At 40.9% G+C, this 140384-nt stretch overlaps 4 protein-coding genes and 1 long non-coding RNA gene across 6 annotated transcripts; 3 read left to right on the top strand and 2 right to left on the bottom strand.

Moving 5' to 3' along the window:
• Window positions 1-11763: 11763 nt before the first annotated feature.
• TFPI2 (tissue factor pathway inhibitor 2) lies at window positions 11764-17454 on the bottom strand. 2 transcript variants are annotated; one of them, XM_072328967.1, is made up of 5 exons: window positions 17296-17454; window positions 17034-17213; window positions 16547-16726; window positions 15180-15353; window positions 11764-12849 (listed from the first exon to the last, which is right to left on the bottom strand). In XM_072328967.1, the coding sequence occupies exons 1-5, from the start codon at window positions 17375-17377 to the stop codon at window positions 12746-12748; spliced, it is 720 nt and encodes a 239-aa protein (XP_072185068.1). In that variant the 5' UTR covers window positions 17378-17454; the 3' UTR covers window positions 11764-12745. The 2 variants fall into 2 exon arrangements, with proteins under 2 accessions (XP_072185068.1, XP_072185069.1); XM_072328968.1 differs by having other exon boundaries at window positions 11764-12846.
• A 2416-nt stretch (window positions 17455-19870) lies between these two features.
• Window positions 19871-22727, top strand: LOC140248690 (guanine nucleotide-binding protein G(I)/G(S)/G(O) subunit gamma-11). The gene is made up of 3 exons (XM_072329655.1): window positions 19871-20047; window positions 20217-20320; window positions 22481-22727. The coding sequence occupies exons 2-3, from the start codon at window positions 20225-20227 to the stop codon at window positions 22604-22606; spliced, it is 222 nt and encodes a 73-aa protein (XP_072185756.1). The 5' UTR covers window positions 19871-20047; window positions 20217-20224; the 3' UTR covers window positions 22607-22727.
• A 114-nt stretch (window positions 22728-22841) lies between these two features.
• LOC140249052 (probable acyl-CoA dehydrogenase 6) lies at window positions 22842-96785 on the top strand. The gene is made up of 9 exons (XM_072330294.1): window positions 22842-22985; window positions 34838-34958; window positions 67946-68075; window positions 74579-74685; window positions 76851-77018; window positions 83247-83420; window positions 89713-89874; window positions 90013-90163; window positions 96004-96785. The coding sequence occupies exons 1-9, from the start codon at window positions 22857-22859 to the stop codon at window positions 96092-96094; spliced, it is 1233 nt and encodes a 410-aa protein (XP_072186395.1). The 5' UTR covers window positions 22842-22856; the 3' UTR covers window positions 96095-96785.
• Window positions 40379-44073, top strand: LOC140247703 (uncharacterized). The gene is made up of 3 exons (XR_011902747.1): window positions 40379-40507; window positions 43599-43751; window positions 43938-44073. It is a non-coding gene; the product is annotated as an uncharacterized lncRNA (long non-coding RNA).
• Window positions 96786-98343: 1558 nt separating the features above from the next.
• BET1 (Bet1 golgi vesicular membrane trafficking protein) lies at window positions 98344-103425 on the bottom strand. The gene is made up of 4 exons (XM_072330295.1): window positions 103211-103425; window positions 100352-100467; window positions 99452-99508; window positions 98344-99262 (listed from the first exon to the last, which is right to left on the bottom strand). Exons 1-4 carry the CDS (start codon window positions 103227-103229, stop codon window positions 99107-99109), a joined length of 348 nt encoding a protein of 115 aa, XP_072186396.1. The 5' UTR covers window positions 103230-103425; the 3' UTR covers window positions 98344-99106.
• Window positions 103426-140384: the final 36959 nt, after the last annotated feature.

The following is a 140384-nucleotide window of genomic DNA, read 5'->3' as shown; positions in this document are numbered from 1 at the left end:
AGAACTGCATTCTTCTATGCAGACAAAATGGCACCTACTGACATTGCTGAACATTTATGGAGATCAGGCAGTGCATGTGAGAACAGTGAGGTGGAGGGTGGTGCATTCCAGCAGTGATGATAGCGACATGAAAGATTAGCCTTGTTCTGGATGGTCATGCACAGCTGTCACATCATGACATCATCTGTGCAAATCAGCTACTGGTTGCCTATGCTGAAAAATAACAGTGTTTTGTAGCTGAGAATTTGTTCGATCAAACATTGTTATTAAGCTCTTGTACCTGTTGCAGTTTCCATGGAAATAAACAGGAGGCATTACTTTCAGAGCAACATATATATGTATATATGATTAGAAAGAGGAATTAAAGCTAGCTCATTAAATGTATATATTACTCTGTATAAATTGTGTTCTATTTATCTGTCTTTTAGATGACAGACTTTTAGGGGCTATATAAAAGGGTTGGCCACAAGTAGTATATACTGCCATGCACATTTGGCAAAATGGTCATGGCTTTTTTGTGCAGCTTGTAAATGGTGGCAGGATTTTATTTTTTGAAACACTTATGAGGTATGAGAATGGCTCCAAGATACTTGAGGAGACTTCCACCTGTGTCTACCTATACCAAATACTGCTACAATAGTTCTTTTTCCTTTATGGCAGACACTGAAGTTATGAGTTTAAGGAAAAGAATATAAATATTCAACATAGATCATAAAAAAAGACAGAAGCAGAAAACACATGGCAAAATAAAGTATATCCATCTTGACTTCTGCAGATCGTCTTTGTCTGGCTTGTGCTGTGATCTTTTTGGAGGTGACTCATCTCTCACACATGAGCACAACACCACCCAATGCCAAAAAACACAGTGTCCGAATTAGTAATTGGTTTTAGCACTAATACAGCTATTCCTATGCTGAGCTGCCATTTGTTGAGTTTGTTTAGTACATGGGCAGAGTGTGCCCAAAACAGTAAGTAAGGCAGAGAGCTGTGCCTTGAGGCAGCCAAGACACCACAGGACTTGAACAGCAGTTATAACTGCTGTTACAACTGCTGTGAGATTCTTTGTTGTTGTTGTTGTTGTTTTAAGTAACTGAAGAAGATTTTTTTTCTTTTTTTTTCTTTTTTTCTTTTTTTCTTTTTTCTTTTTTTTAGGAGGAAACTGTTCTGGGCTTTGTGTTACTTGAGGAGTTTGCTGCATTAGTGCTAGATTTCTCACTGATGTTTGGACAGTGCAGTTATTGGAGGATGATACGGCTCTCTTAAAGCAGAGGGCTTCTTGTCTGTTTTGTTTTCCGAAGGTCACTGGCTGAAAATACCTGAGGTAGAGGTGACACTGGCTAGGGGGAGGGGGCAAACAAAGCTTCGTATGTATTACTAGGTCCTCTAGAAGACTGGAATCAAATTATTTGTCTAGCTGACTCTGCTAGTGGGAAGGCAGATGCTGTCTGACAGTGAACAGATGACATGTATATCCAAAGTAGCAGCAGGTCTTCCCTCTGTCTTCAAGACAGAAACTCAATCCTAGATGGGCTTTGAGGCCACCTGCTTAAGCCATAGTCCTGACCTGTTAATAATGATCCCCAAGAGCAGTTGATAAAAACATGAAGTATAACCTCTGGGCAACATGTTTCTGTGGATCTGTAGGCACTAGGATGACATCAATGACATTCATACAGCCCTTCCAGGTCACATGGCAGTCAGCACTTCAGAGAGAACCCACTCCACATCACTGCTCTGCCTGGGATTTGATCACTGAGCCATTCATATGGAGCGTGAAGAGGCCTGTTTCACAGGATTTGCTAGGATTTCAGTCATCCAAAATGAAGTTTGCCCGCTATGGCTATATTTTTATGCTGTTTTAGGCAAGTTAGTCAAGTCTTCCAAGTCGTAAGTAACTTTCCTTAGCTTCATGAGAGCTAAGTGTCTAGCTGGCCTTCAGGTGATGACTCCTTGCTGCTCTGCAAAGTGGTCATGAAAGAATCTCTTTTATTCATAGAGGAGCGTAATAAGAATCAACAACCCTAACCTGGGAGACTGCCTTCAGGTTTAGCTATGGGTTGGGTGCAGACACGTCTCCAGTTTTCTTGTTGATAAGATTTCTTAGCTCAGGTGCAGTGTCAAGCAAATGCTGCTTCGTAGTGGTTTCAAAGTCATTTCAGGCCAGAAGTAGCCTTAGTGCATTTGCACAGAGCTGTTTGGGCTGGTATTTGGCTGTAAGACAATATTAATCTGAACTGCTCTGTACTATCCACTGAACCTCTTCCCCAAAATGGAAAACTCATTTGAAGATTAAACAGCACAAAATACTACACTGAATTTGCATCCTGAAAGGACTCCTAGGCTTTGTAGAACTTCAAATGATGTAACATTTGTTTTCATCTGTATTTTTTCATGGTCTCCAGTATTTCTCATTGATTTGATAAGTACAGATGAACAGATGAAGTCTCTGACTAGGCTTGGCCACACAATTACAAAAGGAAAAACCTTTCTTTTGAGAAATATCAGTCTGACTGAGACTGTCTGTTTTGTGAGAACATGCTTCTATTAACAGCATTACAGGAGAAAAGAGGAAAACATTTTTCTTAGGTTCATCACATTTTGTTTTGACTTGACTACTTTGATATTTCTTTTGGTAAAAATGATACAACTGAAATGTAATTAAATCTTACAGAAATAGTTTTTCATTAAAAGCCTGACCAAAAGAACTTCAGGCTTTACAGGGGGCAGAAATTCTGTTTTTACAGACAGTGCTGCTTACTAGGCCTACGCTTCACATTTTCAGAGTGCACTGGTTGCTTTCAGACCGCATTCTTGGAAGTTCTTAAGAGCAGCATTTGTGGGGTGGCATTTGTAGGATGAATTCTATCAGTCTAATGCTTTTCTTTTAGGTTGATTACTGCCAGATGTCAGTGTACTCATTAACCTCCCTGCTCCTTTATTTGCATGACTGGATCCCCATGAACCCAAATCACTGGCCTTTCCCGCAACCTATTACAAGGCCACCCCAAAAAGGCCTTCTGATTCAGCTCATACAAAAAGGAACTAGTGTAAGAACCATTACACAACACGTAAGGTATATATGTATTTTCCCATGTCCATCTCCACCCATCTAAGCCACTAACCAAGTATTAGGTGTACCAGAAGACATTTGTCAGACTCAGGTCAATGTGGTAGATCATTCACCCTCCTTGTCTTCATTGTGATATTTATAACTTCCTCCTTTTTTCAGCAGTCAATTAATTGAATTCTCAGAAACTGTCAGGGTTCCCTAGGGATTTCCAAGATGAGGATGGCAATGAACAGTATAGCAAGTGTTTAATTATCTTTTGGGTTGAACTTTGAAAGATAATTGAGAAATGGTTTCCGGTTACCTTACAATTTGTCCCCCAAAAAATGCTTGTAAAAAATCAGGAAGTCAGTACCAGAAAATAAATTCTTCCTTGTTGGATGACATCAAGGATGAATTAGGTGCGGTATCAACTCCATTGACTGAAAGGACTGAGACCTTGACAGCTGCTGCATGCCCACAAAAATCCCATCTTGTGACATGACAATATAGACATACATGGGAAAAAAAAAAAAAAAAAAAGGTAAAAAGTAAAAATATATTAGAATGAAAGGCTAAAAACAGCCTGTTTATTGCATTTCCTGAAATAGCTAAGGCTAATTTTATCATTAAGAATAGAAGAGCAATATTTTGTTGGGTACTTTTTTCTGCATTGTCTTCTAATTGGATGATAGGTATAAATGACTTTCAGCTTGAGTCTGCTGCAAACCACCACCCTTTCTTTATACTTTGTGACCTCTTGCCACAGCGTAGCACTTATAACGGAACTAACAGACCTCTCTTTGCATTCTTTGCTGGTCAATTTGCTTCTTCAGACCTTCTTTTTAGTGTATAAAGATGTACCCATATGCATAAGCTGTTGAACTTTTGCTTGACTTTTAGTGTTTATGAAAGGGCCAAAAGATAGCCCCCAGATCTTTTAAAATCTTTCTATTTTCTAGTCAGCTCAGAATGATGGTTAGAAGCATTTGTAATTTCAACTTCCTCCAAATGATGAGACCTATTCTGTGTGTCCTGGCATTGGAGACGAGTCCATTCCACGTCTTGCATCCAGTAACACTTGAGAGCAGAGGCATTCTGGCCTGGGTCTTACAGTATCTGTAAGCATCAAGTGAAAGGCTGTGTATCTCAGGAATCTGAGCTATTCAGTATGTCAACACCATTTGAAGAGCCACGTGTGCGTCATGTTCTTGTTTGCAAGCTAATTAGATTACTTGTTTTGAAAGATGGATTAATGAATTAATCACAGGGTGCGGTGGATGTTTTTTCTTAATGTTCTGAAACCAATTTAATATGAGCACTTTTTTTTTTTTTTCCTATGTATGATTCATCTCTGAACTGGGAAACACAGAAAGTGGAAATGTGAAAATAACTGTGCTAGAAAATTACAATGGTAACCACAGCCATCTTTGGCAGAGCAAGTTTTCTTTCGTGTTATCTGGGATTGTAGTTAGTTCTAGCAACCATGGAGGGAGGGAATGATATGAGGGCTTTCTAGTCAATAAATCAGAGCCAAATGGAATAGGGTGTGGTTTTGATTGCTCAAAATGTCAGACAGGTTTCTGGTTTGCAAAACTGAGACCACGGGTGGTTCGTGTCTTGGTATCTTCTCATAATGCAGCATTTAAGGAAATGTAAGGATATATTTTTGCCTTTATTTAAGTCAGTTACGTTTTTAAGTCAGCAGAAAATTCATCAGCCCCAGCTCATTCACTCAAAGGCAGAAGAAACCAGCAGAGAGTAGGATCTGGTCCCAGACTCTGCTGGTCACCTAAGCAGCTACACAAAGTCAAGCATTTACATGTCCATGTATATTTTCACCTATTTTCCTGGTTTTCATTTTTCTAGTTCTAGGCATTTTACCATTGGTGGGTCAAACTGTGCATGTCTTTGGTCATCTAAATCACTCGGCCAAGTACTGTAGGATCCTGGCAGCTGGCACATAAGAAGGAAGGGAGTATAAATGCTGGGCCACTCCAATGTGTGCAGTCCTGAGCAGGACAACTGAATGACCCACAGACAACCTAGTATTCAGAAAATGAAAGGTATAGCCAGACTTCTGAATCTATTTGCCTCAATCAGTAGAGATATATATACACGTCTAGTGGCAGAGATAAGGTGCCCTAGACGCTTTTTGAAGTGTATGGGAAATTCCCACTCTAACAATTGGAGTTGGGTAGCTAGGTACCAACAACCAAACACTTCTGTAAATGTGGTCTTTGTTTCCCAACCCTTTCTAGTTCCATTTTTTCCAACTTCACTGCGGCCAACACTCTGTACAGATACAGTGTGTGCAGCTGCTTTCCTTGTGACCTTCATTTGGTTCTCCCTTATCACTAAAACCAAGGAAATGACAGCATTACTGGTGAAGGGGACATTGTGGAGACTAAACGTGTTCCATTAAGGTCTCTCTGAGACAAAACAGTTTCTAGAGTTGTTGGTTATGAAAATAACCATTTTTTTTCCCCTGCAAATTGAATGCTAAATGGAAACTTAACAGCCAAAGCAAACAGAAAGATTGAGTCCAAACCATCTTTTGGAGCATGACTATCTAAGTGTCTGAAAGAAAACATGAGCAGGTTTTAAAACAGCAAATGGATGCTAGTCATCATGCATCCCATTCCTGGGTATTACATGTATTTACTTTTGCACTGTAACTTCACATCTGCTTAGTTCAAATGCCATGTAGCAGAGGAAGAGCTGCCACAATCATTCAGCAGTAATGAAAGTATGGAAGTTGTGCTTTGCTGTGCTTTATGGGAATTCAACCCAGCACTACTGAGACATTTCATCAGCTAGAAAACAAAATATTCTTTATTTCTAATGATTTGGGATTTTTTTTTTTTTTAAAAAAAAGAGAGAAAGAGAGAAAAAAGTTGCAGAAAAGTATTACCCTTAGGCTGCTGCTGACAACAGTGATGCATTTCAAAGGTCTGTTAATAGTATGTGATCTACCTGAGAGGACAGACATCTTTTTCCATTTCCTATTTCTTTTTGTTGTCTGTATATGAGCCAATGCGTGATAGTGCTGTAATACCGTTGTGTGGCCAACAATGTCATAGTACAGTGCTGAAGGATGTGAGTCCATCGGACTTAGGCTCTCTCTCTGCCCCCAGTCATTTCCCTGTCCCTGCCCAGAGCGGTTAACCCATCACTGTCCCTGCCCAGCTGGGATTTGCCCCCCAGCTGTGCCCAGCACTGGCTCTACCATCCTCCCCAAACCCAGCAAGGGCCACGGCTCATGCTGGGAATAGGGATTTCCCCTAAGAGTGGTGATGGGAAGAACCCTGGGTGCCTAGACTCAGCTTGGTCCCTAGTTTCTTAGCAGTGTCCTCAGAGAATTGATTTGCATTTCTGGTGCTGTGTTACTCTTCACTTAAGATAAACTCAAACTCCACATATCATCTGCTCCAACCCAGCTAATTCCCACAGAGCAAGACGTCAGGTGCTGCATTCCCTGGCTCCACAGGAGCACATCAGCAGGAAACAGCACTGTACAGCAGGGGAAGTCCACTGAGCCACTCCAGTCCCTCCTTCCACCTTTCCACATGAAGATTTCCCAGCAAAGGCACCAGCATCAGCACACAACAAACCTCTAGTCACCTCTTGAGCCTGTAGGAGTCATGGTGGTTTTATATTGGGCTCATTTACCTTTGGTAAGTGTTGGAAACATGCCTTGCCTCTCTTTCACAGCCCTCTGAGCTGCTTTCCATGGGATTCTGCAATTCACCGTGGATGAAATCTCAGTTCTGAGTGCTGTTAGGTGCTTGCTATCACATTTAAAGGCATGATTCTGTCTGCTGGCATTAGCAGAGTTAAGTACAGGTGTCTACTGAAAACCAAGACAGTAAGAGTCTGACAAAGCTCTGCCAGCTCCATTTCAATAGGTTTACACAGATCTCCTTTGTTGTATATCAGGAGACGAGAGCAGCTTTCCACCAGCATAACCACAGAGTGCAGTCCATTATATTTTTCCAGTCTCAGTTTAAAAAAGAAGATTCAAAATTGACAAAAAAAAAAACAAACCACCAAACCAAACCAAACCAAACCTAGACAAAAGTCCAGTTCTTTTTAAAGTTGCAAAGAACAACTGATAAAACCCTGTCAAATCAATGCATTTAATATTAAGACAGATATTTTTCAGTGTTTTTCTATAATAGGCTTCAGAGCAGCTCAGTGCCTATCCCATGTGGAGATACACTGGAGTAAAGCAATGAGTTAGTGAGTACTTTCCCAGAGGAGCGAGATCTATTGCTTCACTAGAGCACACAGTCACTGATATTGGGCATCCAACAGTAGTATAGGCACTGTAATAAAAGTAGGAAACATTTTTGCTGGGATTTTTGCTCATCAGCTTGTACCCAAGGATAAGAACTGAAGAACAAAGGTAAAGCATGTCACACTGGTCCAATACCACATCCTTATCTCTAAATAGAAGAGACATGAGTTTGAAGGTTGGACTATTTGGTGGATAAGGAATTGGTTGGATGGACGCAGCCAGAGGGTTGTTTCCAACAGCTCCATGTCTAGGTGGAGGCTGGTGATGTGTGGTGCACCCCAAGGGTCTGTCTTGGCACTGGTACTCTTTTGCATCTTTATCAGTGACACCAGTGACACAGGCAATGGGATCGGGTGCACTCTCAGCAAGTTTGCAGATGACACCAAGCTGAGTAATGCAGCTGATAAAACTGTTGATAAAACTGATAAAAAGAAGGAAAGGATGCCATCCAAAGGGACTTTGACATGCTTGAAAAGTGGGCATATGTGAACTGAATGAGATTCAACAAGGCCAAGTACAAGGCTTTGCACTTGGTTTAAGGCAATCCCAGATATGTATACAGATTGAGAGAACTTGCAGAGTGCAGCCCTGCTGAGAAGGACTTGGGGAGACTTAGGTTGGATAATAGGAAGAAACTCTTTAGTCAGAGGGTGATGAGGCACTGGCATTGCTGCTCAGAGAGACTGTGAATTCCCCATCCCTGGCTGTGCTCAAGGACAGGTTGGATGGGGCCCTGGGCAACCTGATCTTGTGAGTGGCAGCACTGCCCACAGCAATGGGCTGGAACTGGATCTTTGGGGTCCCTTCAAACCCAAGCCATTCTGTGATTATATGATTCTAAAGCAGGTACACCTGCTGCTGAAGTCAGAGAACACTGCTCAGTGCCAGACCACTGTCTTGGAGCTGAAGGAGGTTGTTGCAATCCTTGGACTCTCTTCAGGTCCTGTTGAAATCTTGGGAGTGTCCCTCTGGCTGGCACAGTGGGAGCTGTGCAGACTCCTTGTACTCCAGCATGGCAACTCATGTCCCTGGGAGAGCGATAAATACCATTTGTCATCACTGTTTTTCTCATCTGATTTTCCTCCTGCTTTTAGAGAGAAAAAATTGAATAAATGTCTTGCTAGGGAAAAAAAAAAAAAAAGGAAAAACTCAAAAGCTCTTTCTAGTCTTGCTGCTTTCTTCTGGAGGCATTTTTATACAGCATTCTTTTTTAACACTACTAAAAAAATCAAGGTTTCTGCTTGTTGAAAACTACTACAATGATAGAAAGCTTGATAATGAGGTATATTTTTCACACTTGCTCTCTTGACTATTTAAGTAGCTTTTATTAGTATAATTCATCCTCTTTATCTGGCTTCCTACACTCAGAGAAAAATATCCCATAGAGAATAGCACTCATGCATTTATAAGTTACTGTATTAGCACTGCGCTTCATATTATGCTTTAAAAAATTTAAATTGGGCACTGGCCTCATAGAAATGCTGCTGTACTTCGCTAAACAAGAAGTACCTCACCATTCACACAGCTCACTGAGCAAAAAAGCTATAACTCAGCTGCCAGATCTGTGAGAGAACTTCACCCATAGTTAATGTAGTAAGGCCTTCATTGAGGATTGAGCATGAGAAAAAATAAGTGTCGGTATTGCCGTATGCTCACAAGCTTGATGACCACAGCTTATGATCACGTCAGTTGCCTAATTCCACAAGCAACACACTTTCAGACTGCTTGTTTACTTGGATTTTTTAATATCACTGTTGTTCATTAGGCTTTATATATTATGATTAATACATCTTCTCCTCAGCAATTAAGTAATTTATCAGATGAAGAGATGTTACTATACAGGACCACCATAAAAAACGAGGCTTGTTTCAACAGAAGCAAGTATCTCTGAGCTAATTACCAACAGTGATAGTTATACGTAATAATACAAAGCTTTCTAGAAAGATAATGAGGTAGATTTTGCTTTCAGTAACACTAATGTAAATACTCAATAATTCTGACACATCTGCGCTGTGGTTCTTACAGTTTTGCACAACCACATTTATGCAGTGCAACAGATTTCTGGTCACTGAATAACAAAGAGCTGCCCCCAACATATGGCTGACCTTAAGCTTAAGAATCAAATCTGTCACCTGTGATTGAGATGCAAGTTCACATATTAATGTGGACCACCGTGTCTTGTGAACAACTGTTCATTCAAACATTCCACATTTTCCACCTCTTCAGCTGAAGGATCAGTAGAGGAATGGAGACATTTCTGGCAGTAGGAAATCCAACTCCAGCAACACAACGCCAACTGATTGCCTTTATGATCTTGATGCATGTAATTGTGAGAAAGTAATTTATTAGGGCTGTCACTGCTAAAATATAGCAAAAATTAGCCTGCCATCATGCAGTCTATCAGCAAAAAAACCCTATTTCCACATGGATTTTTTTCTCTTCCTGACATTTAAAGTTCCACTGACATACAAAGATGAAGGCACTCTCCTCCTCCCAGAATACTTAGCAAAGACATTCCCTGAGTGTTGCCACAGACTAAGGAAAAAGAACGAATGCAAATTTTCCTCTTTATGGAATCTTGATGCGCTTCTTCACAAGATACCACTAAGAAAAGAACCAGAATTGTGGACTGCAAAGGAAAGTTAAAGAACAGTGACCATGTTTGCAATGGCATTTAGTCAAATCAGCTTATTTCAACAGCTGCTGTTAAGCAGCAGGTATGACTGTTCCATGTAAATCATTAGTCATGAGCTTCTGTGGAAGTCTACCTGCGCAAGACAAGATTAACCCAACTGATTATAATCATTGCTTCCCTCCTCTGCAGCAGAAATTTGCGCTGTGACACACTATAGCAGCTGCTGGACATTGGCTACTATAATAAAAGTTAATTTGCAAGATGGTGTGAGCAGCAATAATTTTCAACGTGGCAAAACGCTAACAGTTGACCCAACCTTGGGCCACTGCTGTTTCATCAGCAAGCTGAAAAAGGAAGTAAGTCATGACTCATATAAAATGCTGTAGATAATAGGGAATTATTTAGGTTAGTCAAAGCCACAGCAGGAGTCTGGAGGGATACCGGAGTAACCTAAACACATCAAACAAGGCAGCACAGTGGCAGCTGAAATTCTTAAATAGAGAGAGAACAAGAGGCAGAGTTTGAGGCATTTACCTGGAAAGAAAGTACGACTTTTATGAGGTGGAATAGTAGAAGAGGGGCTGAAAGAAATTGTCACAGCCTCCATCTTGCTCTATTAGGGAACCCTCTGAGAATAAAAGATGTTTTAAATTATTTGGTACTAGGTAGGCAGATTCAAACCTAAGCCTCTGATATTTCAATGGGGTAGCAAAGAAACAAGCCCTTGGACTTGGAATGTTTCAGAAAGAGCACAGGGAGAGCTACACTGCAGAGGCCTGCAACTGCTACTGCTGGGCTGGGAGGGGGCACAGGCCACGCACTATTGCCTGTTTCTAAGGCAGATTATTTCCCAGAGCAATGCTGCTGAAGGAGAGCCATCCTCTCCAGTTAAAAAGCAGTTAAACTCAATTACAACTTCAGAAATGAGCTTCTCTTTCTAAACCAGTCTGCAAGCCATAACAAATGCAGCTGGGGCCTCCCAAACCATGGAACCAGCATTCAAGAGGGACACTGTGGGCTGCTCGTACCAGAAGCAGCCAAAGTTCACAATCTGAGAAAAGGGATGGGGGCAGCATCCATTGGGCAGTATCCATTGGGCAGTACGTTTCATCTCCCCCAGGGAGCTGTAATCACCCCCAAGGCCAGAGCAGCCCTACCTGAAATCCTGGCAATGCCAGGCCAGCACAACCCAGACTCACCTCGACTAAGGGCTGAGTCACAGGACAGGGCTAGGATGAAAGATCCACTGAAACACGGTGGTTTCTTTTGAGATTAAGTACCAGAAAGTGGAATAGCAGGAAGACTACAGCAAGCAGTTTACTGCTTCAGTTGCAAGCACAGGGATGAGAGAAAAATCAGAACTAAAAACAATTCTTGGCTAGTTTTCCTACTACCTTCCTTCACTGAAATGGGGATAAAGCAGGCACCTGAAACCTTCCAGCTGGAACCAAAAGGGATGTCACATCTCAGCCCACCACCCTCACAAACACTGATCAGGCAGCATAGCATCAAACAGGACAGCCAGCAGCAGTCACCTGAGCCAAGCACCCCTTCAATAGCAGCTCCTAAAGGAGCCCAACTGAGCTTTAAAAACTGCCACAGATGAATGACATCAGTGCAGGTTGATGGCTTTCTTCACATGGAGATTTCAGCATGAGGAAATGATTTAAGAGACAACTGAACTCTACTAGTCATAAGTAATAGATAATAGGTTCCATAACACTTATTGGTGTGTGCAAATCATTCGGGGTAATTGACGGAATCACACAAAAGAAAACAAGCTCTTCCAAAAAATTTATTAATATTACATATCAATCCATATTAGAAAACATTGTGGGTGAAATGAATTGAAATTCAGACATGGCTCAAACACAAAACATGAAAGTGCAATAATATTGCCACAGGCATAATCTAACACAAGAAATACAGCGGAGCCTCAGACTATGTGAGTCACAGAAGCTTCTGTTTTTTAAACACAACCCGTAAACATCACTGTTACAACCCTCAACAGGTATGTTCAGTATGTTTAACTAAAGGAAAATGCTGATTTATGTCACAAGAGGATCCGGAGCGTGATGTTGTCATGATGTTTGACATTTCAGCTAAGTAACATCTACATTTTCCTTTTAATACTAAGGCAGGTTGCTCATTATCTTTGTCAGAGCATTTGTCAAAATACCCCTAATCCCAATTCGCTTTTGTGGGATGAACTAGATTTAGGTTTCTATTTCTTGTTACAAAGGCTGAAAGCTTTTACTATCAATGTGACTGTAAAGGGTAGCCTACTGAAATGACAGTGCCAAAATGTGTGAAATGGCAGGGCTAAGAACCTCTGAACACACTTCTGAAAGGTTCCCTCTCTTTAGCAAGCAGAAGATGCAAAAAAATAATAATAATAAAAACTAAATTCCATTGCAGACTTTGCTCTGTATTCCCCTTAGTGTAACTAAGGCAACTTTTTTCAAACTCTGATTGATTTTTAACAGCTGAAATATTCTCCCAAGGCAGTAGTAATAATCCCCCATAAAAACATGGAAATCTAAATATCTGGCAAAGTATTACTGTGAATACAACAGAGTAGAAGAACCATAATTAGGTTCATTCTGCTTCTATTAAACGCAGTCCTTTATAAAAAGTAAGTTGGAAAACAAGCAGTTCTGACAGACAGAACTATATGTCAATGTATAAAACTGTGTGGAAACTATAATACAGAAAAGAAAAATAAAGGGTCAAAGTGTTTCAAACACCCAACGGCACGTTAGATTTAAGACTTTGGGTTACGTGTCTGAGGCTTTTTGATCAGTTTCCTCATCATTTTTCTGCGGAGTAGATTTCTTGGCTTGTTGATGGTTGATTTCTGACTCCCTGCTAAGAAAGTAAAGGAAGTAGTCAGCAAAGCAGAACGACAAAGTTGTTATTACTCTCCACTGTTTGGGTGGCTTCTTTTTATTATTTATTATGCTATTAATCCAGTTGAACCCAATAATAACAGCCATGTCAGAAACCTGTAAAATGAGTTCTGGATATTCTATTCTTGCACACAGTAAGGTTTCCAGTGCGTCTACTATGGCACTGATCTCTGCTTTTGCTGTTTGTTCTTTTCCTGAGGAAGAACACAAGCCTATTCTAGCTGCCCCACAGCAGCATCAGAATGGAAGTACACCCTTCACTAATTGCAAAAGAAAAAAAGAAAACTATTGCTTCATTGCTTCAAGCAACAAAAGGGCAAAGTCTAATTATAACCAGTGTCTGTGGGAAGTGGAAAGAAGGTAAAATTATCTGGGCTCCTTCACAGAACAGGCTTTCTACACAGATGCTGCAGAATGGTCCAAGGCAGCAGTCAGGGTTATTTCCAGAAGCGCTTACAAAAGCCACACTAAGCATGTGAGTACAGTCCTGAAAGCCAGTACTTGACAAAGCTGATTGAAGAAACTTCACCACCACATTGCCTGTTTATCTGCACACAGAGCCCTGCATCCAGTTTCCAATTCATTTGCTTTGACTGCAACTGTTTTCTACTCTAGTCTTTTGAAATGAAATTATTCAGGTACCTTATAATTCCAAGAGCTATAGATCAAGTTAAACAGCAGTTGCATATACACATGAGAGGTTAACTGATTTCAACTTTAGACTCCAGAACATTACAAGAAAGATACTAGGGAGCTGAACTTTGGGAAGGGGAGAAGAGTAGATTAAGTTGCCTTAAGATTTACTTAATGTTGCTGTACACTCCCAAGCTATAGAAATGTATACGTACATTAATTAATGCTAATTATGCCCTGAACTATGAGCTTTGGTTGACCACACCTTACTGAATTTTGAAATGCACAGGTTATAACCAATCCTTTGTGTTTTCCTATCTGTTGCACTAATAACAAGACAGATAACTTTGCTTTGCGCCCTTCATCTCTGTGAAGAGGGAGCAGAGGAGAGTCCCCAGAGTGGATGTGGCTGGGTGTATGCAGGGGCAGAGGGCAAGATGCTGAAGAGGCGATCTCCTTCCTCTCTTTTTGCATGCTTAGGCTGTAACCTGGCCCTACCACTTCCAGGGCGTAATAGATGCAAATTAGGTAATCATAGGCACCTCTGATAGACCTGCACACCATTAATGTCTCCCTTATAATGCCAGAATGGCAGAGACACAGTCAGAGTGGTATGCCACAGAAATAGTACTACCATGAGTAACTGGCAGGCAATATTTGTACTTCCAAGGTCAGTACTCACAGCTCTTCAACTACCAGCTTCAATAGCCAAGGACTTCAAGCCCAAAACTGGATAATCATCTCCTGACTTAAGCCTTCCACACACCTTAAATACAGCTGTACTTGGGCATTGTAAATGTCTCATGTTTAAAACAGAAATGGGCTTTTGTTGTTGTTTTCCAAAGGCAAAGTGTATGTTAGACACAGCCCTAATTTTTTTCCCCTTAGTATATAATGCTTTTTTTGTTTCTGTTCTTTTAAGTTTTGTGCTGTGTCTGCTTCCCAACTGTTCTGGAGATTTGCATTAATTATGCTTTCCTCTCACACAGGTTTACATATCAAATAAATCAGACTATTAGATCTACAATAGTGGGTACGGACATATTTCTGCAGATAACAACACAGATGTTTTGACTTACAAAAACAAGTAGCTGATTTAAATAAAATCATTAAGAAAAAAAAAAACACCATCATCCTCAACCCGTCCCCCCCCATGACCTCAGATTCAACACAAGGGATGAAGCAGAAATCTTTAGCAATGGGAATGAGAAATGGGAACCGGTAGCAGAGAATCAAGAGAGGATGTTAGCTGCTAAAAATGCTAAAGAAAAATGTATATTGATTTCACAACTTGCTTTAATCCCACTTTAAAGTATCTGGAAGAAAGCAAACCCTTAATTAGCGTTGTTGCTGGTACCAAACAGTTTAAATACTGATTCCTTGTGGGCACTACTAAATTAAATAGTCTTTTTGTGTGTGCCTTTCTCCTCATTTCATTAAAAAATTAAGAATGGTGCAACCACCACACATTGCACTTTTCTTATATGAACAATTCAACATTGCATCTCAGTTTTCTCTTCGAGAATACTGAGTCCAAGCTGTAAAATGCATACGTTTGTAAAAAACACGGTGAGTAAAAGAACACACTGAGCACCTAGTACTGGTACATGGATTGGTTTATCTGCTTCTGACTGACAAAACACAAAGAAATCTTACCTTTGCTACAGACATTGTAGCAGTCTACTTCAGTAACGAAGTTGTTGGCATTTCCACCACAGCCAGTGTACTTGAACTCCTTGCATGATTTACTTGTGGCATCATAGTAATAACGGGACACAGAAGAGGAGCACAAGCCTTCATCCTTTGGGCTATAGCATAACAAGGGACCAGCTTGAAAAAGAAAAAGGAGATCATTTATATAATCTCTATGGTTAACACATTAAAACTTACCCTGAATTAGTTTGGTTGCTAAACACCTATTGCTCCCATTGAACTGACATGAGTGTTAGCAATGATTTCAGAGTTACTGCATCCTATTCCTATGAGTTATACATTGGAGAAAGCAGCAGGCAGTCCCAGAAAACAAGCTTAGTAGTCCACAAGTGAAATTCATCTGCTTTTCCCAAATGCGGTGCTGTATTTGGGAGTGCAGAAATGTTCAGGGGAGACAGACAGTCTGATTCCATGTTTACAGGAACAAAATGCAACTTGAGTGCGAGAAAGGCACTATTTACTCTCTCCCTGCTACACAGTTTTGCTAGTAAATCCTACCTACTTGCTGCAAGAAGTACAAAACCTCACCACATTTTTCACAAGAACATTCAACAAAAAAATCTTACTTCTGTTGCTGGAGACCTTTTACTAACAGAAATTTAAAATAATTCACCATTTGCTTAAGGGAATGGTGACAATCTCTCATTGACCAAAAATAACTACCTCATTGAGCGCTAGTAAAGCATAGGCAGCAACACCATTCTAGTATCTCTCTGTTCTTCAAAGGCACTGTCCTGCAACAGGTATTAATCAGGTGTTTATGAAAACATCCATCTACAGTCATGTCCTCATAATTACCCTCTCTCCTCATAAAAGTTGGTACAGAAAGGCAGGGAAGATCCACACCAGATGAGGCAAAAAGTCTTTCATCAGTACTTGAATTAGATGGTGTGGAGTTTTCAGCACTCCCAACAGCATCCCTTAGGCTTGAATTCATAGAAACACCTCTGCCTATATCAGGACATCACATTTCCAACCATGACAGCCACAGCACCTTAGACATCTGCCCCAGCACAGATCTCTCACCTCACTGCCCTTCAGCTTACAGGTGCACAGCTCCCCAGAAGGCAAGAGGCCAGCTGGGTGTAGCTGTACTCAAAGTCACTATATCAGAGTAACAGAACATTCTCAGTAGAAGGCAGGTGAGAGCAGCCATACACCACAAGCTGAAGGCAACTATAAGCATCTGTGCTACAGAAGCCTTAAAAAGCACCAAGGTGCAGGTATCTAGAGCAAACTACCAAATAAAGTATCATCTTCATATCGCTTTCAAACCATCTAGTTTATTAAGGATTTGGAACAACCGTTACTTTTCTCTGGCAGACAGTGATCCACACAGGACTGCAGGTCCTTGAAGTTGTTGCTGTTCCCGTAGCAGCCCCCATAGACAAACTCCTCACACCTCATTGAACTCAAGTTGAAGGCGTATCTTCTCATGTATCCTCGGCAGGGCCCTGTATCAGCCTCCATTCGGCAGAGTTTGGGCACCTCTGCAACAAGAAGAGTTTTACAGTCAGTAAAACCACTCCTACATGCCCTCATCCCAACAGCACTTTGTGCCCCCATCGCAACAGACTGTGCCAATTGTAGCAAAACCCAGCTTGTCTCATGGCATAAGCTTTACAGGAGAAATCCGATGCATTAATTAGACACTTGATATAATACTAAGTTAGGTTCTAAGGAAGGTGGTACATCCTGCACGGCCCCCTCTGACACAGTTCCCCACATACAGGTTGATGCAGCTCCCCAGGCACATTGCCCCCCACACCCCAGGGGCTCTCGGTGCTCCGGACTCACTCTTGATGGTCCAGCAGCTCTTCTCGCAGTCGTCGTAGCTGAGGAAGTTGTTGGCGTTGCCGTGGCAGCCGCCGTAGCTGAACTCCTGGCAGCTCTGCGTGTACCTGTCGTAGTACCAGCGCGGCACCAGGGCGCGGCACGGCCCGTCGTCGGGGGGCAGCAGGCAGGCGCGCTGCTTCTCTGCGGAGACACAAGGCCGGGGCTGAGGGCACCTTCGCGGTGGCGGCGGCGGCCCCGGGCGCTCCCCGTGCCCCGCTCCTACCTGTGAGGCCGCGCGGCGCCAGAGCGGCACAGGCCAGCGGCAGCAGCAGCGCGGGCAGCGGAAGGCGGCGGCCGGCAGCCATGTCGCGGCGGCGAGCGAGAAGGACGGCTGACAGCAGGGTCCCGGGAGCGGTCAGCGCTGCTCGGCCCGACGGCAGCGCTTTATATGCGCCGACACGGCTTCCCCGGGCCGCCTCCCTCCTTGCGCATGTGGTGGGAGGGGAAGGGGTGATTCACGGGGCAGCAGGTCGGCAGCGGGGCGCGGCGGGGCGCGCGCCTGCGTGAGCCCGGGTACGGGGGCGGCGGGGGGGGCTCCGCCGGGGCTGCGGGGGGCTTGGCGGGGCTCCACAGCCGTGTTACGGGACGGTGCCCGAAGATAAGTTCCTGTTAATGACGGATCCGGGACGTGTACGGCGGCGCACGAGGCGGGCGCGGGGCGGCAGCAGCCGACGGGGCTCCTCCACACCGCCCCGCAGCCGGCCGCCTTCAGCTGCCCCGGCACCAGCGGCACTAGGGAACGAGCCGGCGTAGGGAACCTGGAAGCGCCGAGGGCTGAAGGGATGAAGCCGCTGGACGGGGCAGAGAGGTGGATTGATTTCAGGAGACATCACGGCTTGGCTTGTCCTGAAGATAACTCCAGCAGGCATGCAGGCCCCGAGGGGAAGCGCAACACCCGAGTAAAGCAGGAGTTCGCCTTCCCTCCGCGGTTTCTCTGTGTTCCATGTACCGCGCACAATTGCCGCCTGCTTCTGACTGGATTTTGTTCTCCATAAATGCAAGAAGGAGGAGCAAATTCAACCCCCCAGAACCCAGATGGCTGCTCTTGTTTTTCTTCAGAAATCTCCCAGTTGCTCAAGAATAAGAAGCATTTTTAGTTAAAACACAGAAACATACAAAAACACACACAAAACTACACCTAGAACCGAGCAAAATCCTGGTTCAGTGTGAGGCATCACCATCGGACGTATCTGCTGTATGTCAGGATCTTATTGTTACAGCCATTCATAGCATGTCCTCATTTCTGGGTAAACATATTAGGCACAATGATTGGAATAAAGCTTCAGTTCCTTCAGTAGGGAAAAAAAAAACCACAACCACCACATTTTCTATTTCCAGTAAAAAAATAACAACAAAACCCACCCACCAAAAAGGCCATCTTTCTAATATTAGAGAACTCTCAGGTGATTTTTATACAACCAGACTGATGTCCTTTAGCTTTCATTGGATTTTGTCGGAATTGCACAGGAAGCCATTGAAATGCCACTTCAAACAACAGCAGCAAAATGAGTGCTGTCATGCTAATACCATTTTCCATTTCCTCTGTGCATGCACACATACAAAACAAAGTTTGAATTAAACCCATCTATCCATCAAGCCTGCAGCACGGTGTGGCATTTACTCAGCTGCTCCTCTGCTGTAACGGCAACAAAGTTCACTTAGATTAGGGTAGGTATTTGTAAAAACATATGAACCTGAGGAGCAACTAACAGCGAGTGGTGAGAGCCAACACTAGCTACAGTCAGCAGAACTGGGCTATGATGCCCTGCTCCCACCAGCAGCCCTCAGCTCTGGCCCCCCTCTACCCCACCATTCTCTACACCCACTCCATGCTCCCTGCAAGGGCTGTGCTGCTCAGCCAGTAGCTCCTTGCCGCTGCTCTGAGCATCACTGGGGCCAGCAGGGGCATAGGGATGCCAGCATAGGTTGTATGGGACATGGATAACAGCCAAAGGGATGCAGGGGAAGAGGAGCTGATATTAGTGAAATGCAATAAATCTGATGTAAACCCTGTGAGCACTTTTTGGAGCAGTGGCAGAGGAAGGAAGTGTGTAAATCGTGGCATCCTGCTGTACTGCTTACATCTGGTGGGTGGGAGAGGGGCAGGTAGTGTCCTTGTGGCTATAGCCAGACGTGAAAGGAGGGTATGGGAATGACTGCCTACAGGGGCACTTCAGGTTCTGAAAACCAAATGGGTTTGCTCAGGCCCACCCAAAAGGCTGCATCTAGGTCTGCAGTTTTTCTTGGTGTGAACGGCTGTGCTGAATCCACATCTGTTAGCATCATTTGAAAGCAGCTGCCAAGAGCAGAGGTGCCAGGGCACAAACAGGGTGAAGGGACACTTGTTGCAGAGAGTGAGCTCTCTGCTCAGGGTCTGGACCTCAGCAGTATATGCAAGCACAGGGGGCTTTCTTAAGTCCTGCTTGTGCTTTCTGAACCCACCACTCCGAGTGTACCCCATCCCCAGCACCCAGCACAGCTGCAGGACCCCAGGTGCTCTGTGCAGCACAGCACAGCTGTGGCATGCACAACTCTGTGTCCCACCAGCAGCCTGACTCGACAGCTGTTCCTTCACCTCTCTGCCTTTCAGTCTGATCTGCCTGTAGTTTTAACACAGAACTTTGGGGGAATGTGCCCAAGAAAAGCACCTGCTGCGACCAGTTCACCTCTCTCAGCACGCCAGTGGCACACGACCACGCAGCACTGAGGCACAGAAGGAGCAGAGTAGAGGGCTGAGCGCTGGGCAGCCCCCGGCTGCCTCCGCTACACGGGGCGAGGAGGGGATCCGGTGCTGGCAGCCCTCCGGGTGCGGGGCGCTGGAGCCCCGCAGTGTGAACGTCCCGAGCGCAGGGCCGGGCGGGCCGTAATCCGATTAGAGGGGATTATTCCAGAGTTTAAAGGCCGGGCGGCGCGGGGCAGGGTGCCCGGCGCGGCGGAGAGGAAGCGGTCGCCGCGGAGCAGCCCGGCGGCACCGGGTGAGTGAGGCCGGGGGCGGGCCGGGGGCGGCCGCCCCGCAGTCCCACCGTCCCACCGCCCTACCGCCCTACCGCCCTACCGGGGGCTCCGGGCCCAGCGGCCTCGCTGCCCAGCGGTAACCCTTTGTCCTCCCTCCCTCTTCCCCTCCCTCTCTCCGCTCTCTGGCAGCGCACACCATGCCGGCGATCAACATCGAGGATCTGAGCGAGAAGGACAAACTGAAAATGGAAGTGGAGCAGCTCCGTAAAGAAGTGAAGCTGGAGAGGCAGCCGGTGAGCGAGGGGCCGCCGGGCGGGCCAGGGGCTGAGGCTGGGGCGGGGGGCGGCCGGGCAGCCCCGGCGCGGTGCCGTCGGGCGGCGGCGGGGCCGGGCGGGCAGCCCTGTGCGGAGCCCGGCGGGGCGGAGCGGGAGGGCCCCGTCCTGGCGCAGCGCGGGGGTGCTGGGGGCCCCGCCGCGGGGAGAGGAGCGCTGTGCTCTCCCCGACGGCTCTTGCCCAGATCCCGCTCCGAGCGGCCGTGCCGGGGGAGGCAGAGTTCCCCTCCTATGCAAAAGGCACCGGGGCGTTGGGGATGCGGTAGCCAGCGGGACTCCCCCGGGTGAAGGGTAGAAGCTGAGGGGTTGGTGCCCCATAGCCGAGCTCTGTCCTGCTGTGCTCGATGGGAGCACTATATTTAATGTCACACCGGCAATTTCTTTCCACAGGTGAATAGTTTCTAGTGTTTTTTATTGTTGTTGTTATTATTTCACATTTTCTGTAAATGGAAGAACACCATTGATATTGTTCTATGAGGAAACTTTTTTCTTCTGTATGTTTTAATTCCATATGCCAACAGAAAAAAATATATACATCTAGACAAACTCTTCATTTCAGACTAAAAGTGAGTTTATATTAGGGGATGAGTGGAATTGTTTCTGTCTATTAGGTCTAGGTACACAGCCAACAAAGTAAGAAAGCCACAATTATAATAGACTCAGAATGAATCACAGAAGGACTTGGCTTGGAAGGGACCTTTAAGCCCACCCAGTTCCAACCCCCTGCTGAGGGTTCATTGCCACCCAACCACAATCAGGCTGCCCAGGGCTCCAGCCAACTCGGCCTTGCGTGCCTCCAGAGATTGGGCACCCACAGCTTCTCTGAGCAGCCTGTGCCAGCGCCTCATTGCATTTTAGCTGTCAGTTAAATGTCAGTGGTTGTAGATGTTACGGCCTACAGATCCAGAAGTATTAAGGGCTGCACATCTGAGTACTACAGGCACCTAGATCATCCCTCAGAGCTCCTGAAGTACTCTGCAGAATGCATAGATTTTAATTTTCTTAATAAGAGTTTAAAACTCTTTATGTAAATAAACATAGATTTAAATATTCAGAGTACTCTAAATATTCTAATGTTTAGTCAATATATTCTAATGAACCAAAAGACTTTAGGGAAATGGGTATTTTGAAACCATCTGCAGTAAAGCACAGTCAGCATCCTCAGTTTCACCTCTGCACTCTGCAGAAGCTTCACAGTGGGCATGAAGTCTGTGCTGTAGGTACCATAGCTAGAGGTAGTCAGGCCTTGTTCTGTGCACCCTGTGGTTGAGGATTAACCCTGAGCTACTTCTGATGGCTCAGAGGCTGTGACACAGTGGGTGAATTCACCATCTCACTTGGCATCACTTTACCTATGGAGTAAGATATAATTATGGAGGAAAGCAACGAGCCTTAAATTAGAAATAATGGCCCCTGTTGGCCTGGCAGCAGATGGATTCTGTTGCTGACTGTGCTGTTGTGTCTGTGGGTTTGGCAGGCACAGAGCTGGGAACTGTGCTTAGGGGCATCCCTTATCCTGACACCTGAGGACAGTGTCTGATCCACAGGAAGGGAAGTGAGAGGTGTGTGTGGTCAGGGCACAGAGCAGACCTGGTCCTCCTCCAGGGCAGGTTCCTGTGGAGGCCTCCCCATGTGGGGCTGTCATGCAAGGAAGCCTGAGGGTTGTGCTCCTGCTTCATACAGTACAGTATTTTATCATTTATTGTTGTTTGACGTAATGCCACGTGCTTCTCAGTGATTTCCCAGGTGACTGTCATTGAAGACACCTGCCTCCTGCTGTAGAACTCGGGATGCGGATTTGTATCATCACCAAAAAACCATTACGGAGTGTTTTGTTTGGGAAAAAACATGTGAAGTGACAGATGCTTTGCAGACAGATAGCGTGTCGTGGAGCTGAAATGTTGATCCTGAGTGTGCTGACCATACGTCATGTTGGGAAAGATGCGCTTAATACAACTATATCGACTGATTTAAGAAATGGAAGTTGAACAGTGTAGCAGCCAACGAGCTGAGTGCTGGCCTGTGGTACCCAATGGGCGGGCAGACAGGGAGAGGTGTGAGCTCAGCACCTGGCCGCTGAGGAGTGCATGAGCTCTGGCAACGTGTCTCTCCTCCCTGCAGGTGTCCAAGTGCTCCGAGGAGATCAAGAACTACATTGAGGAGCGCTCAGGAGAAGACCCGCTGGTGAAGGGCGTCCCGGAGGACAAGAACCCCTTCAAGGAGAAGGGCGGTTGTGTCATCGCCTGAGGGAGACCCCAGCCCGCTGGGCCTGGTCCGGCAGTGCAGGAGCGGTTTTCGTCTGTCGTTCTTTATTTTTTTTCTTTTTTTCTTTTCTTTTTTTTTTTTTTTTTCTTAAATAAATTGATGAATCTGAAAGCAGTGTCTCATGGCTTCTCCGCTCTCGCCACCTGTTCGCCGCCTGTTCCGGACGGTAACTCGAGAGGGCCCGGCAGCCCGGGACGGAGGGCGGAGCAGAGCGGAGGGGCCGACGGAGGCCATGGCGCTGCGGGGCGGCGGGCGCTGGGCTCTGCGGGCCGCGGCCCTGCATGGCGGCGGCGGGCGGCGGGACGCAGGGCGCGTAGCAGACACGGCGCAGCACGGCGCCTTGCGGGAGGCCCTCCGGAAGGTACCGCGGGGACGGCCCGGCAGCCAGCGTGGCCTGCCCGCTGCGCTGGGTGCTGCGCGCGGCGTGTTGGCACTGCGTGACTCCCCGTTTCACTTTCAAAGTCGGGTAGTGGGACTGCGGGGACTGCTGTGAGTGGGGCTGGGCTGCTGTGCAGCCTGTGCTTGGGGAGGGAGCACAAGCGGGGTGTTGCTGGAACTTGGCCTGCCCGAGTGGGACCTGAAGGTCTGGAGCACAGAGCGGGAGAGCACTCGGTTCCCTCCCAGCCCCTGCAGAGCACGGGGTAAGCGTTGGCTGTGGACACCAGGTGTAAGGGCAGGTGGAACAGAGCCCGTTTGTCACGGTGGTGTTTCTAGAATTGGGTTCCCGTGAAACCGAATGATAAATTAAGAGGAGACGCTTCTGGTAAGGTCAAATGGAAGTTGAATGCCACTCTGTAAATAATGATGGCAGTGGTGAATTATCTGCGTTCCCAGCAGTGAGGTCAATGTCACCTGCAGAAGGCTGTGGTGTAATTAAGCAGCGCCTGTCAAAGTTAGAGAATTAGGTTTTTTAAAGTTAGAAAGCCTCGGTGTGGAACCCACTGGGAGGGTTGGTGTGGGGGCAGTGGGATGGAATACGGTGGGGTGGGATTGGATGAGATGAGATGGGATGGAATGAAACAGAACAGAACCAGGTGAAATGGGATAGGATGAGACAAGCTGCATGTGTGAGAAGTGTCTCTAAACTGTGGAATTGTGAGTGATGTTCTCAAGTTCATTTGGGAGCAGGATGTACATTCCAAGATGGACGTGATGAGTGTGAGGTGCTGTCCCTGATTTACCTGTAGGTGAATGCTCAGCTCCTGGCTGGTACTGCACTGTAGTTTTGTAAAAGCAGTGCACGCTGGGTGTCCTAATGTTAGATCATTGATGTGACTTCGGAGCTGTACTGTTAAGAATTTGATGGATGCTTTTAAAAGTGACTTGAAGAATCTTACACTTTTATGGACAATTTGCCCTTTTCCCAAGTTTCTCCTCTTTCTGTGTTTAATGTGGAGAAGGGATTATTGGGGTTACTTCTGATTCAGACAGTTCTTCAGGTTGTTTTTGTTTTTGTTTTTTGGAATTAGCTTTCATAATTCCGGAGTTAAAGCAGGATATTGCAAAGGCCATTTAATTCATCAATCTTTCTATGGCTAAAGTTAGGCCTCTTATCCTTGAACTTTTACAGTAGTGTGTTCATTTTCCGTGTTCTACAAAGAAACCTGGTGCTTGACTGCCTTCCTTATAAATTAGTTTCATTCATCTAAATTCCTGGACATTCTTCAAAGCAGGAATGAGCTGGCAGGGAAAGGATCAGTAAGAGAGTTGAAGATGAATCCTCTTCTGTCATTAGGGTGAATAATACAAGATTGCTTTGCTTGTATAGCAGTAACAGGCCTGAATGTCTGCAAAGTCACCTGCCTTGGACTGTCCCCTAGTCCTGGAATTTACAAGATGCTTATATAACCCTTGTTTCAGTTTCTGTCTGATCATATAGAAAAAATAATCTTTGCCAGTTTACATCAGATCCTGTCTAGTGTTGTTTACTCTAAAGCTTCCAGCAATCAGTGTTTGTTTTGGCCTAAGTTAAGACCAACCCTAGTGAATTCAAGAGCAACTGAAAAGTAAGCACTATGGCAGAGAATGACCACTGAGTATCTGTAATGCATTTTACATGTAACAATTATTGAATTTGGGGTACTCTTTCCACTAGGCTAATACAGATGCAGCTGCCTTGAAATCAGAGAAGCAAACAGTGCAATTCCATTAGTGAAAACTGTTATTTATTTTTTACTCCTTTCCTTTTATTATTATTATTATTTTTTAAATCTGTTAAATTAATGTACTTTTAATGATCTGTACTTCTCCAATTGTTCTGAGCAGGATTAGGAAGAGACTCCTGTAATTCCAGGAGCCATTTTTAGCAAGGGTATTGAAATAACCTCGTGAGTGGTTTCCTTTACTACTTCATAGGTCACCACCCTTCCTCTTGGAAATCAAAAAACGTAACTTTCCTTTACCTTGTTAAACAATACTTATAGTGCACTGCTATCCTACGATTTGATGCAGTAATTGCATTACAGTATCACCGGCTTGAAGGAAGAAAGCTGCTTTATGTACGTGCATAACTATACATATGCATGTGTGATATGTATTTAACATGTCCGTGTTTGTATACCTCAGGCAGTAGTAGCAAGAAGCTTTGGGAAATACATTTGAAAAGGATTGGCATATATTTTGATGGAGTTGCATCCAATATAAAAGAGATATCATTTACACACATTTATATATTGTGCTCGTTATACTGGAGCATAAAAGAGCTGGATTAAACACTAATTTTCCACTATAAATATCCATTAAAATTGTTGTAAACGTTGTCAAAATAATATAGCTATTTTGGATAGTCTGCAGATTACCACTGAAGTGTGACTACTGTTACTGCTGGAGCACCATAGCTAGAGGTGTTTTGTCCATCTTCTATAGCAAATCACAAAAAACAGTACTGAAACAGCAAAGTCGTTGGCTGCTGGTACTACAAATAAGTAACTTAAAATACTTTCTTACTAAATCAAAAGAGAAAATGAGAGAGGAGAGACAGCAGAAGTTGCAAAAGACGTGACTTGGATCTTTAATACAGTATTTGTCATGCATTTGAGGCCGCAGTTTGAGAAGGGAGATGGTTAAATGTGACATTAGTAAACCTCACAGCTTTTGTACGAATCTATGTAAGGGAAATAGAGTTCCCAGCTTCTGGGATATTTGCGGTAGCCTTTGTCATCTTGTGTCTAACAGAAATGTTTTATAACATTTTGAGGTCAGATCCCTTTCTGTGTAGACAAACACAGAAATATCCTTTCCTACCACCTAGAATTTTGGGCAATAATTTTAACAGAGAGAAAGTGTTCATAGTTGATTTTTGTTGTAATCTGAGTGGCTGGGATATACTACTGTAATAAGAAATACCATCAAAGACATTCAGTAATACTTCATCATTGTCACACCTGATTGGAGTAGGCAATGCAGCTGTGAACCTCTGACAATTTAAATTGTATCTTAATAAGCAGTTTGTGACTAAGCAAATACCTGTGATTTACATAGGTTGTTCCATGACCGTTCGGGAAATGTAGCTTTCTTTAAATCATTTTAGGTCCCGTTAGTGTAACAATGTGTGAGTAAATTTAACCCTGCCGCACGGGCTCACTGATGAATGTGGCAGCTCCCAGCTAGGTGTCATTGTACTCTGAAAGCTGTTCTTTCAACTTACCTTGTTAACTTGAGACAGGGAAAACTAGTATGGGTGTCATGTCATGCTGTTTGAGAATGGAGCTGCTCCTCAGGCAGATTTGGGAAGGTCGCGAGTATTGCAGTTAGAAATTTGCAGTGGGATAAGCAGAAGGATGTGTGCCATAATTGCATTTTCAAAGACAGAAGTGGAGAGAAGGAAGGTCTCCTTTATTCTGGAGAAGAAACCAGCCCTTTCCCAGAGGAAGCTGATAAAATTCTGTTGTTCACCTCGTCCAAAGAGAAATGTGGAACATTTTATTTCAGCTTAGCTTTATCCCAGCCACAAGGAAAAGGAAAAAATGGAAAGTAGATGGAACAACAGCATGCTGAATAAAAATGTTTCCCATGATGCTGGAGCAATGTGGTAAGTAGATTCTGTGTAAGCTTCTTGTGGTTGAAATGACAGTCCAAATCTTTAGTTGATGATTCAGCATTCAGGACTAGCAGTCCTTCAGTGAGGTCAGCTGTTTGGATCTGTGAGGATACCCTAGGCCTATTAGGTACTCAGCTGATATGGAGATGAGCATAGTTTAAGTTCCAGGACATACATAAAATGGCATAAGTTGTGAGTCTCTGGTGGGTTTCCATAATTTGCCTTTACCATTTGGCATGTACAGGGCCATTCTTTCAGTAGCTCCAGAGAATTATTTTTCCTCTTTCAGTGACACAAGATAAAGAAAAGGTGAAGGCACCAGTGAAGTTAAAGTCAGTTCCTAGGGCTGAATGTTTTCCGTTTTATCTGAAGGATTCTGTCACTATGTATGTCTCAACATGATGCTCTAGGAATTCTAGAGTACTACAGGAGATGCTTTTTGCCACTTGTTGAGTGTTAAAAAAGCACCATGAACATCTGGAAGCTCTGCTGATTGAAATCTCTTGAAGAAGGAAGTCTGTCAGCCTGGACAAACCAGCCCAGCCACTGCTTAGTACCACATTGCTCCAAACAGCCAGTATCTCTAACAGTACCCAAAATCCAGGCTGCGCTTCAGCCTAGTAACAGCATGAAATGCTGAGCCCTGTCATGGGGAATGGTGTGTGGGTGGCAAAGATGGACAAAATCCAGGCGCATGTGCCTTTCACGTTGGATCCCATCATATTATTTCATGACATCCTAATGACTTGCAGTGGAAAGGTGGTCTGGAATGGCCACAGTGAGATAAATTGCTTTGTTCGCACAGGGCTATAATCCAGAACCAAATATGAATAATCATAGTTCCTAAGAATATAATTTGTGGTCACTGTGGCCGAGTCTGAACTTAGTAAAGTTGTTGGGAGGTGGAAAAGGGAGGTTTTTTTTTAATCTAGTTGTTGCCATAATGATACCACGTGAGCACAAAATGTCCTACTGACTAAAAGAGGGAAAGAAAACAAGTTTTGTGCATTAGGAGCTTTGTAAGTCACAGTGATGGCACATGTTTGGAATGAATAGCTGAATAGATCAAAGTTATGATATTTTAAGTATTGTTCCCAAATCTTTTTGTGTTTCCTAACCCATTCTGTTTCTAATAGGTGCTGTTTTATTTCTAAAAGTTAAGAGATTCAGGGGAGCCTGACGTGTGGAGGGATGGTAGAGGAATGCTGTCAGTAATGAGGAAAAAGCCTCATTTTCTGCCCTGATTTAAATTGTAATTTAATGTGTCTCTCCTTGGTAGTATCCACTGGTTATATTTCTGCGTTTGGGGTATGTATATCCATGAATACAGTGGAACCAGAAGTGTGAATGTATTTTCTATATCCCCAGGAGAACAGTTTACAGTTTTTTTGCAAAAATGTCATGGTAAAAGGAAAAGAATTTATTTTCCAAGAAGGACATGGAGCCCAGCATGGCTTAAACCCTGTTGTGTTGAGTATCAAGGGTGAGAAATGCCCATTTGATAGCATATTGATTTGCCTGTTGTGGTGTGGTTGAATGCAGCAGATGCTATCAGTGAGACAGAGGAATAAATAAATACTGTTTGTGGTCAAAGGAAAGAAACTGAGAAATTCCCTGGAACCAATCATAAACACTTAAATGATTGCTTGATCTTGGGGGGCTTTGCGAATGTATTCCTTCCCTGCTTTTGCTGGTTTTGGCATGGTATTTGCAATTCTTGGAGTCCAGAGCGAGAAGCAATTTTGGGACCCTCCCATTTTCAGCCATGTTCTCGGATGGGTCTGTTGAAGAAGTGGCTGTGAGTGAGCAGGGACTACAAAAACTCCCAGGTGTGTGCAGGGGTGGGGGATGTCTGTGTGTGTGTTCCTTTGGGCAGGGAGGAGAATGCCATGAAGGAGGAGGGTCAGCTGGGATCACATACCTCTCCAGCTATAGCTGATTGTTCAGCATCTTGTTCCTCGGGAAAGCTTAAGCTGGGCTCAGCTCTCAGGTCCTGGTCTGGACCCTTTGTTTTCTTTGCAGGCTAATGATACATGCCAGGGTGACAAAAGCTGCCTTCTGCTCCATGTAGGCAAGGGGACAGTGTGAGCTTCTGCCCAGCCCTGCACTCCTTATAGGACTTGCAGGTTTTTAAGTTTTAGGCAAGCAGTGACAAAAGCTTTATGGTTGAATCAGATGTACTTTTTTTCCCCCTCCAAAATAAAAACTATATAGGACTAAAGGATATGCAGTATTTTAATTTCTGAAGCAATAATCAGCTCTGCTTTATGTATTATGTACATGGCAGAGGACAGTGTCCGACAGGAAAGAAACACAATGATTTAAACAGAAGCATGTCCAATTACGGCCAAATGAATAAAGCAGAAGAAATTGCATTATACTTCTAATGTGCGCATTTTTTTGGCTGAAGAGAAAATAAATGAGGACAGGTATGTTTTATTATATCTTGAGATGCTGCCAAATCTTACTTCACTGGGTTTCTTCCCTGTGCTATTTATTTATTTATTCCCTTTAGGAAAGGAAAAATTAATTTAGTAACAATTTGTTCCTGTGTTTGCTGATCTTGCAGTCTGTGGTACCCAGTGCTGTAGGACAGTGCGTGAGTCCTTTGTTGCCTGTGGCACAGTGTAATTAAGGGTACAAAAAGGAATTGTGGTGTTATAATTAATCAATTTTAAACACATCTTCCAATTTTGGACATTTATTTTTGATCACTCCATTTTCACTTTTGATAAACCTAAGGAGTATTGATTTTAAATCCACTGTCAGCTTCTCTGGAAGCTCAGCTCTGGTCACAGCTATGTCTAAAGGCAGTGGAGAAAGGCTGGGTCTGTTCACTGTGCATTACTGTGCAGTAATGGATAAAAAAATAGGAGTATCCTAACACTTTGAGGTGCTAGCAATGATGTGTTATCTGCCCCCTTTCAACCACCTTCACAATGCTAAACTGGATTGGCTTTTTCTCCCAAACTTTTATCATGTTTCCTATTGGGAAAGAGAAAAGGGGAAAGCTGAAGGACCTGAAATCTGCGTGTTTTATGTCTGAGTTTGACGACATGCACAGGAGGGGGTATATATAGCATACCTGATCAACATGGTTGATGTGCCACTATTTATTCTGTCAAGCATTTGGTGCATTTGCAAGCAAAATAAATGATAATCAGTGCAGACCACAGACAGTACAGTGAGCTGAACTGAACCTCAGAGCCTGTGCTCAGCAAGGGGCTTAAACTGTGGGCCTAACTTTATCTCTGTGTCATTTTATCCATTTTGTTGCTCAGCTGGCTGGGGTGCATCAAAAGAAGTGTGGCCAGAAGGTCAAGAGAGGTGCTCCTGCCCCTCTGCTCTGCACTGTGAGGCCTCACCTGGAGTACTGCATCCAGATGTGGAGTCCTCAGTACAGGAAAGACATGGATCTGTTGGAGTGCATCCAGAGAAGGGCCACAAAAAGAATCCAAGGTCATGAAGTAAATGTCAATGCACAGACTGAACTTTTTCACTTCAGACTTGCATGATTGTGCAAAATATTCTCTCTGTTTGTTCCCAGCAGCAGTCTGATGACAGCTCAGAGCAGAAGTTTCCTAAGTGTCACGGAGGCCCAGTCCCAAATTGTATACTCAAGTAGGACAAACTCTTCTTCAGGCTCATGTGTCACATTGTACCCTTTGCTGCCAAAAGTGAATACAGAGTAAATTCTACAGATTGAATTTGAATACCAAATCTTCTCGGTTGTGAGCAGGAGAGTCCTGCCTTCCTGAAGAAAGGAGAGGGAAGTATTAGGGCAAGCTCTAGGATATGTCTCATCTCGATAGGACCCTTTGTGTATCCTGGTTGCGTATCCTGAAAGAGGAAGCAATGGGTTGCAGCCTTGCTATCAAGATCACTTCAGAATGCTGGATTTTGTTTGCTGGAAGAAAGCTCACTAGGTAACTTAGTGCTATAAGCAGACAAGGTTTACATTCAGGGTATTATATCTGCAGTTGTGCTGTTAAGTCATCTTTGTGTGATGGGATTATTTGTAACTCTTGTGGTCTATGATGTCTTTTACTGCCTCTGCTTCTGCTTGTGATCTCATCAGGCCCAAGCCATGGCCTCTTCCTCTGGGCACCAACTACTGCAGGCCTGGGCTCATCACTGCCATGCCAGGTTGGGTTGGGTGATGTAGACCATGGCTACGGCAGCTCATGGCTCCTGCTGCATTCAGGAAGAAGACTAACAGGATATTCAGATGGAAAGCACATTCTGGTGCTGCTGGTGCATCCCATGGTGATTTCTATTGGCTTATTTTGGTAGCACATATAGACAGTGCAATGGATTTGGTCACCTTGACTCTTTCAGTTCTTAGCCTTGGGAAAACACTGCCTGTCCTCAGCAGCAGTGCCTGCACCGTGCAATGTTGTGTGCACTCACTGCTGCCAGAGGTTATGAATTCAATTACAAGGAGAGATACTGTACTGTGATCTGTTCATTATTCTCTTAAATTATTGCTGGTGTCAAAGGCAAAGGGCTCTACAGTCTGTTACCTCCTTTCTTACAGGTCAATGTTTTGCTAGTTGTTAGGATATAATCAAGGAAGAAATGTTGTTAGTTGCTTATTTACTCATTCTTTATATTACTTTAAAGATTTAATTATTATCTCAGCTTGATTTAAGAGCGAAAATACTCCTCCTACCCTGGTATGACATGGCACCTCTAAATCACAGAATCACAGGGGTTGGAAGGGGCTTATGGAAATTATCTAGTCCTACCCTCTGCTAAAGCAATTTCACAGCAGTAGGTTGCACAGGAAAGTGTTCATATGTGCCTGGAATATCTCCAGAAAAGGAGACTCCACAATCTCTCTGAGTAGCCTGTTTCAGTTCTCTGTCACCCTCAAACTAAATAAGTTTTTCCTTATGTTTGTATGGAATTTCCTATGTTTCAGTTTGTTCTCATTGTTCCTTGTTCTGTGGCTGGGCACTGCTGCAAAGAGCATTACCATATTGGACCCTGCTCCCAACTCCTTCACTTTCAAGCCCACCTTAGTATGTTGGCCAGCCTGCTGCCAAAGATTGACCTGTCTCTTCTAGACAGATGGTTCTCATCCCTCCCTGATGTTTAATCTTCACAGAAAGTCCCATTGTCATAAAAACCAAACTCAAAATCTGTATAATTTTCTAAATACAAAGGTAGGGTTTTTGTCAGACTTTCTCTTGCTCTTCTAGTAAGTCAGTCTAATCTCAACTTAGATATAACTTACAGTAAAAGTTTCTGTCTTTTTGTGGGAATGCTTATTAATGTTTTTTGTTGTTGTTTTTGAAGTCTCAAAGCCATACATTGTCCTACTTATTGTGTGCTGAAATATTGTACTGCCACTGTACAGTATTGTAGGGGACAGATATGAGATACTGAGTGTTGAAGTGTTGTTATCTTTAATTTCTGATTTGAATTGTTTGCTGAAAGGTAAATTTGATGGTGAGTAATGGAAAGAAATCTTTAGTTGTTGTAAAGAACGTTTGTAGACACTCTCAGTACCCAGAATTATTTAATTACAGTTACCACTAGGAATGGGATATTTGTTTCGGATTACAATGAGAATTGAATGACAATCTCTAATGCTTCTGCTGGTACAATGTCAGCAGAAAATACTGAGCACCATGTGAAGGAAGATCCCCATGTGTGTGGTTTTGTTTCTTACTTGTTTAAATAGTACAATAACTTCCAGGGGAAAAGAAGAATAACATGCAACTGTCTGGCAACGTTCTGGGGAGATATTTCTCATTGCTCTCTTCTAGATGGAGATTAAAATAATCCATAACAATATATATATATGTAATATTTCAGTCTTTCTCCTCCCTTTACTCCCCCACTCAATTTCCTCTTTCCTGAGCAGAAAGTTACAGGTTCTGTATTCACAACACTTTGTAGAGACTACTTGAAATATAAAACACTTATTTTTCTTACTGCCATTCAACATGGAATGAGTTTGTTGTCTCGATCAGTTTCTGGCTGGCATTAGATCCCAAATACCTCTCTGATTTGGCCAGCTAGGTTAGGTTAAAGGATTTCCTTAGTGGTTGGGAGTATCTGTTGGATAACATGTTCAGAATGCAGTGTAAAGATATTTCTGCTGAGAGGACTTTTAGTTCTTTCTGTAGTCACTATCCTAGTGATGTATGTCTGAATGTTACCACCCATGATTTCCACATTTTTTTTTCATGATAAAGCCTATAAAAATAATCAGAACTGCTTCTTGGCTACTGCTGTAAGTTTTTTTTCCATGTACTTACCGTATGTGGCAGGTATCCCTTACGATTTAGCTCAAGGTGCCTTCAGCGCTTAGTGTTTGCTTCTGAAAGCTGTGTACACTAAGAACATGTAAGTTAATTCAGAATTAATTGCTTAACATATAAATTGATTGAAGCTTGATATAGTTCTCTGGGAGCACACATTACTTTTTGGCAAAAGCCAAAGGAAGGGGTAAATGAAACAGTTCAGTATGCAGCATACTTGATCTGCTTCCACGTACATCTGTCTTTAGCAATGTTTAAAGCACATGTTCTGTACGTGTGCAAATTCCTTTGGTCATTGATAATTTGGCCCTTTGAAAATGTCTCTTTCGGTCAGCTTTTGTATGAGAAGGTGATAATGTCCCACAATCAGTATTAAAGCATCAGCTGGTTGACCATCACCACAGTTCTCTAGCATGTTGTATGTGGTAGCAAAAGGAGAGGGGTTCCTCCAGATGCTCTCTCCCACTGATGCTGTTATCTCATTGTTCCATAGATTGTTCCTCCCCGCTGATTCTATGCAAATAATTTAAATCCTTGTTTTCATGAATAATACTTCTGAAGGAATTACTTTTCTTGTCCAAACATAGGTTAGTTTGAGTCTTATTTAGGATTGTGAATTGTAAACACAGTTTCAAGCGGATGGTCCAGGAGCTAAGAAATAACAGGATATTGATATCTGGACTGTGATGTTCATTTTTTCTTGAATGTAAAAACACATACTTTGGTGCAGTTTGTACAGTGATGCTGTCCCCATGTTGTTGTTGTGTCATGCCAGGTAGATCTTGCTTTATTAGAGGTGACAAACTTCACCTGCTAATAATTAAACTTTGGCACTGTCAAACAACTTGAGCACTGCTCAAAGGAACAGAAGGGAGCAGGTTATAATATGCGGGAATTATGTAAAAGAACTTCTTGAATGCCTTAGTCATTCTTCTGACTTTGTGGAACTTCAAAGGTAGTTTCTTGTGTGGACTGTGAAACGCTTGGCCCGGTACCAGCCATAACAAACACAGAATTGTGTTAGTATGTTCACATCAAACTTTTGCCAAGATCTGTCAAAACACCGGGTTAGCCTTCTGTATAGGCTTCATAACCACTTTCAGGCACTTCCCTGGGTGTTTTCAGATCAGCATTACCACATGTTATAAAGAGTACAATCAAAGAGGAGCTTCACATCCTGTGACTCAATGTGAAGGGTCCACACGCTACAGTCTGAGCATCATGGATATGGCAGTACAGAAAGTTAAATGTAGGCTGTCCTAGTGTCCCGGTGAGTACTTTGTTAGTGTTGGTCACAAGGCCTATGTTAGGTAGTATAAGAGAAGGAGAGGAGATGGTAATTACCAAGCTCATTGAACATTGAGCTTATGTATTTCTCAGAATTTAGTAGGAAAAAGAGAAAGAATAATTTTGTGTAGCCAACAGTGAAGTGTCTGTATTTCTGTGGCCAACAGGGAAGCAGAAAACAGCCGTATATGGTCTGAAATTCTCCAAAGAATGTGCAATAAATAGACAGCTGAGAAGAGCACTCTAACAGGGTCTCATGAGCACAGCACTTCAAGAGGGAGAGAGATCTATTTCCAGCTTAAGGAACAGTTAGCACTACAGGACTTGTTTATTTAGCATGGAGAAAAGGCTGAGAGAAGTTCTTAAAATAATAAATTCTCTCTTTGTAGAATGGTGTAACAGTAAAATTGTGGTCATGGACTAGGGAGATTAGTTGTGATAGCTAAAAGAATTATGTTTACCCTACTGCAGCTGTCGTAGTAGTTGTGAGTGGATGCTTTCAAAATTTTCCCTGTTCATTTCTTTTCCTGTTTTCATTATTCAGACAAAAATATTCGATGTAGTATCAGTAAGAATATCTCTGACTGTAACTTTAAATTTACTTTCCAAATCTAGATCATTGACAAGGAGATTAACCCCTTTGTGGACAAATGGGAAGAGGAAGGACAGTTCCCAGCACATAAAGTTTTTAAAACCCTGGGACAAGCTGGATTCCTTGGTGTGGATAAACCTACAGGTAAGGGAGTGCACAAGTCCTGAGTATTGATGGAGACAGTGAGTGATTCATACCATCTCAGATCGCTTTTGCCTCAGGTCAAAACATGGTGCTAAATCCAGTGTAAAGTTAACTTTTATTCCCAAATTATAGGTGTCCTGCTTACCAACTGTGCAGACAGAGAAAACGATGTTTCTAAGTGATCAAGTTGATACTCTCCTAAATATGAATGTTAAAAAATATTAGTGATCGCCATTTTAAAGCCAGTGGAGTAAATGTCACTTCAGTTCTCAATGTACAGGTCATCAAGTGACCTTTCTTCTGGATCTGGGCACCATTAGGTAAATCACAGTTTGAATGCATTGAAAGCACTGTAAGATTTGTTCTATTATACATATTTAACCTGTAACCTCTGCATCATTGTAATGCATTGTCTCATCATTCGGAGGGGATGTTCGTGTGGGATTGGGGCCACTTTATCCTAGGCTGTCCTTGAAGTGTTACTATCCCAGCCAGAAGCAAGAGCAGAACAAAGCAAGGTTCATATTTGTTTCCCTGTATTTGTGAGAAAAAGTCTAGAAGCCCAGAGGCATAGGAGGTATTTCAACTCTTCAGCTAAAATTCATGTTCCAAGTTCTTTTCATTTGCATTCTATGTAGTATATACATCTTTTTATGTACTATTGTTACATATTCCTGTCAGAACTCTGTTGTTTTGTTGTTTTTTCCCTCATTTTCTTTCTTGTGGTTTAAAAATGTAAGACAAAAGCAAGTTTATGTAGACAAACATTTAGCAATCTTATCAAATTCAAAGCAACCTGAAGAGACAATGTTTGCACAGTTAACTGCAAATAATCCACTATGCAGAGCAGCTCACACAACCTTTGCTGTGCCACACCACATCATTATGTTGCTAAGGGACGGAGTTTGAACTATATCTTTTTACCGGTTACTTTCAGGGGAAATTTTTCTTCTTGAAATGAACTTTAATATTTTTATGCATTCCAACTTGGACGATTTTTTTCTACTTGTTCAGCAGCTGGGGTTAGCTGTCGTTGTCTGACAAATCCAATTAGGTTTGAGCTGGTATTTCTTTACAAAACTGCTGACAGATTGAGATTACATTTAAGATTTGCTTAAAGGACAAAAGGGATTATTGGAAGAAAGAGGTAAAAAAAACCAACACCTCCACCTTCTGCTGTAACTGCTTGATAGGCAGATCTGAATTATGCCACAGTGGGGTGGTCTTCAGACTGCTAATACTCATACTGATTCTAATAATGGCGGCTTTCATTGCTGCCAGATTATAGCTCTGTCTTTGTTGTATGCATTTTAGGATGTGCAGAGGCCTCCACTTGGGATAAGGAGCCTCAGTGTTGAGCATGCTATGCATGAATATTGTGGAGGTGGGAACTTTGTATGAGACTCACAAAGTAGTTAGAAAAAGAAAGGAATGAAATCTTGTGAAGAATGGGCTTGCAGAGGCAAAGATGGGTACAGAAGGCTACACACACTGACTACACTTGTTATACTCATAGTTAAGATGACTTTTTCCTTGGCTTTGACACTTGTACCTATCTAGCTGTTAGTCTAATTTGTTGGAGCTCTGCAGCTGCATTTTACAAAAGTTTTATAAAACTGGAAATATTCCTCATCGCTACTATGTCTCTCTCATCTGATCTTCTGGAGCAAGATGTTGTTAGCTACAGAAAAAGAAACAGCTCCTGCAGGATGTTACCTTTGCAGCGTTCAGCTGAGCAATGGTAGGAGCCCGGACCCAGCTTCGCTTTTGTACCACTGTAATGATGCAGTATCATCAGGCACATCCTGACAGTGCTGAATGGGATGGTCGGTGAAGCAGTCAGATGGGTGTCAGCACCCTCTCAACAGAACTTATTTTGGCAAAGCATTAAATTCTTCATCTTTCTTTCTTTCTTTTTATTTTTCCCCAGAGTGCTTATGCTTGGTGTATAACCAGCGTGTACTGGTAGCAGTAATTAAAATTAAAATAATAATAAAAAAATATATATTAAAAAAAAAAAAAAGTGAAGAAAAAGCTAAGAGCTGTACCTTTCGTACTCTGCCCAGACACTTCTATTATTTAGTTGCTGTGTACGGATGAAGAGGCACTTGAAGATCTGAAGAGAAATAAGGAAGCCAGGAACAGCTGGGAGTTTGGGGGATGTTGGGAGACAGTTGGAGAGGAGAGGTTAATTGGTTTGAGGAGAGCATTTGAGACGTAGAGCTGTGTGAGTAACAATCTGCCCTACTTTCCCTTTCCAGCTCAGACCACAATTACAATTTTCCTCTTATTCTTCCAAACCTGTATCATAAAGCATTTGTAAAGAAGACTAATTTTTATTTGTTTTTTTTTCAAGGGAATTCATTTTAGCAGCTGCAATTTAGAAATAAAAGTTTTTCTGATTTTATTTCCCAAGGTCATTCTGTTGAGTAATTTTTTTTTTTCCTCGGTAGAATTAATTTTGCAGTTTTCTGATTGGCCAAAAGCAATTTGCAAACTTGTTTTAAGCTTGTTTTGCTTTGATAGAAGGAAACATCTGCTGGACTTCCCGTTTGCTGAAACTGGACTTCTTCCTGTGTAAACACTGTTCCATTTGTGAACAATGAGCTGCTAGATTGGAGTCAGGCCTTTAAGGGAACATGCCTCAAATGTGTCCCTTATCACTGGAAACTTTCGCTGCACGAAGAACCAATTTGGGGCACTGTTTGCATCTCAAAGGGTCCACCAATTCCCACCATGTGCAGTTGTGTGCTACAAACTTGTCAATATTTTTCCTGGATGCTTTTTTTGCAGTTGTTTATGCTCGTAGTGATATTTGCTGCAGTACAATAGTTCAAGATGTTAGTTGCAGGGGTTATGTAAACACTGGTCAAGGCCAAGCCATACACATGTATAACTAGAGAATGCTGAGGATGATCAGCGTATTTAACCTGCTGCGCTCTCTGGTCAGTCCTCTGCCAGAGAATGATGTTTTTATTTAAATCATTTTTCTGCTATGGAGGGGGGAAGAAAAAGAAAAAAGTATCTCTTATTCTCTCTTGTTAGGAAATTCTTCCTGCTGGTAAAATAAATGGTGAAAAAATGAATGCTAATTGTGAATAAAAAGTATCATTTTGCTATGTGCAAAATGTATTTTATGGAATCACTCAGCCTAAAGTATTTAGTTTGGGGGATAAAAAACAGCATCTCCAAATACGCTTCATTTATGTTTACTGTGTGTTTCTCCTCAAATTATAAAGTTTCTGGGCTTTTGAGGTACTGACAGTCCTAAAACTAAAGACAAAATATTAGGGTAGGCAGCAAAAATATTTTAAACAGCCTTGATAGTTGGCTGTTGGTGATTCCACAAGGGAAGTGGGCAAGACATATTTTTTGGAGTGTTTTATGTGCAGATGAGATGAGTTATTGGAGTAGAAGCTGAAAACATCCATGTGGTCCTTTGTAATCTTATGGTTTGTGAATCAAAGCCTTGGCTGTTAGTAAATTTTAGGATGTGCTGCCAAAGACACAGGCCCCAAATGTGCTGTTACATGCCTGCAAAACTCTACGTGCCAATGCAGATGACTGAAGATTGTTTTTATCAGATGATGAAGTACAGGAATCCTCCTGTAAAGGCTCAGAGAAAGCAAAGGGAAGGGAGAGGCTTGCAGGAGGGCAGCATCTCTTCTTGTGTGTGTACATACAGCAGTGCTGTGTGACATGAGCAATAACCTATATAATATATAATAATTGCCTGTGCTGGGTATTTCTCTAGCAGTTTCACTGGCAGTCCTGTAGGGATTTTGAGTGGAATATGTTTGCATGCACAGACGGTTATGATGATATGTCCAAACAGTAGCTTTAATTTAATCCTGTCAAACAATTAGCAGTGCTCTTGCAGAATACATTCTTAAACATATGAGGAGAATCAGGAGAGCGTGTTGTAAGGCTTCCCATACATGGGAAAGGATGATTTACATTATCTCCTTCCCTTAGCATTAGGATATATGCCAGAGTTTGGACTGGATAAAGTTATAAGCAGTGTGTTCTTGTCACCTGAGACAGATGAGCCTCAGATGCAACAAAACAAGCTTCAAATGATGGATTGCAGTGCAGCTGGAAAAGTGTGCTTTTTGTATGTGCCTCTGTATTGAATGTGAGAATACAGACCTACACCATCCTCTGAAGTTAATTCTGCTGTTTTCTTCACAGGTTTATGTTTCTCTTGTAAGAAGAGACCTTGTGAGAGTTTGGTACTGGGAAGTCACTCTTAAAGTGTACGCGGGAGACTGTCTCTTTCTTTCCTCTCTGTAATAATGCTAAGTCTTATTGTTTGGAATTAACAAAAGGACCTTGGAGGAGCAGTGCACTGCAGAGAGATTTGCTCCATAATATGGATGAAGTGGAGTTGCATGGTTTTGCAGAGATTAATTGTAACAAACTTTTTCTTCTTGTGGGTTTAAGCATAGCCAGCCATGCTCCAAAAGTTTGGAAGGAGGACATTGTGCCATATTAAGGTACCAATGAACCAGCAAATAGGCAGTTAGGAAGTGCACTTGTTTGATAGCCTTGAAATGGTCTTTGAAGAACAATAAGCCCCAACTAGTCATTGCTTTATTTGAATTGAATGGCTGACAAAATTAGAGATGGATGGCAGTGGTGTGGACATCTTAGTAAAATAAGCTAAGACACTTCAGGTAATTGACTTTAATGTCATGGAAAACATTTTTATGTGTATACATAGAAGATCTACACGGGTGTTTCTTATCTCTCATGTGAAATGGGAAAGTGCAGGATGAAATTTCTGTTCCTGGTCAGACAAGGAAATGCTTGAGTTTTTAGGTTGTCATTTTTTTTAATGCTCCACATGATTTGGAAGCATGGGTGCTTCATTCTTTGTGTCTGGCTAGAAAGTACAGTGGAACCCCTGGGAATAGCTTGTTTGGCTATTGAGCAGCAGGGTACAGACTTACTGAAGGACAATGAGACTTTGTAGGAGAGATAATCTTCCTTTAAACTTGTTGATAAAGGGATCAGATTAGTTCCTGGGATTCTGCTTTTGCACTTGAGATGAAGCAAATCCGCTCACCTGGGGCTTGTAATGGAGGACCAGACAGTAATTTGTTCATTTCAGGTATGCATATACCAGTGCTTCTGGGGCAGAATAGGAATTTATGAAAGCTGATAGCTGTGCCCTGAGATTGCAACAAAACGGTACTAGGGGGAAAAGTAAAAAATAAAAACCTAATTCCTGGAAGAATTTAGAGAGGTCTGCAATGAGCTCTTGGTGCTCCATGACTTACCTGCTGTGCCAAATTCTCTTCTGCATCCCTCAAACTTCACACAGCTGACAGACCCATGTGGTGTCTGGAATCCAGCTCACAGCAATTTGCCTCCACCTGTATCTGAGGGACAGCTGGCAGCAGCTGTGCCCACAGTACGGTCCCCCTCTCTAAGCCAGGAGGTGTCTGTGGGCAGCTGTGACATTGTTTGAAGGTCACGCTGAGATGGAGCACCAGAGTGAGAACCTTGATTTCTAGAAGCAGAGCTGTGGTCTTTTCTACTGCCTAGTAGGTTCTGCTTTTGTTTTTTATGTGTTTATGCTTCATGGTTCTGAAGAGAGGAATCCTCTCTAGCTAGAGTTCTGTCTGTACCCTGATGCTAAAGCTGCAGCAAAACATTTTTTATCTATTTCAATGAAGAGGAGTTGCATGCTGCTCTGGGGCCCAGGTACTGAGTCATTAGCCCAGTCTAACCCGTAGGGCAGAACCAATTGACTAATTGGCACTGAGCTGAATCAAAAGCTGGATGGTATTTCTTAATGTAACGTAATGAAAAAAAAACAGTGGAAGAAGCAATCGGGATTCCTGGTAGTATCGTGTGATCATTTATTTGGAGGTGGGCCTGTTTCAGAAGCTGTGGCTGAACAATTATATTAAATTTTGTAGCTTTTAATATTTTATCTGTATATGAGGTTCTCATTTTTTCATTCTCATCCTGCTGCCTTACTTTTAAAGATCTCTATATATATAACTTCGGTTAGAATTTCTTTGAGTTTCATAGAGAAATACTGAGTCTGAGGGTTTTTGAAGGGGCAAATCTGCTAAAATCTGATGTTCTTAATTTTATGATTGTGAATAGCAAAAGAGTGTGCATCATAGAGAGGAGCTGAATAAATTTGAGAGATAAAAAATATTACAACACCTCAAAAGAATATAGGGATCGAGACGATATCAAGTAAGATACTCTGTTGGGGAGATTCAGTTAAAATAATTGAATTTATCTGTGTACTTCTCTGTATCAAATGGCAAGACTGTCACTTGACAAAGCTTGGGCCAGTGAATGTTTTGCATTAAAAAAGCTCTTGGTATTAGAAATCTCTTTAGTTTACAGTTAACTGTCATTTCCCGGTTTCAGAAGTGTGACTCTAGATTCTTGACACCTGTCATGTACCTAGATGGCATAATGAGAATGCTTTCTGAAAAGTATGAATGCACACAATGCACTGAGACGTGTCAGTACACTGAGTGTGGGAAAATATTCTTTGTGAAGTGTAGCTTTCATTTGCTTTTATCCACTGGCATTTGCATTATGCTGGGAGTTAAGGTTGATTCCTTTCCTGGGACTGGAACAGAGAAAAATACTGTGAAACAGTCATTCTGAGGTTGACACAGAAATTGTTGAGGAGGTATTAACTTGTCAACACTAGCAGATCCTATAGGTCAATAATGAGATCACACACTCTGAATGACGGCTGGCCTGAGGAGAGTGTGTTGTTCCTAGTTTAGTGCTTCTATGCCCAATACTTGAGCAACACAAGAGGCTGGTGTCCTGCTTAAACCACAACACCTGTAGCTCAATAAGAGGAAATGAGAGAGAGGAAAAAGAAAGAAGCAAAAAGAAAATTGGTTACGTTCTCCTATGCTGATCTGATTTTCCTAATCACTACTGACCCAATTAATGCAAAATCATTATTACATCATTACTAGGCACCATTAATAATCTAATCCATGGTGATATTGCATAAGCCCTTAATCATCTCTGTGCTGGTAAGGGAAATCAGAGTTCCCCATACCAGTGAAGTGTCTTTTCATAAAAGTGAAAAATAGATCTTGGCTTTATCTTTCTCCTTTTCTGACAGGTAGCTAACATTGCAGCCACCTTTGTGAATGTTGTCCTCATCCTTGCCAGGCAATGCTAGGACTTGCCCTGCTGTAAACTGGACTTGTGGGGAAAGTGGTAATCTTTTCTGGAATTGTCCCAGAGAGAAGGGCAGTCTGGGGCACCAGCCCAGTCTATGTGAATGTATGTGTGTCTGACAACCTGAGTACAGGAGAGGCATGCATGCAACTCTTTATAACATTTGCTACATAGTAAAAAAGAAAAAGAAAAATGAGAGAAACGATAATGCTGATATGAGGAGTGAAGCTCCTTTGTGTTTAATATGTAGACTTATACAATTGCAGCTTTCTAATTTGTTGGAGTGCAACAAGTGATTTTTGAAGTAATGATGCAAAGAACTGAGATTGCGATGTTTTTAATCATGCTGCATTGTGTGACACAGATATCAGCATTTCACAATAAACCTGGAAGCTAACACATCTTATGCGACGTTATGTGACGTGGGGCTTATGCTTGTTCTGCTTTTAGGCCTATTGTGATTTCATTGCCTACCCTCATGTAATACTGATGGGCACACCAGAGACTGTGTGATACCCTCTAGCAAATGAAGTGGGAAATGGAAAAAAAGCAACAAAATTCTTCTTCTGAAATGCTTCTAAAATCTATTAACAGGCCTGAAACATGTTGTAACGTGCACTCTGATGCAACCATATTGAGAACCTTTTACAGGTTTAAATACCCCATTGATTTGTAGATGTGTGGTCAGTCCAAAGAACTGATCCATTCTCCTTCAGTTTCCCTGTTAATTAATCACGTTTTAAAACTGTATGTTTTTTTTTTTGTTGTTTTTTTGTTGTTGTTATTTGTTTGTTTGTTTTTAAGTCAGGGTACACTGGAGATAGTATCGAGTGATTCTTTAAAACTTCAAAAGTAGCTCTTTTGAGCAGTCTGACCACTGCAAGGCAATGGTTCGGTTCATTGCTGGGGAGGCAAGCAAGGATTCTGTGCCATCATAACTTGTGTAGCATTGTCAGCTGTGTGCCTTACAGTTGAGGGGGTCCTGTGAATTCCTGGTTGGGGTGGGTAAGCAACAAGAGTCTCAGGCATGTGCAAATGCTCTGTCCGGCTGTAATACGCACCCAATATGGAAAAGTAATATTCTGTCCTGAATAGCACTTTGCAGTGATAAGCATGACTGTATGTATATATGCTGTGCGTTTACATTACATACTGCAGTAAAGTTATGTTTCATTTTATACATTGATTTTTATAGATTGAGAAGGATTTATAAATTATTTTTGTTAAACTCTCTGTAAAACTTTAAAGAATGAAACATCCATCTAGTCAGCTTGGCCAGCTGTTTGGTTTTAAATTGTTTCAAAGTCCTGGCTCCATTTGCTGTGCAAGGTTCATATTTCAAATCTTGCTGTTTAAAATATCAACACTGTAACATAACTGTACCCAAATGCTAAGATACCATAACTTGCAGCAGTAGGAAGGCTTTCCATTGTGAAGATTTTTACTTTCTGTTTCTATCAGATAACCACAACTGCTGTGGGGATTCCTGATGAGAAAGCTTCTGAATGCACTAAAACCTGCAGCTGGCTTTGGGGTCAGTAGGAGATTAGAACTTCCCCCCAACACATGGCTACCTTGTGGTCAGCTTCCAACCCAGCTGTAAAGCTGAGCCAGGTGAGCACCATGCCCCAGGGTGCATCACCCTCACCTCAACACTTGGCAGTCACAGGCTTCTCCTCCTGCTCCTTTTTTGGGCGCTTCGATCTTTTAGCTAATCAGACTGGAGTAGTCACCAGTTCTGACTGACTTTTCTTATTCTTTCCCGGGTTCATTTTTTTCATTGTCTTTTATCCTCTCCAGAGGAATTGTGCCACATTATGCCTCTGCTGAATGAAGAGTGAACTGTGGATGGGTGTTCAGAAGCATGCGTATGTGACTGCCGTCCATTCTGCCTACCCATAGCATCTGAGAGCAGTGCATACGCACAGCAGAGGAGCACTGTCCTCTTCTCCTGTGCTGCCCGTAGAAGAAACAACACCATGTTGAAATTTGTTATAAGCAACAGAACTCATCTCAGTAACATTTCCCAGGGGCTGAGGGGCTGGCCTGTCCCCAGGCTGGCTGTGTCCCAGGCTGAGCTGCAGCCTGTCATATTCCACATGAGACAGAAATTGTGTGTCTGGCTGACCTGCTTTCCCTGCCAGCCTGTGGTCAGGAATCTTGCCTGACATGAATTTATTTAATCTGACATCTTCCGTTCACTGCTAAATGAGTAATCATTCTTCTAGTTTATTTTCATGTGAAAAAAAGGATTATTCATGTTTCGGAGTATTTTATAATTAGGTTTGTCACCCATTTCCTAGAAACTTAAAACAGTCTGCCAAATAGATGACTTGAACTGAAATAAACACTTCATACTTTAAGAAAACATGATTTGAGTGTGCTTTGCTAAAATAATTAAATCTGGAATACACGTGTATCCAGTCTTTTTAAGTCTGTCATAAGAGAAATGTGTGGACTCTCATACTGGGCAGCTTACAGGGCTGACTAGATACCTGGTGCTCCTCAGCCTACCAGGTACCTTCAAACCTTTGATCCTGCAACACGGGATAACCTTTAGCTCTACTTAGTGTGTGCTTACATGCATTGTTTACTCTTACTGCTGTGGTGTCTACGGACTTGGCTGCAAACTACTTGATGTGAGGATCTCACACTTTAGCTGTTTTTTTTCCTAATATAATCTATAACATCCATGGAAAACAAAAACAAATGTTTCCTGCAAGCTGCAAACCCATAGAAAGAGGACAGTGATAAGATATGAGGGACTGATAGCTATTCTTCTCTGAATTTTGTGTAACAGCAAGAGGAAATGATTTGTTGTTGAAATTTTTTCTTTTTTGATGCACGTCACGTAAAAAAATGAATATAAGGAAATATGCCTTTTTGAAACTTTTTTGTTGTTGTTTTAAGTCCTACTTAAGTAAGATGTTTTCTTTAAGGCAGAAGCTTAATGTGGTAGCACTAGTAGGTGATGTTTATCTGGTCTCCTGCTTGCTTTAAAAGAACAGCCTATAAAGGGAAGCGCACACAGTTAACTTTCAGTGCAAAATAGATCAAGTGTCTCAGCAACCTGCACAGGGGGCTGGTGTGCAATGTAATGTGAAAACCAAAGATGGGAAAATATCATAACCTCAAGGCTGTGCTAAACAATGTAAGTCTTTAGGGGTGAAAGAAGCACCGAGCAGGATTTCTGGGTTAGGTGTACAGGGCAGGACGGTTTATTGTAATCTTGCTTCTGCCTTGTGGTGTTTCAGTTATTTTGCAGCTGACTTTTAGAGACCCTGAGAGGATACAAATCCGAAATTCATTGGGGCAGAAGGTGGGAGTAGGCATGGGATAATGGGTGTTAGAAGGAAGCAAAAGAAAGGAGCCACAAGAGGTATGAAGATTCATTTAATAGGTTTTTTTTTATTCCAGAGGCATTTGATTTTGTGTTGCCATTATAAAACCACACTCATTTGAAGGCCGTACAAATTCATCCTCTTTGAAGAGCAGAAAGCAACAGCAACGAAAGTGTTTATTGGCTTAAAAAAAAGAGAAAAAGAAAGCTGATTCCATCTGTCCACTCAAGAGCCCCTTTAGGTGCCTTAATCTTCTGTTCTTTTTGTGTGTGTGTTGTTTTTTCTTTTTTTTCCAACAATATAAAGAACGCTTTTTGAATGCACAGAATTGTTAAGACAGAGCTATTTAGGTGTTTTGAGTTGTCCAACTGGGAAGGACAGAAGCATAAGGGAATATTCTTCTAACCACCAGAATTGTTTGTACCTCACAATTAAATTTAAGGCCACCTTTCTGTTTTACAGATTTGCTTTTGAAATTGGACTTCAGAGTCCTTTTTTAACTTTTAGTTTTTAAACAAGTACAGTTCATCTCAGCTGCTAATGTATCCAGGGGAGTGAATGAAGCCAGGGTTTCCTAACCCTGGCTGAAGTGCTGGGTTAGCTCTGTAACAGCAGCTAGAACTGGAACAAACAGTGGCTGCTAATACCTTGAGCAGTGTATAGGGAAACTGGTACAGAGCCTGTTTCAGCTGTCGTTCTAGCTCCTTCATGGTGGAATGGCTGAGCTGTGTTATCTGCTGGCTGTGTGTCAATATCCATTTCAGTGCCAGAAATTTTTTTGGTGATGGGAGACTTGTTCTGGGAGGAGGTTTTTTAATGTGGAACCTTTTGCATGGTACGTGCAGTTTCCTTTGGCCTGTGAACCTGGCAGAAAATGTGCACTCCCTTAAAACCTCCTGCAATTACAAAGTCACTTCATTAGCTGAGCAAGGAAGCAAAGGGCAGAATTAATGGAAATTTTCCTTGAGTATCACAGGGGCAGCTACTTGAGTTTTTTATAGCATCATTAAATGGTTTAAAAATCTGTGAAGGTGACTTTAGTCAGCATTTCTTTGGCTCCCCGTTCTATACATCAGAGGAAATGATTGAGGCTGTGACGCTCACTCTCCCTTTATTGTTCAATAACGGGGTCTCTTGGTGGACTGGAAGTTCAGTGAGTGATAGGGCAGCAAAAGGAGTTCTTTATTCTTTTTATGTTGTGCATAACCCATGAAACTCATGCCAAATAATTCCAGGAAGCAAAGTTTAATAGGAATCCAGGAGCTGTTACGTACATTTCTTGATGGTGGGACCACCCGCAGCTACTTTAGGGTGAGCAGTTGTATTTCAGATCACCCAAGGTCTCTACCAACAAAGTCAGCTGCAAAAGAACTGAAACACCACAAGGCTGGTGCAAGTCAGCTGCCCTTAACACCTAACATAGAAATCCTACTCTGTACTCCCCCAGCACAAGAGATGAAACACATAATTGTTGCATTTTCCTCCTCCTTCACATATTGGAATTACTATGATCATAACATTACAGGTCATTTCTACCCATATTTGTTTTTTAAATGCTAGCAGTTGTTTTCAGCAGCCTCTGTCTGTGATTTCCCACTGAGCCTCTTCTCTCTTTTTTGCAGTTTTTCCTCTCTTAAGGGGACTCAGGTTGGTTCATGTGTGTTCTCTCCAACAACTGCAATTTGCCACTTTCAACTTCCTTTGGGAGGAGTGAGTGTAATGTATGTATATATTTATGTATGATGAAGTTCTGGACATAAAAATGTTCTTTTAATATAAGTTACTCCTGGTGTTCCTGAAAACCTTAAGGTCCTGAAAGCTGAGGAAATTGAAGGTTGTTTTTTTTTTTTTTTTTTTTTTGTCATCTACTTGTTCTGAATTTACTCTGCAAAGCCCAGTGCCATTTCAGAGAAGTTCAGACATGAACTTTACTTCATTGGGAAAGCTTATTAAGAATTGAATTGCATATTTTTCCCCCAAGCTGATAACTTACTGTGCTTCTTTTACCTGCTCTCTGAAACCTCTTCAGGAGTTTTACGCTAGAAAATAAATATATCTCACTCAGCGTTCTCACAGGGATTTGCTTTCCCTGGTATCTTATAGCTGAGCAGTTCAGGCTAAGCCCAGCTATCGTGGAAGCCCATGTTTACAACAGATTTTTGGGGCACTTTTGCTTGTTCATTTGTTGTCGGTTGAATACTGAGCTTCTTTGCTTCTTTTCTTTTAAGGGAATGCAGCTGAACAAGCAGTTCAGTTTGCTCTTCTGTGGCAAACAGAAAAAAGCCATTAACTCATGGCTAATCAGGAAATTCTTTCCAATATGTCCAGATGCTTCCTGACACTGTGCTGGTGTCATACTTGGCGCATGATTAAAAACAAATAAAATCACCCTCTGGCTGCTTTTTGTTTTGCATTTAGCCCAGTCCTCTGGCACTGTGGAAGGGGATAGCCTCACTGGCTGGCCAGTGCTGCTGTGCTCAGGATTGTTTTGAACAAAAAAGAACTGCAGAAAATGTGATCATTTCTAGCAGCTGAAAGCCTCCCTTGGCTTTCTTCTCCATGCCACCTGTATGTTGACCTTCTTAAACAACACGCTCCTGTATTCTGCATGTGCCAAGCTCTGTGTTACTGAAAAGCTGAGTAAAGCTGCTGAGGTTGGCAGTGGTGCAGTGTTTAGAGGGGGCAGTAGTAGTTGGCATCTTTGTGTTCTGTTTCGGGTTTAAGTTGAACCCAGTGCATCCTCTGGGCACTGAAGACTGCACTGTGTGGTTGTGTAAACTGTATACCTCAGTTTGTGCTTGCAAAACCTGTGGGCTCTTAGACCTATAAAAGAAACCAGGATGTGTGTGCTGTATTTAGGTAGGTCTCTTGGCCTCCCCAGTCACCACTCTAAGGAGATATCAGGATAAGCCAGATAACACTCCAAAGCAAAAGTGGTTATCTGTGTTCTCTTATCTTCTTCCAAACACAGTTTTGTGAATCCTGTCCTGTCTCCACCCCAGTTGTGGTTGGATTATCATCAAGTCCCATAGTTCCAGGGCAGGATGTGGAGCCAGAAGAATGCAGGATGAAATAAATACCAGGAGGAAAGTGCTTAAAGGAAAAGTCATTTCAAAAGGAAATGTTCTGTTCCGTCCAGCAAACTTACTTTGAAACTACACTCCAGATGCTTCTTGCTTTTTTCTCTGATTTATTCTTTACTGCTGAGAATCCAGCTTCTTCTTTCCTAGAACACTGTCTGAGATGTGTATGAGCTGGTCCTTGAAAACCGCAGTTGCAAAATGCTTGAAAGGTGTTTTGAGTTCTTCTGGGGGCTTATTGTAAAACTGAAGGCACTGCATTTTGGAGGTACCCACTGGACATGCCCACGCACACTCATGAGTAGAGCTGCCCCAACCCATGGGCTCACTGTTCTGTGTAACCCCTGCATGATGCTGGGGATTTCAGGGTTGCATCTTTCTGTGATAAACCACAATTTGGGCCTTTGTATGGTTTGTATGGTGCTGCCCTCAGAATTAGGGAAAGAAGGGAGAAATCCTTCCATTTTCTGTTTTGGAAAAGGGTGGCACAGAGTGGAATGACATGCACTAGACTTTCTCCAAGGGTAATTTTCAAGCAGGTGTCCTTCTTGTAATATGTATAAATATACAGAATTCCAGAATCTACTGGCTCTGATCTTGCTAAAGCTTTAACAGGCTTTGATTGTCGTCACCTTTAAAGCAAGTGACTTGAAACCAGTCTAAGATTCCAAGACTAAAATAAACTTGAAAATTTTTACCACTGCATTGAGCATCACCTAGGTCTATTCTGTGCACTACTTGTGTGTTGAGTTGGCTGATAGTTCTGCACTGACAACCACCCCTCGCCTGCTACACTATGAGCATCTCCAAGGTGAGATGGAGAGAACCAGAGGTGGAAATTTGCAGTGTCCTGTTTTGTAGGTGGAGCAGTGTGTGTGGAAGATGGTGGTCTCTGACACTACATGCGGTCATCCCATCTGCTGTCTTTTGACTGAAAATGCTAATAGTGTGAAAGGACACAATGACCTGACAGTGAAAATAATTCTCCTTTCCTTTCAGCATTTTATGGATTCAATGGATTGTAGTGAGCTGTGCTCTGTAAATGCTGAATGATCTCATTTGCCACGTGGGAGTACAGAATAAACTTCAGAACACAAAAGATTACATGAAAAAGTGGCATTAATTATACAGAATTACCATCAGAAGGCAGATTCTTACACAGAACATTCTTTTTGGCATCGTGAAGCAACTTCTAATTTAATAAGAAGTTTAATCTTCCAGCTCACCACAAATCTTTGCTGTTCAATTTCTGACAAGGAAATATCCTGAAAGTTAGTTATTGAAGCCTACTAATGTTTTTTGAAGGAAAGAAATAAAAATCTGAATTTTGGTGAATAATTATAAAGCAGTGTTTACTAGATATCAGTTTAGCCGTAATGTCATTTGGTAGGGAAAGGTGAAATGGAACACTATGTGTACGAGAACAATCCGAATGTCTACAAGCTGTGAAGTGGTGAACACTGTTTACACGAGTGTGGTGTTAGAAGAAAAGTTGGAAAAAAGGAGCTGATGTTTAGATGGTACATTGTTTGCAAAGATAGAAGAAAATAATATAGAAGCGAGAGCAACTGAAACTTAGGCCAGCATTTCTGAGGCCACAGTTACAAAATGCACAGCAGTGCTGGGGAGATGGGGTTCATGTTTTGCAATTATCACTGGCTTCTGAGCTGTTCAAATCCTTACAGGATTCCCTTTTATCACAGAACCATGCCAAGGAAATGCTGGCTTATTTTAAAAGGCTAAAAAACAACTCAAGAGCTACACTTTGACAGTAAGGAAAGTGCGATGAAAACCTTCATATGGCTGAGATTGTTTTCTCTTGTATCTGGAAGCTGCTGCTGGAGTGGGCTCATGCTACTGAAGGGGAGGAGACTCCCGCTCACAGTCCAAGCCATCTGTGGGAAGTAAATACAGAGGGGGCAAAGGCAGCTGGAGCCTGGATTCAGGGGCCTGTGTCACTCTGAGAGGTGTGGGAGGAAGGAAATTCCTGCTCGTGAGGGTTTACACTTGCCCTGTGATCAGAGCATCTTGGGACAGTAACGGCAGCGACAGACGTAAGATGCCATAGAAAAGGGGTGTGGAGAAAAGCTCACATCCAGCATCTGCCCACACCCTGCCCAGCTTTCCCTCTCCCTCTCTGCCTTTGTCTGTGGTGTTTTTCAGTCAAGTTTTTTTTTTGTTGGGAGAGTGTTAAATTTTGGTGAGAGAGGGGCATGCTTTCAAAACACATTACAGATGTTCTTACTGCTCAGGCATCAGGCTGTGAAATCACTTGGCAGCGCTGTCCTTATTTCATCTGGCCTTGGGGAATCTGAAGGATACCACAAATGAATTTTTAATGATCAGATGCAGTTGCGCTCGTAAGTAACGGATTGCAACCAATCAGATCATTTAGGGTGAAAAACGGCTCAACGATATGAAGTCACTCTGAAGTGCAGAACTTGATGAAAACATCCACGTTTGACATGGGCAATAAAAGCCAAATGAAAGCGCTGAGTTGTGCTGGGTGAGAAGTGTCACAGCTTGCTCCTCAGGGGATGCAGCCTCCAGGGGTTATTGTTAAGTTTGTTTTGAAGAAGACGTGCCAGCATTGTAGCTTGTTCTTGCAGCAGTGCTTTAAACGTGCAGACTGCAGGCTGAGGCTCTCAGATAACAGCACAGGGCTTCCCAGCTGCTCACCTGAGCCTTCCTCTCTACTTACAGGCAAATATCACCTTTATTTAATTAACCTTAGACAAGGTAAACTTGCAAACTTGTTTTTCCTGTTGAACTATCTATATAATATATATGCTTACATATTTTATTTTATTTTATTTTATTTTATTTTATTTTATTTTATTTTATTTTATTTTATTTTATTTTATTTGTGAGAGGTGAGGCACATGTATTTGCAATTTCAATTTTCTGAAAATTGACCTTATACTTCCATAAAGGAAGTGCTGTGATAAACATTGTGCTTCCTCTCTGGTGTCTTCCTTAGCACATCTTTGCTTGCAGGTTCCTACCAAGCCTTAAGCTACTCCATGCTGCATTATACTAAGCAACAAGATCAGTTGGACCCCAGGTGCTTAGATGCTGGAGGTCTGCCCTGTCTCCCAAAACAACGATGCTGGTGCTGAGCAAAACAGGAAAGGACAGGATAGGGTGAATCCTGCTCCCAGGGATTTAATGGCAGTCCAAATGAGCTTTGGACTGACGGGCAGGAAACATGTCTCATATAGCTGCCTTTTGGACAGGATTTCCCTTGGTATGATGGCAAGAGATACCAGGCAGGAATTCTTTTAGATTTGGGTTGCAGAATTTAATAACGGTTGCTCATCATTGATGCCATAAATATTTACAGAAAAAATCTTCACCTCCCTTTTCCACTTTCAGTGGTGGTTTTATCCTCAGTGTTTGCAGTGTTCACTGTCAACTTACCCATCTAAGTCATTTTTCATGAAATATACTTCTCATCTTACATTTGTGGGCTACTCTAATACTGCATATGTTGGTTATTGGGTGAGGAAAAATCGTGTTATTTTTGGAGGAGTGCTTTTTTTCTATATATTACACACATTGTTCACACAGTGCTTTGATATTGCTTTCAGATCGTATGCTATTTATTGCTGAGTGTACTTTTTCTGTGTTAGTTACACAGCAATGAAGCTTTCATAAAAGGTTTAGCTGCAGTTGTTTCCAGGGAAATCGTTATGAAGATGATTTCAATAGCAGTGCCTCATATATCATTCATATATTTATACACATTTTACACAGCCCAAACATGTTAAAGAAAAGTTAAGGGTAAAGGAGGAGCCCACAGAACCAATTAATGAGTTCCAGTAAATGCCCTTAAATCCTTTGAGCAATGGGAGTGGGGCACAGAGAACCCTCCCCTGATACTTATTTCCACTTGTTGCTTCAATATTTAATTAGCATGGCTTCGTTGCTGTAATTCTCCATGAGTTTTTAAAATACTTAATTTAAAACTAATTGGTCTAATGCATTAGAATCATAGAATCATAGAATTACTCAGGTTGGAAAAGACCTTGAAGATCATCAAGTCCAACTTAGCATTAGCATTAGCATTACCAATTACCATTAGCATTACCAATGCCATTAGCATTGCCTGCTAATTACCCAGAGGTGCAGATGGCTGACGGTGGGAAGCCGCTCTCTGTAGAGACCCAGCGTGTAGTGCAGGTTGGGTGCTGGAACGGAGGTGTAGGGGTGAGGTCAGGCACAGCTCCCATTTTCCTTTGGATCCCCTGGTTATCATCCCAAAGGTGGGTGGCAAAGCAGCCCGAACATGGGGCTGTGTCCTGCTGGGAGCACTGAGGGAGTCCTCAGTGCTGCTGTTCTGGCATGGGATTTGCAACATAAGTAAGACAGGCTTAGAGATGTGTAATATGTATAACATGTTTGGGTGTTTCTGATAGGAGCCAGGAGCTGAAATCAGTGGAAGGCAATTGCATTGCCTGTTGAGCATCAGCTCTTTTTCCTGAGGCCCTTTCCTGGTCAGCTTTCCAGGAGTAAGTGGCCAGTGGGGGAGGCCTATTTGTGACAGGGTTAGGGTGCATTTGCCTTGTCTGTGGAGGTACTGCTGGTTGGAGAAGTATCTGAAAGAAGTTTATCAGCTTGTGAAACTTCAGTGAAGAATTACACACTCTTAATGTCTGCATTCTCATTGTTGGGCAGCTGGAAATTACTGTACATTTGCAATAAGTGTGTCATAGTGAAATTTGGGAACTTGCCAGATTGGTTACAGTGAGGAAACTTACTCATGCTCTGTACTTATTGCAGCTCTGTGCAAACGTTTGCTAAGCAATCTCAGAGAGCATTTCATTAAGAAAATACACCGGAGACTCTTGGTGTGCTCAGGAGATGATGAGAAGGGGGGGCTCAGATCTCTCACTTTCATAATGAAAAGCAAAATTATGATTATTTTTTTTCCAAAATAATGCTGCTCTGTGTGTGTGTGTGTGTGTGTGTTTGTTTGCTTGCTTGTTTCTTGCCTATGGTGTTAGTCTGAAGCCTTCCTTATTAAGTGATCAGAGGTCATTTGTTGGTGTAGAGATTGCAGGCACAGGAGGTGTTGCTGCAGCATGCTCTAAAGGTTTGTTCTTCATCCTAACCTCAGAGCCAGGGTTGTTCCACATTTGTCTCTCAACCTCAAACTGTAATACTTCTCCCGTGAAGGAAGCAGAACTGTCCCCTGAAACACGTGGGAGACTGAGGGTGGCTGTTGGTATCTTTCTTGGAGGAGCTTTTCCTGGCACATGCTGTGCCTAGTGGCAATAAAAGGAACTTAGATCTGGTTTCAGTCATTTAGCTCAGTCAGCTTTATTTCTTATGTTGCTTTCGTTTTGCACAAATAAAGATACCAAAAAATACTGACTGACACATTGCTAGAGTTAATTTTTTTTAAATAGTGAGCTTGATTTCATATTTTCTAATTAACCAGCCTTCCATCTACAAAAGCTATTTTTGAATGCTGTTTTTGTTTGGCTGTTGGGAAAGCTTTGCTGTGATGCAGGTGTGCCTCTGCCATTACAAGACCTCTGAGCTCAGTAAGCAGCACTGATCCGCTCTCTGCTGTCAGAAGTCTATCACTGTCCTTTTATGCAAGCAAGAGCAGAATTTCAAACCCTCTTTATTTTCATCTTTCTCTTTGCTGTTGCCTGCAGCTCTGTGCCGCACATATAGCGAGAGCCATCACCATGATTACTAGTGAAAGCTTAAAAAAGAGGAAGTCCGTTTTTCCTAAGCTTAAGGGAATTTGCATCTGCAAATGAACTCAGATCCAAAATTAACAGTTTATTTTACAGGCGCTGAGATGAAATTGGGAGAGCGCCTCTTGTTTGGGCATGTCTTGGCCTGAAAGTTTCTGGCAAACTGTAATGAGCTCAGGGAAGAAATGCAGAAAGATCAAAGAGCTGATTTGTGGGAGCAATTAGAGAGCTCCATAGCTGAGCTAGGGAGTGATTAAAGGCGTGGGCGATTCCTGTGCATGTCAGGCATGGACAAGGGAAGGAGGAACTGCTTATGACAGAAGAAAAATTGACAGCAGGTAGTTTATGCTCCCTCCCTGGAGACATTTGGGGCCAGGCTGGATGGGCCTTTTAGCAAGGTGTCCCCGCATATAGCACAGGGTTGGAACTGGATGATCATAAAGGTCCATTCCAACCCAAACCATCCTATGATTCTATCATTCTAGGTAAATCTGTGATATTTTCACTTATTCAATAAAAGGTGGAAAACCTACTGCTAAAGACATACCATTTGTATTAAATGCCAGGAGAATATAAGCTTATGGGATTCTTTAATTTCTTTGATTCTTTAATTCAAATTTAATGGCAAGCAGGGAGCTGCCTGAGTATGTCATTGCACTTCAGGTTTAATATAGATAACAAAGTTCCATGCAGAAATCAAATAATCAAATCCACTACTTGTGGGTAAATTAGAGAAGCAGGTTTTGGCCTTTGCCCTTCGGATCTCTATGGGTCATTTCCAAGACAAATGCAAGAAGTTGGTGAAGACAACAAACTTCTTGGCTATACACTTGGATAGTTACTGGGAAAAAAATATCAGTGTGTCAGAGGGTAAAAAAACAGTGGAAGACGGTTGAAATGTTACCTATATCTGTGTATGCTTTAAAAGGTACCACACTGGAATTTATGTAGAGGAATGGTTGGCATGCTAAGGCACAGTATGTGTCAGTATTGTTGTAGTGGTTGCTTATTAAATAGCCTCCCTACTGAAAATCTGTGTCTTATGTCAAGACTTAGGTTTTCCATTTTCATCTTCTGGTTGCTGGATTGTGTATTATCTACTTTCTGGATGATGACTTCAGTCATGGAGTGAAGGTAATAAGAGGAATCACCAAAAGCCACTGTACTGATATGAAAAGGTATCATACCAATATATATTTGTTGACAAGTATTTGAAGGAGTGCCATCATCATCAAGCTTCAGGCAGCACCATTCATTTTTGGAGCTGGTGCGGGGTGATAACCTTATATGGTGTGGTCTTTCCAAGGTGACAGAAATGTGTTCAGAATCAGCTGCATTTGTGACTTCTTGTCCTCAGTGATGCAACTGTCTGTGATGCTTTCTATGTTGTGAAACTATCTAATTTGTTATGATTTTTTTTCCTATTTTTTTAATGATTTTTAAATTCTTTTTTTTCCATGAAAGTCAGAAATTACTGTAAGGGTTCTGCCTTTAAAACAACAATGAAATAGCAATGCGATGAGTCACTTCAAATCAAGTTTTCACAACTTATTTTAGGAAGTAAACTTAGGAAAGTAAAGATAAAAACAGAGGTGGTTATATGGTCAACATTACTACTTATGAACTATATAACTGCAAATTCAAGAAATTGATATTCTTTAATGAACATGCACTAATGTTGCATTTAATATAATTGTAGAGTTCCTTGGCTTTAATTCTCTTGTTCTCAAGTCTGTCTTCCTGTTGTGTAATGATCAGCAAAAGCATTTTCCTTTGTAGGTGGATACAAATCCCAATAAAAATCTCTTCTCAGTGGACAGTGTCGCTTTTCACAGTGGTTAATGAAGAGTGAATGTCAGGTTGTTGCTAACAACAGACTATTTGTCTTCATTATCTCCATACATTTGTTTAGAGATAGTGTTTACTAAACAATTTCACAGGTCTGTTTAGAAACTTGTTCTCAATTAGCAGGCAGATAGAAAGACAGTCAATTTAGGGCTGAATTATTTCCAGTCATTCAATTATAAATTGGATTATTTGCAATATGCTTTAAACCATTTTTAAATTCAGGAATAAATATTCAGTGAATTCTTTTGTGAATTTCTTTAAAAGATTACGGTTGGCATTTTTTGATATATTTTTTAAAATATTATTTTTCTGAGTAAAATAAATCTGTCTTGGGGTGTTATCGAAAGAAGTGGAAGATGTAAAGTTGTTTACCACAAGAATATTGAGAAATAATCTCAAGTGTAAACAGAAAGGGAAAAAAAGCTATCAGTCTTCTGGCCACTCCCTGTGACAGCTCGTTCAGCCACAATTAAGTTAGGCTGTCTATGGGATCAGAAGACTTAAAGTACACTTCATGGAACAACCACCAAAAACCCTAAGAATGGCTTTTTTGCTCATCTAGAAGACTCAGGTAGGGTTGTTCATTTGTTACTTTTTAGTAGTAGATACTTCCTAGCTCTTGCAGGCACAGTGCAGGCATTGTGACTCTGTGCTGTGAGAAGAAGTAATGGAAGGTAAATCATAGAATCATTAAGGCTGGAAAAAACCACTAAGATCACCTACTCCAACCACCAACCCATCCCCACCATGCTCACTGACCATGTTCTTCAGTGCCACATCCACATGGTTCTTGAGCACCTCCAGTGACAATGACTCCAGCACCTCCCTGGGCAGCCTGTTTCAGTCCCTCACTGCTCTCTTCGAGAAGTTTTTCCTAATATCCAACCTAAATGATGCTTGGGCAGGAACAGCGGCAGTGATGCTGATAGCAGGATGGATTGATGATCAGCGCTGTGCCAGGAGTAAGAAGTTCTTTTCCTTCTGACTTCTGCTTTCAGAAGGGGTAGTAGTTCACCTGTGCTAAGGGTTTCCTTTACCAAGAGGAATCTCAATTACAGCACATACCATATTGCCAGGATGACTGGTATTTCCTTCCATCCCTTGATTCTCCTAATAAAAGTTAAAAATAAAATACAACAGCCAAGACACTTCCTTCCCTGTTCCTCCCTGTGATGGAGAGCATTGCTCCACCCATCTGTCTGCCTTCCTTCCCCGTGTACTTCTCTGAAATTACTCCTCCATTGTTTGCCTTAAATAATTATCTTCTTCCCAGATTCAGGTTTGTTTGGTGGTTGTTTTTTTTTTTTCAGATCTTGTGTCTTTTTCAAGTCTGTGGCAAAACCTTCTAACCTTGTAATTCCTCTATCAAGAGACTTACATATCACACCTCTGTAAGTCTTGTAGCATCTACTATTCTGTAGAGACCATAAACTACACAGTAATTTAAATGACAGAAGTAATTTTTCAGAATTACTTTCTCTTTCCTTGCCTTCCACCTCCGTGCCTTTTTGTCAGCTTTATGGATCACGATGTCACCACTAAAGGTTGTTTTCTAAGCAGTGAGATGTTCTAAAAGAAAGTTGATGGTAGGTTGCCTTCCACAGAATTACCTCACTGACTGTTCATTGAAAAGGTGTGCTGAAGGCCACTCTGCTTATGCAAGGAGATGAAACACGAAGGTGAATGATCATGTTAATGAGGGTGAGAGGTAGGGGCATTTGCTCCCTTTTGTTTAAACATGATTTAGTCATCAGAAGCCATCTACTGTTAGGGGCACCCTGCATTTGCAAGGTGAAGGCTCCAAGCTCAGCATTACCCAGTGCTGGGCTCTCGCTGACTGCAGCTGAGAAACAGCCAGAGATCAGAAAGAAAAGAGAAAGTGAGTCAACAGGGAAACATTATGTATTCCAATATGATTAGTTTTATATAATCTTGTTGTGCATTCTCCGTTGCTGGCATGCTAAACAGAACGGTCTCCTGATCCAGCTGTAAGATCTGTGTGAATTTGTTTTGTGTTATCTTTTCCATCTTTTCTGTTTCTAATCAAAACAATGAGATCAGCAATATCCATTCATCTCAGTGGAGCATTCTGAAAGTGTCCTGAGGGTGGCAAGAGAGCAGATCAGTGCTCACAAGGACTGGGCTGGGCAGTGCTCAGTGCCCGGGGCTGAGCCTACACTGAGGGGAACCTGCTGGCCAGGCACAGCTTGTTGTGTATATATATATATAAACAATATAAATTATTATTATTAGTTATTCAGCATTAATTTAGTCTTAAGACTAATTTTTTTTTCTGGAAGCTGTGCTCAGCCTTTCAAGTCACAGGGCTGAACTGAGCAGGAATCCAACTGCACCATCCACTCTAGCACCAAATCAGAGCAAGACAAATCTTGCACGGGAAATTGCAATTAAATTGCAAGTGGGAGATGATTCACAGTGGTAAAACATTAGACAGGGCAACCTCAGTATGCAGCAGTGAAGCTCTGAAATAACAGAAGTTCTCCTAAAATGTTTAATGGTTTGGATCTCTTCCCTTCCTTTCCCTTCCCCTCCACTCCCCTCCCTGCCTTCCTCCCTTCCTTCTCTCTTTTTCTTCCTTTTTAAATTTTTTTACTTTCATCTTCCTTCCTTCCTTCCTTCCTTCCTTCCTTCCTTCCTTCCTTCCTTCCTTCCTTCCTTCCTTCCTTCCTTCCTTCCTTCCTTCCTTCCTTCCTTCCTTCCTTCCTTCCTTCCTTCCTTCCTTCCTTCCTTCCTTCCTTCCTTCCTTCCTTCCTTCCTTCCTTCCTTCCTTCCTTCCTTCCTTCCTTCCTTCCTTCCTTCCTTCCTTCCTTCCTTCCTTCCTCCCTCCCTCCCTCCCTCCCTCCCTCCCTCCCTCCCTCCCTCCCTCCCTGCCTCCCTCCCCCCCTTCTTCTCTTTTTTTCCCTCTTCCTCTTCCTTTTTTTCCTCTTTTTCTCACTTTCTTTTCTTGTTCTGTTCCTTTCCCCCCCTCTTTTTATGATAATATTCCTAACACATAAGAAGAAATGTCACAATAAGAAAATGGATCTGATTCTTTTGTGTAAACCTTAAAATGCAGAAAATGGTGCCTCGGTTTGTTAGAACGTGTAATTGATAAGGTCGGAGTTTTAGCCTACTCTTTAGGTAAGCTTGTATTTGGTACATTTTTCATGTCGTGCTTTAATTAATTCATTCTCAATTTAGTCTCTTCTTTATCAAAATTGCTCTAAAATTCAGAAGCAAGGATTAGCTGCAGTCAGGATGTGAGAAGGATTTCAAATAAGAAACAGAAGACTCTTCCTCAATACAGCATAGTAAGGAAAACAGAGACAATCTGTAGTTTTGTTGTTACTGTTGGCATTACCGTGCTGGGATACATTTAAGCATAAAATAAATACATAAAAAGAGCCAGTATTTTATTTTGTTTCTTACTGTTCTGAAATAAGATGTGCTTTGGTTCGTGTTTGTTTTATGGCCGCTGACCCAAAGTGATTAGGCTGTAGACTAGGAGGTACTGTGATCGCATTTGGACTGAAAAAATTGTCCCACTTCAATTTAAATATAATGTATTATTTTATTATTTTATTTTTGTTATAATTCAAAGAGAATTTTAGCTCTACGCTATAGGAATAGTTCTTATAACTTTCCGGTGGTTTCAGTGATCTATAGCATGCTCTCAAACCACACTGCTAACTTTGAAGCCTTTCAGCCTTCAAAGAACAGTGGTTTTGTTCTTTCCTCAATCACTTGAAACTTATAGGGAGAGCTGAGTGTAAATTAATGGTTTGGGTGTGGAATTTCTCATTCTTCATCATTCTAGATAATTATGTAGCTGAGAGAAAGGAGACACAACCACTGCTTCTCTGCTCATTATTAGTTTTGAGTAAAAACAAGGTGATGGAAAATACTTTTTAAGCAGAAATAGTGTCTAGGAGACCATGGGTATGGAGAGGCAAAGGCTGCACAGCAGCCTCAGTGGAGGAGCTGCACAGTGAGCTGTGCAACAATGAACTGTGCTTGTGCGATGTGGTCCTGTGCTGCTCCCTTTGCTTCACCCCTGCTGTGCTCAGCGAGTGCCCGGGCTGCAGCCATGGGTGGTGTCACAGCTGGCTGGAGGCAGCTGGGAGAACAGAGAAACTCTCCTGTGGCTGTTGGATGTGTTTCCAAAATAATGCCTCTCAAAATGTGGGCATGGAGAGCTTGCAAGATGGAAAGAGATGTAACTCTCAAACACCTGCCAAAAAGCCTTCATATGCTAATTTTATAGTTGTGGGTTCTGTTTCTGGAGATGCCTACACCTACGCACCCACAAACTGACCCCGTCTTTGTGGTTTCACATCTTTCACTTACTCAGTTCCAGACAGCACACACGACAGTGCTATTAAACCCTTGCTGCCTGCTGGACGGCTTCCAAGCCTGTTGTGTTTTTCAAGTTGTTTGCAATGAGCTAAATCTAGGGGAAAGCGCGTGGTACAGCACAAACTTAATAGCCAGTAGTTATGGTATGGAGTTCTGACAAGTGAGTTCTCCTTCATGAGCAAGCTCCCTTTCCCTCCCCTATCATTCCCAGTAAGATATTTGGGAGTATTGTGAGAAGGCTGATGATGGCTCCAGCCCCCATAATTCTCCTATGATGTGAAAGAAAGGTGTGTTACTGCTGAGGTTGTGGAGCCATGGAGGTAACTGCTCAGGTATTTGGCAGCACTTCTAAGACTGGTTTTCCAGCACCTCCTCCAACAATTTCCCGATTCCTGTGAATTTCTTCTATTCCTACGAGCTCTTTCTGTTGCTTTTATTTTTGGATACGAATGCTTTAAAGCTTGGTTTCAGAGCCATCTCGTAAGAAGAGATGTATGCCATGCAATATGTGTTTTGATTTAATATACTTCACCGGAATTATTCAGCATACGCAGTGGAATTCAATTTCTTTGCAAATGCACCGTGTGACTATGTAGTCAAGGCATTGTTTTCCTGAACAATACCTTTATTGCTGTTACTCCAGTGTGATATTTTAACGACGTGAGTTTAAGATAACATTTATTGTGTAGCTACTTAAAAAAAAAAAGAAAGATTGAATTTAATAGGCGGCCTCTGACATTTGTGGTGCTCTTGAGTGGCAGCTGCACGCTGAACATCCCTGCTCGAGTTCCTGAAGGATGTGTAAGTTTTACAGTTAGTATTCACAATTAGGAGAGGTTTGACTTTAGCTGCAAGCATTTAAACATTCAGAACTGCAGAGGCAATTTCCTGTAGAGTTTAATTGACCCAGGCTAAATCAATGTTCTTTTTCCATTGTAAAAAACTGCATTTAAGCTATGTACTAAAAAGGTACTTATATAAGTGAGTGTATAAATGCTTAGGGTCACAGAATTCATGTGAGACTGGGATTCAGAGAAGACGGGCTTTTCTGTGGACATGGCTTTTTTAAAAAAGCTCATCCTGTTTTTATACAGAAAAGAACAGAGAAGTTCTTTCTGTCATAGAGTATTTGGTATATTTGTTACATACCTCATTGTGTCAGCTGGAAAATTATCTCTCAGGTATGTAATAGCTTGACATGTTCTTTTACTAGTGATCCATGCTGCAGCTTTATCTGCTTTGTAGCTGGCTGCTGTCATTCCCACTTGGAATCCCTTGCTTTTCCTGGCTCTAACTGCCTTCAATGCTGATCTGTCACTGATTTAACACCTAATTCAAAAAGATGAGACAGATAATCTGAATAATTGTTTTATTTTGTAGTATAGAACCAAAGACGATGGATTGTTTGTAGAAAGAATGTAATATTTTGAGTAGAAAGTTCTTTTGAAGGAAACAGTGGTAGATGGAGGATTTGATTTCTGGCATGCTTTGAGCTGTAATGGAAGTCCTTTCACCTGTGGTCAATGTCTCCTATAAGACATGCCTTCCAATTTCAAGGTAAATAAAAGAAAACAGTGAGGTAATATATTTCCCATCGAAGATTGCAGTTTGGATTAGAATTCTGCTTGTTATCTTTTTTACAAATGGAAAAGAATGATCTATTTTACGATATAAGATGGCCAGCATTGTAAGGCAAAGGATGGATACTACATCAGAGGTAAAAATGAGAACTAAAACAGATATTTTGAGTTCCAGAGTAGTTCTTGAAGTGTTTGTCCACACTCCTTGAGATGGAGTCTTCAATTAATTTTTTTTTTCCATTAAAGATACTTAGCATAGGTCAAGTAGGGAAACATCACTTAGGGAAATGTCGATTTTAATGGCAAAAAAGAGGAAATGCACTGTTTTGACATTGCAAAACCTTCCATTTTCATCCCTGAATGTTTTTGGGTGGTTTTGCTTTTTTTTAATTATGAAACTTCTTTTATATTTTTCTTGAGGAAAACAAGCAAACAAACGAACTGAAACGGGAATGGAATTTCATGTCATAAATAATTTGTTCATTTTTTTGTTGTTTTCTTTTTACAGTCTGAGTTCGTACTCATGGTGTTTCCTGGAAAACTGAAAATGTGCACAGAAATAGGGATGCTCTTGTGTTGTTTTGTTTTTCTGTTTTACCTGATGGCTGAGGGATCTCAGTTCATAGTTGTCTGTGACTGTGCTAGGAATGTGGTGATCTACAGTGTGAAAGGTGTTTTGGGAAGGCATGGTAGGGTTCAGTATCTGGCCCCATCTCCTCATGGACTTTGGTAATCAGCCACTGGAATGCCACTTGGTCCTGCGCACCAACACTAAACGCCATGTTCTGGCTAAGCTGGCTCCAGAGGATATGTGAACTTCATTGCATTATTCACTACACACATTCCTAAGGCCTTTTTTTGCAGGAGTTTTTTCAAAGCCAGCATTTCTCAAATTTCTCTACACACCCTTTCAATTTACAATGCTCTGTGGAGATTGAAAGTTCTGGACCATGTGATCTAGTAAAAATTTATGACTTTGGATGTGACCTTGTGAGATGACTGGATAACGTTTCCCTTGTCAGACAAATATGAGTTTCCAAAAAGCTATTTATCAGCTTGAACTTGAATAAAGGCTTTTGTAGGAAAGAACATTAAATGCAATTTTCAGCTGGTAAATAGTCAGCCTTCGTATTAAGTCTTGGCATAGAAATGTTAATAAATAGTATATTTAATAAATCTGTTTAATCCCTGGCTCACATAATATTGCTTCTTAGTTCAATTATTTATGTAGAACACAGAGCTGGAATGAGCTCTGGATGCTTTGAATACTGGCTGTGTGTCCTGCTGCATTGCAGAAATGGAAATAATTAGCCTGCTTTTTGATCAGAGGGTTTGCACCAAAACTGAGTGCAATTTCTTCTGCTCTCAGATCTTGACACCATTTCATAAAGCACCTAAAAGCTCCTCACAAATGTATGTACTTGTAACTGGAGATCTTTGGGTTCTGTCTGCTATCTGCTGTTCAGTCGACTCCTGTTTGATTTGACCTGTTCACTTACAACACATCGCGTGTCTGTACTTTACTATACTTTAATACAGGTTCCTTAAAACACCTATTTATGTTTTCACACTTCTTCAGATTCCCTTGGAGGAAGATGTGCTACGATGCAGAGTAACGTTATAGTTTTATACTTCTTTTTGTGAAAGGAAGAGTCCTGTGTAGCGTACAAGCAGCACATAAAGATACTGTACCTGCATTACTCTTGCTAAGTGAGATTATTTGTAATGCTAATATTGATCAGTTCATGTTCAGTTCAGAATGAATGAAGACGTTTGAAATAAACTGTCTGAGACCTGTACAGTTACTCTCTTGGAAGAACAAGCACATTGTATGTGGGGTAATGGATTACCTGAAGGCAGGTCTTAGGGCCTGGGAGCATTCGTGGTGGTGTCAGAAGGACTGGGTGGGCACATACCCTGATGAAGGATACTGATGTAACATGTGCCTACTTGACACAAGGAAGGCAACCTTCAGTCTGGAGAGGAGCAAAGAGAATTAAACTCAAGTCCACAAACTTATAGACCTACAAACTTAACCTGATATCTGGTCTGATTTTTGGATGGTCCTGTGTGGTGCCAAGAGTTGGACTTGATGATCCTTTTGGGTCCCTTCCAACTTGTGATATTCTACGATTCTATGAACTTAAGCTGGGTGCAAATGCAGCAAATCGGGGCAATGTGTGTATTCACTGTGTGGAAGGGGCCTGGCAGCTCATGCTGGTGGACTGGCTGCAAGCACCAGGGAGGCTGCAGAATTGGTATTCTTGAAACCAAGGCTGTGCCTTGTTTATGAGCTTACCCAAATAGAAACCACATGAAAAGTCACATGTCTTTGCCATCAGAGCTCAGGAGGTGGGATATTCAGCCAATACACCTCCTGATTTCATTTTTCCATGTGATTGTTTCCTACTTTCTTCATGCTGTGGTATTCAGTTGGACTGACACATTCAAACATATAATAACTGGGATCTGTGCTTTTAAACCTCAAAGGGAAAAAAAAGAAACTGCAGAACAGTTTAAGTAGATGTTTGTGAAGTTGGTGTTCGGCTGTTTCTGAAGGGGAAAAATAATCAGCTTAAAAGTAGGCAAAAAAGGCTGAGGGGTCTGTAAGCAGTGATTGCATCAAATTTCTCCAAGTTGGGCTGATGCATCAGTTGGTGCTTAGTTGTGTTGCATGACCATGACCATTTAGAAAATGAGGCTGGCTCATAGATTTGTGAGGGAGTCTTTGGTCATCGGAAGGTAACTGGTGCAGCTGCTGTGAACACATGGTTTAAAATATGTTGCTCTGGCATTCTAAAGCAGTGTCACAGACCCTCTTTAAACACATCCATGCCTCTAGCTAGGCCCAGGCCCACAGTGTGCGTTTTCCTGCTGTTCTGTTTGTTTTTGTACAGAGTTTTCTATCGTTACGTGATGAGAATAATGTCTACTATATTTTCCAGTGTAGCACATTGTTGACATAAAGGCAGGAAGCTTGCTCACCAGTTATCGTTGTGGTTGAAGCAGATTTATCTTAGGAAAAATGAAGTTAATTAATTGCCAATTAAAATAGATTTGTATTTCAAAGCTCAGCTTCACTCCATTGCCAGCCCCTCCATCTCCTCCCCCATCCCCAAATAGCATAGTGAGTGGAAGTGGGGGCTGCAGTCAGTCTATAGCAACCCATCTCTATCACTTCTTCCCTCCTACATTCTTCCTCTGTTCCAGCACAGGTCCCTTCCACGGGCTGCAGTGCAGAACTTGTGTTTATGTGTGTGTTCACATGGGCCTAGTTTGAGTTTTATAATTCAATTTCCTTGTGTAAGTACCTGAAGATGAACAATAGACAAGCTAGATAGCATATGAATCTGTTTAATAGCTGGAAGTTGTGCTATTGTCAGCAAAACAGCAACAATTTGAATGTAGCAGAGTTGCCCTTTTCTACCTGTTTTGAATTATAAGTATGTTGGTGCATTAGACTTTCTGCCTGGTTTTTCTTCACTTTGGTCTTTCAATATTTCTTGCAAAGTAAAAATGGAAATTTGGCCAAGCAGTTCTCTCAACGTCACTCAACTCTATTTAAATGAAATATTTACCCTAGAAATGTTTTTCATGTGAATATTTACATATAACAAAACCAATCAAATCTGGAATTGGTTTGATTGCTTTAATCATGGATTTTTCACCAAAAATGATATTGGGCACACTGTTTACTTTTCTGAATGAAAATCAGATCAACTGAGTGGCGCTGCAGCACTGTGTATATGACTGTAGAAGGCATTGTCTTGTATATGGAACTGGTGAACATAACCCTCCTGCCCACCAACAGTAAAAGTTCTGTTTTCAGAATTAAGCATTCATTTTGTACAACATTTGCTGTTATCTCTTCAGGAAGTGGAAATGAGGTCTAGCAGTCCTGTTTGGTGTGAGCTGAGCGCTTGTTCTGGAGGAAGCTGTGGGTTGCCACGGGCCATCTCAGTGATGGTGAGTGCAGTGTGGATGTGTGGTGGTGTACCTTGGGGTGGCGAGGATGGTGTCTACCTTCCTCCCAAGACACCTCCAAAAGAAGTGTTCCCTATAATCAAGCATGCACATTTCTCCATGAATCCCTTTTGTCCTTGGATTCTGGAGCAGAGTTGACACATTTAGGTGTTGCCTCTTAAGTAGCATTTCTGCAGCTTGCTTCAGCCTTCCTGCCTGTCTTCTTCTCTGGTTGTCTATCTTATTCATCCCAACAATAAAAGTCTTTGGAGCATCATCATCTAGTGGGTGGCAGCCCTGCCCATGTTTTGCGGTTTAAAACTAGATGATTATTTTGGTCCCTTCCGACTGAAGCCATTCTGTGGTTGTGATTCCTTGTTAGATCTTCCCCCTCAGCTTCTCAGCATCTGAGTCTTTGTACTGTTTCTTCTGTCAAGAAGGAAATTCATTGAATATCACCACTTTGAGAGCTGTTCTTTTGCAGCATTTTGTTTTCGAAATGTGCTATTCAACACCTACACTTAAATGAGAACATTGCAAGTCTGCTATGTGGTAATATATAATGAGTTAATGTACAAAGAAAGAATGTGTGTAAGGTGCACATCTGCATATAACGGTTCTTTTTTGGGTTTTGCTGTGTGTGCTGCTTCCCTTTAGTGAACACTAAAAATTAAACTTCAAAATTAGTCCTTTTCCATTTATCATTTCCCTTCTCTCTGTAGAAAAGGATGCACAAAGGCAGTCTCTGTAAGTTTAGGAAACAGATGATAGCATACAAAGCACTGAGTCTGTGTGCCCTGTGATGTTTTTATTTTTAATTAATGGTGTTTTTTGAAAATGTCTAAGAAGATCAGAAGAAAAGTGAGTTCAGATAGTACTTGACATCAGCAAGTGATAACGGGAGGTGGTCCTTTGCCCTGTGTTGGGGAGGGGAATCGCGTATCTGTTTATTTGACATTTTCTAATCTGGTCTTCAAATGAGTAAAAAGATTAAAAAGGAGGAAAACTTTATGTAGTCAGAACAACTCAGTCAACTAATGACGTCCAACAGTCGGCTCTTTCACACAGTATTTCCTTTGGAATAAAATCTATTTAAAACAGATAGAAATTACCTCATCCATCATAGAAGCATAGAACTGTTCTGGTACTCTACGTGGGGGTTTATCAGTGTTGAGCTGGGGAAGGAGATGAAGAATAATATCCTCTTTAATTGAATTTGCAGAATGGAATGCGGGGAGGAAGAATGCCCTGGGCCCTGGGCCATCAACCTTGTATTAATGAAAAATGTTTTTATGACAGCAATGACCAGGTGCCAGGATATGAAGTGTGCATATTTGGTGTTGTGCTTCTGTTTAACATCGAGTTTTGAGCTACAGCGACAACTTCACATGTGGACACCATGTGCTCGTGGTCTTGCTTTGTGCTAACTTGGTTGCTAGGTGGGAGAAAGATGGTTTCACTTGAGTGCAATGGGGGATGAGAGCAAATATAATATAAGCACTTCTTTGTGGTAATTTCTTCATTAGAAAAAGTGATTTTTCCTACTGATGTCATTTTTAGCAGCAATTAATGTTTTCTGCCCTTTCCAGTAAAAGTAGTGATGATACGTAATGTATCCAGAAGTGACCTGATATGGAATCTTAAGTTCAGGTTTTATAAAGAAAACTGTGACATCACTTTTCTGAAATGAAATCTGATAAAATCAATTACTTACAAGATAGCAGTAAATTGTAGTTGGCATGTTTTTGCAGTATTTTTTTTTCTCTTGTCATTTATACCAATTTGGAACATCATTGTGAAAGATGTTTTTGTTTTGTTTTGTTTTGTTTTTCCATGAAATATATAACATCAATGTGATAGATTTGTGGTTTTGTTTTTTTTTTTGTGTGTGTGTGTTTGTGTTTCCCTTTCCCCTCCCCAACCCCTCAGAATATGGTGGAATGGGCTTGGACTTCTCCTATAGCATTGCAGTGGCAGAGGAGCTGGGAAGTATCCGTTGTGGAGGTATCCCTATGGCTATTGGTGTGCAAGCTGGCATGGCCACTCCTGCGCTAACAAGGTAATTTTCAAAATGCTTATTTAAGTCTTAAGCCCAAGTAAAGCTCAGTAAAAAGCAGTTGCCCGCTTCTCCATCTTGACCTCGTAGCTTCACAGGCGTTCTGTCTCAAAACAACAGTCTGCAAAACTGGAGGGAGGTGACACACTGCTCCAGCAGTTTGCCCCTGGGATATGAGTTCATCTCTGGAAGGTGGTGTTGGGTATTAACTTCAAGTTATGATTATGAAGTCAGATTTTGTGCGGTATTAAATAGGTATACAAGAGAGTACTTGCACAGAAAAGCTTTTCAGCATTGGTTGGTTTTGTTTCTCTGTTCATTCTATTAAAGAGGACTGAAGCCAGTTGTTGACTTTCCTAAATTTGGGTTTCATTAAACAGGTTTTGAAAATGTTCCTTGTATCTGCTTACCTGCTCATGATCTTTCCACCTGTCACTTCATTCTTTGTATTTTCTTTACTGACAACCTTCCGAAGACTATATGCATGATCATACTTGGAAGCAATCATTCTGATTTTGATTTATGCACACTTCTATTGCACAGACAATTACAGAAGAAAATAGTTGTGCTTCACGGAAAGAAGCCCAGACTGACTGCTCTATTATTTTCAGATTCCTCTAAGTGAAGCAGTAGCACTTCTAAATTTGAGAACAAAATAAATAATGTTCTGTCAACAGTGACCTGGCCTGTGATGTGTCTGATTTTGAACATAACTCTCTGTCAGATCTTTTAAATGCATTCTGGATAAAGTGCTTCTCTTGCTTTCATGCTTACAAACGGAGCAGAGGAAGCAGCTCTCAGCTGAGGCAGTGAATGAAATGCTGTTCCCTGTGCTTGTAAAAGAACCTGTAGTGTGACATAATGATACCAGATCAGCAAAAAGCTCTTTTATCTCATCAACAGACACTAAACTTTACTTTTTATAGGAAGACAGTAAGGATAGTGAGGGAAGAGTGCTTTTCTATTTCATTGACATACACATTGCAGATTCTTCTTTGTGCTGAACAGTGTCTGAGAATTAGTGTCAAAAACTCAAAGATGTTACTGTCTCTGTTCCTGTTCACTGTCAGGGAAATAAGTTACAGCTGACAGTAAGAATAGCGCTTCTGAAAAGCTGGATTATCTGCTTAATCAGCTGGGGAAATGGTGAAAATGGGAAGAGGTGATCTGACAGCTGCGTGGCTTGCCCACAGGCTCAGCATAGGGGAAACTCGCTGTTGTGCTCCTTCAGCAATCCTGTGTTGTCCATGTCGTTTGGTACTGAGTTTGTTAGCCTGCTGGGCCTTGTCCTGAGCCATCACAGGGACTGCTGAAGTTTAAGTGAGGAGAAGCAGAGAAGTTAGCTGAGAAGCCCAAATGAGATAATCTGAAATATTTCTATCACCAGTGCTCACTGTCCTGTGTTTTCAGGTCTCCTTTGTGCCCTTCTGGGTGCAGGAGCTGTAAGCCAATTCTTCCCAAGCCTGGATCTGGCACAGGCCAGAAGCAGTGTGCCCACACCGGGTGGAGCAGCCTGTGCTAGTAAGTCTTGTGGAAAGTCAGAGTTTGTCCACATCTGGATGCAGACGTGTTGGAAGAGTTTCCATGACCAGATTGATATCAGTACTCAGGAGCAGTGTGAAGCCAAGCAGCTGCTTCCTAACTATCTTCTCTGAAACCAGGCTGCAGCCTGTCTGGTGGGGCTGCAGCAGGACACCAGCGAAGCTAAAAACTTCATTCTCTGAAGAAAGTAATCTTTAATTTGACTCCTCTTCCACAATGCCCACACTTCAGTGCATAAATAAATAGTTCAGTGAATTCCTAAATAAACAGAAGATTGACGTAATCATTCTTTACCAGAACCCTTGGAGTAGTCAGAAGGGGTTCCTGGGCTTCCCATCTGTATTCTTTTCAGGATGTCTCTACAGCTTGAGCTGAGCAATTTATTTCACAAAGTCTTCAAATAACTCAAGCTTAAAGGCTTGATAAAAACTGGGAGCCAGAGTATTTTTCTTACTGCTTTATTTTTTCCTTATGCTGTCTTTCATGATAAGTAAATAAGTTTTCTAAACGTGGGTTTTTTTAAACTTGCATGTCTTCTTATCTTGACTGAAATAGGGACTCACAGAGAGAAAGCTGATTCCTTTAAAGCCTTTGAAAGCCAAATTGCTGATCCTAAGGAGCCTTTCCTACTGCCCAAGGGAGCTTGCTGCCATTCCCCATGCATTTCTTGCCCTGCCTGTAAGGAGAATTTATTGCCTTTTGTCTTCTCTTACATCTTTCCATGTACACTGAGGACCCAAGGAGTACTGCTGAGCTGAGACTGGACTTAGATGGTAGGATGCCTGTGCAGGATACAGAAGAATCATACAAAAGCATGGCATGTGGCAAATGCATTATTAATAGTTTGAGTCTGGGAGCAGAATAGAAAGGGAGCTGAGAGAAATTCACCTGTAGCTATTAAGTGATCATAGGTCAGAGTGACCTTATTTGGGTGAAGAAAATCCTCTTTCTATTCCTGGAAAGCTCATGAGCAAATTCCTGTGTCATCTTTGGTATAATACAGAATAATGCATAAATCACCCGAAAGCTTTTTTTCCTTTAGTTTGCTTTGACATTGAATAATTCTTTTAAAGCTGATTCAATAGAGCCAAGTGTTGGGTCCTGCATTTTGGTCACAACAACCCCAGGCAACCCTACAGGCTTGGGGAGGTGTGGCTGGAAAGCTCCCAGATGGAAAGGGACCTTGGTGTGCTGATGGACAGTCGGCTGAATATGAGCCAGCAGTGTGCCCAGGTGGCCAAGAGGGCCAATGGCATCCTGGCTTATATCAGGAATGGTGTGGTGAGCAGGACTAAGGAATTCATCCTGCCTCTGTACTCGGCATTGGTGAGGCCTCACCTCGAGTACTGTGTCCAGTTTTGGGCACCTCAGCACAAGAAAGACATGGAGGTACTGGAACAGGTCGAGAGAAGGGTAACGAGGCTCGTGAAGGGCTTGGAGAATCAGCCCTACGAGGAGAGGCTAAGGAAGCTGGGGCTGTTTAGTTTGGGGAAAAGAAGGCTGAGGGGAGACCTTATTGCACTCTTCCAGTACTTGAAAGGTTCTTACAGTGAGAGTGGGGCAGGTCTCTTCTCTCTAGTGACATGTGACAGGACAAGGGGAAATGGCCTCAAGTTGCGCCAGGGCAAGTTCAGGTTGGTTATTAGGAAGAACTTCTTTACGCAAAGGGTAGTCAAGTACTGGAATAGGCTCCCCAGGGAGGTGGTTAAATCGCCATCCCTGGATGCGTTTAAGAGTCGTTTGGATGTGGTGCTCAGGGATATGATTTAGTGGAGGGTTTTTAGAGTTAGGGTACTGGTTAGGCTGCGGTTGGACTTGATGATCTTCAAGGTCTTTTCCAACCTGGGTAATTCTATGATTCTATGATTCTATGCTGCACTGTTAATGTCTAGCTTCAGCCCTATTGAATGCATGAATGTGCATCAGGATCAATATTTTCTCTCACTACTGTTCTTGAAATGACTGCTCAGGAAACCTCTTGTCTTCACGGGTAGTATTATATTCCCTTTAAAGAGATCCAGAGGCCCAGGTGAGAATTTGGAGTGGGCTGTATTTCTTGAATGTTTAAGCTCCACTGCAAGAAAGCTTCAGTTGATCAAGTGCTGAGAGCTGTGCTAGAATTGCCTGAAGTTTTTCCTATTCAAAATTTCAGTTTGCACTTAATCATGAATCAAACAATGTCAGTTCTACTCTGAACCTCCTTTGCTAATTTAATTAATTCACTTCAGCTCAGCTTTTTTCTCTCAGAAGCATAAGAAACAAAAGTGAATGAGATCCACAGCTCTAACAAGGTGATTATCGGCCCAGTTAAGTCAGAACAGTGATATGCAATAGACATATTTTCATTCAGTGTAGCAATCAAACCTGTCAGAAACAATATTTTTATATATATCTGAGATTAACAGAACTGGCTGCCATTTTCTAATTAGCGGAGCACATAAACAAAACTGGGTGAATCAAGAACACGTTCTAACATCTGCATTTCATCATAATTCTTTCACCTTTTACTCACAGTTTATGATGATGTTGTATATCTGTGCCATTTTTGTGTCTATGTTCATGACATTCTACTGTTACTTACAAAGCATGGACCATTTCCGTGTTCTTACTGTGTTAGAATTTCACATGTGGGACTTTTGGATTACCCAGCGTCAGCAAGGAGCTTTAGTTTATGGCCCATAGACTCTGTGCATGTATCTGTGGGTGCTCACCTGCATGAAGATGACTTTGAGATAGATATTAATGCTTCATAGTAAATGATGTGGGACCCTATGCTCGAGGGTATGATTTCAGCCCAGAAAGCAGACATAGTATGGTCTAGCTTGAGTCTGGTCTAGCAAGTCTCGTTGCATAGTTTTCTCATGCTGGAGCTGTTAAACTGGAAATAAGTGAACACTGCATTTATGCAAACCTGATACCTTTCCAGGATGTATTTAAGATGGGTAGGATTTAACAAAAGCAATATACTTCTAACACGATAGCTGGCCATTTGCTGGGCTGCACGTCCTTCCTGCAGAGCATGACCTTCCGAAGGTAGAATTGGCAGACTTGTTTAATTACAAAATAACTCCTCCAGCCTCATTTTTGGGAAGAGCTGAATTGTTTTCTGGAACTTAAAACAAGCAAAGAAAGCTGTCAAACCCAAAGCATTTTCTGAGGAAAGTTTTTGTCATGGAAATCCTCTGTTCAAATAACTAAATGCTGGCAAAGTTTTAAGCATCAGTAAGCATTGCCAGAAATCTCTAATAGGCAGTGCTGCGAGCTCGTCTCATAATCTCAATCTTTATGTTGTTTTTGGTTTGGTTTGGTTTTTGTTTTGTTTAAAGAGAGCTCTTAGCTGGCCACACACAATCATGTTCTAAGGAAAAAACAACTACCCTGCATAACAGATCAAGGGACTTTGTCCCAGTACACTGGGGGAAGGAGTGAACACTGCAGGCTCACTTCTTGTATTTATTTGGGACTGCAGCTGTGATTGTTATGGACCAGGACAGCACTAGGAGCCGAGCTCCCTGTGTTCACAAAGGGAGAGTGTCTGCCAGCTCCAACTCTGGTCTCTGGCTTCTTGTGGCCTCCAGCTGCTTTGTGGAAGACTGAAAGCAGGGGTAAAGGGTCAGCCTTGGAAGTATGGTGTCAGTATTGTAGAAGAGCCCAGTTAGCTGCAGCCTTCTTAGGCAGCTAATGAGCCAAAGATCAGTTGAAACATTGACCTGAGAAGCCTCTTAGCTAGGATGGGACATTATCACTAATTGTAAAACACCTATTTCTAAAGCACCTAAGGCCATTTTTTGGCTGTTACGGATTTCTGCTCACAGAGGAGAGGTCTTGCAACCCAAGGACATTTGTTTTGGGGACAGGAGAGGTTTAAGAACATGAGTGTGAGCTAACAATTCAGACTCCAAGGCCAAACTGGTGAAAGTTGGTTATGAAAAAACTCAACCATTAAACCACATTTTGAATGGCTAAAAGCAGCTAAATTTAGGTGAAAAAAATAAAAATCTCTTTCAGGGAAGAAGTCACTGTTTCTTGGAGCCTTAATAAAAAAGTCAGTGTTACACAAGAGCCCTCAGGCTCCTTTCCTGACATCCCACAGGGGAGAAGGGACAACTCTGAGGAGAGCTGGCTGACCCTCAGCAGCCTTTCTGCCTTTTGGAGGGGAAAGGACAAAGGAGAGAAAGGCATTGCTTCACTACTGGAATGCAACACAAATGTCTTTCTGTAGACCGTTCATCCTTGTTATTCTTTCCTGTCCAAGAGTGCTTCTTCATTTCTCCCAGGGGCTGGGGACTCAGCAGCTCCCTTCTGTCCCCAGGTGTGCCTTTGATGCTCCTAGCATCTTGTTGAAGAAGTAGCAGTTCTGCTTTACTAAGGTTTGTGGCATCACAAAAAGAGGTTTGGTTCTCCTCGTGTGGGTGTAGAGAGCAGGCCTAATAGAAAAGAGTCTTCATTAGTGAAATTATGTTCCTGAGGGGAAAGGTTTTATCACATGCACCTGTTGTTTCTTTTTCATCAGCTGGCAGATTTGGCTGCTAAAGGTTGCTGTTTCGACAAGAAGCTTAACTTTTAGTCAATAGTAAAACCTGGCAAAGAGCTAGTATAGAAGTCAGAAGGTATGCAGAGAGATTATCCTCCATCCTGCTTCCAGCTCAGGAGCCAACATTTCTTTATGTTTGATAGCTCTGAAAGCAGCAGTCATGAAGATGAGATTTGGAGCATTAGAACCGCACGTTTCTTTAGAAGTAGGATGTTTGTATGAGCCTTGTTTAAAATGGTTGTGGCTGCACTCCCAGTGAAGACTGATTCATAGCTTTGCACAAAGAACCTTCTCTCTTTGGCTTCAGGATAGCTTTCACCTAGTCACAGATAAACTGATCACTGAGTAGGACAAAATTTGTGAGCATCCTGTAAATAAAGTTTACCTCCAATAGCTTTTAATACCTTATCTTTTTGTTACATTGTTACAGATTTGGTTCTGATGAGCTGAAAAAACAGTTCCTCACACCAACTATATCTGGAGATCTTGTGGCTTGTTTGGGAGTCAGTGAAGCTGGAGCTGGATCAGATGTTGCAAGTAAGTTAACCTAGCAAACTGCCAATTTCAGACAGCCTGGTATTTTAATGGATGGAATCTGGCTTTATTGACCCCTGCCCTTACTGTTGGTATGTGTAAGAAATACAAAAGAAAGTCTGGAATGGTGAAGGCAAAAAAGGAATATTCTAGGAGCAGTAATACATAGAATCATAGAACTGTAAAATGGTTTGGGTTGAAAGGGATCTTTTAGATCATCTAGTTCCAGCCCCCTGCTATAGGAAGGGACATCTCCACACTACAGGGTCAGTGATGTAGACGCCCCAAAAATGAGTGGCTGAAGCAGCCACTGAAGTAGCCTTTTCCCATACCTGTGCTTTATCAGGGAGAATAATTGTAGTCAAAAATGCCAAAGGATCTTACAGCCATCTCTCAGGCTGAATCCACTTGACTTTAGTAAATTGCTAAGCAGGTTTCAAATTCTGCTGTAATTTGAGTATGAAATCTACTTATGGGGTTGATAATCTTTCTTTTAATGAAAATTCTGCACTTCATAACTTGATTTTTAAACAGTCACTTTTCAAGTACTTGAAATAAGCTGCTGGCCATCACACTTGAGACTACTTGTGTGTTCCTATTAGTCAGGCATTTCTTCTGTAATCTGTATTTGGGAAGTTAGTGTCTAGTCATGCCATGTTTGCAAATACTGTTTATATTTGTGATAGCATTATAGTGCTCAGTATTCCCCTGCAGACCTTCCAGGAGACTTCAATCTAATCCTTTTAGTAGTTGTTCCATAACAAAGGGTTCTCTGATGTAAATCACTGTATTTTCCCATCCTTTTTACGCTACTTGTACCATGTCTCGTCACAGCTCTTTTGCACCCTTCATGTGTTGTTCAGTCTCCTTGTATGACTGTCAAGTGTCTGTCCACGTATTACTGTAATCAGTGTTCTGGACTCCTTCACTTTCGGATTCTACGATATATCTTTGGACAGATTTGGCATCCACAGTAGTATTATCTCTTGCTCTTCCATGTTAACTTTTTAAAGTTTATTTATCCACAGCTATATCCACAAGTTCCTTATCTTACACAATTACACAAATTTCAGCCACTTTTTTCCCCCATTTTCACGTTAACAAATCTTTTCAGCCATGCAGACTATAGCTGCAGGTAGTCATTAGTTAGATTTGTAAATGAAGATCAAGTGCCTGTTATCAATTTGTTTTGAGTTTAGGACATTTGAGAAGAAGGTTCATGTGCAGATTAGGGTGGGTGTGCATTAAAGTATAACCATCTGACATAAATGTGGCTGTTCACTACACTTTGTGTCTGATACTTACACTCCAAGTTTACTGCCTACCTCATTATATAGCCTCTTATGCACTTTACAGTCTCATAATACAAGTGCTCTTGGGAATGTACTTGGGTTCTTTTTTACCATCAGCAACTTGCAGCTGTATATCTGTTTCAGTGCCTTCTTCGGTTGGGGTTTCAGTGGAAGAAATTCAAGTTCAGGAAAAAGAAGATAGCTTTTTGGAAATTCTGCTACAGCTTAACCAGTAACTAATGATTCACTCCTGCTGTTGCGTTTAGGGCTCCTTGCAGTGATGTGAATACTCATAAATGAAAATAACATGTTTTTTTCTGCATCATGGGGTAGCAGGTGTTTAGAACTCCTTGTTGTACAGAAAATCTTAACATTTAAACTTCACCTTTTAAAGACTTACTGACTTTGAATTTATTACGCCATTCTGACCTAGAACACACAGGAAGTGCGTGTGTATATATATCCTTAGGCATACACAGATATTGAAGCTTATGTTTGTTTAAGTTGGGACTCTGAAATTAACGGCCTTCTCAGTGACTAATGTACACAGTGACAGAAATGTGTAATAGATCATCCCAGCCTAAAATATTTCTGTCCTGAGTTTTCTGTGACTGAATTTAGTTATAGAGAGCTTTCTGCTTTCATCCCCTGGGATGAAGATTCCAGCTAACAGAGGGTGAGAGAAGTGGTCTGCTTTCCCGGGACTTCTCCAAAGAGGCTCATGCAGGTGGGGCTGCCTTTTGTGGCCTAGAGGGCAATGATGTGAGGAGTGAAAATTGGTTGTCCAAGTGCAAGGGGATCACTTGGCCAGTCACCCAGGAACCAGCTTATTCTTCTTGCACGAGAATAACTCTTCATTGTCTTTGTTTTGAATAGGCATCAAGACAACGGCTGTGAGAAAAGGTGATGAATACGTCATAAATGGGGGCAAGATGTGGACTACATCTGGGTGCCAAGCAGACTGGATGTGCCTGCTGGCGAATACAAGTGAAGGGCATCCCCACCGAAATAAATCTCTCATATGTCTGCCAATGAATCTACCTGGTAATGACATGCAACTCTTTTCCTTCTGAGCTGATTTTATTGGTTCTTTTGCGTGTGCACATTACAAGAAGGAAAGGTGTTTCAGATAAGAGACTGTACCCATTAATGCTCCCTTAAATTAAGTGTTTCATTGTCATACTAAATCAATTCTAAATGCATTTGCGTTCATACTTCCACAAAAAAAGGAAGAGAATGAGCAAATGAGAAGGAAATTAAATATATTGCAGAGTTCAGCTTGGGACTCCCAAACCAAATTACGTGGAAAATTCTTTTTGACCAAAAGAAATTTAGAAAAGCTTTTCAGATACATTAGCAAGGGACTATTTCATAACATTTTCTGAGAATGGATAGATTAAGTTACTGCCAAGAAGAAAATTAATGCTTTAAAGAAATCATTAAAAATAGAGACAATCTTTTTTCTTTTTTAACAACATCCAATGTCTTTTAGTCCTGAATAAGTTCCACAGAGCTTTTATCTTGGTTTTCTGTTCAGAAAAGACTTGTAGATGCAAACAGCCCTCAAAATAATGTATTATTATCAATTTATTCTCAATTTTCTACCCACTGAAAATTAATTTTGAGCAGTGGTTGCAACTTCTAAAGGTTTCAAATAATTTTTGTTTTTACACATTCTGAAAGAACACAAAACAAAACTGCATTTCATCAAAGTAATTAAACAAATTCTCTCTGTTTTAAGAAGACCTGGTGATTTTTAGAAAGTTCAAATCTTTAAACTGGCATCACAGATACGATGATGGCAGCAAGAAAATATTAAAACATATGGCTTTTTTTTTGCAGTGTTTTATTGTGAAGTGTGTCATTATCAGCTTTTAACATGTAGAGAAAGCACAATGGCAGTGAAGTGAATGTCTATATATTTATTTCTGGGATCAGACTGAGAACAAATTCTTAGGCCTCCAGCGTTACAAAGGAGAGTGGTGAGAGCATCTTAAGATAATTTCTGCTACATGAATTTGAATATGGAGTAAGTCAGAGTAAGCAAATTGTTTTAGTATTGAAGCTAGTGGGTTGTGACTTTATAAACCACTGCTCATGCAAAGCTGGCTTAGAATGAGAACTAATGGGAGATTGACCTGAGCTGATTCCCTTGTTGACTTTGGCCTTATCAATAAATGATGAATGAATGTTGTAACTCAGAGCCAGAATCTCCCTGAACTTCCAGATGACCTTACTTATCAGCCATCTGCATAAAGTCCTTATGATTTTTCATGAAAGAGTCAGAGTGCATATGTGAGACTGTTTCTCTGAATTCAATACCAACATACTGTTACAGGTGGATCAAATATCCAGAAATTATCTTGGTTTTCAAGTACTTGGCTTATTCCAGAAAGACATGTGAGTCACTGTAGCTTTATGGGGTTGTTGTTTGCCATACAACCTATACACAGACTTCCTTTACCTAGGGTAAACCTTAAGGGGAGACCTTATCGCCCTCTTCCAGTACATGAAAGGTTCTTACAGTGAGAGTGGGGCAGGTCTCTTCTCACTGGTGACAAGTGACAGGACGAGGGGAAATGGCCTCAAGTTGCGCCAGGGCAAGTTTAGGTTGGATATTAGGAAGAACTTCTTTACACAAAGGGTAGTCAAGTACTGGAATAGGCTCCCCAGGTAGGTGGTTGAATCACTGTCCCTGGATGTGCTTAAGAGCCGTTTGGATGTGGTGCTCAGGGATATGATTTAGTGGAGGGTTTTTAGAGTTAGGGTACTGGTTAGGCTGCGGTTGGACTTGATGATCTTCAAGGTCTTTTCCAACCTGGGTAATTCTATGGTTCTATGATTCTATAAACAGATTTTGAGAAGAAAAATTGCAAGTCAGCTGACTGTGATGTTCAGAGATGTAGAAATCTTCCTTAAAATATAAATTACGCTCCTTGAAGTTTATATGCTTTTCATCTTATGTGACATGGGTATGGACCTCCAGAAAGGTCACTGTACCAAGATTTTGAAATGAAATATGGAGACAGTTGATTGTGCTCAGTGGGTAGACTACATCAGAAGTGAAATGTGGGTAGGATACAAAGAGGAAAAGTATGAAAAAGGCTGCCAATTGACAGAGATGTGAGGAGGAAGCTCCATCTGCTTTGATACATCCTAAGGATGTGTGTCTGCCAAAGATCATTATCTTTAGAGGGCAATGGACCAAGACTGTACAGGAAGTGTCTGGATGACATCAGAAAGATGCACTATCATGCATCTGTAGACATATGTATGACAACAGTCAGTAGCAACCACAGTGAAAGACAAGCTTATTATGTCTGACTAACTGCTGCAGTCACCAGGATGTGTGGCAGGGGAAAGACGGGGTTCAAGGCACAGAGGTAACTCGTTCCATGCTGGCTGTTGGGAGGAGATAGGAGACCCGTGCTTTTCATAAAAACATAGCTGTTTCATAAATAATGTGATGTAAGAAAAAAAAGTCTGAAGTGAGTTATTAGCTTCAACAACAACTGATAGTTATTGGAGATATAAAATGTGATTAATTTCTACTTGTAGGTTTGTACCATGTCTGTTCTGGGTTGAAGAAAATAACGGCCTAGATTTCACAAACATTGCTGAAAACTTCTCATAAAGGGAGTTTGGGTAACTGGTGTGGATTCATAGTGGGTACTCACATTAGGCAGGTACATACTCCTCACGCTAGCAAGTATGAACTCTTTCTCATGTGATGAAAAAAGACTAGCAAAGTATAAAATGTCCATGTTAGATATATAGACAAATGGCTTGCAGCCCCCATCTGGGATGTAGTTGTGCACTGGTTTCTCCTCTGGGTCATCAGATAGCGCTTAGTAAATTGCACAGAGGATAATAAAGAGAACATCCAGGAAAGGGGAAAAGAGCGTGTTTCTCAAGTTGCAATTTAAAATGTCTCTTTCCATTTGTAACAGCACTAAATGTTGGCAGGAGAGAGTAACTACTTTCTGTCAAGATAGACTAAAAGAAATAACAAGAGATTGTCAGAAGGCTGGAGAAGTGTGAGAAAATGAAAAATCAAAGACACTTGGGAAGAACTGTCCCGGGAAGAGAGAGAGCAATCCATCTCAGTGATACTGGTACAGAAAGCACACATGGCTTTGTTAGAGTGATCTTTAGAAAGGTGAGCACTTGGCCTTCCTAGGTTGAGATATGTGTGTTTCCAGATAGCCTGTGATTTATTTAATACAGACACGCTCTGGGAATTATTTGGGCAGATTGCTGCTGCTGCTGCCTGTAATTTTTATTATATAGCCCTTTTGAAGAGAATGAAAATAATTAAAGGAAGATTTCAGTGTCCATTTCATAGGTAGAGAGATGATTATGTGTTGATGTTTTCAAAGAGAAAATTTAAAGTACATGCAAGCAACAGAGAGGGCACTATGTGGGTCTGATGAATATTGGCCTCCTTCCAGAGGAGATTCATGAAATAATCTAAGAGCAGTGAAACTGGAAAGGCACAACAAACAAAAAGTGCTGCTGGGTTCGGGAAAGATGAAAACACAATCCAATTGGTAAGAAGTGTGAGTAGAAGTCATTAATTCATTTAGCTCATCTAACCAAACCTGTATGAGTTTCCTTCAGTGGCTGTTACCTTATGTGGGCCTGGGGAAGCCCACAGTAGGATTGTTTTAGCAATAAAGAATACTGCCAGCAGTTGCACTTTTTCCAGCAGAATCCTTAACAAACATTCCAGTAACAAAAGCATTAAGTTCATCTTCTTAGGGGAGGGAGCATATGACTGGAAGTGGACCAAAGCATCTGAGACTCTCAAAGAAAGAAAGCAGTAATGTTCCAGCAGGAAAAGATGTTCCAGAAATCATTTGGGCCTGTAGATGGTTTCAGTGTGTTTGTGTAGCTCTGATTTTAATACAGAAACAAAGCACAGATGCTTCCCTGGCATGACTTGATGCAAATTACTGGGTGATCTTCATTGCAAGCGTCAAAGATTTTCTTCTTTCATTGAACAGCTATCAAAGCAAATATTCCTAACACATAATCTGATTTTAGATTGGCCAATAGAGTAGCCTTGGGTGGAAGGTGTGAAGTATACCTGGACCTTCTTCTGAGAGCAGGCTTGGCACTTTGAAATAGTGTTGGTATTTTGTCTCTGCTTTGCTGAGAGATTAAACTTACTATAATCTTATTCAGTGCTCCCAGAGAGAGTGAATTTGAAATAAATGACTGCCGTCTTCTTCTGCCTGGAAGACTAAAGGGATCCTGTCAGCCGGAGCTGAGTGTTCTGTTCTAGTTCAGAAAGAGATGTTCAGTGGAAGTCATAGAATCATAGAATGGCTTGGGTTGGAAGGGACCTCAAGGATCGTCAACCTCCAACTCCCATGCTGCTCCAGGGTTGCCAACCTCCACATTTAAAATTAGACCAGGCTGCACAGGGCTCCCTCCTCAAGTACTTGAAGGGATGGGGCATCAACAGCCTCTCTGGGCAGCCTGTTCCAGCACCTCACCACTCTCATAGTAAAGAACTTCCCCCTGATATACAACCTAAATCCTCCCTCCTTCAACTTAAAACCATTTCCCCTTGTCTTGCTGTTATCTACCCTTTCAAAGCGTTGACTCCCCTCCTGTTCATAGGTTCCCTTCAGGTACTGAAAGGCTGCAATGAGGTCACCCCACAAACTTCACTAGGCTGAACAAGCCCAGCTCCCTCAGCCTGTCTTCATAGGGGAGGTGCTTCAGCTCCCTGATCATCTTAGTGGCCCTCCTCTGGACCCTCTCCAACACCTCCCTGTTCTTGTATTGGGCCCCAGAACTGGATGCAATACTCCAAATGGGGTCTCACAAGATCAGAGGAGAGAGGGAAAATAACCTCTCTGCCTCTTCTGATGAAGCCCAGGATACCATTTGCTTTCCAAGCTGCAAGAGCACACTGAATTCATGAAAGATAGCAAGGTACAGATATGTACAGAAAGAGACCACAACAATTTTTGTGGTGAATAACTCCCACTAAGTCACTTCAGAGAAAAAAGACAAAAGTATGGCTTTTTTTCTACATATATTGACTTGGCAGATGTAGTTGCTCTGCAGAAATCTTCATATCTGGTTGTTGGCTTCAGTTTACTGTGAAGCATTGTCGATCTCCATGCAGAATTTTTACATGTTAACCCCAGGAACACAAAGAAGTAAAGGTGGAAGATTTCAAGGGCTATAACATAAAAATCAGTGGATGTCCGTCTAACTGTCCTGGCAAGGTGGTAAGCCATGCTTACATCAGAACAAAAGCAAGGAAGAACTTGTTGGGGGGAAAAAAGTCTTGATGGGGAAAAAAAACAACCAGGGAAGAGTACTTGGGGGGAGTACGTAGCTGAAGTTTTGCATGGCTGAACCTGAAGCAATTTTGAGATATGAATGTAAATAACAAGATTTTCCTACAGGAGTCAGGTTCATCTTCGATAGGCAGCTGCACATTGGGTCAGAGTCTGTGCTGTACAGGGAAGTATGTGGAGAGGCAAGCCCTCTTGACAAAGGATGCCCACGTGAAAACTCAAAGGAGTGAATTGTGATCTTTGTAAACCTTCTTTGACTATTTAAATTGACTGGGTAGTAATTATAGGCCATCATAACATATATAGCCTTAACAAAACTTGTAGTTGATACAGAACTGTTGGATGTTTGTATTTATAAATTGGAGTCTAACCTTTTTATTACTACTAGGAACAAGTGAGATTATGGGATTATGAGCTCTTCTGTAGGTACAAGAGAAGATCAAAATAGGCTTGAAAGTGGAGGATAAATGTGGTGGAAAGAGAAAGAAGAGAATTTCCATGAGTAGAAATTCTCTAGTAACAGTTCAACACAATTCCACTGTCATTATTAAATATTTTTTTGCTGCTTCACTGTTTCAGAAAATGTTTCTAAATTGAATTCCAACACTTTATTGCAGTGCACAAAAAAATCCAACAAGCAAATAAAAATTGCACGGTTTGAAGGTGTACATGAAGTGAGATTATTACTACCGGTAAACAATTATTATTTGGGGACATAATTGAAAGCAAGACCCTTAAGGTTGCAATTTCTGATTTTCTAGTCCAATAAAATAGAGAAAACTCTTAGAAATGGGATGTGACCTATTTTGTTTTTGCCTCCCAGAATACTATAATGTTTTCCCAAAGGTAGGTTTTGCTATATCCTTGCTGAACTTCACTTTTCATAAACACTATCCTTGTACATCTGGCTTTATCTTTCTTGTAGCCTTTCTAAGACTCTTTTTTTCTTCAGGCATTCACATTACTAAGAAGATAGACAAACTGGGCATGAGGTCGTCAGACACAGCTCAGATCTTTTTTGAAGATGTAAGAGTCCCCAGCAAAAACCTAATTGGTGAGGAAGGAATGGGTTTTACATATCAGATGTTGCAATTCCAAGAAGAGCGGCTGTGGGGAGTAGCCACTGGTAAGTCATCGGTTGTGCTGCAGGGGTCTGGCAGGGACACATGGGTCACCCTTACTGCATGAGTAATAGCACTTTCCTTTTATTGTAAATTATGACCTCTGTTTTTGGAATGTCATAGCGTAGCTACAGACAACCTTCCCTTTCTACATGAAAGCTTGAAACAGAAAGAAAATATTTTGTGAGGCAGAGGCTCACAGAAGCTAGTAGAGGTTTTGCTTTTTTTTTTCCTTTTCTCAGTGCATTCTGCTGATAAGAAAAAACAGTATCACCTTATGTCAGCTATAAATATAGTACAAAGGCTATCAAAATACCAACATGAAATAAGATTGTGACTTTTCCTGTAGTACGGTAAACTAGGATGTTTACCTTTACCCTAGATTGTAGAAAACGAATGTAGTGCTGTGTATAGACAGTATTACAGTTTTGTTTATGCACTTTTTACCTCAATATATACTGAATGGGATGGTATAAAACCGAATTCCTTTCCCAGAAGTTCCACTATCACAGAATTTCAGTTGTTCTAAACTCAGGCCATACCCAAATCTACATGTTTGAGATTCAAAGATTCTGGATATTCCAGATAACCAGATCCAAACATGAATTGCCCTTTTTCAGCCTCCCAACCTTCCCCCTTGTCCCATAGCATCTGTTCATTTAACATAAATATAGTTTCAATTCAAAAGACTGAAGATGTAAGAAGGTTGTGTAAGTAACCTCTGTACTCCTGTGCATACACTGTTAGAGCCTGTGTGTGGCTGGGGAATTGGCAGCTCTGCAGAGTGATATTCTGATTCAGTGATCAAATTAAAGAAATGATTGCCTGTTATGGATTGATCCCAGACCAGATATTTTGGGGCTCAGATGCTTAAAACATCTCTGGTTTGAGCAAAACCTCTTAGTTCAGCCTCAGCTCAATAGTAAATATGAGGGTAGTTCTAGCAAAGAATGGGAGGTCAGGCCTGGACAGGATGATGCTGCAGTCAAGGAGAAGTGGTCCTGCACTGGCCCTGCTTTTGCACACTGCTCAGGACATTTACGGGATGGGAGTGAAGCTGTGTTCAAATCCATGCAATAGGAACTCTTTATGCATAACATTAAAAGCATAAATCGGGGATTGCTGCAACAAGGACTGTGCTATAACCAAGGTGTTTTGAAAGCAGTCAGGCTCTCTTCTACCTGGTTGGAAAAGGTGAATATTCCTTGAAGCCTGTGGTTGGTCTCATCTGCTGAGGACCCCAAGCACCAGGTCATCTGAGTGTATTCAGGCATTCTTCCTCACACACTGCCTTTGTTTCAGCATGTCTTGATTTTCCGCTGAGGCAGAAATGCAATAGATCAGGCAAAGAGAGCAGTTTAAATCAGTTTTCTATCCTTGTGAGTAGGTGGTACAACAGTAGCTTTGGTCTAGAGGTGTGCTTATGCCTCATAGGTGACTATTCTTCATTTCTGGTGGCCACCATTGAAGTACCTCAAGTATCTGACTTCATATTTCTTTGCTTATCACAGACATATGTTCTACAAAGTTTGGAATAAATCTGAAGAAATCAGAAGATCAGGCAAAATCAAACCCTTTGGCAGGAGGCAGTTTTTTCTGCAGATGTATTTTTCTGTCTCTATAAGCATCATCAACCTAAAAGAAATAGGTTATAATAAAAAGAAATCTTTCACTATTTAATAACAGTGCTATTAAACAGCAGTTACTGTAACACCTTAGGAGAACTTAAGAACGGGACTGTTTTGCACCACTGAAATCCTGTCAAGATTTGTTTTGGTTTATACAGTTCTGCACCTTGTGCTCATTACCTTTGAGGTTAGTAACTGCATTTCACCACTCCCCACTTACATGACTGGTCAACATAGGCACTGCCTCACCAAAGGAATAAGAAATTCTCCTCAAGGCAAAAAGAACATTTCCTGAAACATTGCCTTCAGAAATGTAACCAAGATATACATGGACTGTATGGACTTAATCATGCACTTTTATGCTTAGTTTGGAGGTTGAGTTAAAACAATGAGAAGCTCTAGGCTGCAGTGATATTCCCCAGGCAGCAGAGCGGCCAGCAGTGTTAGTCATGTTCCAGGCAAAGTGACGAGTAGTGACAGCATCAAAACACAAACTCCAGCAGGTGAGATCATTCATGTCTGAAACCACTGGCAGCTTGGTACTGTCCAGCTTTGCACAACAACCTGGCAGCCAGCGCAGTCTTTCAGGAAGTGGGACGCCAGGTCTCAATTCTCCTTTTTTCCAGTATGATGGAACAATGAATGAACAATTTGGAAAGGGAATCTTTGGTCCCTGCTGCGACCAAGAGAGATGGAGCTCCATCCCACAGTGTCTTTGCTAGGAGAGAACCTGGCCTTACCCTGCCCTGAGTTGATTTTGCTTTTATTCACTGACAAGCTGATGTAAAATGCATGAAGAGCTCTGGGAGTGAGGACAAAGCCCACCTTTTGTGTCAAATTGCAAATTTCAGGGGTAATCAGCTGTGGTAAATGAGAGAAAAAGTGTTCATCAGAGCTGGCTGCCTGATGAATGTGGTTTGTTACACCACAACTTTACAGGCAATTCAAGATTCCAGTCCTACAAATAGCTTTACAACCACAAGCATTTTGCTGAAGGCTCTGATATTCCAGATGATGTGCATGCTTTCAGTAATTTTGTAATTAGGTCTGCACATATTCATTCTAGCCCTCATTTCTGGCCCTCAGATGAATGTTTCTTCTCATTCTCTATTCGTGGCTGTTCCTATGACAGTGAAAAGCATTGGTTGTCTTTAAGCACTTGAGGGACTGATCCTGGCATGCTTGCTTTGACTGCTCCCTAAAACTTGGCAGAGGCAGTTTGCTACAATTCTTTTCTTTCTTTCTTTCTTGTTGCTCAGAGAGTTGTTTAAAACAAATTTAAAACAGAAATGGAAAATGAATTACCTGCAAGGCTTTTTGTTTTTATCAACTTTTTCAAGAATGTTACTTTGTAAAACCAGGTCACAAGCGCGATCTCTTCTTCCAAGTGGCACGTTGTCAAAGGTGTTGGTAAAAGTTGCCTTTTCCTGCTTCACTGAGGAGGACGAGCTGCCACGTATCTCCCCCATGTTGTGACACTCAACAAACACCGTCACTTTGAGGACCTGTCACACCGACCACAGGAAGGGAATGTCACTATGGTGAAAAAGCAAACAGTTGTCTTGTGAATTGCTTAACTTGGAGGCAAAGAGGGAGTTCAGTGAGTGTATGAGAGAGCAGAATGACACTTCTCTAATGAATTCTCTCTGCTCCTGTAGCCTCAGTTTTATGAGCACCGTTGAGTCACGGCCAGTAAGCAGCATGACAGATCCTTTTGCATGGGCAATCAGCATCCGTAAGAGACAGATGTTCAGCTTGGAGCTTGCTCTACATCTCACTAGAGAGAGATCAGCAGCTGCCTGAGAAAAATGTATTCGTTTTGTTCTGCATTGGGTGAAGGCATAACAAATCAAAGTGTGTTTCTAACAAGCAGAAGTTTCAAATAGAGTAATAGAAGTTGGATGGAAGTAGGAGGAAAACATTGGCAGTTGCAGAACAACTGTGAGTGATTTCACAATGCTCCGCTGCCTGGTAGACCACACAGTCCTTGTGCTGTCCCAGGGTGACGTTCCCTGCATGTGCTGTCAGCCCAAACCCTTGGAAGCAAGTTTGCCCGAGGATGTGAAGAATTGTATGACAAGAGAGAAAACAAATGCATGCAAACAGATGAAAGTTCAGAGAGAAAATGAATACCGCTGTTGACAGTGGCATTTCTCCCTACTCACCATATGACTGGAAAAGTATTGTGAGCTGTTACGTTGTACAGAGTTGCTGGCAGTCCTGATTATCTATTACATGTTGCATTGCTTTAGTGTTTGATTCACAGTTGAGGTTTGCCATTTTAGAGCTATCCTTATAGCTCTAAATATCTGTCCTGAGAAAATCTCCTCTCTTTGTTTGCAAATGGAAGTTTGATTTACCTCCCATCAGCTCAGGCTCAGCTGTATGCTGCCCAGCTTGGGGTGAGGAACAAGAGGTGCCAAGACACTTCTTGCTCTTTCTGTAGCGTTTCTGAAGCTGGAGACCACAGAATTAGAAGCAAAAAGGCTGTTAGTGTCTCATGTCTTACAGTATTGTTTTATCATTCTTTAGGAAAACAGGGGTGTTCCTTCCATACAAAAAACATACCTGAAAAGAGCAATTAGTTCCTGTCCAGAAAACAAACATTAGAGCAGCAGCATAAAATTAGCATAGAAAAAACCAAGATATTTTTTAAAGTTTTTGTTTGTTTGTTTGTTTGCAAAATAAGCATTCAGGCTATTTTTTTTTGAGTAAGGAGTGGGAAATATTAAAGGAATAAGAAAAGCTAGTCACCTTATGCAACATGGTGGGGACAGGATGCAAAAAGCAGCGCTCTCTGGAGGAGCTGGAAGATGATGGTGGTGAGAGGCAGGTGGTGGGAGCCCATGTCTGCATGTAGGAACAGCGTAGGGATGTATATGAAAATGTGTGAGAGCAATTTAGGGATAAAATTTTAAGTAGAAGTGTTCTTGAAATTCATGCAGGATGGAGTATTGAAGCACACCAGGCTCCTGTGAGGAAGTTGCATGTAGGTACCTGCAGGAGCCATGGTAGGTGGGGAAAGGGATTTTGTAGTACACCAAGGCTTGGTTATATTCTGTATTGCAGATTCGAAGTTTTATGTTTCAGGTTCTAAATGAGGGTGAATGTAGATAGGAGTATTTTCAAAAGAGAAGATGCAACACTTCTCATAACAATGTGTTTGTGAGCTCATTCCATCCTTACCCTCCCTACTGCTTGCCGCAATTACATGGGCCCACATTTCCCAAACCAAGTTCCCCACAAATTCAGCACCTGTTGTTATCCTAGCTAAGCTGCAACAGACTGAGCCTATCCCTTCTCTAACTGCTGGTTTACCTTTTCCCTTTTCTTGTTTAAAACAGAGTTGCACTAAGCTAAAAAAATGGAAGCAAACTAATTATCGTACCTCAAAGTAGCGTCTCCCATTTCTGACCTGTCTTCAAGCGGTGTCCTCTCTTGATTCTGTTTCCATTAGAAGCACAGCTCAAGATTCACTCAAAGTCTCTATGAAGATTCATACCTTCCCCTGCCGTTCTTTGTTGAGATTAGATCACAGAATGCAATCGTATTCTGTTCATGTTTCACGATCTCTGAATACGTTTCTATGTACTCCCTGAAAGCCTTCTTGAATTTCCATTTCTAGCACTGCTCAGTGCACACACTGTCTGCCTTCAGATTTTATTCTGTGATTGTGTCTGCCCTTCGGGATACAGGTAGTATGGAAAGCAGGAATTGCCACAGGACTGCGATAAGAGTCTCAGATGATGTGTGAAGGATAAAGATTACATACGTGCAATTACACACTGTGCTCTCTGACTTTGCTGCACTTCTTAAACTTCCTTTCACTCTCCTCTGAGTTTGGGGCTCAGGTATAATGAGGATACGGAATCTGTCATTAAGGTACAAGGGAATGACAGACGTTTTTAAGAATTGAAACTACACACCAGACTGTACATACAGAGTGATTTACTTTAGAAAAAAATAATGTTTTGAAAAATGTTTGTATTGAAAGAAAACTAATGTCTTTTTCAACAAGAAGAAAATGAAACTTGGTTGCATTAAGAGAAGCATGACCAATAGGTGGAGGAAGAGGGTGCCTTCCCTCTACTCTGTCCTCGTGAGACCTCCACCTGGAGTACTGAACTGCCTCCAGTTCTGGGGCTCCCAACAGAAGAAGGATATGGAGGTGTTGGAGCAGGTTCGGTGGAGAACCATAAAGATGAACAGAAGGCTGGAGCACCTCCCATGTAAGGACAGGCTGGGAGAGCTGGGGCTGTTCACCCTAAGAGAAGGCTCCAGGGGAACCTTATAGCAGCTTTTCAGTACCTGAACGAGGCCTACAGGAAAGCTGGAGAGGGACTTTTTTTTATGAGGGTATGTAGCAACAGGATGAGGGGAAATGGCTTTAAACTGGAAGAGTGTAATTTAGACTAGATATTAGGAAGAAACTCTTTACTGTGAGGGTGGTGAAACACTGCAACAGGCAGCCCTGCAAGGTTGTGGATGCCCCCTTCCTGGAGGCATTCAAGGCCAGACTGGATGGGGCTTTATCAACCTGGTCAAGAGGGAGGTGTCCCTACCTATAGCAGGGCGGTTGGAAGTAGGTGATCTTAAAGGTCCCTTCCAACCCAAACCATTCTGTGACCTAAAGAAAGCAATGTCTTTTCCTGTGTTTTGTTTCTTAAAGTCTTGACACCACTGGAAACTATAATACAAGAAACTATTGACTACACTCGCCAGCGGAAAGTGTTTGAGCAGTCCGTGCTGCAGAACCAGGTCGTGCATTTCCGCCTGGCAGAGCTGGCAACTGAAGTGGAGCTGCTTCGCTCGCTGCTGTATCGCACCATTGGTGAGTTCCCATGACTGCCTCCTTAGATGTGCTTTTTGCAATGCAAAGAACGGTGTCAGGCTGAAGGAAGATGAGGAGATGGTTGCTAGACTGTGGTCAGTGACTGTGTGCGTGTAACTGTTCTTTTTTCCTTTTTAGCCCTCTATGTGGAAGGCAATGATGTGACCAAATTTGCTTCCATGGCTAAGCTAAAGGCAGGTCGCCTGGCCCGTGAAGTGACTGACAGCTGTCTGCAGTTTTGGGGAGGAATGGGATTCACCAGTGAGGTTCTGGTGAGCAGATTTTACAGGTGGGTAAGTGAATGGTGAAGCCAGGACGTTTCTTTACTCAAATTTGCCCTCTTAAGTATTCTGCTAAAAGATCACTCAATCAAAGGGCCAGCAGCTCCTGGCTTACATGATTAGTATTGTTCCGCAGAACAGCATGCCACTGATTTATATTAGGGCTTAGACTGTGATCCTTGACCACACCATATAAGTGCTGACTGTTCTTTTGCCAAATGTTGGCCATACTGTAACAGTGTGGTTTGAGCTAACCAGAGGTTAGCTTGAGTTTCAGGTAAAGGAAATAAAGTCCATGTTTTCCCTAGTGGTTCTCTGGCACCTGCTAGGCAATTGGAGAAGGAATAAAAGGCAAAGTCTATGAACGAGATTTTTTTTGTTTCCTTTGCTCTTTTCTTGTAATCTTGATTACAGGAACAGAACTAAAATAAAACAGCGGTATTTTTCCTAACTGTGAGGAACCACTGAAAATCAGCTTCATTTTTTCTCCATGTGTTTTAAAGTAGAGTTGAGCATTGGGCTCCTGCAGTAAGCTTCACTGCAGGAAGAGATGCCACTGGCCCTGCCTACAGGCCTTCCAGTAGTCATTCCTGATAGCAGTCTCCATGTAATTAGCCACACCAGGTACCATGTGAGACATCTGAGAGTTGTGACTGCTTCCAGCAAGTCATTAGATCATTAAAACGGCCTTTTGCAAACTAAATAAGGCCCGTGCCAGGCCTTTGAAATTTTGCAGTGTATCTACTTCTGTTGGAAAATTCCCTCAAAGCAAACTATTTTCCTGGCAGCTGTTAACAAAATTCTGGCCCCATCCAATACTGTGCTGGGGGACCAAGATGGAACTTAGTTTTTCTTCCAACAGTAGATTTCAGTTCAGCCCTTTTAATACAATACCTAATTAATTGTTGGCAAAGTAGTGGTTCTGTTAGTTCAGAGTTTGGAAAATGCTGTATGTGTGTAAAGTGAGAAAAGGTCACATTAAATAAACCTGTAAAAAGCTTATTTCTTTATAATAGATTGTTTATATATGTATATAATGATTATTATTATTTTAGAGTAATGACGGCTATTTGAAAGAAGTAGAAACAGCATATCAAAGGGTGATGTAAACTTATCAGTGATTTCATGGCAAGAATCTTCTGTTGAAACCAGTACAAAAGAGAGAAGAGACATGCCTTCTGCTGTTCAGCTCCTGTCCTTGGCTGAGGAGATAGGGGTAGGAGAGCACTACACCAAACACCCAAGTCATGCTTTGATGCCTGACACATAGAACGTAGGTAACTGGGTCTAACCATGTAGGTAATGCAGGCACTTTCTCTTCCAGCAAGTGGAGCAGCTAAGCACTCTGCTCTTGAGTGTGTCTTTCTTCAATGACCACCCTGCCATCAATGGCAGAGTAGCAGAACACAGGGATCATCAGAAGTAGAAGTTATTCTTTCTGCCTTTAAGAGCATTTGATAAACATGGAATGCCTTTGTGGTAAATCAGAGACTTCTTCAACTTGTGGATTTGTGAAAGGTACAGTGTGCTGTATGATGGTGGTTTTAAGCCACTTGTCAGTAGGAAGTTTTTCTTATTTACCGTTGTCATCACCTCTTTATCAGTAGCAAATGGTCCTCAGTGAAGCAGATGCTGAAAGCTACTGTGGTAGGCGCTTTGCATAAAAATACTTGTCTCAAAGCACTTGCCACCAATGTAGTCATGTACAGACACTAAGTCATGTACATTTGGATAGCTTTAACTTGTCTTTAGATTTCCTACCCCAGGCAGGGTTTTTCCATGTGAATTCCGGAGTGATTTCTAAGCACCTCAGTACAGTCACATTTTCCTTCAGAAGAAATCCAGAGTATTTCCTAGTAGTATCAGCTGCGTCTGCTGGCTAAAGAAATGTATCTTTCTGCTTCTAAAAAAAACCCTACTTATTTATAAGGCCGAAAGTAGCGTGATACTTACACCCTAATTTTTTCTGTGAATCAGTAAAATTCCCTCATTGAGTAACCATAAGCACCAGGGAGAAGTGGAGTATTACCTAAATAAACAATCACAGGTTCAAGTTAGAATCCTGTTAATCTGTAACAATAAGCAAAGCAGCAACTTTCCTAAAGCCGTTGTGCTTTTTGTACAGCATTCTGAGTAACCATTCACGTCACTGTGATATTTGTAAAGCAGCACGCAGGGCTTACAATAACTGCACAGCATGACAGCCTGTCATAACGTACAAGGATTTTTGCTGCACAATACTAACCAAAGTTCCAAGGAAATGTTAGTCTCTAACACGTCAGGCTGTTAATTCTCAAATTGCACACAGCATAATGCATGGTTAGCGCTTTCAGTCTTTGAATCTTGGTCATTGGTGTTACTGGGGAAATAATAAACAGACCCAGTACAACAGCCTGCCAAAAGGCTTTATTCACAGCTGTCAGTTTTAGTCGTTAATAGTTTGCAGATCAAGTGTCTTTTCTGAAGTACAGTATTCTCTAAAAGGCATAGCTAAAGGTACCTGTTTAACCATATAGGTGCCCATACTGGGCTGATTTACTATACTTAAATGTTTCATTTTCAGTTTTAGGGATTCTGAGAAGGAGAATGAGTTGGAAAAAAAGAACTGAGCCCAAATACCAAAGAGTTTAATAGAAACACATAAATAAGAAAATAGTGGAGTTTCTAGGCTTCAGTTTACCAGTACGATTCTGAAGAAGAGAGACAGACGGGAGTTGTTTCTCTGCTTTTCTCTCTCTGACGTCAGATGCCATAAAGATACCATGACTTAGGAAAAATCAGTTATTGAACAAAGCTCCCGTCCATATGAAAGCCCCAGGCTGAGATAGACCAGAGGGAGGGAAAAATTCAGAAGCAAGTCTATTGCGATTTTTCAGATTTCATAACTTCTTGTAAAAAAAAATCAGCTAGTGAAAAGTTCGGTAGTAAGGGAATCAAATAATCATAGAATGGCCTGTGTTGAAAAGGACCACAATGAACATCCAGTTTCAACCCTCCTGCTATGCACAGGGTCGCCAACCACCAGACCAGGCTGCCCAGAGCCACATCCAGCCTGGCCTTGAATGCCTCCAGGGATGGGGCATCCACAACCTCCTTGGGCAACCTGTTCCAGTGCGTCACCACCCAGTGTAACTGCATACATTTCTGTTGAGATAGGAAGAACTTGCTGACTGAAGCTCTTAAAAAAGTGATTTGTGGTTTTTTTGTTTTGTTTTGTTGTTTTGTTTTTTTTTTCCCCCCCATCCTTAACGATCCGTGATAATTTTAAGTATTAAACAATATCTGTAGTGGCTGTCAGTTCCAACAGGTTTTACTCTTGTGGGGATGCGATGGGGATAATACTGATTATTTCCTTTGTGCACTGTGAAAGACTCGAGAAAGCAATACTAAAAACTCTTAATGGATTGTTCACGTGGAATAGATAAAGCACATACAGCTGCAGAAAAAAACATTTCTTTCTCCATCTGCCTCTTCGGTGTTGCAGGTCTTATTTGTAATCAAGGATGGTTAAAAATCTAACTGTAGAGTATCTCTGAATAAGGAATGGATGCATTTCCTTCTGAATTATCTTTATATTTCACTCTTTCCCAATTTTTTTTTAAAAACGTTTGCAATATTTTCATTAGTCTCATCCTTTATTTCATTTTTTAAATATTCTTTCATTCTTTATAAAACTTGTCCAAACTAGAATGACCCGGTTCATTGGTTTCTTCCTTAGTCAGCCTGTGTCAGTATCACGATTTGTTTGTACGAAACAAAACAAAGCCCATCCATGACTGCTGACAGAAAAACCTGCCTTGCAATCAGCAGATAATTGTTGGGGCAAGAAGAAGAACTACTGCTCAGTGACCTGTGAGAACAAATACGTGGTTTCAGCCCTTTTCCACACAGCTCTTGTAAGAGTCTGAAGGTGGAAGAGATCACATGATATTAAATTTGGGGACGCATCTCTAAATATTGCAGAGAAAAAATCTTGCCAGTCACACAGTTTTAACATAACGATGGTGAGGGGGGGAAAAAAAACAAAAGCTGTTAACCCTTTGAAGCAAGTGCAATTTGTGCTGGCAGGAAGCAGCATTAAAATAGCCTTCTTGGAGTCAGTGATGCTCTGAATCACATCGATCTTGAAGATTCGGCAAGGTGTGGTATCGGTGCTTTCCTAGCTAAGGAAGGGAGCAACATCCCTGAGGGAATCACTGCTGTGAAGTCAGGCTGAAAAGGAAAACAGAGCTGGAGTAACCCAAACCCCTGCTCTCAAGAGTGCTCGCTTTTTCATGTCAAAATGGCACTCAGCTGGAAAAGGGAAAAAAAAAGACTTGTTCTATTTTCTCAGAGCTTCAAGTTACGTGAAGACGTCTACACTGAAGACCCTGCAGGTCTGCTCAGTTTTGAACAATAAGAACTTTTTAGATCCTACTGTTATATGGCTTTCAAGAGGAAAATGCAATTCAGAGTGGCCCCCTCAGTAGGCAGAGCCTCTTGGCTGCAGGCAGTAAATGGTAGCAGGATGCACAACTACAACACATTCTACTGTTTTATTGGCTTGGTGCTAAAAATAGATTTAGTTTGTGGTGGTAGCTGCAGCCTTAGTGCCTGTGGAGCATGTTACAGGTTCAAAAGCTGCACTTGTATTCGCTGTGAGATCAATCAGTATCTGTCTCTATTTCATTTTCCCAACCTGAAAATCAGCCCTGGTGATGAGCACAGCTTGATTCGTGCAAAACTGTGTCTGATAGCCCTCTGTAGATATAGAGGGTTAAACACCAGCCAGAAGATGGAAATTAAAACTGAACAGGCTGTACCTCGCATTTCTGCTGGGGGTTCTATGTTAGCAAACTATGAAAACAGAAAACTTCATTTGGTGACGCAGAGGGTCCTTTCTGTTCTGTTTGCCTACTAACTAGAAAGTACTGGTAATATGGATTACCACATTACCACACACACACACACACACACACACACACTCATGTGAAACGCTCCTCTTTTTTAAATACATTTGTATGATGGCTATCTAATAATTTGAAATATCCGTCACACAACATCAAAGCCAGATCTCACCACCGCCTGTTTATGACTTCATATAAACAAGCCACAAGTCCGAGATTCCTGCTGCGAATGGAAGCTTTTTATCTGCACCACAGAGTAGTTTTGTGGATCGCTTATTGTTATGACAGCAATGTGAAGATGCTAAGCGTTGTCAGAGGCTTTCTGGCTTGAAAAAGCAGCATCACAGCACAAAGAACGAGTAACATATCATTGTTCCAACTCCATTGCCTTCAACAAAACCCATTATGAAGGTGGGGAATTTTCATGCGATCAAACTAAGTAGAGGCTGTTTAGCGGAACTGTTTTTCATTCATTTTTTTCCTCCTCCCCAAAGAGGTACAGAAACTTGCTCAGAAAATTGCTTGAAGTGCAGTAGTTTGCATTCTGGCTAACCAAGGGAATTGAAGCAATACCGTGAAGGATGATTTAGCAATATAAATGGTGGGTTTTAAATAAGTCCAGTTAGAAAGATCATATCAAAAGTAAATAAGCTTGGAGCAGCTGTTCATTTTTAAATCAGAAAAGCAAATGCATATTTAAACTACAGTTGTGCTAGATCTCATATAGCCATTAGGGAGACCTGGGTGCTTTTTTGGTTGAAGAACATTCTGTATTAAAAAAGTACCTTCTCCATACAGTTCTGCACTATCTATGTATTGATTGACTAATGCTTCTCTTAACAGAGACAATAAAGTTAAATACTTCAACACGTTCTGCTGGTGTCCCCCGAAATCTTCCTCGTTTCCTACAATTCATAGAATTTCTCAGGTTGGAACTTGTATTTCTCTTTGTATTTCTACAGGGACTTGAGGCTGGTGTCAATAGGTGGTGGTACAGATGAAACCATGCTTTCTATTATATGCAAATACATGGAAACAATTCCAAGGAAATAACCCGTCTGCACTCTTCCTCAGAAACATAAGAAAGCAAGAGCGTGGTTATTACTGCATCCTGAAGGTAACAGGCAACGTGATTCAAGTGTGGAAGAAGTAGGAATGGTATTTATAATATAACAGTAATTTCTCCAGTAAAATACTTGTCAGAGTGTTTGACCAATATCACGATACATGTTCTCTAATGTCAAATTAATGTCAATGCCTGCAAGATTTTCTCCAGTTTTAGTGATTTACAGCTTTGAGAGCTCTGGTGATCCATGCTAAAGAAATCTTGTCTTCTTCAATCAAGATATAGCTGCATCTTAGATCATCTAAGCAACCAAATGAGAAACCCAACTTCCACATGGGTCCACGTAACTTTGCTTTCAAGTCACAAATTGTTTATTCCAGGTAATATTAAAGTACCAGAACAGTGGTTTTGTTCTCAGTTACCGCTACCTTCCATATCTCTCAGTTTTTGCAAGTAAACAGCAAAACGAGTTCCTTCAGCAAAAAACAAGTCAATATCACAAGCCCCCCGGTCCAGTCACCATCATGACCTTCTCACTCTTGCACCACACTCTGACACACCTTGTTTAGTGGCAGGACCGGAGGTAGATGGTTTTTACTTTCAGAACTCTGCAAGCAATACTTTAACTGTACTGGAAACTCCTGGAGACCTGAATTTCAGCTGTAAGGTTTCACATTTTGTGTGTAATTATGAATGAAAAATATGGAAGCGTTAACATGAGAATTGTGATCAATTAAATGTGATCCTACAATTTGCATGCCACGATCGAGTTGAAGTGGAAGTGCAATAAATACTGCACTATTAAAATAAATAAAGCTAAACATTTTCTGTATTTTATTATGATCCGTTCCACAAAGTCTCTTTCCACAAAGAGAAGGGAAAAGTGCCGCATCCTTTATTTGCTTTGAGAGTAAAAGAAATGTAAAAACATAGAGAACGTCAGCCTTCAAAATGGAAAAAAAGCAAAGAAAGGAAGACACAAACACACTTTCTTTTCCCCCTCCTATTCCTTCTCCCTGAACCTCACCGCAACACTGAAGAAGGAAGGAAAGGAGGGAGAGGGATCCTACTCTGTACGACTCACCTTTAATCTGGTTTGACTTTTAAAACAAAATACCTGTTGGTTTTACACATAAACTGAAGGATAAGTAAGAGGTTTTTTTACCCATATGTTCTGGCAAGAGGAAAGCATAGCATATTGATCAGAACAAATATGGGAAATCTCCCAGCTGTGTAACCAGTTGCACCTACCTATTTTCTACTCTATGTTGTGTAGATAAATACTGCTGCCATTTATTGGTAAGACAGATGCGTTAGTAAGAAAGAAATGCCTAGGAACTGCTCAGACACCATGTGAGACAAAGATTAAATGTTTTCTAAACGGTGGCCAAATATCAAGGGAGCGCAGCTGTCAAAGTTATGTCAGTCGTTATTACCCTACATGCTAGGCAGCCTTACATTCCCTCAGTTTGGGATGGCAAACCATAGTCTATTGACTTACTCTGAGTGTGCTGTGTTAGTTTAGCAAGCCTAGCAATGCCCATATAAATAAGATATTTTCTGGCATTAATATTTATATGTTCTGTTATTTGTAGACCTTTTAACAGTACAGAATTAAACGGGTCAGAAACAATTGCATTTCAGTTACTTTTATAAAAGACATTCTACAGAGTGTGTGATTTAGATGTCATATTTCTGTTCTATATGAAAATGAACATGCAAAATGTAATGTATGCCTCCATGTATTTCAGCAGTGCTCACCATCACACAAGTCTAGTTGCTTAAGTGCAGCACCATTTCAAACTAACAGCGGTACTCTACAACAGGAAAGTATGCATAGAAACAACAAGAATAGTCCAGGACACTTTATTTGTCAGCTCGTAATTAACTTATTAATGGCAGTATGCTATACAATATTCCTAGAAAAATTGTTTTAAAAATGTAGATACAATTTCAAGATCTAGAAAACAATATTTTTCTGAATGTTGAACCCAGTGATGCGATAGTTTCAACTATTGGAAACTACTTTGTGTATTAAAGCTAAGTGTTCAAAGTAAAAACCTTAATATGTTAGCACCTCCAACAGGTGCTTCATAATATATATACACATGTGTCAATATAAAATTGAAAACATTCAACCTCATATTCAGACATCATGCAGAGTGGATTTAGGGCTCATCACAGAACAAAACATGAATGAGCTAATGGTACAAGTTCCAGTGATTCAATGGAATCATTAAGTTTTCAATACTTTAAATGTAAAGGAAACATTTGCACTGTGTCCAGATTTGTTGATCCAAATGATCAAAGGCATTTGCTTAACAGAACAGACATGCAAGCATCATTTGTCACATTTAAAAGGAAGATCCAGTTTTAAGTAACCTCTCCCCCAAACAAAACGTTTAAGCTACTTAAATATGCAGACAATTAGACCTATCAATCTAGGCATCACAACAATCACTTCTGTGGGGCACCACCGTTATATTTGTTACCTTCGGGCCAACCTTTCAAAAATCCACAGATAAAACCAATTTCAAAGGACCCAAGTTTTGGTCACGCTTTTGCAACCTAGAAGTTATTACCTGCCTGAAACTGGAGCTCTAATTTAGAGCATGGCTCAGATTAAAAAGCAAAATGAAAGCAAAGGCCTCGTAATTCTGCAACTATTTCATATCTGAACAACCTTTGGTTTTGGGGGAGTTCTTTGATTCCTCTTGTGGGTATTTTTTTTAACCAATTCAGTAAACTCTTTTATTCTACAATAAGCAACCCTAGAGTGCCAGCAGTTTCTGCGTATTTATAAATAATCCCCCCAAAACAGGGGATAATGGGAGAAATATCAATGCATCCAGAAAACCATATATAACACTGCATTAAGTACTAATGCAATTTACAATAATTTCATTGTGTTTTAACAACAGTATATGGCAGTTTAGATCAATGTCGTTAATTAAGACCGATGGTTGAAATTACACAATTTAAGCTTGGGACAACGTGCATCACCTCAGTTTAATAATCCAGTATGTTACAAAAAAAACAAATAACGCAAAGAGCATCATGTAGCATAATAGCTTTGTCTGGCTCCCTCTGGACAGCCTCCTCAGTCTGCCCATAGTCGCACCTAGAAGTCCTGTTGCAGAGTCAAAATCATTATCCTGCATTCCAATGAAAGAAAACAGGAGAGAAAAGAGGTGAAAACAAACAGCAAACATTACACAGACAGTCAGCAATAAGCTCCCAACATATTTACACAAACGTTCACAATACACAAAAGAATGCTCTATATTACCTAACTTCACCATCCTGCCCCATACTTAAGGAAACTTAAGTGACAAAGCACTTACCATTTCTGATAACAATTTGTTTTGGTTTTTAACTTCTGTTCCAATTTCAATAGAAAGCTATTGGGGAAAAAAAAAAGAGGTTTAAATATGAGCGATCGGTTATACATAAATTAGAGAAGTTGCTCTAACATACATGATAATCACTAGTGTTTTCTTAGGTAAAACGTGAAAGAAATAGCTGGCATCTTTGCAAAACAGAAACTTAAGCCATAAAACCAAGTGCAGCGTTTTGTCAGCAACCCTTGGGGAATGAAAGAAATATTTATCATTTCAAAAATTCAAGGTCCAGTCAAGTCTGAGTAGCAACTGCTCATTCCCTCCATCTGTTAGAACTCCTGGCTGTGAGGACCATGCACACCCTTCTGACAGTGTTGCTGGAGCTGACACCTGGAACTTGCAAACACAACGCCTTTGAAAAGTTACGATGCAAACAACACATTTTTCTCCTGTGAATTTGGCTACTCCTTCCCTGGTTTGTATCATGGAGCAGCAATGGCACAGCAGGACAAGAGGCAGCCAGTCACTCAGTCCAGAGACTGTAACCAGGATCAGCAATAGTCTGGTGATCATCCAACAAGCTTGTGTCATTGCTAGCAAGCTAAGTCAACTCTGCAGGTCAGAATGAGGGAGATAGGAAATAAGGAGCATATAGAGATGCAGCAATTGCTGCAATCAAGACAGGCACCAGCCAGGAGACCTTCAGCTTACAACAGCTCCCCTGTGAAGCAAGGACAAGGACTCTGCTGCCACAGTGCTTTACCTTAGCCACAACCTGTACGTCTCTGTGGCACAATTTCAACTCCATGATTTCTTACTGCTGCTACTGCTTTTCACCACCATCTATAAACAAGGCATAAGCCCACCCGTTTTAATTAAATTTAACTATAACTAAATACTTACCGATTTTATTGCACTGACTTTAGTGCGCAGACTTTCTGTTAACCTTTCGTTTTCTTCTTCATACACACTGTACCCACTGTTAGTATAGCCATAGTTACCAGTTGGTGCTCCATCACCTGTAAGCAGAAAAGCCAGTAGTTACAGATAGAAAATAGCATTGGAGTAAGTGTTCTCTACTTGTGGGAAAACACTCTGCATTTAAAAATGCATTTCCTTAACATAAACCAGACAACTGGGAAGAGGTGTTACGTGCTCCCAAGACATAGATTCAACCTTTTTCAAGCACTGAAGTAATCTTTCCAATATGGAAATCAAAGTAGGTAAAGACCGAGGAATGACTGCAATTTAATGCTGTATTTTTCCTGAGAGGATATTTTCAGGTGGTTGTTATGGAAATCAATCTAAACATTGCATGGAGATGGGAAAGCAGAGTTGAGGTTGCTATACAGAGCAGTAAGCATAATTCACAATAAGAATGAAGATAAAGACAAGTAACGTTTGGTTACAGCTGCCTTTGAAGGAGTGAGCATACTCATCCTTCCACCTCTCTCAACAAACAAGACCTCAGACTAGAGGCCAAGCTTCTAGGCAGAAGAGCACACTGCTCTTCCTGTCAGCATCCTGCAGTTCTACTCTCCTGCCTTGGTTTTATGGGTGACGGGACTGCAGGACTGTTTTTCAGACAACTGATCCTGCAGAGAGAGTAAGCAGAGCAGAAGGGAACTGGAGTTTCCTCAGCTCCACATACACACTGCCCCCAGCTCCTGCTGAGAATCCCCTACTGACAGGGACTGGGCAGCAGCACTGAGGCAGGAGAAAGAAGGCTGAGTACCGCCTAGACCTGAAATCAAAACTACTGATGCCAATGTTAACTAAGAATTATGCCATTTAATGGAGTCAGGGTTGTTCCTATTGTTTTCCTTTACAATTCTATGTAACTACAGTACCTCCTACTAAGCAACAAGCAATTTTGAATGCTTGTAAGTTAATGCTCATAGCAGGTGAGTTCTAACTAAATGGTCTTCAAGGTCCCTCACAACCAAAGCCATTCTGGGATTCTATGGTTCTAAAGAGGAAACGAGAAGATCTGTGTAGAGCCTGGCTACTGCTTCATAAAGGAAGGCCAGAAACTCCTACACAGCACGTCTACAAGCTGTCTTGCAACACCACTAATAGCCAGGACGTGCCCATAGACATAACCATAATATCATCTCAGGCTAAACAGGAGGTACTAGGTAGCTGGAGACAGAAGTAAACATACTGATGGGCAGTTTGTACTTCCAGCCCATGAAATAAAAAGGCTGGATTGACAGCCAACAGCTCATGATAAATATCAGCAAATTTCACTGCAGCTGATAAGGGTCCTAAGAGACATCTAAAGCATCTGTTCAACTTTTCAACAGGTGTTTTAAGAAGTACCTTCTGGATGATCCTTCCAGCACTGATTGTAAGAGCCTTGCCAAGCAAAGGCCAACTCCAGCTCTATTCCTTCCTTAGCAACCCATCCCCTCACTCCTTTAAAAGCATTAAAAGAAGGCTGGCCAGCACAGTAAGAGAGGTGATTGTTTCTCACTACTTTGCCCTCCTAAGGCCCCATTTGGAGGGCTGCATCTAGGCCTGGGGCTCCTGCTTCAGGGAAGGTGTGGAACATTTTGAACAGTCCAGAGGTGGGACACAGAGATGATCAGAGGGCTGGGAGCACCACTCCTGTGAAGACAGGCTGAGGTTGCTAGGCTTGTTCAGCCTGGAGAAGAGAAAGCTGTGGGGAGACTTGACAGTGACCTTACAGTACTTAAAGGCAGCTTATAAACAAGAGTGAAAGCTTTTTACATTGGTAGATAACAACAGGACAAGAAGGAATGGTTTTCAACTAATAGAGGGGAGGTTATGGTTATTTGTCAGGAAGAAGTTCATTAGAGTGATGAGGCCCTGGCTGCTCAAATAAGCTGTGGGTGCCTCATCCCTTGAGGTGTTCAGGGCCAGGTTGGATGGAGTTCTGGGCAGACTGATCTAGTGGCTGGCAACCCTGCCCATTACAGGGCATCAGAACTAGATGGGCTTTGAGGTCCCTTTCAACCCAAGCCACTCTATGATAAACAATATAAGGAGCAGGGCCTTCAGCTCTGGTTCACATAAAAAGTCAGCTGTGGAGCCTCAAGACCCTTCGGACTTTCTGGGTTTTGCTCCTCCAGCAAATAAAACTAATGCAAGATTTGAAGACCTGAGTGCTACCAACGACCACCTTTTCACAACCAACATCCCAGCACCTCTGTTGATTTATTAAGGAGCACATCTAAGGTTTAATTTTACTTTGTAGAAACACTACTGCATGCCACAAACAAGAAATGGAGCAATAAAGTTCGGGTAGCTCTACAAGCATGCCTGGGTTAGCCACATGGCATTCCTCAGCCCGGTGATTCAATGGAGATGTTTACTCTCAGGAAGAGGCACTCAGCCATCCCCTCACACCACCTGTGCTGTACAGGGACATGACAGCACTTTCAGGTCCCAGAAAGCAACACAAGAGGTCAAAGTTCCCCTTCCAGTCATCAACATGGCTGCTGGGTGAAGGGCCAGACCTGGGTCTCTGAGCGCACCCAGCAGAGACGCCATCCTTTCTACTACTCTATCAGTGGTAAACCGAAAGTAAACCGCCTTCTTTTTGACCCAAACATAGCAGGAAGATATACAGAACATCCGCAATTAAATAAAACACGAATCAAACAGTCAGGACGCCCTTCCCACCCAACCCCCGACCCACGGTCGTATCGTGCCGCATCGTATCGCATCTCTCTTATGGCACCGCGCAGCGCGATGGCCTACAGGCCTCTCGGGCCCCCCAGGCAGGACGGCTCTTACCCAGCCCCGCTCGCCGCATGGCCGTGCCCGGAGCTGCCGAGGGAGGGCCGGGAGGAGGATGGTGAGGAGCCGGTCGGCCGCGCCAGAAGAAGCAAGAGCCGAGCTCACCCCGACCGCCGCTCCGCCACCAGCCCCATTCACCGGCAGCGCCACGACAGCGTTGCGCCGCACGGCCCGCTGGGAGCCGCGTTGCACGGGGGCCGATGGGAAGTGTAGTGCCGCGCTGCTGAGGGGAGGGCCGGCCCGCAACAGGCGGTCGGTGCAGCGCATCGATGTGTGTGTGCCGCTCCGAGACTGCGAGTCAGTGCGTCACTGCACAGCGTGGGAACGGCACCGAGGGGATACATGTCTCCTTTGGGGCCCTGAAAGTGCCTTTCCTTTTTGCTCTTATCTGTTGGCTCTATGTACTGGCTCCAGTTTGACTAGGTGAATACATTTGCATAGCAAACAGTTTATTAGTAGAGTAATCCAGGGCTCTATCACAGAAACAGTAAGAAGAAAGAAAAGAAAAGAAAAGAAAAGAAAAGAAAAGAAAAGAAAAGAAAAGAAAAGAAAAGAAAAGAAAAGAAAAGAAAAGAAAGAGGGAGAAAGAGAGAGAGGGAGAGAGAGAGAGAAAGGAAAGGGAAAGGAGAGGAAGAAAGGGAGAAAGGGAGGGAGGGAGGGAGGGAGGGAGGGAGGAAGGAAGGAAGGAAGGAAGGAAGGAAGGAAGGAAGGAAGGAAGGAAGGAAGGAAGGAAGGAAGGAAGGAAGGAAGGAAGGAAGGAAGGAAGGAAGGAAGGAAGGAAGGAAGGAAGGAAGGAAGGAAGGAAGGAAGGAAGGAAGGAAGGAAGGAAGGAAGGAAGGAAGGAAGGAAGGAAGGAAGGAAGGACATAAAGAAGCTGTCTGAACAGATTCCATATAATCAAACTTCCAATACACAAAGTACAGCAAAGGAATCTTATTAATGTGGTAATAATAATGGTTGTGTTATCAGTGAATTATTTAGTTACTAACTGGACTGACATTGTTCTTACACGTTTGATAAACAGGTTTTCACAGTCAGCATGATTAACGCTCTACTTTCAACACTGACAGGCTGTGAAAACAACCTAGCAAGTTACACTCATCATCTGAGCGCTGAAAAGCTGATACAGCATTATGTCAGTACCAAATACTTCTATCACTGTTTTCTTAAGTGGTAAGCTGCAATTATTACTATTTTTTTTTTTTAATAAGGTAGTTAAAGTTTGATCCATTTCACAATTAAATAACAGCTGATGAGACATTTCCAAATAAAATGATTGCACTAAGCATGTGGACTAGATCACAAAATAATTAAGATTCAGTGCCTGCAAAAAGGAATAAAGGACAACTTTTAGCATCTTTCATCAGTATCCTTTTGACTTATTATCCTGATTTATTGCAATGCCATTAAGCAATTCAGAACCCTCAAAATGCTTCTGTTAAAATAAGTCAGTCCGGTCAGTCAGGTGCCTCCTCCCGTAACACTGACAATGAACTTAGCATATCATCAGGATTATTCTTCCTGGTTGTACTCTCCAAGTACTGCAGTCAAGAAGACAAGAAGATGCTATGTAAAACCATGCCATCCTTAAGACTGTACGTGTTTGTAGGAGGCTGATCATAGCTGTTTGTTGATATCTAGACCGTCAAGCACAGAATTAATCATGTAAGCCACAAGCAGAGTAGTTCCTACATTCATTATTGATATTCTTTAATTATGAGAGCATAAGTAAGTCACCGCAAGTACAGACAAACCTCTCCGTTTCACCCATTACAGTGGTTCGACATCTTATTAAATCCTGTCAAAAAGAACTGAGGCTATTTCAGGTCTTAATGTGTTTCCATCAACGATGACAACTTATTTTTGGTATAAGCATCCAGTTCTGGGGCCTCCAACACAAGAAGGATGTGGAGCTGTTGGAGCAGTTCCAGATATGGGTCACAAAGATCATCGGAGTGCTGGAGTACCTGCCCTATAGGGACAGGCTGAGAGAGCAGGGGCTCTTCAGCCTGGAGAAGAGAAGGCTTTGGGGGGGGGGAACTTATAGCAGCCTTCCAGTTCCCAGTCATAGCAAAAGGTTATCCTCAGGGAGTCCTCAGCAACTTGGGAGGGGGCAACTTGGACACTTCAGCAGTGACACAGCAGCTGAGGGCAGAAGAAGCAACAGATTAAACAGCATCAGCAGAAAGTGGCTGTAATTGAAGAGGATGTCTGAAGAAAGAAAGTGCAGTCTATTCCACTTTTGTGACCCGATTTTTTTACTCAGTGAAGTGAAGGCTTCTTTCTCCTCCTTTAGGTATTAGCAGTGTTTGGGATGTATTCAGCTTTATCTTTGCTCGTGGATAATAACATTTAAAAATAGGCATTATTTACTTAATTGCTGCTGCTAAATACTGTGGTTCTTATTCTTTCCTTTGATTACTTTTTAGTAGCATAAACTGCTCCATCTCTTGCTTGATTCCAGGGGGAACACTCCCACACACCTCTGCTGTATTTTTATAGATTTCTTGTCAGTGCTTTTAAATTGCATCAGAGTAGAGAAGGAAGGCTATGGGCCCAACTGATGGTGTCCCTCCTAAATTTCATTACAAAGAGCTGGAATCAAAATGTACTGAAGTCATGGAGAATTTTTGTATTGACTTTGGATCAAGCCATAAATTTTTATTAAAAAAAACAACAACCTGGCTTCTCTGATTCTTTATCTCCCGAGTGTGTGCTGTGTAATCTATGAATAATTCCAGTCATGACTTCTTTCTCTCATATTAAGGTACCATTTCTGATGTCAGCATTGACGGGGTAATAATATCAGCTGAATGAGTGATAAGAATTCAGAGCCATTGCAGTAGCCTGAACATTAATAACTGTAATGTCTAAAGAGGAGCACTAATATGTTTAAAATAAGAACTGGAAGTGGAAGTAATATTTTTCATTTCAGTAAAACAAATGTATGGGATGACTGGAGCACCCAGTTCCAATGCTTCATAAGGTCCAATTAAGCAGTAATTTGATTATTTGAGTTCTGTTTGTTTTGACCTTTCAGACACATAGGAAATGTTTTTACCAGTCAAAGCAGAGAATTCATTAAAAAGAGAGACTTTAAGCACAGTGAATTTCAGGGAGGGGAGAGCTGCTTTGCAGACATGTATCTGGGCAGAGCATTTTCCTGCAGCACACTTCTGAAGACAAATGAGTTGGCATCCTTAGTTCTTTCTTAGTTTCCTGACAGGCCAACAAATCATACACAAAACGATGAGTTTGATGGCTAATTAGAGAAAGTCATGCCTGAACATAAATCTACAAAAGCTCTTGCAAGTCCCTTGTTGTCCAGAAAGCCCATCTCAATTAAATTATCCATTCAAAACACCTTTACAAGGTCTGTTTTCTTAGAATGTTGCAAAGAACGCAGCAATAGGGCTGATTGTCTGCACTGGAGCATGGTGCAAATGGACGATGAGCCCTCCTGCACTGTGGTGTTTCCTTTGGAACTTAGCTGTGGGTTTCTGCATTGCTTTATGTTATGCCACAAGAACTACTACTGATAATTTCTATAATCGCGTTATTTGACAGACACAGTGTATCAACCAGGAAGAAAATACAACATTGTAATCCACAAAGATGAATATGCATTTCTAATGAAAAAGAACCCAAACTCTTAATTTACTGAAAATTTCAGAGCATGATGTAGCTTTTAATGAAGTCAGTGGCAATTTTTTAATACTTTTTATGGCATGGAATCAACATTGAAGTAACTACAATGCACAAAGGAACGTTAATTACTGCATAGAAAGGTTAATTACTGTGTAGAAAGGCTTTATTTAAGAATTGAAAGTGGTAGGTTCTTCTCATGGCTTTCTGTAAATCTAGTTAGAAGCAAACATAGATCATGCTTTGTGGTACGCCATGAAGAACTACTTCTGCTTCCACAGCACTTTCACCAACAGAAGTAATTCTATTTGCTTGAAACAAGCAACAACAACAAAATCATTATCCCAGATGTACAGGCAAATAAATACATGATCTGTGAGTTAAAATTAAATAACAATCTACATACGTCTCCCACCACATACAAACACTCGCTGTGTAGTTGTTACAAGCTACACACCTAAAATTTGTCATTGGACAATAACCAGATTCTTTTTTTCCCCTTAGGGATCATGTTAGGCCAAAGGTCTGCAGGGCTGCCTATACAATACAGAGGTTTTATGCCGTTTACCCACAGTTCAAACCCACCATGTCTGCACCTTTTTGTGGATGTCTCCACGTCCAGCAGCTGATGCCCCAGGGCAAACTGCTCCCTGGTTCAGGGCCCACCATCACTGCTGTCACAGCTTATGGCTCAAAGCCTGCCAGGCCACCCATATATTTTTCTTCTCTGAGAGCTGGCCTTGGACTGCTGTATCCTGCTGTTTGACTTGTGGCAAATCAAGCTGTGATCTTATCCAGGACATTTTCTTTACCTTTTATGTGTTGCTGAGGAAGGCTTTTTTCAGCTTATCCACCCTAACAGTCACAATTTTGTTCCCTGCTGCTCAGATGATCTTAAACAATTGCTGTTTTTGTTTCTGCATAGCCAAGAAAAGACGATTTGGTTTTTCTGAGACCTTTTACTGAGAAAATCTAATGATTCAATTGAACCTTCTCACCCAAATCTCTTTCCTGAGATGCCAGAAGAGGGGAGAGTATCAAGTTGATTTACACAGAATAACTTCCCTCTGAATTATTTAGAAGTCTGGAGATAACACACTAACACACACAGACTAGCTCTGCTCAGAATGATGCTCTTGAGTTGAATCCATATCCTACATGATCATTCTTTTAATTGCACCTTCATTGAAAACTCATAAAGTGCAAACGTTCATATACTACAGGAAAACTGAGTCCATATACTCCACTGATGGGAAAGAAAATGTACGTGTGCATGTCTGAATTTTGTCTTCATGAATCTTCGTTTATAAGGAACATTTTCCTTTAAATAAGATTATTAGGATAATCTCATCTATTAAAAATAAATTCTGTTATTCAATAAAGCTGTCATTTAAGTGGTGCATTATGTGCATATTTAAAGGCTATGCTTTAGTAATCGTGTTATCTATCTTCATGATCTTCTGCTGACATTTATTGTATTTCCCTAGAGCACTCTGTTTTAGCATCTGTCAAATGCATAATTTCACACCAAAATTCAACCAATATATTGTAGCGTAGACAAATTTTGTTAATGCTTAGTTTGACTACCTTAATGTCTACACATAGCAAAATATGTTTTGGGGTAGCTGGCATTGCCTAGAATGAAATATTCTAAGATCAGGATATCCTGGCATTCGGTTATGGAAACTTGTCTGTAATCTCAGAAGTTGAAAATACACTTTCATTTTGAGGTGCTCCAGAGACTTTCTGAATAGAACACTGCAGCCTGAAGGACTTTGTATGCATTTACACAGCAGGTTCTTTAAATAGCCAAACCCAGCAATAATTTCTAGCTCTTGTTCTGCATCATGCATGCCAGCTCCGGGACTCTCCTCAGTGCCCACATAAGAGCATCATTTACATCTGACTTGGCTTCTGCAGTCACATGCATATTCACTGAGATCACCTACATATTCCCAGCCATTTCTGAGCAGTGACTGGGAGCAAACTGAAAGGTGGAGCAGAGGATCTTGTGCATGTGCTGGGTCTTCCCAGCAGAATCAGGTTCAGGTGTGTAGCTGGATATATACCCCAGTATGACCTCACTAGCCTTACAGAACAACAGAACATCTTAAAGATGCAGACCTGCTGCAGTGCCTCAGGTAAGATGACGGGGAGTTCTCTTTTCCTTAAGGCACTTCTTTGGAAGAGGCACATAAGTTGCGACACAAAGCTAACATTAAGAAGAAATATTACAGGCTTGGTGCTATTCAAAAGGGACACCTCAGAATACAGGTCAGTATGCCCATGACCAGGCATTCTCCCGTCTTCTCCCTTCTGTGTAAACGAAGTATTCTCTCAGGGCTCCAGTGCATATTCTTTTCTTAGCAGAATTTGTGGTCATGGATCTGGTTTCAGGAGTTCTTCTGAAGGCTCCAAGGCTCCTTGCTGAGCAGTCTAGACCACTGTCTGCTGTGCAGACCACTCAGTTCTATAAACTGCAGACCACATTCCTCCATCACGGATCATCACTGACCACAGTACGGGCACAGCTGATTCTGGACACACAGTTCTATTTTAGAAGATGAGATATTCTGTGTCTGGACAAATCGTGACCAACTGCAATGTGAGTGGTTCCACATTGCTTCAGGCTCTTTCTAGAGATTCTGGTTCTTAAGAAGTTAGTGCAAGAAAGCAGTCTAGAAACGATAGCAAAAGCAGACAGCAAGCAAGGCAGGTCTCAAGCACCTGGCTGCAGTGCCTGGGATGTGCTCAGCACCTGTAGATCAGCTCTTCCAGTGCCAAGGCTCGGAGCATGGAGCACTGGAGCTGCTGTGGGTATGCAGTCCTTCTGATACAAGTCTGATGTGTGCTGCCTGTGCTGTACTTGTTCATGTTCAACACACTTGTGTTCATGTCACACTGGATCCACCACTGCCAGATGTGAGTCAAGCTCCTTATGAATCAAAGGAAACCTGAAAGACAGGAAGGGGATCCTGAGCCAAGCCTCAGAGAGAAATCTCAGTGACCTGCTGAGAGTGCAGGTCTGAATCTAGTTCTGCCTCTGTGCCTCCAGACATGGTCCCAGGGAGTGTAGGCATATAGCCTGCATACCATACTACCTAGGCAGTGTTTTCTTATACATCTTGCAGCACGCAGTGCAGATGCCAGCTCAAAAAGTGTGGTTGTGAAGTGATATTCAGGATGTAGAGTGGTCTTCAAAAGTGCAAAACAAGTTAAAAAAATAGAGCCAAATCTTTAGCATCACTTTCTCTCTTTTCCCAAATCCACTAAAATATGGATTTCTTGCCAAAGACATAAAGAGGCTTCTTTAATCACTTATGCTGTTTATGAGATTGCAGAGGGCGCTGTGATGCTCAATGCCTCTACTTACTGGAATTCTCAAGAATCTGGCAGAATTGTCAAAAGATGTTGAATCTTTGCTGGATACTCACAGAGTACATTGGATGTGGCTACCATAGACAGTTCAAAATGAGAGTAAGATCCACGCTGGTGCACTTTTGCCATCTATAAACTGAGGTGTTCAGTTGACTTGGTACAACTTGACTCTGAGTTTCTTCAAAGTTGTGTATAAAACGGCACCAATTTTCAAGAGCATCACATGTGAACTGTGATAGCAGAAAGTTCTAGCCAGGTTTCTAAAAAGACTATAACTGTTCATCTTCAGTCTCTTAAGAGCTTAGTTTTCCTGCAGCTTCAGGGAATACAAGCTTAGAGCTAAATAAAGTTGTTTGCGTGTACTGTGAACAAACAGCAAAAGAGTTGAAACTCTGACAGAGAGACCGTAACAAACTGATAGACAGGACTGTATTTCATGGAATACAACTTGGGATTTTAAATGACATTTAAGAAAGGAACATGAAAAGATTCTTTTCTTCCCAGAGCTGAATTATTAGTAGATTTGTATGGAATTGCAGGGTACTATTATTTCTTTTACATCAGTAATACTTTTCGAACCTCAACTAGCAGGAGACCAGGAGCCACGCTATGAATCTCTCTCTGAAATGCGGTTCTCAGCTATGTCAGAGACTTTAGAAATGTGTCCTGAAAATGGAATTGGTTTATGCAAATTAGCCTGAACCACAGTTTGCAAGGTAAGGAGTGTAAGAAATGTTGGAATATACTCAGTAGTTTTGGGAAGCATCATTGGATTCTACCTGAAGGGAAGAGCACCACTTGGGGAACAGGCTCCAAGTTCCACCATTGGGAGGAAAGGAGCCCCAGCCAGCAACTACAGAAGCACAAAAGGATTGAAGGACAAATGTCCAGCTCACTTCTTTCATTGATAAAAGCCACTTTTCCTTCTTCTTAGATTGTTTTCTCCCATGTAAAGGATAGAAGCTGACCACCTGGAAAAGCCCTACTGGAAATGAGAATAGATTTAAAATGAAAAGATCATTGTTTAGCACTCCTTAGTTCTAGTCAAATCTTAAAAATGCTTGGAAATAAATATAGAAATCAATGAAACCATTCATTTTTAATTATTTGAGCACTGGTCTCCTGAAAGTAAATATGTAAATCTCTTTGCTTCCTTCACAAGTCCCTAATATTTGCTAATATATTTGGCATTTTCTCCATTATAATAGAGACAAATCATGAGAGGAAGGAACAGGCTTGTTTTTTCTTTGATGTTACTCTCTATCAGATATCTATCTCAGTAACTGATATAACCTGTTCTTCTTTTTCAGAATAACTGTTTCTTTCCACCAGAAGTCAGGCTGTCTCTGAACTACTGACTCTTAGTTTGAAAAGTCTGGAATAACCTGTCAGCACATTGCACTGGAATATTAATGATTTTTTGCTTTAGTGTACAAAATCATCTGTTAAATTTCTGAAGATAAGAGCATCCTATTTTATCTTCTAGCAATGCACAAAATCAGAGAGTCTTTCTGTGTGGACTACAACACAGATGTTTTGTCAAGGATTAGTTGAGCAGAAGAAAGCGTAACATTTTAATCCATCTTCATGCTTCATAGCAATGTCTATCCTTTCCCACACTGAAGGGCAGAAACAATTAGTTTGCCAACACAGAACTGAGGTGAAATCATTGCAATGTAGTAAGGGCATCATCAGTCACGTTTCAGGTTGCACCAGCACAGTCCAGTTAGATCTTAGGTTTAATATTTACCTCCTGTTGTGTTTCATTTGTGTCACTGGGAGAAATCCCCTGGGGACAATTTCACAAGCAATTCCAGCTTTTTTAATGAGGTTTCAAATAACGTTTCCAGTCCTGACTCTTTATCAAACGTGCAACAGTTTGCTGACAGCATTCATGGCTTCAGTTCAAACACTCCACTTATCGCCTGGTTTCTGCTGGTTGCTTTCCCTGTCTGCTTCGAAAAGTTTAATCTGCGGTACCAAGAAGCTTTCTTAGTAATGATTATATGTATGTCAGTGTGGTGACAGATAAAAAGCACCCACACTTCCATTACATCAGGTAAATTCACAGATGAAAAATTGATTCAGCAGCCGATTTTTCTAATACTGTGAAGCAACTCTGGCTTTAAGACTGCAGATTTCTTCACAGAGAACAAATAAATAATCCATAAAGCATGACTACTGTCAATTCTGATATATGATTTTATTGAACTATCTGTTGGGTTTATCACTGAATGATGGCTCACTTGAGGGGCAAATCAGACTGCTAAGCTTTTCATTTGTTACGTAGCACAGAATTAGAGCACCTTTACTTTCAATAGACAGTCACAGTCAGTATGGGCTACATTCACAGCTGTGTGCAGATCTTCCAGTTTGCACTAGTGTAGTGCTTTGCTCCCTTGTGTTCCCATCACCCACAATTAAAAATGAATAGCTAAGTGCTATGGTCTGACTTACAGGAAGTAGAACATAGCAGGAGTGCAACAGTAATGCCTCTGTATGGCTAAGGAGGATCTGGGAGTAGTTCCTGAGCACAGCATGTTGCGTAATAGGACTGCATATATACATGCAGCTGTGACCTACATGTTCAGCATTATGTAGGCTGGCATGTGCACAGCTGTATATAAAAGAGTGCAAAAATTGGGCTGGCAGTTGCATAAGTGACTAGATCCCATTATTAGTTTTTTGTTATGGTTTCATAAATGGTTAAGAGAATTAAAAGCAACTATAAAAATCTTCTTGATATTAGGACTGTGGAAGAGCAAGACAAGAGTAATTGTGTTTATGAAGAAGAGAACCTCAGGAACGTGCATGTACTATTGGAAACAAATCCAAACAGTCAAGAGAGTGTGGAACTACCAAAGTACTAAGTGCTGTGAAACTACAGGCAGAGGAAGCAAGTGGAAACTTAAATGAAAGAAGTGAGGAACATCAGTTAGTGGGCATGGTGGGGATAGGCTGATAGTTGGACTAGATGATCCCAGAGGTCTTTTCCAACCTTAATGATTCTATGATTCTATGAGTAGCTAATCTCTTGATCTGTGGTGAATGAAGAACTTTCTCACCATTATTTGTTTCAAAAGTAATTATTTTGTCTGTGAACATTTAGTATGTTGTACATATTGGAGATATGAGCAGATGCATTATTAGAGTCATCTAAATATTGAATTTCTGTGTTCATTTCCTTCATCTGGCTTTAAATGTCCATGCATTGACTGACCGATACATTCAAGACTTATGGCTGGTTTATTGCTTCTTTCTGCTTACAGCCAAGGTTGCAAATCTCTGTCCCGTTACTAACAGAACCATTCCACTCTGCTCCTTATGTTCAGTCTTCCACACATAAGGAAAAACAATGTGTCCTTAGACAATCTAGAAAATAACATGTATTTCGTATATACCTGAATACCTAAATAAGTGCTTAGGAATTATTTTGTCAAACTGGCCACTACATTTCTTCAACAAAAAAAAAATCTACCACCCAGAGCTGGGAGGAGGTGGTGGAGATAAGGGTAGAATTGCCTTCTCAAGCACCATTCCATTTGACTGTACTGCAACCAGCTCACTAGCAGAAGCTGCAGTGGCACAGTTACTTACAAATATCCATCTTGTCATAAGGTTTATAATCGGATATGAAAATAAGATAGAAAATTCCATCTTTATATATAGACCTCACTTCAACTTGATGTATGTACCAATAACTCCAGGTTCTGATAGCTACACAGAAGAGTATGACCAAAGACTGGGTTTTCTGACTCAAATGTACAAAGGCTTGTAAGCCCAGGTTTTATTCAAATACATGCTATGTAGTATAGATATAACAATACCAAAAAAGTTACAAAGAATTGCTAATTATATGATCAGAGCCCAAAGCTTTAATGAAATAAATGTTTGTAATTAGGATCAATATATCTTCTCACAAAGTCAGAAATATTATATTCAGCTGAATTAATACATATTTTTGTCAGCCACTGGAGGATTGTAATGTTTCATGAACCTGGCAGAATTTTGCTGTTCTTCCCAATTCCCACTAATAAAATAATTTATTTCAAATTTGACAGCTTTCTCTATTATGATCTTGAACACCCTCCAAAGATCTGTTGGCTGTTGATAAATTCTAAGTCAAGTTTGTCTCAGACATTTTTTTCTACAATAAATGTATCTTTGGGTAAGAAAAACTCTAAATATATGACATTTACAAAGAACAAATACAGAAAATAGCTCCTAAAAAATCATTTATCATGGCTATTTAGAGCAGCTATGCATTAAAAATATCTGCTGTCCAGGCTACTACATGGATAGCATTCATTCTCAGAACAAATATCTTTCAAGTTTCAGCAACAGAGAAGAAAAGATACTGGAAAACCATTTAGCTACTGCTTTTGTTTTCTGTCAGTACCTTAACAGATGATAGCAGTATAGAAACATCTTCCTGTCGATCTGAGATGTAGAAACACCATGAGGGAATACAAGCCAATTTTTAATCTTTGAAGGACAAAAAATTTATTCACACAATTCAAGTGAGAAACCATTAAAATATATTGTAGCTGTTGGGAGCCTGGGGTTGGTGAGCGACTGTGTTCTATCAGTCTAAAGAATAGTCACCTCTTTTCCTTTGATCACTATGGTCCACGTTTATGATTACTGAGCTTATTTACTTTCTAATCAATGTGCTAATCACTTCCAGGGTAAGGGCTATTAGCAAGCCATTATAAGCTAACAGCAAGTAAATTAAATAGTTGTAAAGAGCTATATTTGCTCTCATTTGCTTGGAACAGGAGCTCTGCAGGGGAAAGTTGCAAGGCTCAAAGAACCCTGGTAATAAGTAATTTTGTGTAATGCTGGAAGTACTAAGTTTGCTGTGTTGCCAAGCTTCTTTTGAGCTTCCTCAGCAGCTCTGACTAGTGATGCATCACGGGTAGCGATGTGATTATGTGATGACTGTGCTGTGATTGCATTTCTCTTGCAACAGGACTGTATGTTTGCCTGCTGAATGTTTCTGTATCTAGGACTGACACAGCTGCTTGTAGGTAGGGTTTGAGGGAACTGAGGGAAAAGTCTTATTATTATTTCCAGGAGTACTTCTTCCATCAGTACTAGCAGAAAAAAATAAGGGACAAATGAGTTATTGACAAACTCATACTCAGTTGCCCACAAGTTGTTCTCAGCTATGGCTTGAGAGACAATTGCAAACAAAAATCATACAAAATTAGAATAAGTGTTTTTAGTGCTCACCAAATTCTGTTTTTGCCTGAGCAGGGGGCTTGGTTTATGGCTTTACAACATGATTAAGGTCTAATGTATGTCTGAGTAGTGTGTTGCTGGAATATTGTTGGCATTATCTGGCAGGTGTCCTGTGGATGCAATAATCTAAGACACATAGGCTAGAATTACTTGTTCTGACCCATTTAAAATGTCACAGGGAAAAAATAGAATCAAATTCAGAAATACTACATCCATTTATTTTTTTTTTAATCAAATAATCTGAATTGTCCGTGGTTAGGGAAGAAAGCTGGAGAACTCTCAAAACAAATATTTCTTCCAGATTGTTTGAGCACTGTGTGCACTGTCTATAAAGTAAAATAAAGTAATTGTGAGTGCTTTCATATCTGAAGATTTCAGTAAAAACAATAGATGTGAAGTAGTTCAAATGAAAGCTTGCTAATAAGGCTTGCTTCGGAGTATTCTACTACTTGGCTTTTCCCTACCTGATTTTTATACTATTTTAATGATAATTGTCCTGTAACTTTCTTGACTATAATATTAATAATTGTAATAATAAGAGTCATAGAAATGTTCATTGTATTAAATCTCAAGTATGCAGAGGTGGTTTTGCTCTTCAGCAAGCAAGTTGACAATATCCAGTTTCCTCTAATCAACACTAGTTGTGAATCCATTGTGGGTTGAGGTCTAATTAGGGAACTGTTAACTGCCTTATTTGTTGAGGAGAAGCTAGTGATGTATAAGAGAATCTTCTGTCGGTGATCTCTGTAAAAACCATGAGTAATACTTGACATCAGCAGTGGAACCACAGCTGACTCAGCCCTATGCAATATCTATAAGCCCATTAGCAAAGTGATAAGCTGATGAAATAGTCAGAAGTACTCAAGAGAAAAGTGAATTCCTCTGTCATTTGTTGAGGCACAGCAATAAGCATGGTTTTACAACACTGATTTAGTGATCCTGGTAGGCTGCAATTTTTCATTGCATGCTGTTCTCTTCAGCTATTCCTCTGTGTGTTCATTCCATAAGCCAGGTGTGTTACAGCAGATCCATAGACTCCGAGCACCAGGAGCTTCTTTACTGTCTTGTCTAAGCAGGAAGCAATTATCAGGTGAATAGCTCAACTTTGTAGAAAGAACCAAAGCAGTGGTAACATATGGCTTGGGGGAGCCCAGAATGTCTGGTAGAAGCTCATTTAAACAGGAATCTGGGATGGCAGAAGGGACAGGTTAGTGGACTAGAACTGCTGCCCCAGGTGGAAAACTGTTCATAAAATGTCCTTGAATATAGACTAGCATGGAGTAAAAAACTCACACAGTGATGTCTGAGAAAGCAGAAGAGACTTAATTATCAAGAGGGATGAATTTATTATTGCCTTTGTCATTTTGGGGGTAGGCTTTCCAGAACTGGGAGAAAGGAAGTAAATGAGACATGGAAATGTCAGAATTCATTCTCAAAAACTTCAATTGGATCGTTACTTTATTGAAGTCAAATATTTTCTGCAAAATGCATCAGCTTTAGTGAATACATTTTCCACTAGAAAAATAATATTTAAAACTAGGGATAATTTGGGATATTTTTATTCTCTGGATATGTCAGGTTACATCTGACTTATGAAGAACCATGCTTCTTTTTTTACTATAGAGGTCATAGCAAACACAAGTTTTCATGAATCAAGATGTGGTATACAGATGCTGATGTTCAGTTCATACTACTTAGAGTTGTTGTGCATTTAGATCAGTTGACTTGTGTAATCTGCTGAAAATTCACTGTTCTAGCAACCTCACCATAATTTTTGTAGCTACAAAGCTAATACTTACACCCATGTTGGACAATATGGCCTTGGACAGCTGATAATTGGAATGAATTTTTTGACTGAAGGATGGTATGGTATATATGAGCCTACTGCTCATGAAAAGGAATGAATTTAATGAGTCTTAATAGTCAGTCTTTACTAGTATTTCTCTCAATTGTAAAAGCAAAAGTTCTTGATATTTCTTCTGTTGTGATTTCTTCACAGTGAGCAGTGAACTGAAAATTATAATTTCAGACTTCCTTCTGCTAGGTATTAATTTTCATAGTATTTTGGGTTCTTTCAGAAATGGCAAAGTCTCATCATGAAGACTTATAATCCATAATTCATTCTAACCAGAATAAGATAAACAATTATACCTCTAGTTATCAATTTCAGGGGCATACAAATGCATGTACAGCTTGCTCATTGTAAATAAATGTTTTTCTTGCAGGTAGAATTAATCTGAAGGGTAACGTTTGTGTTTTTGAGGCAAAGGAAGATTCTTTTTTTTATTTTTGCTGTGATGTTCTTCTGGAGGCTACATATAATTGCATGATGGACTATTAATCCATGGACCTTCTGGGGTGAGCTCTGATATCCACCCACCACAAAGTTCTCTTAGCTACTGTGCCAGGGACTGGCTTGGTGACCTGAACTAGTGAAGACTTTGTAGTGTGCTTCAGCAACACATGTGTGTTAAGTCTTTGATTTATTTTGACTGGAGCCCAACTATTAGAAAAGAAATATGTGTATGTATTTATCTGTAAGTACTGAAGGGTTCTTGTCTGTAAGTCGTTTCAATGTACCTTCAGTGCTGCTAGTCATTCTGTATTTCCAGGCTAATCTTGCCTGGATTTGGTGATCACTCTGTGACTTGTGTGTTCACTGAAGAGACACATCTACTTCCCCAGATGGGTCCAAGCTACCTTTACTTAAATGAAATGACCTTTTAAGTATAACATTTTGCCTTAAACCATCATTACTGTTTGCATCTCCTCCTCACTACAAATCAGCCATGGCTAAGTCCTGCCTTTTCTTCTTTTCTTCATGTTCATACATACCTTCATTATCATACCATCACCTATGCAGTGAACCAAGCAGACAAATAGATTTAAGTTAAAAAGCTCTTCTTTTTGATATCAGCTAATAGCTTTTAACCAGCCTGTGTAACAGTTATCTCACTAAATACTTGTACTGGACTGGGAGTGATTGCCTGGGAGCAGGCAGGAGAACTTCCTTCATATGCAGTAACATTACGGTGCACTGGGGAAATAACAGCACTACATGAAGCTAGAAGGTATGTTTTTCAAGCATAAAGACAGAGCAAGTTTTTCTGAACATAATTTGAAAAGATCAAGGAACGAGAAATCCTACTGCAAGACTTGACACGAGTTCATGTTAGAGCTAGACTAGCTGCAGTTACCTATTCTTTATTACCCTAAAGGTTGATAACTCCCTTCTTGGGAAAATAACTTCTTGCTTGAATGGTTATCGTCATGAGTTGTCACGTAATGTTTTTCCTGCACTGCCCCTTCTATTCTGAAGTATGGATTTTTTTTTTTTAAAGTCATCATCTGGGTTTTCCAGCTTTCTAAAGGTGCACTGATCAAAACTTAGATCAAGGAAATACTTTTCATTCTGCTTACTATTTTGTAATGCGTGTTATGTTTGACCAAATATGTTGATTACACTCTCGGCAGCTGTCTCATCTGAACTGCACTTTCCCAGGGATTATTCTCAAATTGATTCTAGCATCTGTGGGATACGGAAGAGAGTTCAAGCAATGAAGCAGTTCAAATGCCAAAACATATTTCTGAAAGGCAATTAAACTTGATTATTTCCAGAGTTCAAAATCATACTACAGGCAGCAGGATGAAAAAGCTACTGAGGTTAATAATTTCCTCCATACTGAGCTGGATAAGCAATTTGAAAGTATCTGGAAAACAGTCCTTTGTGGTTGTCTGCTTTAATGAGCCTTTGAAATAATTACCCAAGTCTCTATTTTAGACCTCAGAAAGTCTTCAACTTTATTGCCAAGTGGGGAAAATCCAATAACACCAGGTTAAAGCACCCTTGAGATTCTGTGCTGGCTGCTTTTTAGTGTCTATTTAAGAGTAAACACCTAGGCTGTGGGTTTTCTTCCTCAATAATAATAATAATAATAATAGTAATAATAAATAAAAATTTCAAAGCCCTCGAAGTGTAACTAAAAGAGCTGGGTGATCAGAATCTTGGCATGCTAAGACCATCAAAACTGAAATGATTTTTTCAGGAACCATTAACTAGATGTGTTATACTTTGGTTAATAAAGAGGAGGTTTTGGTAGTCACAAAACTTTATCCTTCAAAAAGTTTTGAAAAACTCTGAGTTTAGTAATAGTCATAGTAATGAGGATGGGCAACAAGAAGGATGAGTACAGTCATTTAGGAATAAGAAACAAGGACCTATACTACAGATCCATTAGTATAAAAGTGCTCGGTTTCCTCACCAAAGTCTCTAATTGCATGTATTCATCACCCATGGAAGTGTTACTAAAATGACAACATTTCTTTCTAAATCTACAAACTGCTTTATATGGATGTTAGCAAGGTAAGATTGGCTACCAGAGGTAGTCTGAAAAGAGCAATGTTTTCACATAGCAATACTAAACATAAACTCACACTCATTCCCATCGTCATGTAACCATGAGCAGCATCAGCTGTGGCCCTCATACAAATGTACTGAGTTCTCTCCTAGGAACTTTGTCCTTATCAGGAGCTAGAATGGTACCTGAAGTCACTGCTTTAGTGGGTAGGAGCCACATCTAATTCCCAGCTTGCTTGGCTGGATCAACTCTTCCTTGAATTTGGACAGCTACTTTCTATCTATCTGTACTACAAAACAACAAATGGGTTGTGATGGCACCTTTGAAGACTAACCAAAGCAGCTTTTTTTATACTGGAGCACTATCACATTTGTAAACTCATCAGAACTCATTAAACAGGTGGAGTTCAGGACGCCTTAATACTCTATTTTGGTTGCACCCTGGTGAAATTTCTTCTTGACTGATAAGCAAGGTCTTAATCAGTTCTTCACCCATGTGGTGCAGAGGTCAGGACAGTGGATTACTGTGAACTTTCTTGATAGTTTGTGATGGATGCCAACTGAGGCATTTTAGAAATAGTAAGCAAGAAAAGAATATTAAATGTCTTAAGAGAAACCATTCATTTACCTAGAATATCATGCATCCTGCATGTCTAAGTACCTCTTGTATTGGAACGTGTTTGTGTAATATCTGTCTATGGCCTTTTTCTATCTCCTCTCAGCTCCTGGAAGAAAATTAATTCAGCCCATTTCTTTGACTGCAAAATGCACTCTGTAGCTTTTGCCCATTTGACTAAATTAGTCTGTTATTAAAAGACTAGATTTTCCAATAGCATTTTATGTATTAGATAACATAGTTCCAACTGCTTCCTCCAGCAGTTTTTAAGAGAATAACTTCCAGTTTAATTAGAAAATTTAAAAAGAAGAAGAGTCAAAGATGCATGTTCTGCAACCACCGAGGTGTCTTGGCTCTCTATAAGGACCTTTTGTCAACACTCAGAAAATCACTACCCTCTACATCTATGTTGCATTAGCATTTCATTACATATATACTCCCATTTGACCTGCTGAAGTCTGTTGTTTCTGGACAATGAAAACATCAACATACATTTCTCTTTAAGATCTCTAGCTTTCTATTACAAATGGACTGATGAGTTATGTGGAAAATAGTAGTCCACACAAGGTATCTCTTTCACAAAATGGAATGCTGGCCTTCAGTTATGAAGAAGATGAAAAGTTGTTTGGTACCGCATTTGTATTGCATCAGGATGAAACTTTAAGATTGTTAATTATAATGTTTCCCAATGCGTACAGTTTCAAATGAAATAAAATCAGGTTTCAAGCCTTCAAAGATGCACTAACAGACACAGAGAAGATGAAAAGTGAGAATGGGAGGAGTATTCCTTACCTGTTCAATAAAAGAACATCTAATGGTGATTAATAGATGTTAATTTCCATGTTTCTAAACCTCTGCTTTCATAATGGGCCAAATCCATAATCTTCATAGGAACTCAGTTAATTCTATTTAAATACAGTATTATTGTAGTGGGCAGTGAATTCTATTCTCTATCCTTAAGAGTAAGATTACTTTAGTTTGAAAACTAAAGAAGTCCTGAAACTGTTCTGTAGTCAGTCTCATTATTATTTTTCAGTGGCATAGAATCTATCTGTATTCTTTTAATTATTAACCTTAGTGGTTAGCACATTTTGTGATGCAGTTATCTTCTGGAAATATCTTTTAAATCCCATGCTTGTAAGCTTTCTGAGAAATCTCTGAATCAAGGGTCTTCTCATCATGTATCGCTGTGTTCTCACAAAGATTCCCATGGCTCAGTGTACTTTCTCAGAAGGCATAATTATAACGCATGTATGTGAGGCTTTTTAGTTGGAAATGATACCAGATTATTTACGTTTCCACATCTTCGTCAAGCCTCTGACTACATAAAACACTGGTTTTATGTAAAGCTGAACTAAAGGAAATGAGTCTATGTAAGAGAGATTATTTCTCACAGAGAAATTCCCTTTAAGTTCACTGTTGACTGAGGCTTCTTGCCAGCGCATTAAGCTGTGTTGCAATGCAGTGGAATACAAAGCACATCTGTAGCTGTATGACATTGTTCTGGCTTACTTCTTTCCACAGAATTGTTTAAAGGAAAGGGAATGTAGGAGGAAACTAATTAGCACAGCGAAATGCTGGAGTCTGGCTTCCCTGGTCTGTTAGGACACGCTTCTCCAAGTAGTGGAAAGCTTCTCCCACTACAGGAGGCATTTCCATGCAGCACCTGTTTGCAGGGGAAGGTAACAGATGTCCATGCACCTGGCTCTGTTGCAGTGTTTTTTTTCTTCACCATACGGGCAGCAATGAACAGCCTCAAAACAGAGAGAATTTTTATCATTTTAGTTGTCCAGAGAAATGTCTTTGTGGTGTGCATGTTTTCTGTGTTTAATTGGAACAACTACATACTTGTAATTGTCAGAATTGACAGGAGGAAGAACTAACTAAAAAGAATGCACTACTGATAACTAAAGATGTAATTATTTATCCAGTTCTGGTTAGAATGAGCTGTAAATTACAATTCTTCTTTATGAGATAGAACTGCTATGTCGAGTCATTAATTATATAACCCCTACAAAAGTTATTTGTCACCTATACATTAAGTAGGAATCTCTTAGCCTCGTGTTTCAAAATGTGTGTAGTAGCCATCAAATTAGAGGTTCTTTCCCCTTACTTGTGTAAAATGTTTCCTCGTGTCTAACAGATTTGAGACAGAAGCTAGCACCTACAAGAGCCAACAGCTTGGTGTTTGTATTAATGTGCAAAATACAGATTTAATTCCCTATCTGAAAAGCCTTGCTGATGTGATTCTGTCTTACAGATCCTAGGTAAGGGTCCAAAATTGTGAACTATGTGGGACATAGATGGGAAGGTTGTTTCAGAGGCTCGAGGTAGAGGAATATTTGATGCCATGTTATATGGGGCAGAGAATCATACTGGAAAGAGCTCCTTATTGTTCCGAAGTAGAATAACTTGCAGGTACCAGCTTTTCACAGGATAGATTTTTATTATTATTATTTATTTTTTTAATGTTCCTTATTTGCCAAATGGTTCAACAGTGTTGGGCTCTCCAAAATGCAATTTCTGTCCTTTTGCAGTGATAAGAAACCTACTATGTGATCTTGGTAGCAGTTATTTACATAGAGACTTAGAATAAGTGAAAGGTTCTTTTGCCTTTTGAGATACAGTTTCTGACAGCTTACAGTAAATTCAGAGAACTGGATGCTTATGTTCCCCCAGAGGTCTCATACAATTCATCTTAGGAAGCATAAATTTGTTATTTTGAAATGTTTTGCCTCTGTTGTACCCAGCCAGATTCTGTGTAACACTGGGGAGTACAAAAATGTTGGCCTTTTTTTATACCCAATGAATTCTTGGCATTGTAAAACTGACAAACAGGGAAGATGAAATAAAATAGGTTTAATGGAGAGTAGAACTTATTTTAGACACTGCACTTAACTTGTTACTGGGTCTTATTTTAAACTTGCTTCCTGGATGTTGTTTATATTGCCAGTGAAATTTATTCTGCCTATAATTTGGTTTATAGCAAAAAAATTATAAGAATATTTTTTAACCTTCATGTTAATGTTTTGTTGCTGTCAGTCGAAAGCCACCTTCCACCGGAAAAAATTTGGTTGTGAGAATTCAAGATCAAATCCTAAATCATTAGAGCAGGCCTAGAACAGTTCACACGCGGAATGCAAACATCTCTTCCATGTTCTGAAATGTATGCAGGTGGAAGAAGAAGCCAGGAAGCTGTTGCCCACTGCTCATCAGCACTGAACCCAGTGGGACCTACAGACATTGGGAACCTTGAGTTTGCTACCTGAATTATCTGTTGGCAAACTGATGGCACTTCAGGCAAAGTAATTAATTGGAGACTACAGCTCCTCTCCCTCAAACACTTGGTGTTAACGTACCACATTTGTATTACTTAAATACTGGAGACTAGCACTTTGCGTCTGTGTCCTAGTAAAATGAAGCGTTCCCATGCTTGGTTTGGGTATTTCAACTTCTTGTCTTCTCTACCAATGAACAGCACAATAAAAAATTAACAATGCTCAACACATAAGGGGGAAAGTGGCTATTATGTGTGTGGAGACAGCCTTGACACTAGCCACTGCTGCCATTTATTTTTTTTTTTACTGGGAATCAACAAAACATTTTGACACACTATATAAACATTTTTCAGAAAATCAAGTTTTCTAGTTTAAGAAAAAAAATCTGAATACTGCTTTAAAATAAATTTGTTACAATAATAGTAAAATTTACCTTGGATATTACCATCCTACTTCACTTTGCTGTTTTTTGGTTGTGTTGAACCATCCTGAATAAAGAACTGGTAAAAAGGACTGAAATGACCCAAACAACTCTACAGAGCACAACTGGCTTTGCCCTGCTGGGAGAGCAGCTTTCAGTCATCCACGCATCATGGAGATGAGTCCCTTGCCTTCTTGAGTAGCTGGGCCATACGTTGCCTATTAAGAGTAGATTATAATATTGTGGCTGTATAGCTGCTGACTTCAGCTCGTGATAAAACTGTAACTTGAACACAGTCAAACTTATGCACTTGTCTACACTGGATTTAAATTACTTGTTTTCCTTGGCATCTGTACTTGAACTATATGCTAAAATGAAGAGGAATTAATTGTGCTGGCTTTTGTTTTTCAGTCCTTTTTTTTTTTTTTTCCCACCAGAGATATGGATTTGAGCATTCATTTCTATTTGAAATAAAAACCTACACAGGTGACCTTGACTGCAAGTGAAACCTCAGTGTAGACCTCTGCAAAGTGTTACTGATGACATCAGTTTTTATTTAAAGTTTAACTGAACAGAACAATCTACTTCCTAGTGAAAACTGAAGGTATTGTCAGACTTTCCTTGCTGTTAATAGGGCCACAAGCTGTGCTACTCTATATATTGTAAAGTTTTGACTTTTCCAGTAGCTGACAGATGATGCTTTCATGTTCAAACCGTCTGTTTGATCTCTGAAATTTGTTAAATGAAACAAATTACATTGCGAAAATCTTTCTGCAATGAAAGCCGTGGTAGCAGCTAGTATTACAACTATTCATTTTCTAATTACTATTAAATGTCAACATGCTGTGGTGACACCTGAGCAAGATTCCACGTTGATATATTACAGTGTTGTACCTACTTCTTATTTATTCTTTTCACCAGCTGGAGTCCAGCTTAGAATGGAAGTTTTTCTTTTGGTATTCCAGCAAAGCAGTCCGCATCCCACCATCAGCCTGGATTACTATCATCTTCTCACAAGTACCTGAGTGGAGGAAGATTTGCCTGCTATTGTCAATCTGAGTCAGAGAAAGCAATTCCTTATTATCATTGCTGACCCAGGAGATTATGACTCAAAAATGAAAAAATAGCTAGACCTGATTCAGTCATCCTTGAACCTGGTCATGCAAAATCAATCAGATTGTCTTTTATATTGCTTACAAAATGAATGTTTTCAAACTAGCTTCTGAGGTATGCTTGCCAATATTATATTTGTAGTTAATTAAACTTTAATTAAATCCCTACTCCTCTCTGATAAGCCCAAAAACTAGTAGGATGGAGGGAAAAACTGCAATCCACCAGACAGGTCTCACAGGGAATAATCTACTCCACCTCCAAAACAACAGCACCCCTGAAACAGAACAGTTGTAAATTAGCTGCAAATTAAAGTCAAGGACAGAAGCATGGACTAATTTTGCACAGTGTGGATCCCATCATCAGTATACACCTATTCCAACTAAAAGTGGTCAAATAGAGAATCTCAACAACAAACAACTATGAGTAGGGTAAAACTGCAGCTTTTTCATTTTCAAGGCTGTAGGCAGAGAAGCCTTTGAGCCCAGAGCAGATGTAGCCCATGCTAATAGACAGTGGGAGGAGATCTCCCTGATCCATTTCATCTTTCTTTTATTGGAGAAATGGTTAAGTACCCTTGCTCCATGTGTTCGGACTCCCTGCAAACACTGCCCCTTGGATCTTGACCTATTTTGTCAAAAATTGCCTCATTATAGTGTCAAAGATAAGCCTACTGCGTATAGAGTTTACAAAGACAACTGTTTAGCATGTAACATGGCAAGATGGTGCCTTTGAAGCTTATTGCATTCTTCGTTGATGCTACACTCTCTTCCCCAAGGCACAGTTTTCTCTTTCAAGTTTAAAATGCAATAATCAGATTATGAGTATTGTTTCCATCCTTAATTAATTTAATTTAACCAGTTTATCATTGCTCTGGATCAGGACCTGCAGTACTTCCTCTGCTGTGCTTCATTTAGCTATATCTAATGCAATCTCTGTGTTTCTCTAGATGCTAAATAAGCCTGCAACCAAAAAAATCAAAATCAGTGCAGTGGGCTACTCTCAGGCTCTGTGTTTTCAAACAGGCCTTGAAGAGTCTGGTTTGAAACACGCATTATATTTGCTATTTTCTTCCCCATCTCTCCATCATACTGCATGACTCCCTGACCTGGTAGCAGGAAAACAATGCAATTTAATACAAAGAAAAGTTTCTTATCCTCTGCACAGTTAATATGCTGGCCTGGTACCTGGTTTTGTTATCTTACCTTTCTATTCACCACTTCTTCCTGTCTAGACTTTCTACAGCATTCCAGTGTTTATTTTAATTGAAGTCTTTAGTGTTATTTGAGATATTTTTCAGAGACATACATGTTACTGAGCACCTCTGCAGATGTCTCCAAACAATAGTTTCCAAACAATTCTTTCTAGAAATGTCCAGCTCGTCACTTTTCTTTCAGTTCTGCAGGGTAAGTGGAATTCTACTATTGCCAGTAAGTTGCTTTGTCTATTACCACTGCTATGAGTCAGTTTGACATGCAAGGAAAGGTAGTTTCCATATGCTATTATACTGTTTCCTAGGATACTTTTACAGCAATCCAAGGGTCTTTCAGCAAAAGAAGTCCAGCTGTTTGCCTACAGGTAGGGAGGAAGTGGCAGATAGCTACAAATTTCAGCAGAGAACAGTGAGAGGTACAAAACTGATGTAGAAATTTGCACCCATTTCTTATTCCATAACTGTTATTTTAGTGCAGCCCCAGCTCTTATTTGCTTATTTTTACTGAATCTCAAAAGATGCAGAAGATATGGGTTCATGCCATGCCCTGATACTCTTCTACATGATGCATATCTGAGCTGGAGATGGTCAGCTTTTTGATGCTCCGTGGTAAAGAGGTAATCCACAGTGAGCAAGCCCTGAAAGAAATAAGTAAAGGATGATGTTCCTAAACCTTTCTTTCTTCACTGGGATGGTAATTCTGAATGAAACTTAATGTTGTGAAACCTTTCCTGCTGTATGGGAGAACTGGCCAGTGACTGAAGGAAGATTATGCTGCCAGACAGTGTCACCTCACAAACCTCACTGAAGGCCTTCTTTGCCTTTGAGAGGAGCTAAGAAATAAGTGCCTACATTCCTCCTAGTCTTTCCACTAAATGCCTGCATAGAGATTCCCTCCCCATACCGCACTCCTGTGACAGAAGTGTCTGAAATGGCCAAGAATTACTTCAGGGTTCACTGTTGTGCATACTGAAGGGAAAGAGGATCACTGTGAATGAGGTACCTCAAAGCAAAGCAATTACAGGATGAATAAATTAACATTTTTTCAAAAATATTGAGGTCCATGAGCATGAATGAAGTGTGAAGGCTGATAGGGAGTATAACTGAAGGTGAAGAAAGAATATAGATCCTCCATTCTTGCTGTGACAGACACTTAGAGACCTAAATTTCATTTGTTTTTGGGAAAACCTGTATTCCAAATATATCTCATGTGTAACTATCATCTGTTTTTACAGGTAGGTTTGAGTCAGGAGAGAAAGTCATCAAGGGATTAGGTAAGAGTCTGGTTAAAACCATGTTCCTCTCAATGTTTGTGTGGCAGTACAAAGACATTTTGTCCAAGTTTCAATTAGTGTAACCCTGTAATAGCACATTTCACCCGAGGATGCCAAAGGAGTTCATAAGATTATCCTTATAGTCTTTCTATGATGTGATCTAGGGAATTAAAGCCAATTAAAAATGTTCCAATGATATTAATTTGTATTGGATTATGTATACTTTGCAGCATTCAAAAGTTTTCTCTTAACTTTGTCCCAGGATCCCAAATAGCTTTCGGGGAGAAATCTGCCATGTGGTGTGGAGCCAACCCTCAGCATTCACGACATAGCCCTTCTGCAAAGCAGGAAGTCTAAAATGGCAGCCAAAGGGGAACTGAACAAGACTGCCAAGTCTGAAAGAGTTCTTGGTTGCACAGAAGGAAGCCTCCAGGAAAGAGAGTTCACTGTTATTCTGAAAGGCTGAAATAAATCTGCAATTCTCATTCTGTGATGACAGAGTGCAACAGTATTTCTGATGAAGAAAAGCTTTTTTCTGTTCATCCCAGCTTACCCTCCTCTTTTCCTCTCACAAATAGGCAAAAGGAAGTATCACCAATGTCCTTAACTTTTCCAAAATCTCACAGGAAACATAGGATAGAGCTAGCAACAAAAGCTCAATGTAAGAAAGAATATCAGTTGAAATTATTTCTTTGGTGATGAGAGTACAACGCATGGCACTTTCATTTTTAAGAGGCTACCTCCCTTTTACAGAGTGCTGAAAAAACTTCTTTCTGTAAGTGGGTAAGATTCATCATTAATGATTCATGTACTAAATTGCCTTGAACAAACAAATGGCTTAATCTTTTCCACTGGACTTTATTGTAGGAATGGAGACTTTTGGTTTACTAATAGGTGATTAAAAAAACAAACAAACAAACAAACAGGTCCTTAGAACTCCAGCTTCCAAGACTATCAAATTGTAATGTGCTACGGTATAAAGAACCTTCTCCAAAGAGATATTGTATAATTCTATCCTTTTTGGCCTTGATAAAATTGCTCATGACCTTGCATCAACTTCTGTATTTTTTTTCTTTTGGCCTCAGCATGTGTTGTACTACTTTGCTGTAACTAATAGTATTAATGCTAATTATAAAACACAAACCTGCTAATTTCTACTAGAAGCAAGGAACAGTCACACATTTCACAGCCACTTTTAAACAGACAACATATTTTGTTGATTCTTTTGAAACCAAAATATTGTGACTGAAAACTCTTTCTCACTCTGTTTTCTTTAAAGACTTTTATGACGTCAGAAGAAAACTTTTTCTGCCTTCTATCTGAGAAAATATTTTGAAAAAACTGAGAAGAGTTTACAAGTGTGGAAATTATGTTATAGAAGTATAGAGGCAATAATCAGCGCACTGTCGCAATCATTCTTAAATGTATGTGGTTAAATTAATTGGATCAGAATGAAATGTGGTGCACAGAGGGAACTTGGAATGAGTAAAGGAATTCCTCAACTTTTCATACTGTTTTTACTGTAAAAGAAGTCATAGTCCAATTCTCCAAAAACCAGGCTCAGTAAAGGAAACACTTTGAGCATTATCTGGCACACAACATTGGATGTCATCCACCAGTGGGGATATGGAATATGCATTTGTTTCAGATTTCTACAAAGCTCTGAAAACTGCTGAAAAGTTGCAATGGAAACTAAGAGCATTTAACAAAAGAAATCAAAAAGACAAAATGTGCTTAATAATATAAATCATTTTTAAATACAACAGGAGTACTTAATCAGGCAATCATCTGTCCCTGGATCCACAAAGTAGCTTAGTTACCTTTCACAAAGAATGTTCAGTGAACATTGTTATTAAAATATACTTTACAGTAGTGACCTCAGGATTGCTACAGGAATACATTAGCATTCGGCTGATGATTTAAAGGTGAAATGAACTTAAGAAAACAATACAACTGGCTGTTAAAGAACAAGATACATAAGAAGAACGTATAGTAATTGTAGTAAAATCTCAACCATCTTAAATTTAGGCTTACGCAAAGAGACACATACAATCTGAGAAGTTAAATTGCAGTTCATTCACTGACAAGTGTTAAGGAGGGAAATTTTTTGGAAAGCAGGGCATGCAGCTTAGATGTTTGGAAGACACCACTTTATCAGGCTCCAGAGTCTTTAATGATTTATTTTATATGTGTAGTGTACAGAATTGCAAACTCGCATGTTTGTTCTTATATTGAAAGTACTCTCTTATCTATTCTGTTTTTAACACACTTCTCAGCTGTTAAATCCAATTGGGTTTTTGTGATTTTTTTTTTCTTGTTTGTTTGTTTGTTTCTGCTTCTTGAGCTGCTAAAAAGAGAATTTCCTCTCTGTATTTGCTTTGATTGATTTTTTAATCAAGAAATGTAATCAGAGTAGTTTGGATGTGTACCGGAAAGTTAGTTTATAAGAACTCAAGAACTGATAAGAATCTCCTTTAAATACATAAAGAAAACAACCAACATTATGATCATGAGCCAAGATCCTTGAGCTCTGAAACTAGCATTGGCATTTGTCTCCTTCAGATACAGTACTTGAACATTCAGCTGGTTGTTTTAAGACCAGTTCTTATTCAAGGAACAGAGGTGTAGCTGGGCCACATTTCAAGAGAACTCATCTGGCACATACTGTGCAATGAGAAAAGTTGGGCCTCCCACTCCTCTAATAAGGAGTTTGCAGTCTGTGTTCTGCTTCCCTGTGTCTTTTGGCCATTCAACTCATTTCCACGTAGACAGATGAGTCACATTTTCATTTATGTCACCAAATAGCAGTAGACCTGTCCCTGTGTCCAAATTCAAGCTCTAATGAATGAGTCAATAGGACAGCTGTCTCTGTCTGATGCCCTCCATAATCCAGAACAATCATACATGAATAACGATGTATCTTGAAGACAGGGTTTGAGAAAAAAGCCCACTTTCTGGGAGAAGAGTGATGGGAAGAGGGACAGTCTGGATCTCCCTGCTATTTGCTGTGAGACTGATGAACTACACACAAACAGCACTATGCCATCTTTCCAAGGCATGCCTAGATTGTAGTCTGAGCACATCAACAGGATGTCAGGAGGTTCACTGGACCAAGGATGAAGGCTCTAACAATAGTCAAATGCATCCTAGAATTGTCCTTCTGTGTCCTTGATGGAAATGTTTAAACTCTGAGCTGCTCTCATTCCCTGTGAGATATCTTTGACAGCTTTCACATATGTTGCTTATTGTTTAATCCAGCTTTATTTTACTGTGCTGCCTATCAAAGTTTGCAATAAGGAATTCTACTGTATCTACTTTTTCTTCAGCTGGACAGTTTTTTTCTGGTTTTAAGGATACACCGCGTCTAGCATTCACCTAATCAATGAAGAAAACATGGAATATAACATGATAAGGTACACAGTGGGTTTCATTTGTTTGCCATTCTAAGTACACCACTTCGAAAGTCTGTTTTGTTATAAGATCACAACAGAACACTGCAACTTTCTGTATAACTTTACCCGTAAGACTTTTTCCTCTCTATACCAGCATGTCTGGAAAAATGATAGAATTGATCTGGTTTAAGATTGATGATGTTCTCAGACATGTTGGGTCCATCATAGATTTTTAAATTCCCTTCTCTATCAAACTAAGGTGGCATGAATAATTAGTTCAGAAGAAAAAGAAAAAAAAGTCTGCTTGTCTTTTAGAAGAGAGATTGAAAAAGCAAATATTCAATATAGGCTAAGTCCACCAGACTGTCAAGACCTGCAGTACTTCAGTACTGATTTTAGTGCAGCGATCAGAAGTAGTAATAATTTTGTTTACCATGCAGCTAAATATTGTGGATTGAAAGAGAAGATCTCTGTGAGGATTATGTAAGTATGGGAAGATGATACTACCTCTGGTTACTTTATGTCAAAAATCTTGGAGAATGTGCAGATGATAGCTATTTAAAAAAAATATGATTTCAACAGGCGTGTAAAGTGAGCAAACAGAAAGACATGCCATATTTGATTACCAGATTAATAATCTAACTCTGCAATTTTTAATAAAAATGGTGGCTGAGTTATTGATAGCAGTGAGTTTAAAGTATGCTGTAATCAAGCACAGAACATGTTTTAAGAATCTTTTGTCAGTGCCTGCTGGGCAGAAGAATTCCTCCTCAGAAAAGCCGTATGCAGACTTACTGCAGAGATTAGAATTGAAAGGCAAAGTAAACATGAAGCAAGAGTTTTGTCTCCTCAGGTCCTCAACCATTCCATCTCTTGTTGCTGGACAGAACTACACTTTTGGTTCTGCAGATTCTACTTTGAAGGCAAAAGTCATAGGTGACAACTCTTAAGTTTAATTGAAGATTTTACGGTCATGGAGGACCTTGGTGGCCTGTTTGTCAGTGACAGTTTTTTCACAGTGACAAATGTTTCTCAATTCCTATTGTGTCATATCCATAGCTGCAAGTAGTTTGACTTCTCGCTTTAACTCCCACAGCACATCATTTGCACTAGTTCATCACTATAAATACATGGACTGATTATATTGCTGCTCAAATCAAACCTATTGTCCATCTTGGAGATCTAATTCTTCTTGTGAACAGTTCTGATAACTTGAATTGCTTTGGGAAGAACTCTTCCATTTCTTTCCATCTTTGCTAGCACTGATGTTCTCTTCCTCCTCCTATTTCTTTAGAGATATAGATCTATAAAAGCACATTTCTCTTGTCTGAGCCCACATCCATTGCTTGCCATTGCAATTTCCCATTTACCAATGCAATGACTAGACTTTTCTGTGGCGTTTTCCTTCTTGTTTGTTTCATCTTCCTCAGGGAATTTCTAAATAGCTTATAACTGCACTCTTGATTGCCTGAGGCTTGGACTTGTATCCTGTATGACTCAAAAATAGCCTTATACAAGAACTGTAAGTGGGGATTTTCCCTGTCATAGCAGGTTTGTTTTTTCTTGAGTGCTTCTCCACCTGTTCACTTTTTATTACAGAAATATGTCTTGTACTTAAACCTTACCGTAACATTGGTGCTGTTTCTCCAACAGGCTGTTAGCTTTATGTTAGCACCCAAGAGGTGAGAAACAGTGACATAGCACACTATTCTTCATGCTGATTGCATCTCCTGAATGTGTGAAGTATTTCTTTCAGACAGCTCAACTCTAACAGTTCTACTATGAAGACTTAATGCCAGACTAGACTTCCTCCTTCAGCTTTTCTAGGAAGTCTTTCCATTCTGCATTTGTGCCTCTCTGCTTTATTTTCTAAGCTGATTATAAGATGAATGCTCCATTGTGCTTTGGCTGTGGCTGCAGTTCTGTAGCTGTCTGCTTCTTATTCCCTTCCTTCTCCAGGGTTCACTTCAGGCACAGTAGTTGAATCTTGCTAGTAACTTCACTTCTTGCTACAAGAATCCTGAATGTCACTTTGCTCCTGGAATAATAAATAGCAACAGATCCCTAGTGTCTGCTTCTGGGCAGCTAATTTTATACTTCTCAGTCACTTTCTATCTGAGCCAACAGGCTCTGCTCAGAGCAAGCTAAAAAAGCTTTTTGGGTGAGATTTTGAGAATCGGCCTTCATCTGTTAATTTGAGAGCTGCTCTTCATTAACAGTGCTCTGGTGTGTGTAATGTAAGTAGTGAAGTCAGTAGGGTCAGAACTGATGGGCTTTTGCTATCTATCTCTTCCAAGCTTGGTTATAAATATCCATCTTAGTTCACAGCCTTGTAGTTCCCTGCAGAGGTAGAATCCAGAAAGAATATTACCTTTGTGAGTACATTCTTGTGTTCTATGCATCATATTATTTTGACTTTCTAATGACAAATTACTGATGGAATGAGAATGCATATCATGCATGTTCAGTACAGTGTTACACGTACCTACAATTACCTGTTACAGATAATTTATGAGTGTTGTACGTAATATAATCACTGTTAATACCTAGGGCAGTACTGATATTCAGTGCCTGTTACTGAAAGTTCTTCTTAGCAGAGACCCTTTCCTGTAACAAGCCCAGGGTCACACAAGTCCTTGCCAATCTCACTAACACAAAACACTATAGGACAGAGATAGTAATCTTTACTGCTTGCTGAACACAGTTGGGCATTGATTTTATAGCTCAACCTTGCTACCTTAATATTAGGAACAAACCAACACATCTGTTTTTTCTATTATGTTATCATTCAGCAGCTTCTCGTATTCGTAGTACTATTTGCACAGGTTGTCATCACTAATCTTTGATTCTCTGTGATGACTCATGGCCAGTTTTTGTTTCCTTATTTTGCCACTAAATAAACTTTAAAACACTCAATAAATATATGAAAAAAAAAAAAAAATCTGAGATGAATTTTAAGAAACGCCAATTGTACAAAGATTCCCTGAAAGCAGATAAAATGCTAACACAAAGTACCATATTGAATGCTCACATTTTCTTGTAAGTACATTTTTGTGCTTAGGAAAACCCTTTATTTCACCTGTAGAGAAGGTTTGATTTCCTTAACCTGGAGAAATGTTACTTTTTCATGTTTCTCGAGCCCACTGATTTGTTGTTGTTCTCTAGAGATCAGACAGAAATTTGCCAATAGTCTTACTCTAAGCACAGTCTGTTTCCACAGTACGCATAAGAACAAATGATGTATAAATGTGCACAGTCATAATTTTAAAAAGAAAAATGATCCTCGAGATTTGATGAACTTTGTATTTTCATCTGATAAGCCACAAACAGACTGTAGAAAATCCTTCATAATATTATCTGGGCAGTAGTCATTCTCCAGCTTAAAACGTTTATAGTTCTGCCTGAGGAAATAGTCTGCCTTGATCATAGAAATAATGGGCGGATGAGGTTCAGGAGCCACCCAGTGGCTTAAGTTGCCTACATGTCCATTTCAGAGATCTGTTGGGGGTTGGGAAATACGTGGATTTATTCATCACTGAGGAAAGGACCAAAAGTGAATTCATAAAGTGTCCATAGTTGATAATTAATAGATCCTTCCCTTCATACCTTGAGAAGAGTGATAAACTACCTTGGTTCTCAGTCAGAAAGCCTGAAGCAAGTCTATTTTTCATACACAGACAACTCATATATTAAAATGTCTTGTCAAGGTCCTGCCTACAAACAGGTTTTGGTTTGTGTTCAGGTTTTCTTTGCACTGTGTTTTATGTGTGGGAAGTTGACTACAACTATCCCTTACAGGAGTTTTATCATTTTTGTATCTACATGCAGCGAGTGTCAGGGAGTCATGCTCTGCCCTGAGCTCTCCAGTAGGGAATTCTTCGTATGCATAATTTTTTAAGTCCACAGATGGCTATGCAGTACTATTAGCAAAGTGTCATTTCTCTGCAACAAGACTTGTAGGAGAGCCTGATTTAGACATGCTGATGCTCTTTCTGTCATGAAGTTTCTGTTAAATCTGTTGACTGCAGCAAATGCTGTTATGTGACTTGAGGTACCTCCAAAGCTGCTTCATTTGAGAGTCTACATTATCTGAATAACTTGAAATGAATACATATTTCTATGAGTTATGCTTCTGTCCATTTCACTGTAATTAGCAAATACATATGAATCTAATATCCATGAGTGAAATACTGATCTGTTTATTAAAAACACGCTACAAAGAATATTCCTTTCATCTAGCTATTGTAAAATAAAAGTAAAGTAAATAACATCTGTGCTCTCTCCTGAGCTCCTGCAGACCTGACCACAACAGACAGCCCTACCAGCACATTTGCTGTCTATTTATCAGTCATGTTTCCCTGGTACCTGAAGGCAGTCTCACTTCTGCATTGTAACAGATTGTATATCTTCAATATTCTCTGAGCATACCAAAATGTATTTCTCTTTTTCAGAAATAAATACTTCATTTTTTCCACAACAGTGAGTGCAGATGTGGTTATAGAAATGCTGATATAGTTCTGAGAATGCCCAGAGTAACAGGCTCCTGTAATAAGAGCAGTTCCTTGCTGAACTACCAGGCAGATGCTGGGGTTTAGGCAGACAGATTGCTATACATTAATCAATATAGGTGCATGTGTCTCTGGGAGCTAGGATTTAGTGCTCACTTGGAATTAATTTTCTGCAATACCTTGAGTGAAAGAACTATTTATTTATTTATTTATTTTTTCTTTCTGCATCACTGATTGCTCTTAGAGATGGTGCACATTCAGTTCTAAGGTGAAAATAAATACCACTTCCATACATGCCTTGCCCAATCTGCTGGGGACAGTAGTCTGCATGGCTATAAATACAGGGTCAGCACAGCAGAGGGAAAGCAATACCCATCCATCTGTATGATAACTGGGAATGGCAAAGACTTCCATATAAAGAACATCAAAACCAGCATTAAAAATGCTGGGTTTTTTTCCATACTTATATAAGAAGGACAAAAGACAAGATGGAGGTAACGTCAAAACTTCTCCAGAAGTGGTCGCTGTCATGATGACAAGGATCTTTCAGCATGCTGATAGGCCTTTAAAGCTGACTGTTTTCTGTCCTCTATTGCTACTACTGCCTGTTTTGCTTTTCCTTTCCATTCTTCTTGCAAATACTGGTGCATCTCTTAATCTCTTTTAGTCAGAAAAGAAAAATCACAGCATGTCAACGTAATAAAAGAGGGTTCATATGAGAGAAGCATGCCTGCTTCTGTAATGCCTCTTCTAATAAGGCAAGGCAATTAAACTTGCCATCTGCCATCTTTGATTAACAGCTCTTAATCATATCTGAGGGCTTTTGGTTATAGTTTTCTTTTGGAGATAGGTAGAAGAAAGTCAGTGTGATGCTATAATCTGATAGAAAGTACAGCAATAATAACAGGGTGGCAAAGTCTTGGGCTGCAACAAATGAGGATAAGCCTAAATGCAGCACCTGCAGATGCAGAAACATGGGAAAAAAGACACTTACCTTTGGAAGGCCTCAAGGTAGGGATCTCCAGTTGAAATTCTCTTGTTTCCACTGCCAAACCTTAACTGAGGTATGGGAAGGAGTGGATCCTGACTCCAACTCTCCAGTCACTCAGAAGCACTGCACGCACCTGAGCTCCCCTGGGTTGGCCCTGCCTTCCCACCAGGTGCTCAATCACTGGTTCAAGCCATGACTTAGCATTTCCACTACAGTCAGATACTGGGATAAATGAAAGGGGTGAAGGGGGGAAAGTTACCTTGAGAAAACTTCTTGTGGCAGCAGGAGAACCTCAGAGAATCTTTAAAAATATGTAATATCAAAAGTCATGTCATTTCTGGATAAGAAATTCCTTTTAATGAAACACATCAAAATCTAAAACACTAAACCAGGCCCTCTTCATGTTAGATTTCAAGTAGCGTCTTTCAGAAACTGCAAGCTCTGGGTTGAGCCTGTCCATCAGGGTGGCGGTCAGAGTGCCCCTTTGGGAGAGGTCTCCATTCAAATGGTTCCTTCTGACCAGGGAGTATCTCATGGGCAGGGGAGTCCCAGTATTCTGCCTGTTTTCAAGTATATGTATCAGCTGATACCACCCTCCTAGAACTAAGAAGCTCTCCTAAGGTAAATGTCAGTGAACTCTGTTCTTATAACCAAATATTTCATTCTGAAGAATTGCTATTTGCTGTCCAAATTCTCACAGCTCTAATCAGTTTCACTCTCAGAACAGCTGAATGCAGCTCCCATTTACATAATCAATTGGTATTTCTCTAGGAAAACTCAGAGAGATGGCAAAGCTCCTGCTACCTTGCTCACTTCTCAGCTGTCTCCTTCCCTCTTGCCTCAGCGCATGGCTGTGGCTACAGCTCAGACCTTGATTCCTCTGATCAAACCACACACTATGATGCTGCTGATTTTGCCTTCTGGAAATTAACTTTTCAACCCCCCAGCAAGCTGCAGAGCTGAGTCATGAGGAATGTACTTTTCTAAGGACGATGCTATGCAGGCAGATTGCTCTTGGTGGAATACTAAAATACCCATCTGGTTTGGAAATGCAGCATCTGACAAGAATTTCATATTCTTCCTCTAAGCTTTGCCAGCAGTTTACAACTGGCACTCATTTCTCACTACCAGATGAACAAGAATCTGGGCAGGCCTCTGTGCCATGCTCTACTGGAGAGGGACCTGAGTTTTAGAGGAGTGCTCTGTACATCGGTACAGCTTAGAATCAAAACACAGACCTGTTCACATTTGAGATCTGAGTATTGTTTTACACAAAGTAAAACCAGCCTCTGTGGCTTCCCATACTGCAAGGATGGCTGACTTCTCTGGTTCAAATGAGAGAACAAGAAGAGAAACTGCAAGAAAGCAGAAAGAGATCAGCTTTTGGTCATTCGTTGAAGAATTTTAAACACATTAAGAGAGAAAGTAAGGAGAAAAATCAAACTAAACATTACAAAAAAAAAAAAAAAACAAATTAAAATTAAAATTAAAAAAATTGCATGTGGAATAAACTGTCAGACATAGAATTATAGAATTATAGAATCACAGAATGCCTAGGGTTGGAAGAGACCTTAAAGTCCACCCAGCTCCAATCCCGGGTCTGCCATGATCAGGCTGCCCAGGCAACCTGGTCTTCAATGCCTCCAGGGATGGGGCATTCAAAGCTTCTCTGAGCAGTCTGTGCCAGTGTCACGCCACCATCTGTGTAAAGAATTTCTTCCTAAAATCCAATGTAAATCTCTATTCTTTTAGTTTAAAGCTATTCTCCCTTGTTCTATCACTACCAACCTATGTAAAAGTCATTCACATCTACTACACCTCCCTCTTCCACCCTCCTTCCATCACCCACCACCCTCTGGCTGAACAGAGAAGCTGTGTCAGCTCTGAGCAGAGCCATGCGAGTACCACACGGGACAGGGGTTATCAGCAGATGGGAAGGTGCTGCTGAGAGCATCTTGGCTGGCTGTGAGCTGTGAGCTGTGTAGGAAGACAGCTATTCCCAGGAGCTCACCAGTGTGATGCATCCTGAAATTCCCACAGCTGGAACAGGGGACCAGCTCCGAGATCCACAGCAAATGAACCTTCATGGAGACCTAGCTTTCTCCCAGTCTGCCAAGATCATTCTGTTAAGATACTGAGTATCGCTACTCTTGAGGAACTCTTTCCCTTCATTCAGTTGCAGGAGGTTTTTTTGCAGAATTTTCTGGGGAAAATGCCAAAATACAAATGTTTGTACCTTTCCTCACTGACTTTTGGTGTGACATCTGCAAAGAAGAGCATTTTTCCAAGGCATTCATGCCTGTTTGCTAAGCTATAATCCTGACTTTAATTCTTTCTTCTTTTCTTCAGTCACTGGTTCAAGACTGAAAACACATCTGTTCTTGTTCACATTAGTCATCCTCCACACACAGTCCAAACTTTGAGTCGTGTGCGTGCAAATGAGGACACAAAGTTGCACTGTCTATATACTTGCAAACGAATAGTCCAAACAACAGATCCCATGGCATGCTCATCTACCCAGTCTGCACTTCCTGCCCCACTACAGCAACAGTAAAGATCAATCCCTTCAGCTTTGCTGTCCAGAGATATTTGTGTCCTACGATATTCCATGTGACCCCCCCTTTATCCTCCATCATCTTTTTTGACTGCCTTCAGCTCAAACCATGGCTTCATGGGCACAGACCCCATGATGCAAGCTGGAGTAAAGTGTGGAAGCTTGAGTCAGACCCAGAGAGCCAGCCCTTTCTGCCCCAATGCACTGTGCTGGTGTCCTACTTAAATAGGGCAGAACAGGACTGATAGAGAGAAAAATTTACTCCTCTCCCTTTCCTATTTGGATAAATTTGTCTTTTATCATCTCCACTAATGCAGTCTATCCTTACAGTATCACTGTGTGTTTGTATGCTGCCTCTAATTTGTTCCTATTTATCACTGAAAATCCACCTTGATATTCAGTTCAACCAACATGAATCACATCATACCCCATGGTGGATATTACTGGATCTGCTGCAGCAAAATGCTGTTTTTGGAAGAATACAAAAGAATGAATTTATAAAGTGTATCTGTGTTCTATCTGTGTTGATGTGGAAAGACTGTTTATGCAGTATAAGAAATTTCTGCAGTCGCTTAACCTCAAAACACTTCTATCTTCCCTCTGCATTGAAAGTGCCCTCTATGTGGAAAGATATTTTTAACTATACTGATGTATTTCAACATTAGAGACCCAAAGAAAAGTTAATTTAGAAAAAAAAAAAAAAAAAAAAAAACCAAAAAAAACAAACAAAACAAAACAAAACAAAACAAAGAGCAAAAGTAAATCTCTAAGATGCCCAAATATGAATGGCATTAAGTTACACACTGGCAGAAAACAAAATCTAAACGAGTAGTGTTCATAGGAGACAGCTTGTGAAATTCACTGTCTCAAAGTATGCAAAGCACCATTTCAATAGCTTAGTGAAATGGAATTTCTGCAGCAGGTTAGGTGTAGACCCTGGAGAGGACTGCTGTTATATGCAGCAGCCTTGTGAATTTCCTGGTAAGTCAGCCACAAAATGTCCAAGCCCATAAACAATGACACAACAGCTTACAGGGAATTAGGCAGATATAGGGCAGCCAGGCTGCGTTCTTTGCAGTGCCATCTGAGGTTTTGGAGTGAGAATGGAAACCTTCCACAGAGCAGCAGCAATGCAAACTAAATTGAAAGTTCTTAATCTCATGAACAAGTGAAAAGCAGTTTTATTTACA

The sequence above is a fragment of the Excalfactoria chinensis genome, chromosome 2 (genome assembly GCF_039878825.1).
Source record: "Excalfactoria chinensis isolate bCotChi1 chromosome 2, bCotChi1.hap2, whole genome shotgun sequence".
Classification (NCBI taxonomy): Eukaryota; Metazoa; Chordata; class Aves; order Galliformes; family Phasianidae; genus Excalfactoria; species Excalfactoria chinensis.
This window is presented reverse-complemented; position numbering and strand designations above follow the sequence as displayed.

Coding starts and splice junctions, on each gene's coding strand:
- TFPI2 (XM_072328967.1), bottom strand. CDS start 17,377: ATGGCTGCCGGCCGCCGCCTTCCGCTGCCCGCGCTGCTGCTGCCGCTG. Junction 16,727..17,033: donor GAGCTGCTGGACCATCAAGA/GTGAGTCCGGAG, acceptor TTCTTGTTGCAG/AGGTGCCCAAACTCTGCCGA. Junction 15,354..16,546: donor TCACTGTCTGCCAGAGAAAA/GTAACGGTTGTT, acceptor TTCTTTTTCAAG/CTGGTCCCTTGTTATGCTAT.
- LOC140248690 (XM_072329655.1), top strand. CDS start 20,225: ATGCCGGCGATCAACATCGAGGATCTGAGCGAGAAGGACAAACTGAAA. Junction 20,321..22,480: donor TGAAGCTGGAGAGGCAGCCG/GTGAGCGAGGGG, acceptor TCCTCCCTGCAG/GTGTCCAAGTGCTCCGAGGA.
- LOC140249052 (XM_072330294.1), top strand. CDS start 22,857: ATGGCGCTGCGGGGCGGCGGGCGCTGGGCTCTGCGGGCCGCGGCCCTG. Junction 22,986..34,837: donor TGCGGGAGGCCCTCCGGAAG/GTACCGCGGGGA, acceptor TTCCAAATCTAG/ATCATTGACAAGGAGATTAA. Junction 34,959..67,945: donor TGGTGTGGATAAACCTACAG/GTAAGGGAGTGC, acceptor CCAACCCCTCAG/AATATGGTGGAATGGGCTTG.
- BET1 (XM_072330295.1), bottom strand. Junction 99,509..100,351: donor AAGTCAGTGCAATAAAATCG/GTAAGTATTTAG, acceptor TTTCCCCAATAG/CTTTCTATTGAAATTGGAAC. Junction 99,263..99,451: donor ACAAATTGTTATCAGAAATG/GTAAGTGCTTTG, acceptor ATTGGAATGCAG/GATAATGATTTTGACTCTGC.